General features: G+C 46.6%; 1 protein-coding gene across 3 annotated transcripts; it reads right to left on the bottom strand.

Moving 5' to 3' along the window:
* Positions 1–63,034: 63,034 nt before the first annotated feature.
* Positions 63,035–119,255, bottom strand: LOC119386516 (juvenile hormone acid O-methyltransferase). Of its 3 annotated transcripts, XM_037653782.2 has the most exons (6): positions 119,074–119,255; positions 96,405–96,450; positions 86,109–86,358; positions 84,378–84,708; positions 83,528–83,684; positions 63,035–63,921 (listed from the first exon to the last, which is right to left on the bottom strand). In XM_037653782.2, exons 3-6 carry the CDS (start codon positions 86,351–86,353, stop codon positions 63,758–63,760), a joined length of 897 nt encoding a protein of 298 aa, XP_037509710.1. In that variant the 5' UTR covers positions 86,354–86,358; positions 96,405–96,450; positions 119,074–119,255; the 3' UTR covers positions 63,035–63,757. The 3 variants fall into 3 exon arrangements, with proteins under 3 accessions (XP_037509710.1, XP_049269113.1, XP_049269114.1); XM_049413156.1 differs by lacking the exon at positions 96,405–96,450 and having other exon boundaries at positions 119,074–119,226; XM_049413157.1 differs by lacking the exons at positions 96,405–96,450; positions 119,074–119,255 and adding an exon at positions 98,075–98,155 and having other exon boundaries at positions 86,109–86,354.
* Between the last annotated feature and the right edge of the window lie 24,924 nt (positions 119,256–144,179).

Raw genomic sequence — 144,179 nt, 5'->3', positions numbered from 1 at the left:
GTATGTGCCACAGGTGATACAGAGTCTCAACCAACACAGTAACCGCGAACACACACATTGACATGCAAGGAAAGTGCTAATAATAATAATTGTCAGGGTTTTATGTCCGAAAACCACAATATGATATGAGACGCCGTAGCGAATCGCTCCGGAAATTTTGACCATTAGGTATTCTTTAACGTGTACCGAGATCGCACAGAACACGGGCATCTAGCATTTTGCCTCTATCCAAATGTGACCGCCGCGGCCGGGATCGAACCTGCGACCTTCGGGTGAGCAGCCGAGCACCTTAAATACTACACCACCGCGGCGAATGCAAGGAAAGTGAGCAAACTAAAGACAGAACACCCCTGAACGACGCTCAAGTACCATCCATTCGTACACATGGTCCGCAACGTGGACCACGGGGATTACGCATAAACCGGCTTCAATGCTTCCTACAGTAAATCTGCTGTAAGAGCCAGGCCTCCCATCATTACCGGTGTCTTGAACATTGATTTAACAAGACCCAAAAATGCTTCGTCCTTATATTGCGTGAAAGATGGATTGTATGTGGACATGAGATCAAAAGACCTCGCTGCCACGTCCAGGACAGGCGGCATCGTAGATCATTTCATCGTCAGAGGCATCCAGGATTTGCAGCAGCAGTACTATACCTCGCGGTTAACTACACTTTGACCCCTCGTAACCGCGATCACGAACGGATCCGATTAACAAGTCCGGTCCAGCTGCTGGTGCTCATTGATCACGGTGATGATGACCTTGTTCGAGAACTGTCAAGAACCCCTTCTACACATACACACGGGTTCGTGAAACGTGCGTGCGTTCTCCGTCATAACGGACAAGTATAAGCATTACAACTGTAACTGTGACTGTAACGTACGTGCAGTGCGCCTGCGCATGCCATTCGGCTGTGTATATATCTAAGGAAACTTTCCTGAATGAAGCTTAGTTGCGAGTAATGCCTGTCCTGTGCATCTGTGTTCCTTCTTTGTCCTGTTCGGATTTGCACTATCCAGTATTGACGAATATAAGCACTACATATCAGTTTACCACGTCTGGTGTTGGTAACACCTATGTTCTGTTGCCATCGCTACACAACTGTAAACAACTGGTTATGTAATACACATGCGACTCTTCAACATATGACTGTGCGTATACCACTTCGATATTTCTCTAGCGTCATTCCGTAACGTTTCGCTGAATGTGAAAAATTCCGCCGCAGTCACCATCCCGTGCATGCTTCGCATAACATCGATACCCACGGTACGCGGGATCTGCCAAATTTTTTACTCGTCTTCTATTTTTCATCCTCGCAGCAGGAAGAAGGAGGCGCATGGGCGAAGCGCGCAATTTAATAAAGGCGGCCGGTGAAGATAGCGATGGCCGCAACAGTATGCTTTGATCTATCGCTGTCTCTCTATAGAACTTTCTTTCTACGTCTACTTGTCGTAATTGTTCTTCAAATCTAGTTCCCGCTATTTATCTTGCTTTATCTACATGTATCCATGTGTTTCTTTATCTATGAATATCTACCTCTATCTATGTTTTCCTATATTTATCAAGTACTTCTCCATATGTGGAATTTATTATATCAGTGTATTTGCAATTGGTTCCCTTGACCTACGTTGGATTCATCGCCAGTTTCAAATTTCCAAATTCAAAAGTACCGTATAGCTTGCCTTCGATGCCAGGCACCTATACACAGCGATATACCGCGTTTCATGATACCCTTGTGGCCTTTTGCCTTAGTATAAAACGAAAAGCCAGGTGTCGCCGCCCATCTGGCAGAGAGGCTGAAGCCTGTCATATAATAAGGAAGCAAGGAATGCGAGTTTACACGGCCTCTCGCCCGTATTTGTTCGCGCCATTAGAGGTGGGACCATTACACGTACGAATTCGGTCAATTCAATACAATATGTCATCGAAAGTGTAGAGAAGGAGAACATCCATAGTACAATTCGGAAATTCGGCACGTCATTTATTTTGTTGTGCTTTCGGTGCTTCCTTGATAGGACTCACTTGTACAGAGAAAAATCCAGCGTGTTCAAAATATTCTTGAATGTAATCTAAGATCTATCCATCCTCATTTTAGCTACATAGCAATGTCTGAATATTTCAGGCATGGAGCGATTTAGGGGCCAACAGGCTTAGAATCTCGCATTGCTCTGCAAAGAGGATCTTGGAAAGGTGGCTGCCAGGTCCACTTTCGCTGTCGTGTGCTGTCGTCGCTTGGCGTAACTCAAGAAAAACCACGTAGAAAAATATTAAAATAGAGGAAGCGCGCGAGCAGTACAAAGACAGAGACATAAAAAGATGGCAGGAAAAATAGACAGAATTAAAATAAAAAAAAGAGATAGAGAAACTGGAAAACAGAAAGAGAAAGAAAGTTAGGAGGAAAGAAAGAGAAAACCAAGGAGAAACAAACAAGGCTTGCCAGCTCCACACTTCCTTCACGCTTGCCACCACTAGTGCGAGGCGGCGTAATTTTATTTTTTTTCCTTCTCTCCTTGAAAGTATTTATCAATTTTATGAATACATTTATAAAAATCGGACAGAAGGCGAGGAAAGAAAATGACGAAGTTTGCTCTAAGTCGCGCAGAGCTTGAAACTGGACAATTCTAAAATCTAATCTGGCTGCTTCCGGCTTGTTGCAAGCTTGAAGGAAGATCGCAGCTGGGTCTCCTTCCTTGTTTCTCATCATTTATATCTTTGTTCCTTCTCTTTCTCTTTGTTTCTTGTATCTCTATGTTGTACATTTTTCTATTTCTGCCTTTCTTAGCTTTCTTTCTCGCTCTTTTTTCTTTATTTCTCTATATTCCCTTTCTTGCTCTCTGCGTTTTCTCTTTTCTTGTTCTTTCTATTTCTTCTGTCTCTATCGCTTTCTGCGTTTCTCTTCCTATACCTTGACATCATTTTATGTCTTTATTCCCATTAGATTTCTCCATTTTCTCTCTCATTCTTTCTATAGCTTTCTCTCTCTCTTAGTGAAACAGTGGTCATTAGTGCGATTCGCCTCATTTCTGTGGGACATGCCCGTTCATGACGATGGCTTTCTCATAGGCCGCACACACAAGTGACGGCTAGCTTAAACAGCATAGCTGTTAAATTGACATCGTGGTTTAGCAGAGCTGAGCCCTCTTGGCTGTACTGCACGTGGAAAGAAGAAGGGGATGGAAAGTTTGAAAGCAGAACAGAAATTCAAGTAGCTCCGCTTCGCGGACACCGGTACAACAGCGACGCTGGTGGCATTCCCTTTGGCATTTCTATGTTTTGCAAGTATTTCAGATATGTTGTATCACTGCTCTTTATTAAACACTCTTTATTAAGCTTTGAGGGGGTGCTATATCCACCACCTTTTATAACCACTAAATGTCCCGCGACAGTGGTGTGACTGTGGCGAGAGGGATAGAAAGATGAAGAGAAAGGCCGGGAGGTTAACCAGATATTAGCAAGCAAACGGGTGTCGAGAGAAAGAGAAACACACATACAGATACACAAGACAAAAAAATTGCGCAGAGTTTGCACTAAGTTGCGCAAGGCATGAAACAGCGAATCGCGGACCTGTCGCCGCTCGTCCTCCCCGTCAACTGACAGATCTACCTTCTAGATGCGCGGCTTCCTCCACGGGAGTACGCAGCAAGGCAATGCACTATAGAGCGGAGGTTGCGCTCGATGTCTCCGTCGTTGGGCATGGCTTAGCTGTTGGGCATGCGCGGATTGGCCAGGTGGTGCGGTATCTGGTCGCTAGACGACACGATGCTTGTTTATTCTTTCTTTCCATCTTTTTTTCGCTCGTTATTTGCTCTCTCTTTCGTTCATGTTCTCTGTCTATATTTTTCTTTCTGCATTTCTGTCTCTCTATTTCTCTCTTTCTGAATTTTTCTGTGCTACGCTGTACTATTTCCCTTCCTGCTTTACCTTGCGCTCACCGTCACATCTCTCCTCCTCACGCTCACTTCCCTTTCCGACACCTTGCTACTCTATACTATAGAAGGCTTTGCTATGCTGTGCTAGCCTGCCTGCATAGCCGAGTGGTTAGGACGCTCGCCTTTGTATCGAGGGGTACGTGAGTTCGAATCCCACCTCTTGAAGAATTTTTCATCGCCAACAATTTTTGGCTTTTTCTTTCTTTATATATTTCTGTGCGTCTCTCTGTTTGTTCCTTTCTTTCTTTCTTTCTCTACTCGTTCTCAGGTAACCGCATAATGGCACACCCGTTAAGATGATGATGTTTTGTGCGATCGACTCACAATGAACGACTTGCTCAACAGCTACACTGTTAAGAGGACAAAACGCCAGGCCTGCGCTGAAACCGCAGCACAGTCACAGCGAAAGCTGGAAGAGCGGCGTTTCTAGAGCCCGTTAAGCTCTCTTGGGGCTAAAATACAAGTACACTAGAAAGGTACAGACTACGCCATAAATCACAATTTTTGTGAAGTTGGGAAGCACCCGGCATTCGTCATTCTGCGGAGAAGCGAGGCACCAGCTACACGACTGTAAGGCATTATGTGCACTTTGTTGACGCGACGACTGATGACGATGAAGAATTATGGCTCCGCCATTTGTAATAGGTTGGAATCTTTGAACGGCCCACCACTTGTGTAATTTGCATTTGGTGACGCCCGGTCGCTATTTCCCTCTCCTGTCATGCTGTATAACATACGTTGACGTGGGAGAGACACGGGGGGGGGGACGAAGAACTTTACTGAGACCCCGAGGAAATGAATCATGCGCTTATGGACTTCCTTGGCACTTGCGAGGAACCCACTATGCTATAAATCATTGTAATTTTACTGAGACCCCGAGGAAGGTGATCATGCGCTTATGGGCTTCCTTGGCAACCAATACAAGTGCACTTGCGAGGAACCCACTACGCTATAAATCATTGTAATTTTTGAGAAGTAGGGCAGCAGGCACTGTGCCATTTTTCGTCATTCTACGGAGAGCGTTGGTACCTGCTAAACGCATGTAAGGCATTATGCGCTCTTTGTTGATGCTGTGCCTGATGACGACGAAGAATTATGGCAGAGCCCTTTGTAATGGGTTGAAAGCATTCAACAACCTACTCGTTGCGCAATTCACATTGTGTGACGCCTGGTTACAGAATTCGGGTTGTGCGACGCTTGGTGCTTATTTTACTCTTCTACCAGGCTATATTGCATATGCTAATGTGGTTCCTTCCCGACATGAAGCCTGTATAGGACCTTTTTGCAAAGCTGTTTGAAGCACCGGCATGGCTCAGAGGTTGAATACGGGGCTCCCACGCAGAGGGCCCAGGTTCGAACCTCGTTCCATCCTGAAATTTTTTTCTTATTTCGTTTTTTTTTCTTATTTCGAGCGATACTGCTTACGGACACCGGCGGCGGCGGCGGCGGCGGACAACTACGGCGCCAAAAACGGCCGGTGAAATGATCTCATAACAGCTTTCGCTGTAAAACAGACACACGAAGGGCGTTCTTGTTACAGTCGTTAACAAAAGCTGGTCTATCGCGAGAAGCGCAGTAATGCATGCTGGACCTTCTTCTGCGACGTTGCGTCCTGTCGGTGGTGTAAAATTTTTTCCACCGAGAAACGTTGGTCATCCAACTTGTTGAGCGCGTTGCAAAGGGATAGTCTTTGTGCACTATACTGTGGGCAGTCGCAAAAGATATGTCGAATTGTTACTTCATTGCCACCGTGGTCAAAAGCTGCAGTGTCGGCCATCCCAATGCTGAAAGCATATGCGTTGGTGAACGCAACGCCCAACCACAGGCTACACAGAAGGGTAGCGTCTACTCGGTGAAGCCTGGATGGGACTTGAAGATTTAAGGTAGGGTCAAGTGACTGCAATCGGGCATTCTTGAAGCGCGGCTCATTCCATTATGATGTGACGCGTGGACGTGCAAGCAACTGGAGCTTCCGTGCAGCGTCAGTCCTAGCGAGTGGTAGGAGTAGTTCATGATCTTCTGCATGGGTGAGCGGCCACCTTGATCGTCCCGTTTACTGCCGACGATTCCGCAGTGACTGGGTAACCAGTGAAAAGTGTTTTGATGTTACGACCTCTGCTATCTCTAGTACCAGCTGTTTGTGCGGTCCGTATAGTAGAGACAGCAGTGCCGACTTCGAGTCGCAGCAAATAGTCCACTTGTGTCTCGGTTAGTCAATGACGAATTCTAATGTGGTACGAAAGGCTGCCAGTTCTGATGCCGTCGATGTTGTTGCGTTAGATATCTTGAATTTATTAGTCGTAACCAACCTTGGTATCACGATTGCTCCGACAGCTGTTCAGCAGGACGGATCCGTCAGTGTAAATCAGTATGAAGTGTTGGTACTTATCGTGCAAGAGAAGTAAGGTGAGCTGCCTAAGTGTCCGTGACGACAATCTGTTTTAGATGCGAAGCAGCTTATGGCAGGCGCTTTGTCCCTCACTCTCGCGTCCCGCGGCACCCAACCCCACTGCGCATGCGTGTCCCCTCCCCCTCTCTCTCCTCTTATATGCTCCCCCTCTCTCTCTAGTAGAAATCCTCTACTCTACGGAGCGGCGCGCACGACAGGTGGTGTGATAGAGTCACTGTATATGCTACCTTTAGGTAGCAGAGTTGCGCATAGGTCCGGCTAGCAACCACAGCTATGCGTTGAAGTAGCACTCCGTTTGTGCAGGCGACATGCCTACCATGACGCCGATTAACCTGTCTGGCGTGTCGAAGACCGACGATAAACATTGGCAGTCGATGGTTAGTGTTAATTCAGTTCGCTGCAGCGGCGGCGTCGAGAAATAAAAAAAATTGGCCCAAGCGGCAACTTCTCCGCAATGCATGGTTGCTAGCGGCGTTGGAAGACAGATGCGCAACTCTGCTACCTAAAGGTAGCATATACAGTAACTCTAGTGGTGTGACAGCTGCATACTCCGGCGGTGGTGCCACGGTAGTTCCACGGTATGAAAGCGACGGAGCGCGCGCGCCTCGTTCTCTCTTTTGTGCAGCACCGCGCTCGGGCCGCTCGGGCCGCTGGCGCTAAACGGGAGCGGCGACGTGGCGATCCCGAACTTCGCGCTCGCGAAGCCGAAATGAAACGTAAACAGCGGCAAGCGGATCCTCAACTCCAGGCTCTGGAAGCCGAATCAAAGCGACAACGTCAAGCGGCGGATCTCGAGGCGTCGCGGCAACGCGAAGTCGTATCGAAACATCAATGTCGAGCGGCGTTGTCCCTCTTCTTTTAAACATTCTCATTCGTCCATACGTCGATGGTCTCCTTCTGTACACTTTTGCCAGCGGCTGCCGCGTGACACGTACGAGCGCACACGCGATCGTCGTTGTTTTCTATGCGCTCACAGCCGCCGAGCGCCCCCATAATATAATTGCATATAATATCGCTAGATGGTGCTAGTTTTAGTATAGTTCCAAAGGAACCAAGGGAATTGGCTGGAGAAGGCGGAAAAGAAGAGGCTAGAAGAACAGGTAGAAGAAGCCAGGAGGAATGTAAATGAAATGGCTCGAAGCAAATTGCTTTCGTTGGAACTTTGCATGCCCACGTAGACGATGTGGAACGGAACCCCATGCTTACTGCGGTGGACCTTCTCTGTCTTACCGAGACATGGAACGCCAAAAGACCGTATATCAAGGGATACGTTCCAGTCGTGTGCATCGATGATGCAGAGCGTCCTGCAGGTGGTGTGGCCGTATACGTTAAACAAACAGAAAAGGCACAAGCTCTGAAACTACTACCAACGACACAGAGCCACAACGGTGAATATGCTGCCATCGATTTTGATGGATGCATCATCATGACCATGTACCTTGCACCCAATTTGTCGAGTGGGAATATCAAGACATTCATTAACAAGCATTGTGCAATTATGACAAGTAGAAGAATAGACCATTTGTGTTAGTTGGTGACCTGAATGTCGATATTACCGAAAATAACAATGAGTGGTTAATACAACATATGACAGCCAAATATGCTCTCACGTGCACGTCCTTTGATCATATGAAACCAACGACCATCCGAGGGACGTGTATAGACCTGGTATTTTCAAATTTCCAATTGCAACCCGTATACAGGAACCGCTATTTCTTCATTTCACGGACCATAAAGCCGTGATAATGAAGGGACAACGCAAGCCAAGCATCATCTAATTAAGAAAAATAAAAGTTTGATGTTTGAATATACACACAGTGTTTCTCACTCTTTATATGATGATTGATGGGGCGTTACACGGAAGATTGACGGTTTACCGATGATTTCCTCCGGAGCTTCGCCCCACTCATCATCATTCACCACGTGGATATGGTGTGATTTTTTTTCTGGACGCCAGGTACTGTAATGTTGATATTTGGTTGAGTGAGGCACCATGCAGGACTCGGAGGTCTTACGGCGGGAGTGAAGGAAGTTGGTATTGATGCACCATGCGCAGTCACTGTGGTAACACGCGAGCCATTTGTTGGGATGTTGCCTCCTTCCTATTAGGGCAAGTTGTGTGTAGTGGGATTGACTACAGTTCTGTGGACATATGCCTTTATGATGATGATAGTTTTTTGATAGGTCTCACAGATTTCTGTGGCATGCACCCGTTTGCTGGGCTAAATGTTGCCTTCATTTTTAGTGGAGCACTGGTGAGTAGTGCGATTTACCGAATGTCTGGCGCATACCCATTTATGATGCCCACAAGCCTTACCACGCATCGCGGACATGAAAGGCTCGATCATGAACACCTTGGCCGCAATAAGAAAGACCACAGTGCTGCTCCTGACGTTGCTTGTTGTCGCAGACGTTCGTCAGCCTTCGGTATCGTAGCAGTGCTTTTGTTGGTTTTCGGAAGTGTGATCCGCAGCCTCGCAGTTCCAAGATCTTGTGTTGCACGCTCTTCCATTTACCTGGTTAGAGCTGTACGGTGGCTTACTTTTTCAATTAGAGACAACAGGTCTTCCTTGTTCGCGCTGAGTTATATATTATTTTGTGGAGAGCATGAATATTGAGGTTATAGGAGAAAGCTGTTCATTTTGATGTATATCATGCTTGTGTAACCTATCGATATGTCTATTTTCTCCCTATGATTGTGCGTTCCCCTAAGTGGGTTGATCCCAAATGTTTCAGGAGAATCATCATCATCAACACTAGTGTCTCTTGTGGCACCACATATTCCAACTGTGAGGAGACTCCAGCGAATTTCGAGCAGCGTTTCTTTGCGTTCTCTCCGACGCGCCGTGCAAGAACAGCCATCTCGCGGAATGCGAAGCGTGCGGCCTAGCATCTCTGCGCCAGTTCATGGTCCCTGCCCGCCGCCAGCCCTGCCACCGCGTGCTTGTTTAGGACGCAATGTGGCTCCGCTTTCACCGTCCTCCACTGCCTCCCGACTTTCACGCCATGATTTCCCACCGCACTCCCAGAGAGTCACCAATGTAGACCGTGAGGACAGCGTCGACAACAGCCTGCCACGCCGACCACGGTTCAATGCAATGCGTGCGTGCAACGTGATTATCACCATACTCGGTATTCTCGCAATTGGAGGTATTGTGGCAGTAGATTTAAGCGACGCAACGCGGACGCAGTTATATCACAAGTTTAGAAATCGAAGCCTGGCAAAAGTTAGATTATATTCTACCGTGCATTCTGGAAACACTGAAGAAGGTAGCGTCGATACAGACCGCACGAACGATTTTTCCGAAAATATCGACCTTGGAAGCACTGTAGATTATATAACCGAAGAAAGCACTGCTTCGGCTACACAGATGGCGACAGGGAGACGCAGAGTGAAGAAACTTTTTCGGAATAGTGAAGCATTCCCAGCCCGCATGCTAATTCCTATCCGCAACAGTAGTGTGGAGTAATATATTGAAATATTGAAGAAAATTACTGCTTTTGATTAGCATGTGAAGGAATAAATCATTGTAATTACCCTATAAATGTCACAAAATGCCCTACATGCATCAGTATTTCTAGTTTAAATTAAACTGTCTAGTTATACTAAGTGAAATAGAGCAGTATTTCCAACCTACAGAAATACTGTCATTTTAGCAAACGCTATGCTCTTGTTGCATTTTAAATGCGTGGCTTTTTATAAGTTCGTCGCCGCATTTCTTGCTCACGGCAATAAAAGTTATTTTCATACGGAAACCCTGTTCCGTATGAAAACCATATTTTTCCACATTCCATATTCTGCCAATTTATTCTAAAAGTAGCTAGATTTTTTGTAGTACTTGCTAGCTGCGCTTCACCCCTTTGAATAAGGGCCAGGCTTGCGCTGAACATGCTGCCAGTCACAGCGTACGCTAGAGGAGTGGGCTGTTAAAGGGGTCATGTACCACTGCTCGGGCTTGGCGTAAAAACACCCTGGAATGTGTCGGAGCCTTCCCACAAATATAATGCCGAAAGAATTTTTCGAAAAGCTAAAGAAGGATCGGAGATATAGCGATCGCAATATTTACCCTCTCAACTCCCTCTCAACTCGCTTCATTCCGCAGGAGAGGACAGCGCCGTTCGAGGAGCCCCGCCCAGTGCCTTACGTCACCTCGCTTCAATGTTGTGTGGTTTCTATTCCGCGTAACTGGCGGTGTTGACGGCGGCTGCTGGAAACTAATAGTTCTGGTCGGCTGCTTCTCGCGGCGCGTCTGGGTTGTAAGCACTGATGCGATCTATTTGCATTGATACTGTCGTTAGTTCGCTTATGTCGCATTGATATTGATACTTCACATTGGTACTGTCGTTACTTCGCTTCGTGACTCCGCTTATGTCGTTTTTAGATGCGAAGTATCTTAAGGTCGAGCTCAATCCGGCGGTGGTGGTGGTGATGGTGTGCGGCGTGACCACCCTTACTGCGCATGCGCATACCCTCTCCACACACCTCCTCTCCACTCACCCTCTCCCCTCCCTTCCACCTTCCCTCTCCCCTTCCCCTCCCTTCCACTTTCCCTCTCCCCTTCCCCTCCCCACTTTCCCTCGCCCCTTTCCCTCCCACTCTCCTCTCCACTTTCCCTCTGCACTTTCCCTCTCCACTTTCCCTCTCCCCTCCCCGTCTCCCATACCCCTCTCCCCTCCCCCTTTCTACTCTTCCTCTGAAACGCGGGCTAGACATGCCGAAATTCTCTCCTGCGCAACGCCGCGATGAGCTCGAGCGCATGCGCCTCCCCTCCCCTTCTCTCTCCTCTCCTACGCTGCCCCCCTCTCGCCCGCCTGTCGACCGCGTTCCCCGCTCGCCCTGTGAGAATTAACGGCCAGGCTAGATGGAAGATACGACGCGCGTAGCGTCCCTCTTCGCGTTCCACGACGCGAGGTCGGTAGCATGCCAAACGAACGCCAACGGAAAGCGATCGTGCAAGTGCTCCGGCTTCGCATCGCCTCATGGTCCCCTTTTTCCATAAAACTAAAATTAAACTGAAAGGAAAAGCCGGCAAGCCCCCTCGATGTAGCCGATTGGCACGGCATGTATGTACACTCAGTATACGCTTTTAGATAACGGACTTGCCAAGGCGGCTTGCCTCAACGCACTGAATAAAATCCCGTACGGAGAAAACGCGACGCAAAAGCAAAAAAAAAAAAAAGAAAACGCGATTCTTTTTAAGCGGCCGCTGTGAACGGGAGGAAACGAGATAAAATGCCCTTCGACCTTCGGACGGCTGCAGCCCGCCTGCCCGTGGGCGAGAACGAGGAAATCAGACAATCAGACGCGTCGGAATACAAGCGAGGTTTGAAAAAGCGTCGCGACGTATGCGCGTGTGAAGGGGAAAAAGCAAAAAGGAAGAAACGCGAGAAGAGAGTCGTTTTAGGCTGGCCCCAGCAGCGTGCGGGATGCCCAAGCAATGCCGTCATGGGATTACCTTCGCCTTGTGAACTGCGCAGCTGTGACGGCCGTGTGTGCGCGTGTTGTGCCTGCTCTTTGCCGCTGGACGTGAAATGCGTGGTTTGACGACAGTGCAATATGCCTTACTGCGGGTCTTCCTGCGGGTGGGATATGGTGTGACACTGTCCCGCGTGTGTATACACAGTGCCGCTGTGTATATTACCAAGCAGATGATGTGCACGCTGCGTTCGCGGTACGATCGGGAACACAATGCTAAGTAATACTAATGTTTCCTCTGTTCTCGCGTCCTTATCGTCGCTCGGGCAGCTGAAGGTATACTCCTGTACATTGTGTCGAGTGAAAAGTGCAGTGAAAAATCGAAAAAAAAAGAACAGTCATTAGGCTCACATCGGGACGATGTGTAATGCGTGTTTAGAAACTCCCGTGAATATAGGACATGCTTCGCACGGCCAGCTAATCAATGCGCGAGTGCGCCTTGAAAAAAGATGTTTGTACAGCATAATCTCCTTCCTTGCGATAAAGCATAAATGAAGCAGAGTGCTTGCAAGGAGTATACACGAAAGGAAAAAAAAGCCGCTATTATCACGCTGTTATGTAATGAAATGTGCATTGAGGCCAAATTTGTTTTCTGTTTATGCTGTTTTCATGCGTGATTTGCTTGTCTTGATCTTCCATCTCGATGTCAATGTGTGCGCGTTGACATGTGGCATAATCGTCACATAATTATGACCATAAGCTGAAACATAATAATGGCCATATGATGTAACAGACATCCGCTAAGTGACAGTGTTTGTTGTGAAGAGCATGCATCTTATGGTATTGTCACTTCAGTAGTCGCTTGCCAGGGTTACATATGCATATTTATAGCCTTTAGGAGATGTATTAGTTATGCAAGGCTATTTTAATCACATTGATATAAGCCAGTTGAACCTGTTGAACCACCTTGTTTCTTCCCTCTCGTTATTAAATGCGAAGCATTTCTTAGCGAACCTCAGGCACATTGGGCGTTTCTATCTACGTATCTGTCTATCTATCTATCTAGCCGCCTACGTCCGGGCGCTCCCCCGGTCGTCTCCATAGGTTGTAACATACCAAAATTTGCATAGCATAGGATGAGTGCATGACGAACACGATTCACTGGTGATGACACGAACAACGCAAAATACCTGTCGCGTACGTCATGAAACCCTTTCCCTCAGTCCCGTGCGGCACATATCCGCATACCAGTGTTCATGTTATGCGGGTATGTGCCACAGGTGACACTCTCAATCAACGCTGTAACCGCGAACATAGACATTGATACGCAAGGAAAGTGATAATGTGAATATTGGGGTTTCATGCCCCGAAAACACGATATGATTATGAGGGACGCCGTAGTGACGAACTCCGGAAATTTTGACCATCTGGTATTCTGTAACGTGCACTGACATCTCGCAATACACGGGCCTCTGGCATTTCGTCTCCATCCAAATCGGACCACTCCGGCTGGGATCGAACCCGCGACCTTCGGGTCAGCAGCCGAGCATCGTAACCACTACACCACAGTGGCCGACGCAAGGAAAGTTTGGGAGCTGAAGACAGAGCACCCCTGGAAGACGCTGGGCTACCATTCACTCGTCCACGTGGACCACAACGTGGACTACGTGCATTTATCAAAGCCCACCAACGCCTAGTTCTTAGACGGCATGGATGCGGACAGGAAATCACAAGACCTTGGTGCTTCGTCCCGGACAGGAGGCATCATAGATAATTTCTTCTTAAAAGCCATCCGCGGTTTCCACCAGGTCGCACTTCAATACACTTAGGCCGTTGGTAGCCGCCATCACGAACGGATCCGATAACAAGTCCTGTCCATATGCTGGTGCTCACTAATCACGGTGATGACGACATTATTAAAGAACCGCCAAGAACCCCCTCCACACACGCGCACGGGTTCGTGAAACGTGCGTGCGTTCTCCGTCATAACGGATAAGTATAACAACTGTAACGCAACTCTAACAACTGTAACTCTGACTGTAACTTACGTACAGTGCGTCTGCGCGTACCGCTCGACTGTGCATATATATCTATGGAAACTTTTCTGAATAAAACTTAGCTGTGAGCAGCGCCTGTCCTGTGTATCTGTTTTCCTTCACTGTCCTATTCGAATTCGCGCTTTCCAGTATTGAAAATTATAAGCACTACACATCAGCTTACTGCGTCTGGTGTTGGTGACACCTATGTTGCTGTTTGTATTGTTAAGCAACTGTAAACAACTGGTTATATAACACATCTGCGACTCTTCAAAATATGTGTGTGCGTATACCATTTGCACATTTCTCTAGCGTCATTCCGTAACGTTTCGCTCGATGTGAACAATTGCTACACAGTCACCTTACTGCGCATGCTTCTCATAACATCGATTCCCACGGTACGTGGGATCTGCCGAATTTTTTCTGTTTTCAATTATGTTGGCATAGTGTTTATTATCTGTTCACAGTATTCTCACTGTTGACACAATTTCTGACAAGGTGAAAATGTTGGCATTGTCTCCAGGTCTTCTTTTGTCCTCATTACAAGTATGCTGTTAATTTTTGCCTTAAATCAATACCAAGTTGCCCAATATTCAGTCCTAAACAGATCAGCTGTGGCTGATAAAGAATCTAGTGTCCAACGTGTTTAAACACGAAGTGAACCTCACTAACATTCACACCCCTTTACACTATAATGCTAACTTGACTGACATCGAAATCTACCCGAATGGTGGTACACAGGACAAGAGTATCACTTCCGGTGTTGCTTCGCATTTCTTTACCTTCGTGTATTTTTCGCCCTGTGTACCTGAAAAGTTGACAAGGAACTACGTAGCAGCCTCACAATTTTGCATTTGTTTAATGTTTTGTTAAAAGGTCTGCAATAAGTATAGTGAAGTGTGAGTCCTTGGCAGAAATTCATTTTTATGGACACAGAAAGCTTAATAAACATCTTTTTTGTATCATTTTCTGGAAGACATTTCCGACAAAGCAGCAACAGTTGCTCGCCCACTGCTTGTGTACGAAAGTGCGTATTGTTGGAACACTCCACTGTGCCTCACTGTACACTATCTCGAACATTTCTTACATCTTACAGCATTTGGGCAAACACAGGGATTGATGCAGAGTGTTATGCATGATACTGCGTGCAACCTTTCCAGTAGCATGTGCAATTAAAAATTTCGCATTGTTCAAAATGACACTTAGTGGAACCGGCTTTCTTCAGCAAGCTTTATCCTAAAATGGACAGTTGGGCGAGTTGATGTGTGTTCATAGTTAAAGAAAGTGCGAAAAAAATCCCCACAGCACAGAGAAATGAGAATGAAAGGCACAGGATGATGCGCTACTAGCAACTGAAGTTTAATGCAAACCGCAGAAAGATATAAACACACTGTATGAAACAACTACAGAATTAAAGAATCACGCAGTCGCAGAAAGAGTAAAAACATGTCTAAAAAAGCCAAGCACGTGTTAAACTTCAGTTGCTAGTACTGTGTCGTCCTGTCCCATTCATTTCTACGTGTGTTGTGGTTTTGTTTTCCCGCTTTCTTTTACTATTAACTTAAGTCTTGACTGCTTTACAGTCTCTATAAGTGTGTGGTCAAATTTTATTCAACCTCACGGCATATTAAGTCCTTGGATCCAATGTGCCAAGCCCGCAACCACTATTTATAGGAATTTTTTAATTTTGGGCACATTATTGCCTAATTTCAAGTTCTTCTTGAAGTCATAATGCTGGGCTTAATTTTCAATGTGGTAATTATGCATAAGCCATCAAGTGAGGAATTAAATATGAAGAACTTTAAGTTGCACATGGCACTAGCTGGCATGGATGTACTAAAAACATAGATGTACTAATTATGCATAATAGAAGTATTGGTACCTTGTAGTCATGTAATAACGCCGAGAAGTTCCCAAGCATAATTCCAGAAATTTACGTTAGTTTTCAGATATCTCTGAGCAAATATATGCATCAATATATGAAGGCCGCGTTGTCATTTTGTGGGCATTGCTGAATGCTTTTATAAATTGTGGTAAGTGGATCTACAATCACTTCCAGACTTTTCTGCAGGAAACTCAACTGTATGATCATGTGCGACATATATTGATACCATAGTGAAACTAATGCGATAACAATACTAGAACATGCCTATCTGCATGGTTGCATATTTCTCAAAAGTAAGCTAATTGTACTAATTTAGTTGCCTTCATGCGTAGGCCGACACCAATTCTATTGTGCATCCCATTTTTTGGATTGTGCTTAGATACTGGCACTGTGAAGTGCGCATATCAATATGCATTATGAGGAGGTTTTACACACTACTTTCATGTTGCTTTACTGCTGTGAATTGCATATAGTGCTTGGGCTGTACTGTATATGTTGTTCCATGTGTTCAGTATTGGTGCAGGTTCTGTACACAAAAATGGAAATATACATATGCTTACACTGAAATGAGGACTGCATCTGTTTTGATTCCAATGAAATTGTGCAAACATTGTTTCTTGTATCAGTTGAGGTATGACTATTTGTTGTGCATGCAAATGGAAGAAATGAACTTCTGCATGCAATACAAATTGGCGAAACACTGCTCGCTCAATGTAACGGCCTTTGTTTTATTACCAAACAAGTAGAACAGATGATTTACACATTAGAACACATTGTGGAAGAGAAATAGGTGACAGGCAGTTAGGCAACAAGTCATCACTGTGTTCTAATATAGGTTGGGTGATATTTCATTAATCGTAGCATAATTGAAGGTGCCTGTTGTATAAGTGAACTTCAACGTAATGTGCAGGTGGACGAGGAAGTGCACATATGACCGAGTTTTTCTTGTTTTGTACCTATTTGCTATAGTCCTCGTGTTTCTGTGTTATGTATGTAACATTCTGAATTGTGAACAAGCCAACCTGTCTATTGCTGTGAATATAGTATACTAGCAATTCAAGCGAACCATTATTTTCTGGACAACACCTGTTTCATTGAGGAGGACTGTAATACATATTTTTTTAATTCGTTCTGCGTCACCTGCGCACGGGAAAGGCCAAGTGCACATGGACGTTCACAATGGTGAAGTGCAATTGCATTAACTTTTTTATTTGTTGGGAGACATGTCACTGGTAAATTTGTGGATGTTGTGCTTGACCAACGTTACTAGATTCGCTTGATATCGGAGCACGCTTTTGGCATTCGCTTTCAAGAGGTGGTGTGATGCTTAACAATGACGGTTAATTAGTAAGATAGGAGGTAGTCTACGAGTATGAAAGCAACTAAATACAAAATATCAGTTACAGAGAACCACTGTATGCCACGCTAAAGCGCGAATTGCAAATGAGTGCTCATTGCGGAAGTAGATTATCATGCAGCTGCTCAGGAGGCGTAGTTGCCCCTGCGTGCAGCTCGCGACAGTAGGCGCGCTTTAAATGCACCTAATGTAGGCGCGTTACAATATTCTTGTAACTATGGCGTCTGCATGTGTAACGTTTATATGCTATGGGAGCGGCAGCCACGAGCGCGCCGACGGTAGAAGAGAACGATGGATACGGACACGCTCACGGCTCGCGCTCAGTGGCCGTTGACAGTGAGTCGCGGCCGAGTCTTGGAATGATAAAGACGTGTTGCACAACGTACGTCGACGCGGCCAAATACAAAAGAAATGACAACATGACTGTAGCAGTAGTGGACTACAAAGGACATCATAAGGTGAGCGGTTCGGTAAGAACGAGCTTCGCAGAAGAGGCGGAGGAAGCAGCCATTGCACTGGCCATACAGCCACCTCAACTACAGTAGTCATCAGCGATTCGCAGACGGCAGTGAGAAACTTTGCACGAGGGCGGATATCAAAAATCGCACTAAGAATATTGGCTGAACACAAAGACCAGCGAACAATCGATATTATCTGGGCGCCAGCTCACTCCTCCTTGCCCGGCAATGAGGCTGTACACCAGGCAGCTCGAGGACTCACAGACCGAGCCTCTGGATTGCCGTGTTGAACTGGGAGGAAGATGAGCGATTTGAAAGGATGACCAGTTACAGAGAAATCACGCAGCATTATCGGCTCAGCAGGAAAATTTATCCTCCAGCACACGCGTCATTGAACAAAGGACAGGCGGTGGCGTGGCGCCTACTTCAGACACATACGTTCCCTAGTCCGGTAACGATGAACCGCTGCGCGCCGGAACTTTATTCGGACAAGTGTAAATTTTGCAATAATAGGGCGGACTTGAGCCACATGCTCTGGGCGTGCCGGAGGCTCCCATAAGGGCCGAATTCCCAGACGAGCGTGGGTGGAAGGCCGCGCTCCTCAGCTCCGACTCACAATTACAAGCACGCTTAGTGCGGCAGGCCGAAGACGCTGCCAGGGCCCACGGGATCATGGCCGACGTCTAGGTTGGGTCCCCCCTTCTGAAAGGGGGAGGGGCATCTTTCTGCTAATTAAATAAAGTTCGTTCATCATCAGGGCACGGGGAGATGAGCGGCCGTGCTCAGCGTCTCGTCCTCGTCTCTGAGGGGTTCTGCGCGGCGTCTCGCCCAGACCCCTACAATGCAAACACAGGCGGTCTTACAATAGAGCAGCGTGTTCTGAGATGGCTCAGAACACGCTGCTGCCACTGGACGCGTGCAGCTCGCGGCAGAAATTACTAAACTTGTTCCACAGCATACGCCCATGAAAAGCAGATACGTTCGGCCAACTGAAGATACCTTTTTCACGCTAGTATCCACAAATTTTGGGCGAGCGAAGCATTGTCGATATATGGGGAAGCACTCAAGTGGGCACACGTTTATCTTTTAAATGCGAAGCATTTCTTAGCGAACCTCTGGCACTTTGAGCGTTTCTATCTACGTATCTATCTATCTATCTATCTATCTATCTATCTAGCCGCCTAAGTCTGGGTGCTCTCATGATCGCCTCCTTAACTTGGTGTAGACCAAAATTTGCATGGGAGGCTAAGAGGATTTGAGGAATATGATTGCCGGGTCATGACAAAAAGAGTGTTAAAATCCTGTCGCGTACGTCGTCAAACCCTTTCCACTGGACACGTGTGGCACATACCCGTTTACCACGGGCCGCGGTGTACGGGTATGCGCCACAGGTGATTGACAGTTTGTCTACCCAGGAACGGCGAGAACAGACATTGGTAACTTAAATGCTAGAGAGTTAAGTAAAACCAACATCGGCAGCGTTGACTCAACGAATGGAAATAATGAAAATTAGGATCTCAGCAGGAATCGAACCCAAGCATTCTGCGTGGCAATCAGGTATTCTACCACTGAGCCACGCCAGGTCTACAAATGGGTTTGGAAAAACAGCCTACGCAGGCGTAATATCGGTGCAACGTCCATTGTGGTTGTGGTGCTGGCTATCTAATTTTACAAGAAAGCAATAAACACTACATGATACTCCTACGATGTGTACTCCTACGATACGGGCGTCATATCAGATTGACGTCTGTAGTTCCAGTGTTGGCTCCGATTTTATAGCAGTCTAATAAACACTACGTTTGTATTCCTATGATTCAGCAAGCTATATTGAAGCATTGCTCGACCCCGGAGGAATATATTAACGAAAGTTACATATGATATCCACATCACCGCATCGTAAAGTGCACTTCGTCCACCAGAACGATGAAGTGTCCTCTTCATTTCTTAAGATGCTGGGCAATGGCCTCATGCTGACCGAGGATAATGTCAGATTGATTGACAGCCATTTGTAGACTAGGCTACGTAGGCCACATACGCCCAGGTAGTCTACGAATAGGAAAAACACCATCCACTGATGTTGGTCTACGAAGCACTATCCAGGCCTACCAGCCTCGACAGCCTATGCCTCACCAACGCGAAAGGTGGCTTTAGGTTTTGACATGTCGCCAGCTCTGTCGTCAGACAATTTGTCGACGAAATGACCAAGGCATCCACGAATTCCAACAGCTCTACTATACCACATACTTCAATACACATGGACCCCTCTTCACCACGATCACGACCGGATCCTGTAACAAGTCATGACAAGCTGCTAGTGCTCACTGATCAGGGTGATGATGCCCTTGTTCAAGAACTGTCAAGAACTTCTTGCACACATGCACACGGGTTCGTGAAACGCGCGTGTGTTCTCGGGACACGTATAAGCACTACATATTAGCTTACCGCTTCTGGTGTTGGTAATACCCACGTTGTCATTGGCAGCGTTACCCAACCGTAAACAACTGCTTATATAACACATATGCAGTTCCGCAACATATATATGTGTGCGTATAAATTATATACAAGTCTTTAGCGTCATTTTGTCACGGGTCGCTCAGTAAAAAAAGTTACGCGACAGTTACCTATCCGCCGCATGCTTCGCATAACATCGACTCCCACGGTACGTGGGATCTGCCGATTTTTTTATAACGGCACGACACGACGAACCGAAGAATTCGGAGCCGAAGGTGTTCACTTCGGCCTGCATGACGCTCCAGAAATTATGTAGCTTAAACACAGGCCGATGGTTGTTTTTTGAAGACGACTGGAAGCAAAAGTACTCTCAGTGAGTTGACAGTGGAATTCACGTTGTATTACTTCGACCTTACCGCGGAATTCATCTTCGGAATATGTTCGACGTGAAGTGTATTATCCAAAGGTAAAAGGATCGTGTACATTCCCTGTCAACAAAATAATAGTGTTAAAATCCTCAGCTATAATCCAACCCTCATGGTTCACGAGGGGCCGCTCTCCGGTCTGTTAATTAAGAACCTGCTTGCAACTCAATCTGTGCACGCACTGATCAATTCAGCACGAAATCTTTGTCGTTAGAACTCAACGCCACACACCAGTTTTGTAAGGTTTGAGGCCAGTTATGACGTACCAGACTAATCGAAACAAGCGAGGCACAAGAAACTGCGATACCGAAAATGTCATGCGGCCACATTTAAGTTACGCTCAAAACATGCGCGGGCGCACCGAGTTCAGCAGACGATAGGTGGCTTCTACCGGAAGTGAGTCATCTTATGGAAAACTCGCAACGAAGGTTTTCCATATTTCAGCCTATTTATAACAACTATTATACACAGTGTCAACGGGAATAAGCGCATTTCATCCAAACACCGCTCTTGATTTATGTCGGCTATTGGCCAATAAGCATGCTATGTCTCTTGCGACGTAAACTGGCAGATCCGCGACGTGAACTGGCAGACGCCCCGCCCACTGACAAGAGTGAGAGCCGGCCTCTGTTTGAAAAGAGGGCGCCTGAGGAAACGGCAAATTCGCGCTCCGCTTGTGGCCTTTACGCGGCGCGCTCGACTGTAATATTTGGCAGAGCAGTTCGTAGCCGTGTCAGCTTTCCGCAGGATGTGTTTTTTCAACAAGCCCAAGGGGTGCTTCATCTCCCTTTAAAGGGACACTAAAGGCAAATAACAATTTACGTCAGAGTGAAAGCTCAATGTACGACAACGTCTAAAACGGCAAAATTATCAACAGCGCTCCCCTACGTACTGAGAAATTAAGCTAAATGTATCACTCGATGAGCGCCACGAGCGGGACAATTTGGAAATGATCCCGATGACGTGAGAGAGTCCGACTACCCCTTTGCGACACGGCGTCCTCATTTGGGGACGCGAACTTTGGAGGTGCCTCCCACGCCCCGTGTTTCTTCAAATGGCTTGAAACTCAGTGTGAACATTCCTTCACGCTTCCTGATTGGACAACTAGCGGTCATTTAATTTCAATATCCTGCGTATTGCTGCAGAAGATCACTTTGCTGGAGACACTACCGTGTTAGACGATAGTTCGACGTGCCGCCTTCCAGGACCAACGTCAAGAGCATTTTTTTTCTCCGCTCGAAACGAATACAACCAAAAAAGAAGGTGTGCATGCTTTTCGGGCCTAATAGTTGATTCTTTTTATGCAAGTATTGAAGCTGACTGATGGTAGAATAATGAAATAATTAATTACATGTGAATTAACATTAATTACTTAAACTCACACAAAACAACACATTCCTTCATTTTCTTTCTTGCAATGTAATAATGAGTGCCTTCGAACCATGCCATGCAAATTTGACCCACTTGCAGACAGTGCATTATAATGCATGTCTGAAGGGGCTACAATTAATCACTCCTAATCAAACTAGCTGGAATAAAAAGGAACCTTCCATGCATCAAGTGACGTAATAAAATGCTGCTTGTTCGTTTCTGTTTGATTCATAGAAAAAAGAACGTCTTTGGTGTTGCCACGTGGAACGGTGCGTGCGGTAAAAAGGTTCAGTTTTCGCCGATGTGCGCTTCGCTCGGTGCCCTGCTTCGCTCACCCGGTCGCGTCTGAGTGGTAGTTTCGGTATCGCGTACTGCCGCGTGAATTTTGCGCGCTTGTGAAAGTCCCTCTGACAGAAAGTTCGTCAAAATGCCGCATACACGTGATGTTGCCGGATGCTCGAATAGTGCACACAGCCAATGCACGCCGACGCGCAGTAAAGGTGGGCAACGTTGGACACGGCAAGAGTTACCTAAGAAAGACCGCTTTCAGGCGGGTGATTTGAAGTGTGCTAACGCGGTGCGGACCACTAAAGCGTGACTTTGTTAGATGTGAAGCATCTTATAGCGGAGTTCAATCCGGTGGTGGTGGTGTGCGGCGCGATCGCCCTTACTGCGCATGCGCAAATCTCTCCACGCATAGGCATTTTCAGCGGAGCCGCATTTTCAGCGCAGATTAAGAACCTAGGGCCTTTAGAATTACGTATCTATGTATTTTCTACTAAAGGAACACACCAGATAATACTTACCGAGTGATGTTGCGCCTCACACATGCGTAATATTTACTTTTTGATCGACAACGTTCACAAGTATTACCAGCCGTACCAGCTAAAGATGGGTGGGCGGTAAGCAAGTGGTTCAACTTTGGCCAGGTCGCTGAATCGGGTGACAGACAGGCAAACAGAAAGACAGACAGACAGACAGACAGACAGACAGACCAAAACTTCTGCGTTTAAGTTCCCCAAGAAAGACTATCGTCTTTAAAAAACACGAAAGCTTGCACTCGGCCGCGCAAGGCTTGAGACACAGCGAAGCTGGCCGAACACGGCGCCGCTCGTACTCGGCTTTGCGGCAGGCTGGAGCCTGACATAGAGTTCGCATACGCGCAGCATTCCACTCGCGGTGATCGGCAGTATCTTCTGGTCGTCTCTTCTCCTCCCTTTCCCTGACCGCGTATTCTGGATCCGCTCGGCATTGCCACTCTCGTACAGCGACAAGACTCGCCTCACGATGCGCTGCTGCTTCTTCAGGAGTACGTACGTTGCGGGTCAAATGGCTGTATCTGATCGAGCGGCAGAAGCGCGGCGGAACTCGGTTGTGCCAGGTGCCACCGCCGCTGGGCGGGGCTTAGCGATAGCAACTGCGTGGTTGGCGCTACTGCGCACTTGGCATGACGTCATAAGGTTATGCCAGGCGTTCTAGCAGCTGCGGCGTTGCTGGTTGCCATGGCTACGGCGTGGCGCGTTTATCGTGAAACGTGCACGTTTCAACAGTCTCTTAAAGTGGTTCGCTATTATAAACTCACAGGCACCCTTATGCATTCACTGCAGACGATTCGAAGCCGAAAGCCATCTTCTTTTTTTTCTCAGTCCATGTATTGATCGCGCACCGCTTGGAGGAAGGAATGCTAAGCAGAGCCCGTTACGTCACATTTTGTGCCGCCGCAAGTGGGGTAAGGTAGAGGGCTCCTCCTCGAATGGTTGGTCACGCTTCAGCTCGCTTGCGCATGCGCAACTAGCATCACGGAGAGTGAGGCGAGCAGGCGACCTCGGACGCGCCGGAACGTCGCCAGCTGACACACGAGCCTGAAAAGCGAAACCTTTCTGCCGATCAAGAACAAACGTGCTGCGATGCTGGCTTCTAGCGTGCCTGGGTGCCACTCACAGACTCATTACGCTCCATATTGTGCTTCTCCTATAAATTCGCATCTTTGCACTTCGTGTTTAATCAGCTGAATGCAAGAAAGCAACGGTGAAACTCGGCAGGATAATCGCCACGGACAGCTGGCTTTTTAATTGCGAAGCATTTTTAGAGAAGCTTTAGCATTTTGAGCGTTTCTATCTATCTATCTATCTATCTATCTATCTATCTATCTATCTATCTATCTATCTATCTATCTATCTATCTATCTATCTATCTATCTATCTATCTATCTATCTATCTATCTATCTATCTATCTATCTATCTATCTATCTATCTAGCCACCTACGTCTGGGTGCATTCATGATCTCCTCCTAAACTTGGTGTAGACCAAACTTGGCATGGGACAGTCGGAGGATTTCAAGGGTATGACTGTCGGGTCACGACATGAGTAACGTACAAATATGGCAGATCATACGCACCATGGGAATCGAGGTTATGCGAAGCGTGCGTGATAAGTAGACTGTGGCGTAATTTTTCACACCTATCGAAACGTTACTGAATGACGATACAGAAGTGTGCATATGGTATACGCACACACATATGTTGAAGAGTCGCATATGTGTTATATAACCTGTTGTTTACAGTTGCGTAATGATGCCAACAGCAACATGGGTGTCACCAACACCACACGCTGTAAGCTGACCATGTAGTGTTTATATACTTCAAAACTGGATAGCGCGAATCCGAGCAGGAGAAGAAAGGAACACAGGTCAGTTGTTAGTACAGTTGTTATGCTTATACTTGTCCGTTATAACGGAGAACGCACGCACGTTTCAGGAACCCGTGTGCATGTGTGCAAGGGGTTCTTGACAGTTCTTGAACAAGCTCATCATCACCATGATCAGTGAATACCGGACTTGTTATCAGAACCATTCGTGATCGCGGCTACAGGGGTCTTAGTGTAGTGAAGTGCGTGCTGGTGGGCATCGTGGATGCCTCTTACGAAGAAATAGTCTATGATGCCTCCTGTCCTGGACGTGGCAACGAGGTCTTGTGATGCCCTGTCCACATCCAAGCCGTCTTTCACGCAGTGGAAGAACCACGCGTTGTTAGGCTTTGATACATCAATGTTGAAATAACCGGTAATGATGAGGGGCCTGGCCCTCTCGGCAGAGTTATTGTAGGAAGCATAGACCTCGGTTTTCGCGTAATCCACGCGGTCCACGTTGCGGACCAGGTGAAGCAGTGGATGGGATTCGAGCGTCTTCCCGGGGTGTTTCGTGTTCAGCTCCCTCACATTCCATGCGTCTGCCGCGGTGGTGTAGCGGTTATTGTGCCCCGCTGCTAACCCGAAGGTCACGGTACGATCCCGACCGTGGTGGTCACATTTCAATGGAGGCGAAACGAGAGAGCCCCGTGTACGGTGCAATGTCAGTGCACGTTAATGAATACCAGATGGTCAAAATTTCCGGAGGCCTCCACTACGGCGTCTCTCATAATGATATCGTGGCTTTCGGACGTAAAATCCTAACAATTGTTATTATTATTATCACTTTCCTGGCGTGTCAGTGTGTATGTTCGCCGTTACTGTGTTGATTGAGACTCGATCAGCTGTGGCACATACCAGCATAACGTGAACTCTGGTATGCGGGTATGTTCGGCACGAGACCGAGAGAAAGGCTTTTATGACGTACTCGACAGGTATTTTGCGTTATTCATGACATAACCAGTGAATCGTGTACGCCATGCACTGATCCTCTGCTATGACAATTTTGGTATATTAGAACCTAAGGAGACGACGAGGAGAGCATGCAGACGTAGGCGCATAGATAGATAGATAGATAGATAGATAGATAGATAGATAGATAGATAGATAGATAGATAGATAGATAGATAGATAGATAGATAGATAGATAGATAGATAGATAGATAGATAGATAGATAGATAGATAGATAGATAGATAGATAGATAGATAGATAGATAGATAGATAGATAGATAGATAGATAGATAGATAGATAGATATGAAGGGCCACAGTGCCTGACGTTCTCTAAGAAATGCTTCGCATTTAATATCCTGTCGCGTACGTTGTCAAATCCTTTCTTCCACACACGTGTGGCAAAAAATTGGCCGCGTGTCTGCGTGCGTCGCTGCAAATGTCGTCTAAAGACGATAGAAGAGGCGCTGCGTGAGATATGGACGCCATCTGGCAATACGTCGGGAAACATGACTGCTGTGTTGCGGGCTGGTAGTCCCGGCGCAGCAGCAGGCGTAGACCGGCGGTGACCAACGCGACCGGCGGGGACGCCAGCCAGCCCGAACACGCGGTTTGGCGGGAAGCGCCGAAGCAGAAGGAACGTCCGCACTCAACGAGTGCTCTCCACACACTCTTTTATTTACACGTCGCCGGAGTAAAACAGGCATTCATACAGTGCAATACGGAACCGAAACCCAAACACAACAATGAACTCGTGCAGAGGGCACGGAGGAAGACAAGTTTCAGCGCAGTCGCATTTTCAGCGCAGCTTAAGAAACTAGGGTGTCTAGAATTACGTATCTATGTACTTTCTATTAAAGGAACACAGCACCTAATACTTACCTAGTGATGTTGCGCCTCAGATATGCGTAATGTTTGCTTTTTGATCAGCAATGTACACAGGTATGAACCTAGTCATCCGTTCAAGGTGGCTGGCCCTTGGGCAAGTGGTTCAACTTTGGCCGGGTGGCTGAATCGAGGGACGTGCCGACAAACAGAAAGACAGACATACAGACAGACAGAAAGAGAGACCAAAATTTAGGCGTTTAAGTTCCCCAAGAAAGACTATTTAATAACGGTTTACCATGGCCCGCGGTGTACGGGTATGCGCCACAGGTGTGTGACAGTTTACATCTACCCTGGTGTTATTTATATAAGGCGTCGCTACCGACGACGGCGCTGTGAGATGGCACGCGCTCGGCGGCTGCCTCAGGGAGAAGGAATAAGATAGAAAACAGTGATGTCTTCGCTAATGCTGTCATACTTATTATGCACGATATACCATATTTTGGCGACGAAGATTCACCAACCCATGTGCTACCGGCTTGACCCTCATCTGAGACTTCGTTTGTGTCCTGTCGTCCTCCACGATGAGTATTTCGGGGCTACAACCGCCACCTCCGTTCCTGTCGTCACCTGGACACCCGGACATCCCATGGGAGCAATGGATTCAGGCATTCAAAAACTACATGATTGCTTCGGCCGCCTCCGATCTACCTGCTATTCGTCGGAAGGCGATCCTGCTCAACTGCTTGGGCTTGGAAGGACAGCGCATTTTCCAGACACTGACGACAACGGACGACCTGTGCCTTATGGCTGCGAGTGCTGCGGGAGGAACATTAGCGTCGTCTCCAAGCCCGGATGACTTCGACCACGCCATCGCGACGCTGGAAGGTCACTTCAAGAGCACGGTGAACGTCACTGCAGCGCGTCACCGTTTCCGTCGACATACGCAAGCCCCAGGTGAGACTGCGGCTGATTACGTCACCGCGCTGAGAAGTCTCGTAGGAGCATGCAATTTCGGTGACCTGGCGGACGACATGATACGCGACCAGCTCATTGAGAAAACTACAAGTGGGTATTTACGTGAACGCCTTCTGCTGGAAGAGTCTCTCACGCTTTCTAGGGCAGACGAAGCCCTGGCTACAAAACCTTGCGGACCAAAGAAGACCTGACTACGCAGCATGGAAAGCACCGAAACAAATCGACGCAGCCGTGATCCGACGCCGCGACCTAACCGCCACGCAAGCCGACGGAATACGCACTTCGACGTTCTCATCGGCGACCACAACATCACCGCTCTCGTCGACACTGGGGCCGACTATTCCGTCGTCAGTGGGCCATTCGCCACCAAGCTGAAAGAAGTAAAGACCGCTTGGAGTGGACCCGAAATCCGGACAGCTGGAGGCCACCTGATAACGCCGATTGGTATCTGCACGGCGAGAGCCACCACCAATAACCGGACTTATCCCACGAGCTTTGTAATCCTACAAAACTGCTCCAGGGATGTGATACTTGGAATGGAATTCCTAAGTGACCACGGCGCCGTCATCGACCTGAGGTCTGAGTCGATAGCACTAACGTCAGAAAAAGCGCTCCCACCCCACGCGACGCCAGTGAACCATGCATTGAGTGAGATAGAAGAGCAGGTGACCGTTCCACCGCGCTCCAGCGTCATTATTTCCGTCGGCACCGAAAAACCTTCGAACCTTGAAGGCGTCATCGAGGGCGATCAGAACCGTCAAATTTGCGTCGCAAGACAGACAGACACTGCTGATGTATCAGATCATTGAAGGCGTCATCGAGGGCGATCAGAACCGTCAAATTTGCGTCGCAAGAGGTATAGCCGAGCTGCGTGACAGCAAGGCAATGGTAGTGCTGACAAACTTCAACCACGAATATAGGCACCTCAACATTGGTACGACGGTCACCTACATCGACGAATGTGTGGCCGCCAGCAATGCTTTCGTCCTCTTCGGTGCTGCCCAACCTGCTTCGACGAATCAAGGTCCCGAACCAGATTTCGACGTCAACCCGAGCCCTCCGAATGTCAAGCAAGACCAGCTCAAGACCCTGCTCCTCCAATGCAAGGACTGCTTCTCGTCTTTGTCAAGATTTCGAGAGACCCCAGTCGCGATACATCGCATCATAACAGAAGAAAGTGCCGACCAATCCGCCAGAGCCCGTACCGAGTTTCGACGCGAGAACGCAAGACCGTCAAGAAACAGTTCGACGAAATGCTACGCGACGACATCATCCAGCCGTGCAAGAGTCCGTGGGCGTCACCTGTGGTGTTAGTGAGGAAGTAGGATGGGCCCCTACGTTTCTGCGTCGATTATCGCCTTCTGAACAAAATCGCGAAAAAGGACGTGTACCCTCTCCCACGTATAGAAGACGCCCTAGATCGACTACACAACGCAAAGTACATTTTTCGATAGACCTCAAGACCGGCTACTTGCTAATCAAAGTCGACGAGAGAGACCGAGAAAAGACTGCTTTCATAACACCGGACGGCCTGTTCGAGTTCAAGGTCATGCCCTTCGGTCTTTGCTCGGCACCTGCGACTTTCCAACGAGTCATGGATACAGTATTAGCTGGTTTGAAGTGGCAAACTTGCTTTGTTTACTTGGGCGACATCGTTGTGTTTTCCTCGAACTTCGACGAACACCTCCAGCGCCTTGAATCCGTACTTCAAGCAATCAAGAACTCCGTGCTCAATCTGAAGCCAGAAAAGTGCCGCTTCGCGTACGAGGAGCTCTTGTTTTTGGGTCACGTGATCAGCAAGACTGGGTTGCGCCCAGACCCGCAGAAAACAGATGCCATCGCCGCTTTCCCGCCACCCACCGACGAGAAGGCCGTGTGCCAATTTCTCGGCTTGTGCGCCTATAACAGACCAGTGTTGCGGAGTTGCCAGTCCGGAATTGGAATGACTCCGTATTTATTCCACATTTTCCCGACCCCGGAATGGAACGGGAATGGAATGGGGACAAAGCTTGGAGTAATGGAATGGGAGTGGAATTAAGCGCCTTTTGCACACAATGCAATGGGAATCGAATTAAATCTTTTTCCGAAAATATAGCACGTTTTCGCCTAGGCGCTGTTTTTCAAACTTCAAACATTAGTAAGTGAGAGCCTCGATTTTAAAATTAAAGCAGTATTTTTTAAATGGCGTGGCAGATTACAAGCATGGTGCATTTATAAGCAAGGCGCCTACTACAAACCGAGGCATAAGTTAGTGTACATAGAGCGTTATCATAAAGCGGTGATAACGAAAGAAAAACGGAGTCTAGAACTCAACACGACATATGAATTGTGACGAATAACATATTTTCACGGGGTCGTGACGTCGACGAAGGCAGCATGCAGCACGTTCGAAATGATACTTTATTTGGCCGAACTTGTGGTCGGGAAATTGAAAGTCAAACTACAGCAATACATTAATAGCGGCAAACAGAGCGTCGACCGTCGATCAACTAACAAGCGGTGAAGCGCGTCGGCATTTCAATCCGACGTAGCGCGTGCGCGGCGTCATGGCGACGTTACGTTGGCGAAAACGCGACCCTCTATAGTCCGGCGGCACCTGGTGCCGACGCGAACGGCAGCATCTAGCGCGCTCGGACGTCGTCCGGCGCCGAATGCAACCGATTGCATTTCGTGCCGACCGCGCCAAGAAAGTTAGCGTCTAGCGCCCTCTCTCGTCGATGTAGAGACTCGCTACTCAGCGAGCTGTCAGAAGAAGATGGCATCTTCGCAAGAAAGCGAACCGGAACTGTGCGGCTCCGAAATCGAGAGGTTTTTGAACGCCGTCCAGCAACATACTTGTGTCTACGACACCAAAAGAATGGACTACCGGGATGCGGAGCGAAAAAACAACGCGTGGGAGCAGATACGTGTGTACTCCGGCCTCTCAAAAGGTGCGTCGATGATACACACGTGTGTGCATTGTTAGTGCCTCCTCTGCTATTGTATACATCTCCGGACATGCTGTGCACTCAGCGCCTGTTTGTTTGTCTTGTTTTTCCTGTTTCAGTCGATGAGTGCCTGAAACTGTGGAAGCGGCTGAGGGATCGGTATACTCGTGAACTGAAAGCTATTGAAGAGACGAAAAGGAGTGGCAGTGTCTCGACCGGCCCGGGAATTCATGGAGTCCATGGCCTTTTACAAACACTGCGGCCGTCCGAGGAAGTAAGGTATGCATTTTTGAAGTTGTGTGATCACATTCATACCTCCTTATATTGCGTATACATAGATGACTATGTTTTGATGACTGGGTTTCTTGCTTTCTTGTATAAAGACACACCACAATTGTGTCATGTAGTGATGCAGAGAGACTTTGCTGTGACCTTTACACGATCGTGATTCGTTTTGCGTTTTCGGAATGCACATCAGTAACATTTTTTATGTGTGTCCACATAAGGTATACGAGTTTGTTGTACTTGCCTCAGCCCGCGCCCACTTATTTCTTCTTCCATAGAATGTTCAGGGTACTATACAACTGTCCCTTTATTCCTTGCACTTTAATCCTATACAACTGTCCCTTCAACCCTTTAATGAACACTGAATACTTGGAAAAAATTTCTGGTCTCATTGGAGTTCTTTATTGCACACATATGTTATACAACATAGCCACAAACTGTATGTCCCATAGCCAAAGGCTAGTGCCGGTCCCATTGGAAATATACATGGCTGAGTTATCCGCGCGTGTACGGCTCCGCGATTGGCACGCGACTTCTGAAACCCGTTTTTTATTAAGTGAGCAGAGCGGTATTGTAGTTTACACATGATACTATTGGGCCGAATAATCCTTCCGCATTCTGAGCGAGCGATGCATCCAAATTTAAAGGGGACAGAAGTATACTTTTAGTTGACAGTCGTGCACCTGTTTCCCTTGCAACAATGTATGCCTTTTCTCTGCAGAACGACATGCAGTCTGGAGCTAGCCACTTATGGTGATGAGGACGAGACCGCCGAGAGCATCTTTGCAACTATGGAAAATACGCCGCCATCACCCTCAGGTGTTGAAAGTCCCATGAATTCCCCACAGGAGCTATCAATGCCAGCAACGCCGCCACCATTGGCAGAACCACCACCGGAAACCGGTAAACAAGAGGCTGCGCCAAAGCATAAAAAAGGGAAAAAGAACGACAACTTTGTAGAGCAGCTGTTGTGCAGACTCGAAGGCAAAATGTCAGAAAATGAGGCATTTGGTATATTCATAGGCCTTAGCTTAGACAACATGCCACGTAAGGTGGCAATCAAATGCAAAGCACGAATAATGATATTGGTTGCAGAAATGGAGGAAGAAAACAATGTGCGCACCATCATATGATAATTCTTGAATATGTTTTTTTTTTTCTCTAAGTAATGCTGCACTTTAAAAATTAGAAGTTTTCAAGAGTTAACAGGATAGCGTAAATGTGTTATGTTCGCATCGGAAATCATGTAAGGGCTACTTGCTTGCTTGTTTGTTATGCTTCTCTTTTTTTCTCGTGGGCAATGCCGACACCGGATATTCTGCGAAACAATTTGCTAAATGCTATCGCATTAAAAGGTAGCTAATCGATACAAATGCAATTTATGGTTTCCTACATGCCAAAACCGTGATGTCATTATGAGGCACACTGTGATGTGAAGTTAATTTTGACTGCGTGTGATACACTATGAAGCTGCTAAATTTAAGTACACAGGCGTTCTGCCATTTCGCCCTTATCCATATGCGGCCACAAGGTTCAGGAACAAACCATCTTTATTCGCAGAGCGACACCTCGCCTGCTAAGCTTCCATGCCGGGTTATCAATACAGATAATGCAAATGTTATCTAATGCAAGTGTGATACGCTCTTTAGCAATGCTGCGATAAAATATATTAAGTGCCAGTACACAGGCAATTGTTCATATGTATAAAACATTACGTATGTTGAACACCACATAGTATGTTACTGTGAACATTTCTTTCTCTGTGATGTGTGTTTCATTACTATGCAAGATCTTTCTTGCATTTAATTAAGAGTGGTATTCTGTTTTTTGTGTGCATTTTCAGCATGACATGCTTTAAAAAGTGCACTTGTTTTGCATTTCTAGTCTGTCTTTCCAATGTGGCAATGTCTTACAATATGTGACAGATATTTTTGCCTATTTATCATGTTATTGTGCACCTTATGAAAAGTTTCACTCCATACTCCATTCCATACTCCATACTCCATTCTCCATACTCTGGACGCTTGTCAAATATATCCCTTATGTAGAGAGACCTGTTCCTCTTGCGACGCAGACGACGCACCAACAGCGCGAGAATAATGCTTCGTCTTGCGGAATATGTCTGTGTCCGTGCCATCGCCGAGAAAACAGTCCGGGCCGCGGTGGTGATCCCTACCGACAGAGATAGCGCGCGAAAAGATTTGTTTCGATGTTCCACCACAAGCCGCACGGAGCGGCGCGGTTTTCTGCGCATGCGCTACTCCAGCGGCGGCAGCTGCGCGACGTTGAACTGTAGGGGGACGGACATCTCCTTATCATCTCCTTCATATGTAATATATATTATAAACTACTAACAAAAGGAACTGAAAACCGTGTGCTACGAATACACTACCTCTTTTTTATGCAGTAAAATCAGTCGGTTTGTATTGCCCCCATAGCAAAATAATGCAACGGTGGGACTAAACTTCAAAAATATTTTTCTTGACTAAAACAAAAACTACTGCGATTAAACTTTCTGTGGACGAAGTTGTTATGATACTCAATCGTATGCGGTTTTCTGCTCATTTTTTCTTGGACTCCTTAGGGTGCTACAGACGTCGGAACATAGACCAATGTAGCGTTGTTTCGAAGTTCAGCATTTTATTTTAGGGCCTGTGCGCCGCACACAGGCAAAACAAAAACTTTAGGAGATAGTACGTTTAATTGAGAGTTCTATAAAAATCATTGATGTGTTTGGTCTACATTTGCCTTTTGTAAAAAAAAAAAATTCCCGGAAACGCTGCTCAATTTTACCTACGCGCTAAGGACTGAAAAATACAAATGTACTCTAAGCAACTGTCCTATAATAAAAGCGCGCTGCTCTAAAAACACAACAAAGCAAGTTTCGAATGAACGCGTGAAACGGCCCTTTTATAGCAAATTTCTCTTTCGTACATTGTTTTGCACAATATCGAGTAGTTCAGATGCCGCTCACGCGCCCGAAAAGTTTTTGCCGCTCAATATATTTTGGGAAAGTATTGTAGAACTAACGTCTATATGTGCGCAATTTTCTCATATTTTTTAGAGAAATTGATTTTTGTCGTGCGCCCAGACTGGGACAGTTGGCGTGGAATGACCCAACTTTAATTTTTTCGATTATTAGCATTATGCCATGTTCGGTGAATTCGATGGGCGACATGACTGAGTGTAAATGTGCAGGCGGTAACGGACCAGGAGTGGCAGGTTCAGGAGTAAAGACAGGTGAAAACGCGACGTTAAACGCATCGGCACACTCTTCGACAGTGATCAAGTCATTATGATCTGTGAGGATGACAGTTTCCGGTTCCTTGGTTGCAAGATTTGCCAGAATTTTTGCGGGTTGTCATTTATTTCACTGGCTAGGGTATCATGGAAGAAGGAGCATTTTCCGCGACTAACAGCTAAGGGTAGTCTTTGTCTGCCTCATAATATTCGCTCCACTTCACTGGGGTATTGTGTTTTTTTGCGGAGCAAAATAGCCTTTTGTCCTTGGTTTTTTAGGGTTCTTAATTTTTTGTGAACCATAGTTTATGATGGTTCACAGTTATAACGGGAATATGTTTAGAAGCAAGCTCAGTAGTTTGCTATCAAATATCGACCAATTTTCCTGAACTTTGCGGTTGTGGAATTCACAACAGAAGATAAGGTAGAAGGAGACAAGCTCGGTGTTGATCGCGTCGTAGTTACATTTGTCATACAAGCGTATTGTTTTATGCGACGATTCTCGTTTCGGAAAGGCAAAAGCAAAAACGGCACGAATCACTTTATGGTCACTAGTTTCTTTAATCATTGTTGATAAACTGGAATGATTGCTAGTTGAAATGAGATCTAGAATGGTGGCTGAGCGCTGCGTGACGCGTGTATTTTCCGACACAAGCTGAGTTAAGGTAAAGTTGAAGCAAACATCAAGAAAATTGATTTCGGCTTGGCGTTGTGACGACGATAGATTGTGATTCCATTTGTTATAAGGCAAATTAAAATCTCCGAACAGCAAAACGTGCGCGCTTGCGTATCTTTTTGTTAATGTGGCTAGCACACAGTTCAGTTTATCAGTAAATTCACTATCTGCTCGGGGAGGACGGTAGCACACCAAGTAAGATATCTTGCGGAGTTGAACGAAAGAGCAGCCATAACGTTTCAAGGTCACTTGGGTTAGCAACAACCGAACTGGCCAACGTATCCTTAACAGCGATGAGTACGCCGCCACCCCGGCAATGCTGGCGGTCGTTGCGGAAGACATTGAATTCGGGTAGATCATCAAGGGCCTCCGCATCGGAAATACCACCTGTTAGTCATGTTTCGGTGAGTATTAGGCTACATCCGGATGTAAGGACAACGCTATATATTTCACGTTTGGGTAAGAAACTGCGGGTGTTGGTGTAGATTGCTGAAAAAATAGTAGTAGGGCGAGGCGACGTTGTCGAACGTCGGGTTGTTTGACCCCGACGTAGGGATTGCTATTAGGATTATTTTATGCGTGTTGTTTTTTCGTCGCAGATGTACTTTCTTGAACCTATGAACAGTGTTTTGTAGCGCAGCGAAAAAGAGACCGATTTGCTCCTTGCAAATGCAATGAGGTATTTACGCGTGCTTTGCACAGGGTGAGAAAAATCTTCGCCAATTCTATAGTTCGTTTCTTTCAGTTTGCGGCCATTGGACGGGACATTTTCTTTTATCCTAAATAACGAAAATTTCATAACTATAGGGCGGTTGTTACCATTGCAGTGGCCGCTGGGACGACGTGCACGCTCAATATGCTCCGGGTTCAGGAGTATGTCCAAGTGATCTGCGCAGAACCCAATGACTTTTTCTTCTACTAGAGCAGCAGATTCAGATGGACCTGGGTCGGAAATCGCGAAGAAGATTAACGGCAAATTCCTCTGGTCGAGCTGGAGCAAGTTTTCTTGCTCCGCTGTCGAGAATCTGCGTTCCACTGGTCGATTCGGAGCAAGTTCGCGTTTTCCATTGGCAGATTCGGAGCAACCCACTCCACGATGGAGCGTCCCGCGTGTCTCCGTCTTGCAGAGGTTGGTTTCGCCAGAACTCCGGCAACGCGATGCCGTCATTTCCGGTGCTGTCGGGCAACACGGCTGTCTTCAGCGGTTTTTGAGGCGGTGTTTGATCGCCCTGTGCAGTTGTTTACATTCCAAAAATGGCGTTGTTCAACTCGGGTAGACGAGCTGCTTCTCCGCTTCCTGCTTTAAGCGATGCGAAAATACATACAATAATTATCTAAAAGCGTCTGATTCTCCATTGTCGAGACTTGTAGACGCAACGCTCCTAATGTTCTTTCAATTTGAAAACAGCCGTCGAGACGCACACGACAAAGTGGCCCTAAAAATAGCTGTCAGACGCTCGCCTGGCTGTCGACCGCGTTCCCCGCCCACCCTGTGAGAATTAACGGCTAGGCTAGATGGAAGACACGACGTTCGTAGCGTTCGTCTTCGCGTTCCATGACGCTTTGAATAGATGGATGAAGGTTACGGCGCGGAACTTCGCCCCAGCTGAAGAACTTGGCGAGCCAGCTCCTAAAAATTCTGCTGAAAACATGCCGCATTTTTGCGGGCGCCGATTGCGGCTGCTGCCACGTGCACATGTATACCGGCCAGATATGTGGCCTGCCGTCATAAACAATTATCATTTCATGCAGAATTGATTATCAGTAGGGGTGTGCGAATACCGAATAGTAAGTCTCGAATAAAAACCGAATCGAATTATGGAAAAAAAAGCCGAATATCGAATCGAATATCGAATAACAAGTTTATTTGAAAGAAGCACGAATGTTTACAGATTCTCATCCAAAATATCCCGCCATATCCACGGAATGAATGATGATAAGTGGGGGAAGCTCGAGAAAGGGAGATCATTGGTAAACCGCAGGGGCGTAGCCAAGGGGGGGGGGGGTTGGGGGGGTTCAAACCCCCCCCCGAAATTTTTCAATTTTGCTTGCGTATATAGGCACGCACACATACAAACGCACGCACGAACATACATAAAGTATGGTTGAACCCCCCGCGAAAAAAAATTCTGTCTACGCCCCTGGTAAACCGTAACTCTCCCGTGAAAGTTAGCCCATTACATCATTAGAAAGACGCAAGACTGTGCGTATATTATACAAAATCAACTTTTATTTTGTTCTTGTTCGCTTGTTTTGTCTCTTCGTTTGTTCTTTTCATTTTGTCGTTGTCATGGCGGCTGGATTGCGAGGTCTCTTCATTATGACGGCTTTATGGTCCGTGAAATGAAGAGAGAGAGGTTCTTGTACTGGCTGCAGTGGGAAGTTTGCAAACACTAATTCTATGCACGTCCCTCGGATCGTGGTAGGTTGCATCACGGCCGGTCTGGAGGCGCGCGCTCGCTCCTTCCTTTACGGCCTGCGCACGGGGGGCTGTTGCTACCTATGGCCGCAATTTCTTGGGGGCGCTCCGAGCCAACTGCTCCCCAACTCCCTCCCGGCCGTTGCGGAGGCTAGCGCGCGCAGGGAGTGCTCGGCTTCCGACTTACCGTGGCGCTTTCTGAAGCAACTCTATATGGTATTCATGGTACCAATGCGATAGAAACATGGTAGCAAGTATATATGATGAATCTGGTAAATTCCGCTTTACAGAAGTGGTGGCGCAGGCCGCTCATAAGCCCGCTTCTGTTGCTCGGCAAAGCATCGCCGCGGTTATAACACAGCCTTGTTTTTTTTTAGGTTTCTGTAACTTCGAGAATAAGTAAGAGGATGAACATTGCATTTGGTTGAGGAAACGGTTTAATCATGGTTTAGGAAATGTTTATTTCAAATGTATGTGCCGGCCGTCGCTGTACTTGAAAATAAGAAAATTGCACATTTTTTGTTGGAGGCATCTTAATTCGTGCTTTAATATTGAAACAAATACTTCAAAAAAGTGAAAGTCACTACATAATGGGGACGGCCACGCTGCAGACGAAGAGGAAACATAAAAAAAATGTCAGAGAATCCTTTCAATGGGAAACAATGTTTTCCTTGGTAATACAACAATATGCGCACGGATAACTGAAAAAAAATCACTGCTGGTAAAACACTGTAGTGACGATCAGTGTTTAAAGGATCTAGTCTGTCACAGCCTGATATGCTTCCGCGAGGGCTTGTGAATAAAACAGGAAGGCCTGTCATTCTGATCTGTTAACTTTTTTTGTGTAGTTAATAAGAAGAATCCAGAGAAACTTCTCAGAAATAATATGAGCCAGCACTCTCGCGTGACTCTTGTCCACAACTTCCGGACAGTCCAGAAGTGGCGAATCTTCAAGGTATGGCTCAACAGTGAATTCCAGAGTCTCGAGGATTTTCGTTCGAGGAAGATATTTGACTGCTTTCTCGAAGAACGTCACAATTGTGTCCAGGCTTGATAGTAACTCCAGCTTTGGGTAGTGTAGATCATAGGCTTCTTGCTGACGGAGAAGATGATACAAAGGACAGCTCGTTTTGTTTGTCGTCACTAGCATGGCGCATGTTTCGCAACCGACATCAGTGATGAGTTTGGCAATGTAACCACCTACATACACCAAGCCTGAATAGGCAACAGAGTTCGGTGGTTTGCGAGGAGGTTCTCGCAGAGCTTCAAGTTCCTCGATAACATCTTCCGGAATAGGCACCGCCGCTTCTTCAATGTTTTCGTCGCGAAAATGCCCATGTCTTTTGAAGGTAGCGCCTTTTCCTTGACAATGTGGGTCAAAGCAGCTGTGACGGCTCTTGCGTCTAGCGCGTCATTTCCCCCGCACATTGCCCTCAATTTTCCAAACAATGCCTCTATAGGGTCACTGTTAAATTTCTTCGTGAGCACATAGTTTACTCCTTTTCTCAGAAGAAATCGGACTCTCTCCACTGTGAACTGTAGTGAAAAGCAGGGCAGTGCACGTCTGATTGTAAAGTTTCCAAGGCCAGCGGTGACAGAAGAATCCTGCATGCGCTTAATGTAGCCTGAAAATTCCTTTTCCAGCCACAGCAATCGTCGGTCGTCCTGCTTTGATATGGGAAGTTTGCAGTCATTTCCACTGTACGTAGTGTTGTGAATGTCGAACCATCTCTTTATGGCTTTCATGAAGTTGATAGTGGATGCTGCATCCTTGAATAGAACAATAGAGGAGTTGCCCCTCAAGTTTCGCAGAGGTTCCAGTGCGCCAATGACTTGGAGCGAGAATACTTGCACTGCACGCATTACATTCATCTTTTCCAGGTTAGATGGGTAATCCCATCTGTGACGTAAATATGCGTGACCCACCAAAAATGCGCTGTTGTGGCAGCTGGGGTTCTCTAACGTGCACCTAAATCTAGGCACACGGGCCTCAGCAACGGCTGTGGATTTATCATTCATAGCCGGTGAACGCTTCGCTTTTAGGGGCGGAGCTCCTTAAGGCGGCGCCCGTTCGTCCCTCGTAGTCGTCGTCGTCGTCGTAGTAGTAGTAGTAGTAGTCGTAGTCCGTAACAAGTCTTACGCTTTGACCTCCAAGGTGGTGCCGGTGGGAGATTTTTCCTGTGCGTTGTTGAACAATAAAAAATTCGCAGCGTGCGCGTTAACTAAAAGCCGAATTCTTCTGTCTCTCATTCCCCATTAGCAGCCATTGGCGTGTTCCAGTAGGAAACGTTAGTAGAAGTAGAAGTGTAAGTGTTAGCTAAAAGCCGACTTCTGTCTCTCATTCCCATTAGCAGCCATTGTTTACCTCCAAGGTAGTGCCTGGTGAGATTTCTCCTGTGCGTGATTAAAAAATAAAAATTTTGTTCAAAACGCCGTTGATTGATGAAATAAACGAACGAAAGACGCCAGATGTTTTGTAAAAGCAGAACGAAAGAACGCCAGATGTTTCTAAAGCAAAACGAAAAGACGCCAGCTGCTTAACGAAAGACGCCAGATTTTTCTAAAGCAATGGTTTTCTAAACAATGAAAATTGACAGCGTACATGTAAGATTAAAGTGAGCTGCAAGTCGTCATACCTCATCGAACCTTTAGTATAAACGCGCCCGATCTCACGTCGGTGATGATGTACTGGGCAGAATTCACGAAAGACTCACGGTTTACCGATGAACCTCCGCAGCTTCGCCCACTCATCATCATCACTCCGTGGATATGCTGTGATTTTTTTCGAGGTGGCTCGCCTGCCCGTCTTGCGGTCATGGACGCAGAACATGCCAGAGGCCCGCATGGCCAGAAGTAATCGCGGCGGTCAACCGCAAGGAAGCGAGTTGGCTCTCCCAGTGACACTGAGGACACCAAGTTTTGCTCTATGTCGGAAGACGACACATCAGACGACAGCTTCATACCCGTGCGGAGTAAGAGGGCTAAGATCGTGTTGCAGTCAACTCCTGCGAGTACAGCGACTATTCAGTCAAGGCTTGCGCGCTGGTCGCACGTCATCATCTTCATGCCGGAGGATCCCTCAATCAACTTATGATTGCTGAACAGGCAAGGAAAAGCTGAGGAGCGAGCGCGCCTAGCGCCTACGAACCAACCTCTTCCGAAGCCGCTCCCTCCTTGGGCTCGATGCTCATAGTAGAAGTCGCAGTATGCTCTCGTTTCATATTTTTTGGCTTCGCTTCAAGAGTGTGAAGTGACGCGCCCTCCTAGTTTTTTCCCTCTATGTTTGTAATACACCACTGCGTCCTCGGTGGCGCTATAAGTTTTTGGTCTACGCACGCAGCGATGTCTTGGAAATTAGCGTAAAACAGTTCCGCTGTAAATGTCACCGTTTGAATGGTGATATTGTCTTCCATGCCAGAGCTTGCATGTTGTTCTAGAGGAACAGACGATAAGGTGTTCTGTCACGCAAAGGATAACCCTTGTGGTTTCGTAGTTGCGAAAGTTCGTGTCAGCTATCATACCAGTATCACACTAGCATCGCGCATATATATTGCATAACGAGTGTGCGCTCACTGGAACCCCTCCCCATTCCCGCTGCAAATCAGAGCTGCCCACAGATGAGGAGTCATGCGAGAAGCTAGATGGATACAATATTTGTAGTTGAATAGTTTTACACTGGCATTAAACATCGAGAGCCAACGTCTTGGCGCACTAAATCTGCGTACACATTAGAAAGGGCTGTGTCACAGTTATTCAACAATATGTGGTGTTTAACGTCCCAAAACCCCGATACGATTATGAGGAACGCCGTAGTGGATTGCTCGGGAAATTTCGACCATCTGCTGTTCTTTAACGTGCACTGATATCACACAGTATTCGAGCCTCTAGTATTTCGCCTCCATAGGAATGCGACCGTCGCGGCTGTGATCGAGCCGCAAGCTTCGGCTCAGCAGCCGAGCATTATAAATGTTACAGTTATTCATCGCCAGCTAGCAGTCCATAGCTTGTAGAGCAGAAACATTTCCGCCCTACTTATCTAGATATCGTGGATGTCTGCAAGAACACGTGGTTTAAGGGGACTTATTGGGGTGATGGATAGGTATGGCAACGCAAGCAATGCACGCCTTGCAATAATCCTGCAGGATATGAACATAAATGCATAGTATATGCACGTCTAGGACATGTCATTAATAACTCGAAATTGCCTTTGCGATTCCCTTTACCGCATGTGACCGCTGATCAAAAGAAGTTGCGCTCGGGTGAGAACTGGCTTGATTCATGCCTAAAATTCTATTTGGGCGTCTCCAGAATGTTCTGACTCATTGCCAAAATCGACTTCACCCTTCCGCGAGCGTCGGGTAGCCCGCACCTAAGTATAGCAACATGTTGGCCTGGCTTAGCAATAGCCAAGCAAAATATTCTCAAGTGCTCTATATGAGAGAAAAGCACCAGTTAGGCAACGGATCGCCTAACGGGGCTTTAGAACACTACGCTTTCGCAATACATGATGACGCTAGAGGGAGTTAGACAATAGTGTTTATGTGGTCGTACTAATGTGGGCGCTTCGACAGCACCAATAGTAGTGCACATGCCCTCACCATCATAGCCTCTTCTAGGGCTATGCCACAACTCCCCCTGGCCATGATCATGCAATCACATAGATTACACTTTACGTCTATAGGCAATACAGTATCAGTAGAGTCACAGGAATGGCCCGCGCAAAGTAGTACTTGAAACACAAAGCACAGACAACTGTATTTGGATCGCAGTAGGCTACGAATTTGGGCTGGTTGGGGCATGACTTCAAGTAGGAAACAGCGCTACGAGACGGGACGAAGAAAGGGCACAAGCACAGCGCCGTGTTTGTGCCCTTTCTTTGTCCCGTCTCGTAGCGCTGTTTCCTACTTGATGTATTTGGATTTCTTCGCAATAAATTTTAATGAAAGCCAACAGACCATCATCCGAAGGAAAGTATAGGGGATGTATTTCTTGTAATTATTACGTAAATGTGAAGAAATTAAAGTGGACTAAAAGACAACTTGCCGCCGGCAGGGTTGAACCTACAACCTTCAAATAACTCGCCTAATAAAGTCGCTTTCCATGATTGCAACTTTGCGTAATCGTCCTTAAACTGATTCTAAGGGGCTTCTAAGAGGCAGCTCGTCCAGCTTACGTTGTGACTGTGCTGCCTGTTTCGTGCGGGCGTAAGCATTTCTTACCTCTCATCAAAATATTTCGCCTTACGGTATACGAAAATAGAACCATGTAAAGCATAACTAATACTGTAAAACATCATTGTAAGGTGACTGCAATTACATTTAGAGCGAAACTAAGAGAACTTGCATCCTGTGAATGTTACGTGGGACATGCCTGACACCCTCGACACCTTCAGGTAACTCAGACCACTGTGGCGTACCAACGCGTCGCGCATGCTCTCTCTCTCTCTCTCTCTCTCTCTCTCTCTCTCTCTCTCTATATATATATATATATATATATATATATATATATATATATATATATATATATATATATATATATATATATATATATATATGTATGTATATCTGTATGTATAAATATATATATATAGAGACATGACTTTTTATATGCCGAGAAATATTTCGCTTTTCAAGACTGTTGTCTGAAATCAAGGAAGAAGCTGCTCAAACAGATTGTGTAAGCTGGGCCACCTTATATACCGCGACAACACAGCAGTGAGTGATAACATTATGGAAAAATTAGCGCCAATATTAATTTTAGAAAAGTGAACCAAAAGCCACAGTGAACCTGTTCTTCACCTTTGCATTCCATCTGCAAACTTTACAGACTCGGTTTGGCGTTGTAAACGCGATGTGTATGAAGTACCTGCTATCACTCTAGTTAAGGTGCCGGTCCCACTCCGGCGAACCCCCCTCCGCATTTTACGCATTGTTTGCGGACGCACTGTGCTCGCTGCGCTTGACAAATAAATATTAATTCTAATAATTCAGAAAGCGTATGATCTCCGCTTTCTAATGACACCTGGTGTTAATGCCTGTTCGGAAGCGTTACCTAATAGCAATGAAAACAGTGTGAGCAACAAAAGGCATTTTCGTTGTACAAGCCTCCGTTGTACTGCCAGTACGGCGAAACTGTTCAACATAACAAGACCAAATTTACCGTGCCTTTAGAAGGAGTGCTATTTAAGGTTTCTGTGAAGAGATATTAGCCATAAAATAATTACTAATTTATTTACGCTGCAATGAAAATTTGCAAAATATTAAAAGTCTTTGTGAGAATATCTTTCTTACTTTTCAAAGCAGAACAATAATATTTAGTGGCTACGTAGACTACATTACACCTATTTTCCATGCGAAGTTGCTTTGTGTTCTGATGAACACTTGATGAATTATTATTGTGTCAATGCGGCAGTTTATGGCTGTACTTGGTCACGCATTACCGATGAAGCGACAAAACTACACAAGCTGATACTGTGAACTTCTACATAATGAAGAAGCAAGGCCCCTTCTATGATTCTATGAAGAGAAAATTCCTTTATCTTTACTAGGGAACCTGCAAGACAGCAGTGAATTTACGTAATTTTCCTGCTGGCATGTCCCGTAGAAACTCGCTTTTTTTCTTTTAGACGCTAATTGCCAACGAGTATTGCACATTAGTAGATGCATATTGTGTCTTTTATCTACTTGTGCTCACAAACTTGACCACTCAGTGCTTCAAACAAAATATTTTCAATGAATCATAAGTCTCACAGGCGTTTTTTGGTGGTAGCTCCATCTGTGAAATGAAACATCAAGTTGCTTTATGCGAGTTCAAGCGTTCGCCAAAAGTGGCGCAATTAAACATATTAAAACGGGTAGAACAGGCATGAATTATATCTCCAGGCCTCATAGTTTGCTTCACTAGCTAAGTCTAGTCGCCGCGCGTAACAAACACCAACCGTAAAAGGAGGAGGGCTTAGTGATAAACCCTTTCCACTCGCCCCACGTCAGCAGGTGGGGCGGTCTCATCAAGCGGCAAATGGTTTCGGTATGCAGGAAGATTGCGCGTTCGTCACGCGTTCTTAGAACCAGTGTTCCCCGGCACGTCTTTAGTAATGTGCATCTCTTTGTCGTTCAGCTGCTCGTGTGTTGCGCGTTCCTTTGACTGTTTTCGTGCCTGTGAGGTTCGAAATTGTGAAAGGAAGGACGCTGACATGCCGTGTGAATGATACGTATGTAGCGCCGCTTTAAAGGGGACACGATGGTGAACGTATGAAAGCTTGTCATTGCCGGAATTTTCAAAGTATGCCTGTCGAGCACTGTGCCGACAACTTCCACTGACCTGTAGTGGTAAGTTGTACCCAATCAGGTAATTACATCCTAGTTGCAACGATGCGACAGAAGCGAGACTTTGTTGAAGATGCAGAACGTTCTAGTCAACGTGGCAGAATATTCAATGTACGGGACCCTGGAAAAGTTATATTGTGCTTTGTGAAAAGACGCACTCACTTCGGATAAGACGTCACTGTCTTTGTCACTAATGAGCGCTACGGTGTCAGGAAACAGTTCGACTGAGGAGGACTACTCTACTTAGTGGGGGGGATAACGCTGTTGCGCACTGCTACTTTGTCGCAAAGCGGCTTGCTGCGTAGCCAGAACTACTACTAATGATCGGATAACAACTAGTTCGTAGCAAAGTACAAGGCGGACAGTGCAATGTCTGGTCAACGAAGAATAACCTGACTTAGACGCACGTGAGAGTGGCCGCATGAACAAAATATTGCCGATACATATGCTACTGACGAACATTTTGTTGAAAAACTTTTGCGGCAACCTAAATGGAAAACTTGTCGATGGTGCCTGTAAGTAAAAATAAAAGAAAACCACAGCTTTCCACAACAAATAAGTGTATTCATGCTTTTATAGAACAAGCATAAATAAAACTGGATTCTGTAAAAGCCTACATGACCGGTCATGTAAGCCCCCAAGGCGACCCTGTCCAGCTCTGACCCAGTGCAGCAACAAGCCCTGGTCGGCCGTCGTGCCCGGGCGGCGGCAAGAGCCAATGGTCTTCCGGACTAGGAGGCCCACCACCGATAGCGACTTATTTCTAACAATAAATGTTGTATTCTCTCCCTCCCAAGGGAGGGGGGGGGGCGCCCAGCCCCCTCGTAGTGCACGCCTACGCTGGCCGATGTACCTATACTCAGTTTCATACAATATATGCAACGCTGTGGAAGCTATACAAGAAGTTCAGTCAGCAGCAGTATGTCTGACTACGCGCGTCTTGCGCCTGGCTTTCATCGTTGTAAACGCTAGGTTACAAATGAGAACAAAGAGACGAAAATAACGGGGTGTCTTGCCCTCCAACGCACAAACCATCTTGGTTTATTATTGTTCCCAAGAGAAAAAAAAATCATGCCTCACATGGAAAAATCATTGTCTTCTTCCTCACGCAAACGCATTCATTGTCAGACGTCTCGCTGTCCTCCACCGCGTTGCACCTTATGTATGATACGGAGTATAGGAAAAGACATTCGTAGAACACATGGACATGGGCTCAGAAGTTTCGCTCTTATGTATGTTTTTTATGAAGGCTCACTGGGGCCGTCCTAACTACCTATGATTTGCGCCTCCTCCCCGCCCTGCCACTAAGTACGATGCTGGGCCGAATCGGGCCGCTAATTGCCAAACTGCGTGTTCGGGCGCTTCGATTGCATCTCAAAAACGACTGTCGCAAAAATTTAAAAGAAAACAAAGAAAATGCAGAGAGGTGCGTCAGTTTTGGCGACGGCCATCCCATAACTCTCGTTCTATGGGCGGTAGGACCGGCGAGCGGTTGTGAATTTCCTCAAGCAAACACTTCGTGGGAGCTTAGTTTAGCATAATTTAGGCAGTAGCACAAAGATGGTGAAAGCAAGACGGGAAACAGCGTGAAACAACTTATGAATTATCCCACGTAAAATGTTTTAGCAGAAGCATGTGTTCTAGGAGGTTCTAACTCCGGTAATTAGTGGTAGTCATGTGTTCAACTGATCATCAAGATGTACTTTATTTTGGTAACCGTTTATTGCAGTTTGAGAGGATGAAATTTCGCAGATAACTCTCGAATTATAATTTGCTGAAATCTGTCTGTCCATTTTTTCCTCCTCCAATCGTAATAAGCAAAAGCACCCCCCCCCCCACACACACACACACGCAAAAGACATGCGCTCGCGCGGTGCTATAGAAGTCACTGGAACGGTCGCTAAAATGAACCAAAATGATTGTTTTAGTAGCGGCCGTGCAATTCCATTGAAACGCTGCGAAGCGTTTGATTGATGTTTTGTTCAATACTATTTCACTGAGGCACATTATATTATGTGAGTGAGTGCGTTAGTGAGAGCGTAGCGCGTGCGTGTGGGTGAGAGCGCGTGTGTGTGCGTGTGTGAGGGCACGCTGTTGTACGCACCAGTGTGCGTGTGTGTGCGCGTTTTTTTTCTTTTGTTTTCAAGCGATTGTATTTAGACGCTGCGCTGTCCTTTCTCAAGGGCTGCAATAGGAAGCGAGCGTTTGTCCTTACAACCAATTCCGCAACTTCAATGTCACCTTACAGCCAGTATTGTTGAGTGGTAGCTCATTACAACGTTGCCTCTCATCTTGGTCCTTTGTCGTGCGTGATATTGCTTTCATCAGTGAGTTGTCTGCCCTCAAGACCTGCTGCAACTAAATTATTTGCGCTTACATACCATGGGGAAGCTGAGGAAGGCTCTGTCGCGAAAGCCAACAGGATTATCGGCGAAACGTCGAAAACACCTGAATGCCTTGACAATGAAAAGGTAAGCTTCGCATTCCTCAGTCTATTTCTGGCAGTAGTAGGTCATGCACTGCTTCTATGCTTGCCGTCAGGATAGTACTTTTTCTTTTATCTTTCTGTCGCAAACTCGTTCACGACATTTGGATTGCTATGATGATGGCATAAACGTCGGCTCCGCCCTTCAGAAACATTCAAAATGCTTATATTATTTTTCATCCATACTTACCAAAAGTCTTCAACACCTGTTATTTCCTTTTTACAGAGAAAAAGCACAAGCAACTTTGGCAAGCCTGAAGAGTTACAAAGCTTCTGACGAGTGTGCCATTCTGCGCCTGGAACTGACTGATGGCGTCTGTGATGAACTTTCTGTGCAGTACTGGGAAGGCCTGGGGGTGGACGAGCAGTTACCAAACCTCAGCATTACGAGTACTTCCAATGATATTTCATCGAGTGCATGAACATATCAGGAAGAAGAATTGTCTCAGTGACTCATTTCATAAAGGCGATACAAGAACTCGGCCACCATCGTTGTACCAGTCCGCATGGAGGATGCTTTGAACTTCAGACAGAGCGCCGAGTAGGCTTTTGGTCCGAGTATACGTTCAAGTGCAATGAATGCGCCGAGAACAGAAAGGTCACCACTGACCCTGTAGCAGAGCCAACACCTCTAACGGATAAGACGGCGCTAGCAGTCAATGATGCGGCTGTGTGGGGATTTATGAGCATAGGCTCTGGCCACTCTCACCTAGAAGAGGCGATGTCCGTCATGGAAATCCCTACAATGAGCAAAGGAGCATTTCTGCGCCGAGAGGAAGGCATTGGTAAGGTAAGAGACTCATTATTTTATATTTTATATAGCTGAATGCACCGATCAAACACGCAGATACGGTGCTAGGGTTTTGGCTTATTCTCTGAGCGTTTCGACTTACCAGGTGGTATCCCGCAAGCCCAACCTTTCCTATATACTTTTTAGGACGATCTAGTCGCAGTGGCAGTGATCCGCTTGCCCATTTCGGTAAAATATCAACAATTCAAATCCAGAGAATAACTGCGCATACATGTTCAAATCTCGGCACAAAAGACGGCGAACAATGCCCGGAGGTTGGGGGGATGGCCCCGCATATTTACGAAACATCAACGTAAAAATGTTTCAGTCGTCACTTTTCAAACTTTCACTTAGGTTTCATTACGACCAGACGGCATTTTATGTGACCCTTGACTTGAGTGCTTGCGAACCTTGTCCAGAAAAATCCAGTCGTGCAGTTTCATGATGCAGGTATGAAATGCTGTCGCGGATAGTCTGCCCCACAGCTCGTGAGAACTGAACGCTGTCTGCGGGTGGAGCCGGCGTCGATTCTGTCATGTTCTTTTCAGCGTTCGTTATCATGTAGAACAGAGCAGTGAAGGAACTGTCACGCAAATACGGAAGCGAGGTTTACCATTTCAATTTTCTCGAAGTTTCAATGTTTCTGAAATGTGTCATTTCTGATATTGACATCACGCAGTGTACAGCATTATCGCCTTTAGTCCGCCTACACATAATATTGCAAACAACGCCCACAACTAGTATACTGCTTCCCAACTGTTTTTCGCTTCCTCGGTAGAACACGTTTACTTCACTTCGAGCAAGCACGTTGTCTTGCCTAGGGTTCAGGGCACTCGCTTTCGACCCGCGGGGAACCGTGGTCCCACCCGACTCCGTAAAGGAAATTTATTGCGTTCAATTTATTATTTCATTGGTGCGAGCCGCACGTAGCCGAGGAAGGTTTTTCGTAACGCAAGCTACATAGGTCAGTCATTACAAGTTTCGCTTGAACAAAAAGTGGTGTGTGACCATGTGCCAAACTGCGTACTTGCGCCTGTGCCCATATTTCCGCCATGGGCATCGAGCGAACTGTGGAAAATTAGCCTAGGAGCACAACTGCTTTATCTAGACAACAATCTTGCGATGCCGCTAGCTTTAGTACTTACGCAAATGGGCAAGCTCTGACGTGTCGCGATTGAGTATATGTTAACATTGCGGCTTCATTATGCGCGCAAAGCGCTGCATTTGCGCTTCGTAGTCGCGAATAGGTTTTCATTTCATCACTGTGTCGGTGTTATTTTCTGCCTCTAAATTACGCACGGGTACAAAGGCACCCCTTACTGATGAATATTTTTTTATTGGAAATGACATCCTAATGCAAATGTTATAGTGCCCGAAAAAATGGGCCACTCAGAGGTGAATGTCGCCATAAAAAGTAACTTGAAATGTTGCTGAAAGCTCCCACGTCTTCATATGTTTCTTTTCAGATGTGGAAGGGGACCCTCATAAAAGAGATGACTGAGGCCGACGAAGAAGAAAAAATGCTGGCAGAGGCTGCAGGAGATTTCTGCGAGGATGGCACCACCCCATGGATCACCGTAGTTGTGGACGGCGGCTGGTCCCATAGCAGTCATGGCCACAGGTACTCTGCCAACTCGGGTGTGGCTGTCATCGTAGTGAAACGCACACAAAAGCTGCTCTACTTGGGTGTGAGGAACGAGCTGTGTAGCACTTGCGAGTACTATGCCAAGAAAGGCGAGAGAAAAGAGCACTCATGCTACAGAAACTGGGATCAAAGCTCTGGCGCCATGGAGGCCGACATTCTTGTTGAAGGATTCCAAAGGAGCACTGAAATGCATGGCGTGCAGTATCGCACTTTCATAGGTGATGGAGACTCCTCGGTGTATTACCAACTTCAGACAAGGGTAGACTACGGTCGATTCATAAAGAAAAACGAGTGCGCCAATCATGCAGTCAAGTGCTACACATCTCGGCTATACAGCATCGCTAAAGAAAGCAAAGGCACTCGCTCGCTACTGTCGGGTCCCAGAATCAAGCGAATCAAGAATGGTGCACGAAAGGCTGTGAGCCACTACGCCAAAATTCTGCGCGATTTTGAAGGCAGCGAGCAAGACCTCAACAAAGAAAAGGCAAGGCTTATTCAAGAGCTAGCTTCAGACATCAGGAATGGACCGCTTCATGTGTTTGGAAGCCACGATGGTTGTAAAATTAATTTTGTAATGGAAGCAAAGGAGACAACCTGTACGACGGACTTCCTAAAATACAACAAGTGAAGCTTATGTCTGCAGCCAACATCATCGCAGACAAAGCCGACCGTCTAATAACAGATGACACCAGCAATCTCGCTGAAGCCATAATGTCTCTCGTGGCCAAGTTTGCAGGAGGAAAGCAGATCAATCGTTGCCAGAGGGGTTCTTATGAGCATCGCTGTCAAGGTGCAGGTCTTCATTTTCAACTGGGACCCGAGTGGCACGCTAAAGCTAGCGAGGGTGTCACTTGCGCAAGTGGAGCCCCGATCCTGAAGAAATACACGCAGAAGAGACTAAATATGAAAAGGCAGGCGATATCGCGCAAAAGGCGGCTGCTTCAGGAGTCGGGCTGTCGTGAGCGCACTTACAGTAATCAAGCACTAAGCGATTCGGCACCGCACTATGGGCCAAACTGTCAAAAGCCAGATATGTCAGCTGCCTTACTTTCTGCAAACTCAGAAAAGCAGCTGCTCGATCTACAAGTGGATGAAAACCGGCAAGCAAGGATCGAAGAAGAAACGCGTGGCCAGGCTAGCAATCATGAATGGCACGAAAAAAGAAGGCTTCGCCTCACCGCGTCTGATTTTCAAGCTGTTTGCACAAGGAAGGACAGCACACCTTGTGATGCGCTAGTGAGGAGGCACCTTCATCCTAAAGGCTTCGCAACAGCCGCCACAGAGCATGGGAAGCAACACGAAAGTGTTGCACTTCAACTGTATGCTTCAGAGAAAGGGACGGTTGTGCAGCCTTGCGGTCTTTTCGTTGACTTGGAACACGGCTTTCTGGCAGCTTCCCTGGACGGACTGGTTGGCACAGACCGCATTGTGGAAGTAAAGTGTCCCTTCAGGTACAAGGAAGATGAACCAATGAAAGCAGCACGAAAGTTTTTGACGAAGAAGCAAAAAGACGGCGCTCCTGTCCTTTCAAGATCGCACAGGTATTTTTATCAAGTGCAGGGCCAGCTGCATATCACCAGACGGATCATGTGCGACTTTGTAGTGTACACCACGAAAGGAATTGTCACATATAGGAGGTGACAGAGAAAATATGAGAAAAGACGACGAAGACGTTGAGCATGGTATCAAGGCTAGAAGAAGACAAAAACGACGTCGAAAATATAAAAGAGGAAGCTGACATGGGCAGAGGGGCCCTGGGTGTTCAATCGGGAGCGCGTGAGGCGGGCACGAGCGTCGCCGGCCTGTGTTCCGGGCGCTCCGGCTCCCTTTGTTCTACGGCATCGCACCGTAGTCTCGTGCTCCATCGCTCTACGGCACCGCACCGTAGTCACCAGCCGTTCACGGACCCATCCTAGGAACTGGATGGCCGTCACGAACACCTGCAGCGGCCAGGGAGCGTCATCGGCTTGTGTCCCGAGCGCTTCGTCCTACGGCACCGCTCCGTAGGCCTCGCCTGAGCCAGTCCTGTTCCCGGGAAACGCTGGCCGGCTCAAAAACCAACCTGCGACGCACAGGTCATTGAACTGCGAGCCTCCCAGCCTCAACGACAACGCCAGCTCGCGTTCCGTACCAGAGAAAGACAGCGTCACCGACTTGTACGCCGGCGTTGACTTCAGTGCTCAACGCAACGCCTCGCCTCATCGTGAATCGGCACAGAACGCCGTGAGTTGTTTGAGCGAAGAACGCTTCGTACTGTATAGATGTTTGTTTCACGACTTTTCAGAACTTTTCACGACTCCAACAAAATGTCGCAGAAACCACACTTTCGTCAAAATCTGCGTACAGGGTACGGAGATCCCTCAGGTCCCTACCATTCGTGTCTTGGGGCTTTGCCTGCAAGAAGATGAGAAACATACCGAAACCACCATCGCTTAAAGAGCACGCTGGCAGCTACCACGCAGCTAATACGCAGAGTGACAGCTAAAGATCACGGCCTGCGAGAAGGGGATTCTCTGCGAGTGGTTGTGTTCTACACCATACATCGACCTTAATATGACCGAAGTCAAAAAAATAAGCTCTATAATCGGACAATCCACCAAGGCAGCGCTCCGCCTCCCAAAAAACACCAGCAACGAACGCCTGGCAAAGTTTGGTGTGCATAACACCATACAGAACTAACCGAGGCACATCAGCAGGCACAACAAATCCGAATAGCCAGCAGCCCTACCGGAAGACATATACTTTCAAAATTCCAAACTTGCGTCCCCGCCAATCATTATTCCCTGAAGTTCCTACGCAGGTAAATTCTCGAAACATTCTCTATTCAACAGCTACCCCGTAATATGCACCCCGACCGAAACCATCAGCGACGTAAAGCCAGAGCAGCTACTTCCCATGAAATGTACGGGGGGGGATGCTATCTGGATAGATGTTGCATGCAATCAGCACGGAGCCACAGTGGTGGTGTACACACCGAACACCCCTCCATTAATAAATGAATTACCTCGTGGGACAAAACCAGAAGAAGCGGAAGAGATCGCTATTGCGCTAGCGCTCGCTAGTTCCAATGCTACCTACATCCTCAGTGTTTCAAAAACTACATTCATAATTTATGCTAGGGACGCAGAAGATCGCCGCCCGCAGAATGCAGAAGATCCCCGCCCGCCGGGCTGCCAACGTCATAGTCTCATTAGACATGAACGTTTGAGTGTGTTGGCGTCGGGCGGGGCCCCAAGGGGCCTGGCAGGTCCTGAATTCCCTTGCAATAAATGTTTTTCTACTCGACTTCCTATCCTCTGTGTTCGTGGTACTTGTGATATACTCTTTTTAGTAAATATGGAAAGTGAACTAGCACAAGAATTCATTTTGGTAATAAAACTGGGAATCGTAGTTTTCACCCGCATTTGAGTGGTGCATGACAGTTGGTGTTGTTGCTTCTATTTCCGGTGAAAGTGCAACATTACCTACCAAGATCAAATACTGATCATAAAGCCTATCAGGGCTGTACCTTTGATGTCATATTACGAGGTACCACCAGTAACTCACACCACGCGAATGCCGCCATCGTGAGTGTAGCTTGTCAGCTGTGCGAAAGGATGCGGCATAGGCGCGCGATGCGCCGCACAGATCCTCGTACTTGCTTGAACTCATCTTGGGGCCCTAAACGCTGAGATGTGTCCTTCCCTTGCTGAAGTTAACTGTTCACGAAACGACGGTTCGGGCAAGAACGCTTCGTACTGTATAGATGTTTGTTTCCTTCACTTGTTTTTTTTTGTGATAGCTTTATTTAGTGTCGGTATGTTTTATATTCATTCTAAAAAGAGACGGGGCGTGCAAACACGGACACAAGAAAGAGATCAGGACACCACAAACGCCAACTAACAACTGAAGAGACGCACAACGGCTGAAAAGAAAAAAGGCAGGAAAACTTATCTGCGCATGCCCATGCAACCGGCGAACCTATCAATCCGGCACGCGTGGCGGTCTACGTGGAAGATAACTGTTAAGGCATTTGATTTCATCTTTATCAAAGTTAATCGACGGTTGGCTCACGCATGCGCTACCACTATTCTCGATATGCCATGCTTCAATCATCAGGCGCGTTTCTTCATTTCTATGCCGGTACAACACTGCGCATTCATCGAAATTTGGCGTGCACTTACAATCTCGACAATGTAATGATAGATTAGAAGGTGAGCCTCCTGTTAGCGATCTCTTATGTTCCAACAATCTCTGGCTAATGCATCGGCCCGTCTGTCCTACGTAGAAGCGGCCGCAGCTGAAAGGGACCTTATACACCACACTCGTACGGCAATCAGTGAATTTGTTGGTGTGTTTTACGAAACAATTATCGGTCCGCTTCTTGTCTTTTACTCGCTCATTCTTCCTCTGCACCGCGGCACAAATCTTACCTAGCTTATTGGCAGCCGTGAAAACAACATTAACGCCGTATCTACTTCCTACTTTCTTTAGCCTGTGAGATATGCAATGAATGTACGGAATACCTACGACACGTTTCTTCCTATCGCTTTCTGCAACCATGCTCGGACTTAACACAATAGACTTCTTTAAACGCTCAGCGACCGTGGCCACTGCATCACGAGGATACCCTACATCTAAAAGACGCGTAACCTGTGCGCTAAAGCTATAACTCATTTTGTGCTCACACGACTTGGTGAGGGCTGACTTAAGGCAAGACATGGCGATGCCGTTTTTTACAACCTTCGAGTGCTTCGACGAAAAATTTAACAGCGGTTTGGAAGATCTAGGAGAATACTGCCAGCACACGTGGTTCTTCTGGAACGTTAAGGAAATGTCTAGAAATTGTATTCCATTATTCTGAGGCACCTCTTTAGTAAAGCTCAGCCCTCCTCCATTTAATTCAAATTTTTCGCTCACGGAAGTTACCACCTTTTCAAAGTCCTCATCACTACAAAAAATCAAGTAGTCGTCCACATAACGAAAAACCTTAATAACCGAATTACCTAAGGCGCCTTCCAAAAGATTGTCAATCTTGCTAAGGTATAAATCAGTAAGAACCGGAGCAACCTTAGAACCAATACATATCCCTGATTTCTGCACATAAACGCCTTCCTTCCAACCTACATTTCCTTAACGTTCCAGAAGAACCACGTGTGCTGGCAGTATTCTCCTAGATCTTCCAAACCGCTGTTAAATTTTTCGTCGAAGCACTCGAAGGTTGTAAAAAACGGCATCGCCATGTCTTGCCTTAAGTCAGCCCTCACCAAGTCGTGTGAGCACAAAATGAGTTATAGCTTTAGCGCACAGGTTACGCGTCTTTTAGATGTAGGGTATCCTCGTGATGCAGTGGCCACGGTCGCTGAGCGTTTAAAGAAGTCTATTGTGTTAAGTCCGAGCATGGTTGCAGAAAGCGATAGGAAGAAACGTGTCGTAGGTATTCCGTACATTCATTGCATATCTCACAGGCTAAAGAAAGTAGGAAGTAGATACGGCGTTAATGTTGTTTTCACGGCTGCCAATAAGCTAGGTAAGATTTGTGCCGCGGTGCAGAGGAAGAATGAGCGAGTAAAAGACAAGAAGCGGACCGATAATTGTTTCGTAAAACACACCAACAAATTCACTGATTGCCGTACGAGTGTGGTGTATAAGGTCCCTCTCAGCTGCGGCCGCTTCTACGTAGGACAGACGGGCCGATGCATTAACCAGAGATTGTTGGAACATAAGAGATCGCTAACAGGAGGCTCACCTTCTAATCTATCATTACATTGTCGAGATTGTAAGTGCACGCCAAATTTCGATGAATGCGCAGTGTTGTACCGGCATAGAAATGAAGAAACGCGCCTGATGATTGAAGCATGGCATATCGAGAATAGTGGTAGCGCATGCGTGAGCCAACCGTCGATTAACTTTGATAAAGATGAAATCAAATGCCTTAACAGTTATCTTCCACGTAGACCGCCACGCGTGCCGGATTGATAGGTTCGCCGGTTGCATGGGCATGCGCAGATAAGTTTTCGTGCCTTTTTTCTTTTCAGCCGTTGTGCGTCTCTTCAGTTGTTAGTCGGCGTTTGTGGTGTCCTGATCTCTTTCTTGTGTCCGTGTTTGCACGCCCTGTCTCTTTTTACAATGAATACGTACCAACTAGCTCAGCTCTCTGTTATTCTAATGTTTTATATGTTTGCAGTGGTTTGAGTTAACAATGTGTGGTTTTTTTTGTGTGTAATTAAAATAGGTGTGTCTAACGCTCTCGCATCGTCCATTCCTTCTGGCCGACTGTTGTCCGGAGATCCGTGACAAAAATAAGTGGCGAGCCTGCCAGGATCCTTTTTCTTATTTTTTGTTGTGGGTCTCACGGATTTCCATTCGGCAGGGTGGATGGACTTGACGCAGATTTTAGAGTTAGCAGTAAAGCTTGGTTTGTCGGGTGAAGAAGCCATAAGCCTCTATGATCGCGAGGAATAGAGGCTGAGAGATGAACGAGCGCAGGCACGCGAGAAGAGGCGCGAGAAAAGGCGCGAGGAGGAGGAACGCGAAATCAGGAGGATTGAGCGTGAGAAGGAGTTCATTCTGCGTAAACAGTGGACTTTAGAGCGAGGTAGTGAGAGGAGCACAGATGATAGGGGCTCCATAGCCGAGACAGAACCTCCAAGATCGACGCGAGTCTGTCCCAGAAAAGTGATGGCTCCTTTAGACGACAGACGAGATGACCTGGGGGCATACTTGCATCGGTGTGAGCGGACATCCTTAGGTGAAGGTTGGGAGCACAAAGTGAGGTTGGCAAAACCCACAGACGATAGACCAGACATAGGAATTCCAAGGGTGGATTTCTTGCGGGAATTTGGAGAGCCTGATGTTCATAGCTGTGATTCGGTAAAAGAAATGACTAGCGACCATGGGAGCTGTATGAAACAAGAGGGAGTAGTAATTAGCAACACCAAAGATGTGGACTCAGATGTGGCTTGTAGTTCCTGTAATGAGGTTGGTAGCGAACGGCGCGCCGAAGATAATGATCAGGGACCTCAAGAAACGGTCGCTGCTTTGACTGGCGTCGCAGCAATGGAGAGGTTCACGCCGCTGAAAGGAACGCGTCTTGAAGAGAAAAGCCCAGGTCAGACGCAAGACATAGTATCACTAGAGAGCAAAAAATTCACTGGCTTGGCGGATACTAACGGTGTTGCTCAGTCAAAGCATTGCAGAAAGAAAACCACCCCGAAATCTAATCACAGATATCGGAATGTCAAAAGAGATACCCAAATGCTCAGCCAGGGACGTGAAGTTGGGACACACCCTAGAAGAGTCGTGTGGATGAGGTGTTTCATGATCGTTAGGAGCAGAAATAAAGGCAGCGTTTGTACTGGGCGTTCGCAACGGCGCGCAGTAAAGAGACGCCGAAGAAAGTCGCGTAAGGTCCGAAAGAGGAGACTTCAGCTTGAACGCTTATATTGGTTGGCATGCACTAAAGGAATTGTGATGATGTAATTAGCCTGTGCATAGAGCAAACCTAGTCTGGTGTTGAATTAACCATCGTGTGCTTACAAAGTTATTTTGAACAATGCAAACTGTGAGTGATTCTATTGTTTTGGTGAAGTGTCCATGAAACTGCTCAGTGATAAGTTTATCAGGAGTGTGGTGGTATTTTTGTGTTAGCTCAAGAGAGATCGTGGAAAAGATCGGACTGTTACCCGTGTAAAGATATCGGAGGTTTGCAGCAGTTTTCTTCTGGAGAAAACTCTTGAAGAAGGGGGCCATTGTCACATATAGGAGGTGACAGAGAAAATATGAGAAAAGACGACGAAGACGTTGAGCATGGTATCAAGGCTAGAAGAAGACAAAAACGACGTCGAAAATATAAAAGAGGAAGCTGACGTGGGCAGAGGGGCCCTGGGTGTTCAATCGGGAGCGCCTGAGGCGGGCACGAGCGTCGCCGGCGTGTGTTCCGGGCGCTCCGGCTCCCTTTGTTCTACGGCATCGCACCGTAGTCTCGTGCTCCATCGCTCTACGGCACCGCACCGTAGTCACCGGCCGTTCAAGGACCCGTCCTAGGAACTGGATGGCCGTCACGAACACCTGCAGCGGCCAGGGAGCGTCATCGGCTTGTGTCCCGAGCGCTTCGTCCTACGGCACCGCTCCGTAGGCCTCGCCTGCTGCAGTCCTGTTCCCGGGAAACGCTGGCCAGCTCAAAAACCAACCTGCGACGCACAGGTCATTGAACTGCGAGCCTCCCAGCCTCAACGACAACGCCAGCTCGCGTTCCGTACCAGAGAAAGACAGCGTCACCGACGTGTACGCCGGCGTTGACTCCAGTGCTCAACGCAACGCCTCGCCTCATCGTGAATCGGCACAGAACGCCGTGAGTTGTTTGAGCGAAGAACGCTTCGTACTGTATAGATGTTTGTTTCCTTCACTTGTTTTTTTTTGTGATAGCTTTATTTAGTGTCGGTATATTTTATATGTTTGCAGTGGTTTGAGTTAACAATGTGTGGTTTTTTTTTGTGTGTAATTAAAATAGGTGTGTCTAACGCTCTCGCCTCGTCCATTCCTTCTGGCCGACTGTTGTCCGGAGATCCGTGACAGGAATACACGTGCAAGAAATACACAGGGATGATGCTTTTTCGAAAACAAAAATGGAACCAATATCTTCTTCGCTTCTACAAAGACTGTGTCCTTCCAGAAATAGTCGACACGAGGCTTGCACGATCCATGGACGTCCGCCGTCCAGAATGGAACAGACTTGCCATTGAGGCTAAAGAAAAAACGAAGAATGACGCGGCATCAAGGGCGAAAAAATCCAGGAAAGAGAAGGAATAAACAGGCACGTAACCATGCATGCTTGCGGTGGTATAAAGCGGAACGCAAGCCACAATATTCCCTTCACGCCTTTATTTAGTGCCCAATATCCTCCACACTGATGAGAAAGAAATGACAAGTTTGCTACAAGAAACAGTCGTTTCCATGTGCCGTACTGTGGGGCCCCTCCAACAACTGAGCTAGTGTTTGGATGCCGACATTACTTCCATACAGACACGTTTTGAAGAGTAAGTGCACTTACACATTTTATTATTCCATGTTATCCAATGGAACAAGTTCGCATATGTCTTACGAATGCTACTGTTCGTTGCGGTGCCAGGAGGACTGTTGATGTGTGCCTTACGAATCGTGCTTGTCAGTGCAGTGCAAGTAGGACGCTTCGCGTGTCTTCCGAATAATGCTCTTGAATGCCATGCAAGGGAGAGTCTTCACGTATTCCTTAGAAACTACGCTGCTCAATTGAAAGCAACAAGTACAACTTCTGGAACTGAATGAACACTGCATTTCATATTTACGTTGAAACGTCGCATTGCATTCATGTGGGTGTTTGTAGTGTTCGCGAGCGCGTGTCAGCGAGCGCGTTTATGTTGCAGTGTTTGTCATTATCTTGCCCTCAGGCTACACTATATATCTGTAATATATATATATATATATATATATATATATATATATATATATATATATATATATGTGTGTGTGTGTGTGTGTGTGTGTGTGTGTGTGTGTGTGTGTGTGTGTGTGTGTGTGTGTGTGTGTGTGTGTGTGTGTGTGTGTGTGTGTATACACCGTTTATTTGCTCGATGTGTCCGTCAAAGCGACAGCTTTTCCATTTTTCAACAAAGCCTTTGATAAGATAACGCCCGCACGAAAACATCGGCGAAATCAATAAAGTAACCTTGAAGTGCTTCTCATACTGCTATATGGCTTGCGTTTTTCATTGTCTCATTCACTGCTTTCCATCAAACTGTAACAATGGCAAGCCAAAAAAAAAGGATGCCGCCAAACATGAATTCAGTATCAGCCCATCGTCCGTGTACACGTGGCTGTGACGTCCAAATATCAGTACGAAAAAGAATGATTGAAAGGGAGGGGGCATGCATGGAGCGAGTGACATTTAGAACAGGATCATGCAGCCTTTTTGCTTTCCCACGCCCTAGCTTTCGCGCTTACGTCTACATCACATTCGGCTGTTTAGGGAAGTGTTGTTTCGTTTTTTTCGCGAATTACTGGTGCCCGTAACAAGTTTTCGAATGCCTGGCAAGGCTATCCTTCAAAACAAAAAAAAGTCCGCCAACTGTCAATTGTCTATGGTCGTGTCCTTCAAACGACGCCAACCCTCGGCCGATTGTGGGTGAAAGACGCCGTCCGCGTTTATGCTCCTTGCTTTTCATCGGTCGATTCCCGCTGCCTCGCGCGGTACGCAGGAGACGCGCGAGGCGTCACTAACCGTACTTCAGTGTTGGCAGTAACGCCGTTACCGGTAACGTGTTACCTTTTCGGTAACCTAGATAACGTACTGTTAACAATTTCGTATCTGTAACGCCACTATAGGGAACTAGAAAACTATAGTCGCCACATCAAAAAGAAGGTTAGCGGCCATGCCAGTGCCACGACCTTGTTTTTATCCAGCGGCCGTGCCAGTGCATTTATACGCTTCGAAGCGTTTGGTTCATGTTATGTTCAATCGTTATTCCATGGACGTAAGTGAGAGAGACAAGATCGTTTGTGTATTTGCGAAAACACTTGAGCGAAACGACGCCGGTTTTAGTCTGCCAGCTGTCACTGGGGCACTTATCGTCATGTCGTTGAAACGACGCCAACAGTTGGCCCCGATTGTAGGTGAAAGACGCCGTCCGCGTTTGTGCTCCTTGCTTTTTGTCGGCCGATTTCCGTCACCTAGCGCGACATATAACATATAAAACACGCGCGAGGCGACGCTGACCATACTTGCGCGCGCAATTTTCTCGCTTTCTGCAAACGTGGATGAGTGGCGTCGTCTGTTGTCGTTTTTCGAACTATTGGCAAGATGGTGGTAGTGAAAATGTCCTCCACCGTGGTGTAGCGGTTGTGGTGCTCAGCTGCTTACCCGAAGGTCGCGGTTTCGATACCGGTCTCGGCGTTGTCGCATTTCGATGGAGGCGAAATGGCAGAGGCTCGCGTTCTGTGCGATGTCGGTGCACGTTAAGACACCAGACGGTCAAAATTTCCGGAGCCCTCCACTACGGAGTGCCTCGTAATCATATTGTGGTTTCGCACGTAAAGCCCCATGTATTATTACTATTATTAATAAATCAAACATGCGGCTGTAAAAGCAAGGTACTTCGCAGAAGTCTTCACAGTAAGCAGAGTGCGGAATTTTTTACCGTATATTAGAGCCCTCTAATATCAAGCCTTTCTGAAGAAGTTCAGTTGATTAATTTTTAGGGAAACCACTCTGAGATGCCTGTGTATTTAAGGTTATGAATGGCTACGAAGTTATATAGTACGGGTCGTTACTTGCCCTCTTTTTCCCAGCTTGGGCGGGATGTGGAGGGAAATGAAGTAGCCCTTGACTCGTTCCTCCGGCTCCTCCAACAAGTACGCTAACGTAAACTGTGTAAGCTAAACTTTTCTTTGACAAAATGTAGGTTGTTATTACGTTAAACCACCGCGCATTGTATTCTTCCGTTCGTATTCATCGTTAACTGTTAATGATTGGTCGAAACTTTGTGGGCCATGCTCACAGCACCTGCTAGTAACACGACGCTACAAATGATGCGTAAGGATTCCACCACGTAATGACGACTTACGCACGACTACGTCAAAGAAAAACCAAAGAAAAGAATAAACTATTTTCAATACAACGTACTGTTGGTAATTTGTTCTTCGCTATTCGTCAAAAATTGCCGGTGTGCCATAAAACCGCCTCCTTCAGAAATCAAGAAAATTTTTTTCCAACATAATAGCTGGGGGTCACCCCAGGCGAAAAGCGTACATAATGAACAAAGGATATTTAAAGTAGTAAAAAACAAAGAACATTGCTAAACATATGACATATGCGCACTGTATACACGCGTATACACACTGTATACACATATGACAAACATACACACACTGTATACGCGCGCAACATAAACGGGAAGAGAAGTACACTTAAATGTAATGACGTCAGATCACGATACGTACATTTAAACATGCTGGCTTTAAGCAGGTTTATATCGATATAATGTTACTGCACAAATATTAAAAAATATTACATTTTACAATGAGTGAAGTGTGTAGCGGTAAAAACAGATAGCACTGTTCAGTATAGTTCAGATATCAAATATTCACGCAACTATTTTATTGCGATAGCATATATGCACAGTCTCGGCTGGAAAATGTCCATCCCTGTCGCGGCTGCCGCCGTCATTCACCGCATATGTATAAGTATGTATATATGTAGAAAAGCCACAAAGAAAAATAATTCAGGAATACTTTCCGACGCGCGGAATCGAACGGGCGACCTCTCGCTTTGCAGCCCGCCGCGTTAGACGTTAGATCACTACAGCACCGTCTTTCATTCTGAACGGCGAGCTATTTATATAAACCATGTACTTCAGCATGCTTTCTTAGTTGCCACATAGATGGCGCGATGTGCGCGCGTGTGGCGCACTTTAAAAATCGTCGCCCCGCTCCTGCGAATGCCGTTGCTCTTCGCCCTACAGGGCGTGGTCGCTTTCGTGTGCTTACCTCGAGGAAAGAAGGGGCGGCCGGTGGGGTGCTTCGCTTCGCTCGCTGCAGCGGCCGCGTTTGCGAATGCAACGCGCTGTTCAAACAGAAATAAGTAACAACTGTGACAATTAGTTCGCGCTCATCTTGTGTGTACCTGTTCGTTCGTTTCGTGCGTCCTGCTTTACGTTTGAGCAGTGCGCTTCAAGTGCCGAGCTGGGACGCATTAGTTCGCACTCGTCCAGTGTGCGTTCTTTTCGTGCGTCCTTTGGGCTCGAGCGAGGCCCTGGCAATTTCGAGCTGCTTTCCGTTCTTCGCGTTACATTCCAATTTATTGCTATCGCATTCATTGCTTTTTTATAAACATTGTTAAAACCAATACCATGCTTCTGATATTTGTTTAAACGATACAGTACATTGAAAGCCAGTGATTGTTTGCTATAAGTTGTGCGTCATCGCAGTACAAACCATTTCTCGTGGCCTGCAATTCTAGGATCGCCTATATGTTTTTTTTAACCTGCAGTTACCACTTAAAATGTTCTTAGTACTTTTATGTGACGTCACACGCCTGCGAAAACATGCAGCATTGAAATGCAGTGTGCACAATAAACAACGAATTACTATGGCGAATAATAACTTTTTTTTAATAGCCAGACAGTGTCTCATCATGAACGTAATTTAAGAAGGCTGCCCGCCAATCACATTGGAAGCGGCTACTTATAATAGCTGGTGAGACGGAATTATATGGGTGTTATAGATACTTTCAGACATAGTGTAATGATGTTGAGCTGTTTTTGCGCCTATACAACTCTCTGTGAACTTATCTTTGCTGAGAGAGAGGTGGAGAGAGAAATAAACATAATTAGGAACAGACACAACCCTTGCAGGTGGGCAGTATTCTTAGTTCAGAAAAGTGTGGACGCTAATCATCTCTCCAGTCAGGTAGATCAAGTTATGGGGCAAATGTGAAAGCTGGGCTTCTCAGTGTGCTCGAGTCCACTGCCTTATTTATCGGCTTGTTACAAGCCGCGGCGATCGTTGCAGGCTACCTTATGATAAACAAGGTGCAGCAGGTTAATCAGAGACTAAAGCGGAAACCTTTTTTAGCTCTCCTGGCTCGGCACAACTAAAATACCTGACACTTCTGCACACTCATCAACTCACAGCAGCTTAGATGTGAAGCAGCGGCGATGCTATTCGTTTTCAAAGAAAGAAAAAATATCATGGAACAGGAAGAGCACTTGATCGGGCGAGAAAACGGTTACTGGTTCTCGCCCGTATTTTCGTCGCCGATTACGTAAATTTCAGGCCAGGCAGAACAAAATAAAATCATTAGAGATTGCCCTAATGACTAATGTTATGGAGCCCCTGCTGAGCGATAGCCTCCTCTGCCATGCTCGAGCGCAAGGCCTGAAGGCGTCGCATAGGCAGCCCGCCGCATAGCGAGCCTACAGTGCCTGGTCATGAAAGACGGAGGACAGTCGTCACAGCAGATTCGTAGGACAGAATTTATTACATAATTACGTGCTTGCTGCGTTCAAGTAAAACTTTGCCTGACTTGTTAGTTTCCCAGCTTGCCGCCGGCAATGACCAGGGGGGCTAGCGTATGTACCGGAGGCGCAAGGGGGTCAGCGTCCCCCTTGCCCCTCCAGTAGATACGCCTATGACTCCGACATTTGTACTATTGTGAAGAAAGTTGTGTAGTGTTATTCACAGCATAGACGGTGTTGGTGTAGCTACTTTTAAAGTGAACAATAGTGTTGGGTGACGGGACTGTATTTTGTGTGTTTTGTTTTTCGTGTTATTCTGTGAACGGACCTCAGTGAACTCTGCCTCGCTGCTCTTTTACCTATTTTTTTAACACGTATACAACATTTTTACCGAAACGCGTGAAATCATTGACTGCTGCTTGTGAGAAAAATAACCTAATTTTTTTTTGTTTAATGGCTGTGTGTTAAGCGTTGAACTATTGTTAATACAGTGCACATTTCTTTTAGCAAGGACTTACGCGGATACCTCAAGGTCATTGGTAAACGCTCCCAGGATACCGATAAAGAGGTCTTAGAAGATGTCCTTGGTCTGTGCTCCAGAAATGAATTATAGCGCTCCGCACGCTAAAAGAATGTACGACTCACAGCATTTTTTTCTTCAAGTGTTGTTAAATGTCATAATGAATGCATCCGTTAGGTGCATTCTTCAGAAGAACCGTAATAATTTGCGTTTAAATGGAAGTTATCTGAAATTCGTACGCCACCGCAGAGATTTTAGCTGTTTAAAGAAAAGATTTCTGTATTATTAGAGCGAACATTAAGGCTTTGATGCATGCACTACGAAGCTGGCGAATGCAAGTGGATTATTCTCCTGGTATTCATCACGCCATGCAGGCACATGTTTCCTCGCGTCTTCTATGAATCGCGCCTTCTCCTCTTCCGGTAGCATGGGGGACACGGGATTGGCCATCAGGAACATTTCTGCAAGAAAAACAGAGTAGGCCGTCTACAACAGAGGTTTGAGCACTTGACTTCACCTCTACATGAGGCACGCACTGATGTAAGCAACCCCAAAGTGAAGCAGACCATTTTTTTTGCGTCTACTAGTTTTATGCAGTCAGTAGATGGCAGGCAATGAGATTTCACTGGAGCCATCTTAAGAAGATCGCACCTCTCAATAACATTTGCGGACTCGTCCTACATCTTCACCAAAGGTGCCCAGAGGCCAATATTTAAAACAAAAATTGCGTCACCGACTTACGTTCCTCAACGCACGGCAGCATGTATAAAATTATGCCTGCGTATATGCATAGTGGCCATCATATCTACACACGCATCTAATCTGTTTGTTCTAGTTATTTTCTAGGCGAACACGGAACAAAATAACTGTCTGAAGATTTACAGTGCAACACGTGAGCGCCACATTCTGTATTATTCCTCTATCAAGCCTATTATTTTGGCATTAGTTCCCTCTGCAGTTACTCAGTTGCTCATAACTGAAAGCTAATCAGAGAAAGCGTTCCTTAAAAAGACCGTTTTTATGGCGCTAGCATCTAGCGACATTATGTTTTACAAGAAGCACACCCGAAGTCACCCCAAGCCTACCCGAAGTTGAGCGTTGAATCAAATGTTATCAGAGCGAATAAAGACACAAACTCATACAAAGGCGGTAATGGTTTAAGTTAGGACTTGTATAGAGTACATATGATGTTGGAGCACGATATCACGTAAGATAAGGGCCAATTAGGTGTCAGGGTAAATAATCAAAATTGCTTGAACGTGTTCATTGAAACAGCAGACAGTTTTCTTGTAAGCAGCTGGGACCGTTGCGACACCTGGTAAAGCAGATCTCAACAACGAGCTGTCAACGTGGCCACTGCGAGTCCCATCGGCAGCGCAATGGTTCGCAGCCTGAGTTTACTCCGCAGCCCACACATTGGGAAGCGCAGCTGAGCTCGTCGAGTGCGCTTACTGAATTTAGGGAGTTCATTGAAAGTGCGAATGGTTCTGTAGAGGGCATGTGGTATTAAGATTATATATACCCACTACAGAGCACCCTTCTTTCACTCTAAAGACTACCCATGTGAACCAAAAGTTCACCAAACACCAGGAGTTAGCATTAAATACACTTAAATGTTACATCAAAGTCGCCTAAAGTTTCTCAACAGCAGAGCTGTTAAAGAGCTCCTGCAACGCTTTCTTAGCTTGGTCAGAAAATGCCGCCGATAGGCAGTCGAGGTTTTTGAGAACACGGGAGCCAAACTTTACAGCGCAGCACGTGGTCTTGACCTTACAATTAATTCTCAAAGTCAGCTAAATATCGTTCCCTCTTCTTCCTACAAACGATGTTATGTACCAAAATGACCGCGCTATACACCCAAATTTTGGGCCGTTGGCTGATTTGAACATCGTGAGCTGTATAGTTACTGCGCCCGTCGCGGGATGCCGCCAGGGCCCACGCGCGTGCGCGTGATCACACTGAAAGTAAGCCGTGCGTTCGGAGAAAAAAAGAAAAAGTGCTCAAGGTCATGACGCGCGCGTGACGCAACTTCTTTTCCCCTTGCTTAGGTTACAGTGTCCTCGTCGGAACGAGAGAACAAAGCACTGAAAGCATGCGACCGATCTCTGTCACTCGTACGTGAGCGATTCTAAAAAATTTTGCGGTGCCCGATTCGTCAGGCACAAAAAATCATTTGATAAATCCATTCGACTGTTACTTGGAAAAGTGTTACAGGGTCCGTTTAAAGGAGTAGCGACGTAAATTTTAAGTTCGAGATGTGCCCTTCACTTGATAGCACGGTATGCATAAGTTCTTTTGCCGAAGTATGAACTGCGTCCGTTACGTGGAAGTTATATTATTTCGAGGATGAACAGCCTACGAAGGTTCAACGGGGCATTCAGCACCCTGCGACATCGACAGTGCTGTGACGCGTTCAGCGCGCCCCCAAGCGCTCTGTGACGATACGTTAATAACGAGAACGTCGACGACCTCAGTTGTAGTGAACTATGATAGTATCCTATTGGCGCGAACGGAGGAGCGTGACAGTGGAGCGACTGAGGAAGAATGCCTCTTATCGCCGGAAGGGGCGCGGCTGCGCCATTTGCTATGTTGCGGTGTTGGAGTGCTAGGGGAAGGACGTCTTTTTCAAGGGCTCCGGAAAGACAACGACAGATAAGTGTTTCTGCATGATTTGAGCTTGCCTCTATCTCTAGCTTTATGAGTACATAAGCCATTAGCGTAAAGCTTAATTGGGCTCATTACATTGTACTGTTTTTTCCTGTGGCAGTCGTTTGGTTTTTATTCCACTAGTCACCTAGTCAGCAGCCAGGTGCAGGACTCTTCAGTAGAATTGTCTGAGCAGGTCAATATCACCGGTGACTCGTATTTAATTCAATGCGCAGTGGAAATCAAGGAGAGGGTGAAAGGTGATAACCGAGTTTCAATAGGGATGTTCCCAGGACATACGCTAGGATCAGTCATGAGGCAAGCGGGTCAAAAAAAAAAAAAAAAAAAGACGCCAGACGTGCGCGGAGAGCGCAGCACATTCACAGCGAAAGCTCGAAGAGTGGCATTTCTAGGGACTGTTATAAACTCTCCTGTAGGAACTAATAGAAGTCCGCTAGCCACGTAACCACTACGCCACAAATCATAATTTTTGTGAAGTTGGGAAACACCCACCACGACATTACTCGTCATTCGGAGAAGTGAGGTACCATCTGTAAGGCATTAAGTGCACTTTCTTGATGTGACGGCTGATGACGATGAAGAATTATGACTGAGCCTTTTGTAATGGGTTGGAAGCTTTAAACGACCCACTAGTTACGTAATTCGTATTGTGTGAAGCCCGGTCCTTATTTCACTATCCCACCGCACTTTATAACATACGCGATATGGTGTATGAGGCGAGAGAAAGCTTTCGAGGTGGTTGAAACAAACAGGGAAGTGCACAGGTGAGGTGGTTTCCGAAGAGACAGAATTCACTTCGATAAGAGGCTTGGACATCAGGTGGGCTGGCGACTAGCAGGACGCGTAGTAGCTTTTCTGAGAGGCACGCGGGCCCTTCAGAGTCTGCGGTAGCTACTAACAAAGAAGACATCCAGGAGGACTCTTTGACAGGTAGTAATGCGGAAAACCAGAAAAAGTGAAAGAAAAAAGTAACAGTTTCGCCGTAACGGCTAAGCAATGAATGCGACAGCAACAAATTAGAATGTCACACAAAGAATGGCATGCAGCTCGATTGTTTAAACGCGCCACTGGAGTGCAATGGACTGAAGAAACAAACACACACAGGACGGCCGCGAAAACAACGGTCACAGGCCTACACTTGCAGCGTGCTGCTCAAACATAGGGCAGGACACTCGAAAAGAACGCACACGTACACACAGGACGAGCGCGAACGAACTGTTACGGTTGTTACTTCTTCGTGTTTGAGGAGCGCGCTGCAACCGAACGATCTTAGACTTCTTTTTCTTTATAACGGCGGCACGTGGAGCGACTCCTCCGCGCCTCCTGCCGCGCGATGGCGTTCGGCGCATCGCTTACTCGGCGTTCCACATCGTCAGTGGGTACAGAAATGCGCCACATTTTAGTGCGCGTCTCAAGGGCAGCTTTCAAACTGGAAGAAAATGCAGGAGCGTTGCTTTAAAGCGCGCCCTTCGGGCAATGTCGCGCGTGATACTACACACACTGAAATACCTCCTAGTTCTGCGTACCGTTTGAGTTAAATGATGCATATAAATAGCTCGGCGTTGTTATGCTAAACAGTTGGTGGCACCTGGCCGAGTTGTTTAAAGCAGCGCGCTGCGGAGCGAGGGGTTGAAGGTTCCAATGCCGACAGCGCACTTCGGAAATATTTTTCCGATTTATTTTTCTTCGTGGAGTTTATTGATATATACATACATATCCGAGACATGACGGTGACGGCAAGAACCTCCTCATGAAAACGCAGTCTAATATCGAGGAACTAGGCAGCTCGAAGGTGAACTTTAGCCCATTTCCAGCCTTCTTAAAAACGTTTAAGATATCGCTTGTCTTGCTAGGCTGGTTGTCGGTTTTAAAGGTGATCGATAAACCATCGACATAACGGAAAACACGGCAGGTCAGGTCGCGTAGCTTCTCGGCGATAGACCTGTCAACTTGACCCAGGAAAACATGTCTTAAAACCAGTGCCACCTTAGAACCAATACAAAGCCTCCGTTTTTGGACAAATATGCTCCCTTTCCATTCCGCAAACACAGACCGCAGGTAAAACGCCGATTCTCGAAAGCTTTCCAAGGAAATGCCACAACTGTTAACAAACTTGGCTTCATTATTTCCCTCATCAAAGCAAGATTTCCATTCCGCAGATGTTCAGTGTTAGGTAAGGAGTAAAACATGTCCTCAATGTCGATGCTGAAAGCCGCACATGAACCCGGGTGGCTTGTTCTGAGGAAATCAACTACACCTTCCGAGTTCTTAACTGAACAAGGATCGACTACATTGAGGGCTTCTAGGTGCGTCTACAGGTAAGTAAATATTCCAGATAGCCAAGTTCCTTTTTCAGAAATGATGACTCTGAACGAAGAATTCAGTTTGTGGGGTTTTACTGGGAGGAAAACCTGCAAGTTTAATTGTTTTGAATTTTTTATTTTATTGACGAGACTGCACAGATTCGTATGTTGCAGCATAGCAATGGCATGCTGTTTCACCTTGCCTGTTTTTGCGTCAACTCTGCTGAAATTCTTTCAAACAGCTGTTTCAGATTTTTTTCATACAAACACCCTCCGTCATCAGCACGAACCTTCCTTCCTTATCTGAAAGGCATACCCTAAGACTGTTTCCCTCCAAAAATTCCATGAAAAACTTGTCAGGCGAAGGCCTTCACCTAACTAACGACGTCTGAGCGCACACGTCAACACAATCAGACACGCATCTTACTTCCTCGTCTTCACGCACACACTGGGAAATGGTCCTTCACAATACAACCTTTTCCGCCGCTGGAACATTAGGTCCAAAGCGAACTCGTGTTCCAGGCTCAAAACCTTGTAAACGTCGTCGGGGGTAGAGCAATCACCAAAGGATCTCGGTGATTCTCTTGGACGTCACCCGCAATAATCCAGGCGGTGCTGTTGTCTGTATGTTGGCTCAGTGGAGCAGGCAACCACCAAACTGTCTTGGAAAAAAATCTACCTGCCTCCACAACTGAAATCGGTGGGCTACACTGATACGGAAATCTTCAGGATCCGTCAAAATTTAATCAAGTGCGTCAAAGGAGTGAACCAGAGGCGTAGGATAAAAGAAAGTGTGGGCAATGAAAAGAGACCACTTGTGGTCTCCTACGTGCATAAATTTTCCCATTGCTTGAAGAATACGGCAAGTGGGTTGGCTGCAGACAGAAGGTGGTACAACAACGCAACATTGTACTTGTCGTGGCGTACCTCAAGGGGGAGTCCTGAGCCCCATACTCTTTGACCTTGCGCTCATCGGTCTTGTTGACGTTCTTCCGCGGTCTTTACATCTGTCAATATACGCAGACGACATCTGCATCTGGGCGTCAGGGGTCACGCGTCTACACGTACGAGCCAGGCTTCAGCGAGCGGCTACACTGACGGCAAACTACCTCCAAGGACGGGGACTGGAACTGTCGTCTGAGGAATGCACACTGGTTGCGTTAACGCGGAAGGTAATGACCACATACGTCATCAAAATCAATGGGCGCGCTATTATCTATATGAAGACCCACCGTTTCCTGGGAGTAATCATAGATGGCGATTTGTCCTGGAGGCCCCAGATCGCCTACATGAAAAAGAAACTCGCCATGATCACACACGTCCTAAGGTTTGTTGCGGGAAAATCGTGGGGTGCATCTGTATGAGAGATGCTTCAACTGTATACTGCACTTTTCCTCGGCTTCATGCGCCACAGTTTACCAGTACTGGGCAGGACCCGAAGAACAAACGTACGCGTACTCCAGTCGATAAAAGCACAAGCACTGAGGATATGCCTTGGGCTTTCGAGATGCGCGCCCTCAGCAGCGACTGTCGTGATCGCTCGTGATCACCCAAACACAACATACATTCGCGTCGATGCTTTGAGAATGTAAGTACATAAGACATGTTGCGCGGATTCCATCACACCACCTCGCCTCACTTCTAGCTGCTAGGCCACACTCTGCGTTCAGCGGTATTATTGCTTCGCATCGCGCAGTGATTCCCACGAACTTCACGCACGCAGCAAGACCGCCGTTGCCGTTGTGGTCTCTACATACACTGGAAGCCCTGACAATCATTCCCGGTATACGAAAGAAAAAAACAGCCGTCATATCTGGCCCTACAACAAGCCACTGTATTGTTCCTGCATGAAAAACACAGTGGACTCCTTCACATTTACACTGGCGGTTCAGTTTCTTCTACAAGCTCAGCAGGGGCAGTGGTCATACCCGAGAAATCCGTCACCATAAAGTTCAAGACGTGGCATTTGACATCATCGACGGCTGCATAACTCACCGCCTTACGTTCTGCTCTAGAGTTAGTAGTTGAAGAACCGCCACAGGCGTGGTTAGTCTTCTCCGACACAAAAGCAGCCCTCCAATGCATTATGTCACCATATCGTCATGGACCATATGAACAGTTAGTCGCTGACATAAGACTGCTTCATCACCGCGCCATTGAGAAGTAGCACAGTACAACATATCAGTGGATACCCGGCCATTACAGTATCTACGGAAATGGCCGTGCTGATGAAGCCGCCCGATCTGCCGATGATGCTCTCCATTGTGCAGCTATACCGCTGTCAAGAACAGACGCCGCAACAAGGCTTCGTTCACTTGCACGTCAACTGACACTGGCACAGTGGAACTCGGCGGAATTTACCAACGCCTGTCTTCACAACTTGGACCCGAATCTACAGCTCCGTCTTCCGTCGGGAATAACTAGAGCTGAGCAGACGCTCCTGTGCCGCCTGTGGCTTGGGGCGGCCTTCACGAAATCCTACTCATTTCGAATTGGAATGGCAGCAGCCCGACATGTGATAACTGTAGCTGTGAGGAGACAATCGCCCATCTTCTCTGTGAATGTCCGCGCTTCAGTGCACCTAGAGAAGAACTGTCCAAAGTGTTTGATAGACTTGACAATCGTCCACTGTCGGAGGAAAAGATCTTAGGATACTGGCCGAAACCGTCCTCGGCACGGAAAGCTTTGAAAGCGTTGTTGCGTTTTTGCGCACAACTAGTCTCAAGACAGACTTTAAGCAGTGTCGTTTATCGTATTATTGTTCTTTTTTCTTCTTTTTCTTCATTTTGTAACATCTCTTTTCTATCATCTTTCACTCCCCGTCCCCTTTCCCCAGCACAGGGTAGCCAGCGGTCTGAGAACTGGCTAACCTCCCTGTCTTTCCGTTTTTCTTCTCCTCCTCCTCCTTGCATGGAAGAACTTCGGGTTTGCGCAAGACATGTGCGTTGTGTCCGGACAAGAAAAACAACAGATATTATTATAAATCATGTGTTGTTTACAGGGTGCCATTTTCATGCGAGGAGGGTGGGTGGATATAGGACAAACCGGGCGTTGCGTTAATATCAGACTGAGAGAACATCCTCGTCAACGACTTCTGGAGGTATGCACTTACCAGCTCACTCAAGAGAGTGTGGCTGCCAACCGATGGCAGAGGAAACCACCTGTTTGTTTAACCATCGGGACATGTCCACTAGGGAGGTGATGCAAGCTTTTTACATTGAAAGAGAAGGGGAAGGAAGGGTGCGTGAGCAAACCGTCGGTATCCCTCAGAGGTCAGAGGTACAATCATGAATGCATGTGAATCAAATGACTCTAGGATGCCTCGCGTTGGTCGCTGAAGGGAAGATGACAAATGAGGGCGTAAAGGGTGATATGGGATGGGCAAGTTTTGAGTTGAGGGAAGCTCCGAGCAAAATGAGGTTCGAAGAGAGGCTAAGGAATATGAACGAGAGCAGATGGGCAGAGAAGGTGTTTCTCTATTTGTATAGGAAGACCGTGGACGCACATTGGAAAAAAAGAACTAGGAGACTGACTCCTAGTTCTTTTTAAATACGACTGGCAATATACGACTGGCAGTCGTAAAGTAAATATAGTAAATATACGACTGGTAGTGTAAACGATGTGGTAACAAAGAGCGTTAAAAGTCAGAGGCGGAGATGATTTACTGGATGGCAGCGATGGCAAAAAAAAAAACCGGCTCTGAATCTTAATGCTGTGGTGCGCAAAAGCACGAAAACACGAAGGAAGGCAAGCGAAACATGGCGCATCCAAGTTGCCTTCGTGTTTTCGTTCTTTTGCGCACCACAGCATTAAGATGAGTTGCCAACTCGCCCAGCAGTCCGTACGGCTCTGAATAACTGCCGAAGGGGCGAAAAGGAAATAAGCATGGAGACAGTTTATGATAAATCGAGGGGAAGCGCTTTACTATTTGAAGCAAGATCGGGTTGCCTTTGAACGCATAGTTATAAAGAGAGATTTAGTAACTCCTGCACACACACCACTACATTACTGCGATACGACGATATATATACTTCTGCACACACATCGCTAGGTTGTACACCCACGCGGGTCCCCGATTCAAAAGGCACGCTCTCAACGTCACCAAAACTTGGGCGCACGTCATCTTGCGATGCTTCACCATGGTGCAGCGCTAGCTTCTAATGATCTTGGGAGGTTGTTTTCAGGCCTTTGAAATAACGCCCAATTTGGTGATAATGAATGACGCTAGCAATAATTACACGATACGTTAGGCCCTTCAATGTTCAATTTCGGGATCGTCCGACAAAAAGCTACTATTTAGAGCATCAAAAATTTTGCAAGCATGAAAAAGCAGCAGTAGTTTTGCTGTCGATGCTCATTTAAAGCCGGCGTAAGGTGCGATCTGTGGAATGGGAAAATCCCACCGCGAAATGACGTCACTGCGCGTCGCCATTGTGAGTTATAGCCACTCGCGTCACCGCGCCAAAAGCGCGGGAAATGCATCACTATGCACGCTTCAACTTGGATGCACGTTTATTACCAATCAATATATAATCGATGGCCAATCAATACTGACCGGTAAGCAAACAATGCAGAATAATTAATGGAATTTCCGCGAAATGCATGCCTATGCTCGTTTGAGCTTAGGTAGTCGCAATCGATAACAAAGTACTACTGATGGATAACTAATCGATGCCGATTACTACATTGACGATAGGAGATGAGAATTACTTGGTCAAATTGGACTTCATCGGGCCAGTTCATACCAATCGATATGAAAAACTAATGGAACGCGATACCTACACAGCGTAGCCATACATTGCATAGTATAGCAAGGGGTGGTAAAGAGAAGTGAGGTTGATAATAATAATAATTCTTGGGGTTCAACGTCCCAAAACCAGGGTGTCGGAACGAAATGTTTTTTTTTCGGTTTTAGTTTCGTTCCACCGCAAAAAGTTCCGTTCCGTTTCTGTTCCGGAACGAAAAGAAATGTTCCGTAACGGTTCGTAACGGTTTTTTTGTATGCAAAAATTTGAAGTGCTGGGAATCATAAAAAACATTAGATTTGTGATGCAGTTACTTGCCCTCCTTTGTAGAAAGCGGGACAAGGGCGAAACACGTTGTTCAGAGGAGCGGAAGTAACTGTATACCACGAATTCCTACCAACCAGCACAAACCAGTATTAATTTCAAAGTCGTAGTATTTATTTTCTCAAAAGACAAACACGAATTTGTTTAGTGGGCTCAATGCTTTGTGTCAAGGGAGTGAGCACGATCTCAGAAGCATCACGTCATTGAGAGTATTCTCTGATGTGCGAGACCACTGTTCTGATAAAAAGATCGCCAGGCCTGCGCGGAGCACGCATCAAGTCACAGCGAAAGCTGGAAGAGCGAACTTTGTAGAGCCCGTTGTAGAGCCTCTTGGGGAACTAATACAAGTACACATGCAATGTACACACTACGCCATTAATCATCGCAATTTTTCTGAATTAACGAAGTTCCCACTAGGCCATTTTTCGTCATACTTCGGAGAATCGTGGTACCCGCTACACATCTGTAAGGCATTATGTGCACTTTGTGCTGTGGCTGATGATGATGAAGAATTATGGCTGAGCACTTTGCAGTGGGTGGGAAGCAGTGTTGTGGAATGGGCGCCTCCATTCCATTCCAATTCCATTCCGGGGAATTAGTACTTGCCGCAATTCCATTCCTTTCAATTCCTCGGAATAAAAAAAACATAGCATATTTGGACTCTGGGAATGGCCGGGTAGTTCAATTCCATTCCTGCAATTCTTCAACGTAGGAAAGGCATGTTGATAGTTTTATCGAGTTAACAATGAACGCCCCATAGAGCTGATGTCATCAGATGCATTAAGAACTGCAAAAGTACGCAAAACACGTTACCAAGGTCGAGGGATAGTAGCTTGGCGGCATATCTCGTGCAGTACAACCATCCTACTAATTCCCACAGGGGCAGTTCCCGCGCTACCTATATTATTTGCATGGTGAGCATGTTCGAACGAATGGTGGTGTTTTAATATTGTTTAAGCTTAAATGTGTTAATGCTGAAATGACGGCATAGTGTATTTTTATGCTGAAAAAGGTAGTATTCAACAAGACTACGCAGTTTTGTCACGCGTCTAGAGCGGTCGTGAATATGGGGAAACTAAGATTTGGTTAATGGGGAACAAAACCCTCTAGATCTGCTGGTAGTAGTTGGAACAGTGCACCACTCTGGCATCTTGTGCCTTTGCATCGAATGCGGAGCACTGGGCCGCACTGCTCGTCAGCACTCACGCTTGTCAAGCGCGCCTCGCAAGCATGGATGGGGTGAGGAGAAATTTCTGTGCTCGCCTGTGCGCAGGTATGCAATTCCTTCCTTGTAGCCGAGGTTATTTACGTGTGTGAGGTACTAAACTGCTCGTGAGATAAAGATCAGGCTGTGCATAGAGTATTCGCCACTTTCATGTGCGGGTATCAATGGGAACCAACGCGCAGGGGTAATTTCTTTCTCCCTTCGGTATCTGCTGGGATAATGCATTTGTTTGCGCACTAACTTATGCATCCATTTGTAGCAGGCACGTTGCTTTATATGTGTACCATGTTTGTAATCAGCCAGGTCGTTTTAGCAATGCTGCTTTATTGTTAATTTCGAGCATTGTGTGATGATTGGTTGTTATTTTACTCTTCTACCACGTTATATTACATACGTTAACACGATTCACTGCCCGACATGACGCCTGTATATAGTATTTTTGCGGAGGAGTTACAAGCACCAGCGTCGCACTGTGGTGGAAGACCCGACTGCCACGCAGAGGGCGCAGGTTTAACTCCCATCCGATCCTAGAAATTTGTTTCTCATTTAATTTTTTCTTATATCACGCGATAGTGGTCATGGACACTGGAGGTGGCGGACAACTATGGCGCCAAAATCAGCTGTTGTGGTCTCATAACAGCTTTAACTCTAACAACCTTTAACTGTAACAAGCACCGACAACGCCCTCTTCACCTTGGCCTGCGTGAATGACGCGCAAAAGCCCACTTGCGTTAATATAAATATCTCTGGTTGCCACTGTTTTCGTTTTTCGCACGATTTGAACGTATATTTGCTTTGGAATTCCTGCCTGAGGTACGCACTAATAATGTATTCTGAGATATGCTCACATTGCATGTGGTTAGTTTTTCCGAATTGCGAAGTTTTCTCGTGAACCGAAAAACAATTGAAAAAATTTTGTTTTTGCTCCGGAACGAAATAATCGATAAAGTTTCGGTTACGTTTTCGTTCCGGTCAAAAATATCGTTTTTTTAGTTTTTCGTTTTCGGTTTTCGTTCCGTTCCGACACTCTGCCCAAAACCACGACATGATTATGAGAGACGCCGTAGCGGAGGGCTCCGGAAATGTCGAACACATGGGGGTCTTTAACGTGCACTTAAATCTAGGTGCACGGGCGTCACAGATTTTCGCCTCCATCGAAAATACAGCCGCCGCGGCCGGGATTCGATCCCGCGACCTTCGGGTGAGCAGAAGTGAGGTTGAGAATGAGGGAAATGAGGAGGTGAACGCCGCCAGCTCCGCTCTTTCCTCCGTTTTCGTACCACCAGTGCGCAGCTGCCCCAATTTTTCAAGCGGTCGCACATTTTCGTTACAGTGAATTAAATATGGCAGTGATAACGGGAAAATCGTCTTTACTCTCATCATATTAGAAGTTTTCCATCGCTCAGTGGTAAACTTCACACAATCTGCTGGTTTTCTTCACTGTGTTACCTACGCATCCTTTCGCCAGCAGGTAACTTTCACTTTGATTTAGACGAGTGCAGACACCAGTATCGGACAGTAACCTGACATGAAACTGCCTGCAGTACGAGCTTTGCGTGCTTCAAGGAACACTGTGACGAAATTTGACAAACTACAGGTGCCCTAAAGCTAATTTATTTGAATTTTGAAGTCTAAAAACGAAGTGCGGCTCCTTTCCTACGCTTGTCGCGATGGCTGTCAGTAACATGTCAGTAGAAAGCTACGATAGGCCTGACATTAGAAATTTGTGCGGTAAATATGAGGACGTTTTTTAGGGACCGCAACCACCGAACCACGGCGACCACGCGCAGTATCGAAACATTGCAGCGTCCGACGCCACGGAATGAAGAAAGAAATGATTTTCAACCTCCACATGTCGTCATTCTCTCGACGACGACAGCGACTACAACATGGTTTCGTTGCCGGGAGACTCAGCTGCGCTCATCGGTCGAATGGCGGTCTCAAAGCGGAGGCGCACGTGTTTAATGAAGCAGACGGCACGTATGTTTGCTAATGCTTTGGTACTCCACGTGGTGTTGCCGTTACGTGTTATTTACTAATGTCGTCACACGCAGGTGTAATGATTCCACAATTTTTACTTACCACTGCTGTTTTCTGTTGTTCCACGCTTCAAAACCCTCGTGTATTGTAACAGAGGGAATTGATCCAGAGCCCGTTTCATTTGTTCGACACAGCCTAATGAAGCTTCAATGTCTGCTTGTTTCATTAGGTTTTCTCTAATAGTTAATATACAAGTGATGCAGAACTATCGATGGTACTATCGATACTATTGATGGCTGAGCCACTATTGAACTATCGATGGTGAAAAATACTGTCGCTAGCGCTATCGATAGTAAAAAAATCGATGGCACTATCGATAGTATAACATCAACAGCGCGGACTCACTGCTGAATAAACTTGGTTCCCCGCGCGCGTGGTACAGAGGGGAGCCGGAGTACCAGGCTGAAGGGCAAGAAAGTTGACATGATTGTGTGCTTAGCCCCGCCATGGTGGTCTAGTGGTTATGGCGCTCGACTGCTGACCCGAAGGTCGCGGGATCGAATCCCGGCTGCGGCGGCTGCATTTTCGATGAAGGCGAAAATGTCTGAGGACCGTGTACTTGGATTTAGGTGCACGTTAAAGAACCCCAGGTGGTCGAAATTTCCGGGGCCCTCCACTACGGCGTCTCTCATAATCATATCGTGGTTTTGGGACGTTAAACCCCAGATATTATTATGATTGTGTTCTTCACCAGAGTGCTTTGCTGACACTAGATCATAAAGTCAAACTGTTCAGCTGTAGCGGAAAGGAAGCCTTTACATGTGGTGGGACTGCGCGGCTTCAAATTGATATTGCATTTTATGATTTCAAAATAAAAAAAAATATCAAGAAGTTAATTGTAAGGTGTAACTGGTTGCTTATGGATACGAATTTTTATAGATATATTCCGCCTTGTTCACTGCGAAAATAATTATTTCTCTGCCAAAAATTGCTCGTAAATTAAGCGAAGCTGGTAGTAGGCTATTGCAAATATTTTCGCAATATGGCCGGCCAGCAACCGCAACATTATTCACACCACTATCGATAGTATTGTCACGTGGTTGTGACGGTGAAGAACGCTGCAGCACGACTAGGAAATACGGAGCTTTTTATTAGGGCAAACTTGTGCCCAGAAAATCAAAACTCTAAGTACAAGCGATACATGCTGCGCACTGATAGCGGCGGGAGCAGTCGTCAGCCGTTGCGTAATCTGATCATCGGTGGAACGCGTCGTCCTTTACACATCAGTTATCAAACCTTCCACCGTTATCGCTGGTGCTCCTGTAATCTCTCGAATAAACTTGACTACTCGCGTCCGGCGCGTAATCTTAACAGAATGATCTCAAACAATTGTGAACTTTCTCAAACAATATGGCGCTGTCTGCGTCAAAGGTTGCTAACAGTCTTTGTGGGTGAAACCCGAACACGTTAAAATAAAGCAATAAACACGCGTGGCAGTAATATCGCTAGTAATACTAACGATGGTACTACTGATTGCACTATCGATAGTTTGTTTACACTATCGATAGTTTCAAAAAAACTATCTATACTATCGATAGTCAATTTAGCGATAGTTCTGCATCACTATAATATACTCTAACTATACGGAGCGCACCGCCGGCACGTGGCGGAACCTCGTGGCAGGAAGGGCATCGTCTGATCCGAACGCCGCTTTTGATTCATATCGGCTATTTGCTAATAACATGCTACCCGCTGCCCGACGCCAAACACTGGGCGCTAGCAGCTCCAAAGCGAGTGAGGACGGCTCTCTGTATAAAAAGAGGGGGCCTGGGCAAACGACCACTTCGCGCTCCGCTGGTTAACTCTCGTTGCCATCGGTTGCGGCAACTAGGGGTGGTTCATGACAACCTTTATGGGGGGCACAATGAGCCGTGGATATTAAAAAAGTAAATCCTTAGTTTAACGTTACCCACAGATAGCATTCTCCTTTAACAAGTAGCGTTCCACCTCCTTGTTTGATGCATCCAGCCGAAAGCGCCTGCGAACTCAACGTGCAATGAGCCAGATTGCACGTTCAGAAGCTCTGTATGATAGTAAAAAAAATCTAGCTTCTATATTGTTCAAGTTCTCTTGTAAGTTGGACAGTCAGTCTAGGTGTAAATTCTGTTTGGGCTGGGCACTCAGTCCCGCTTGAGATTCCACGTCAGCAAACATTCAGTCTCGCCGGAATGTCGCAACAACGTAATGGCAGCCGTTGACACCAGAGGGGTATGGACCTTGCACAACTATTGAATGAGAATGAACAATCTAATTTGCAGACGGAGACTTCGAGAGAGCACCTGCTATTAAGTGAAGTCACAGTGCAACACCATTAGTGCATTTCGGGGGCAGTGGTAGATCGCAGCTAGTAACAGGAAAGGTAGCCACAATCAACGAGCCACCCTAGGTTCCAGCTCTGGTGCCCCATTTTTTGTATGGTGCACTAGAAACCCCGTTCGACGTGCTACATTGTGACACGTTCCTTACAGTTATTATAGCACTCGCCGTATTCTTATTTTAATTCTGAGTTGGATTGCATTTCATAGGTCATCCAGCCTCTTGAGTGGTTTTTTCCCATCGGTCATGCGGTCCTTTGTAGAATACGTAGTGTTGGCAAAGTGCTCGCCTTTGGAAGTCAGGCTCAGTTTCGGCCGAAACCGGCAGGGCCGTTATTTCTCGCAGTGACGGCTGTCACGGCTAAGCGAAAGAGCGGCGCTCATGCGCGCAGAACTGCAAAAGAATATTCAGTAGGTGCAGTGGCTGAGTAAGCAGCGATGACTGGATACTTCCAGTGCGCTCTGTCAGCAATTCAGCAGAGCGAGGAGGAACGCCTTGCGTTCGCTCACTTTTGTTTTAGAGGTTGATACCACCAGCAATGACAGCGCATGCTGTCATCGAGATAAATGGTACCGTGCCTCCCAGATTAAGGCGAAGGCCTTAGACGACTCATCAAACGCGAAAATTGACCGGCGTCCCACGTCGGCGGCGTCAACACGAGTTATGCTAAAATCGTCATCATGTGATGCCATTTACATATGATATCACCGTTACGTCACAGAAGGCCAAAATATGTGACGTCATAATGACGTCACAGTGACATTCTAAAAAAAAGTATCAGAGTCACAGTGATGTAACGTGACGTAACGCCCCATGATGGCGTCACCACGTGACATCGTAGATTCGTCAAAGCTGGGTCGATCAAGGAGGCGAAGGTGGGCGATTACGATGACCTGGCTCCGATCCTCGAGGCAACGGAAAACCGCGTTAAGTCAGCTATCGGATGGTGGCGGGTCTGGATCAATTCATCGAGTGAGAAGAAAAGGAAGATTGCTTTCGCCTTCCAGTTGTCTTAGGTGTGTGCATAAGGGACCCTGTGAGTTTTGATGAGATGTTTTCGCAACCATTCTCTCTCACTCACTCTCTCTTCTCGTCAGAATACCGGATTGATAAAAGCAGCAATGATTAAAAAACATAGTCGATCCCTCCTCCATAAGAATCGGTATAATACGAAAGCAAAACATGTCTTTACAGAAGTAGTTGAATGTATAATGTTGATTGATATAAGACATCATGCACAAATAATATTGGTGTTCGGCAGCTATAGCATCGTTTAACGTGGATGCACCCACGTGGACGCTTGGTGGTACATCTTTATTCCGACGACTAACGTTCGTGACCAATGACTAAACAACTTTCTGGTGCACTTGTACGTAGTAGTTAACGGTGAGAGCGTAATCATAGAAAGCGGTGTGGCAGCCAGAAGAGCGTCGCTGATTTGACGCAGAACTTAAGGTAAGGTTGACATCCCGCCGCATATCAAAGAGTAAACAGAACTCCACGGCGGGACAAGAGGAAAATACATAGGTGAATTCTATAAGCGAGGCCGAGGCTGGGACTTAGGTCGCCACCTCGCTGTGCGTTAAGGCGTTGACAAAATTGCTTTTCTATTGGAAACGCGCCGAATAGGACGGACGTGCAGCAACGACTCAGTGCAGGACCTAACCGCGGAAGCCACAGTCATAATGCATTGCTTCACTTTACCGTTCCCGGCCGGCGACACCACCCCGCCGACTGAGCACTGTGCGAGGAAAGTGGGAGATATAAAAGGCGCGTTTGCAAGCCTTCAGAGCATGTGACCATGGCCCAGTGGATAGCGTGCTCGGCATCTGTTGTCGTTGACCGAGAGGTCTTGCGTTTGACTGCCATTGATGCAGCTTTTTTTTCTTGAAATTTTTCTTTGCCATCTGATCGTGTGCATTTTTTCGACGTCATTTCTGTTTCTTCGACGTCACAAAGTTTTGGTGGACCCCGGCATAAAACACTTCCGTGTTAAAATATTAGAGCACAAACACGACGAACATGGACAAGAGACATACAGCAGACTGGCGCCAGTGTGTTGTCTCCCTATTCTCACCGAACGGCCACCATGTGTGTAGACGATCTTCGTGCACGCCGCTACACACTAGCTGACATAGGCAGCCCGCAAGGATCTGTGCTATCCCCTTTTTAACGCAGTACTTATTCAGCTTGCGCGGAAGCTGCAGAAAAACCCCCATCTCGACCATACCCTGTACGCAGATGATATTACTTTGTGGACTACATATAGATCGGACGCCCAAATCGAAGAAACACTACAAACAGCTGCAATGGTAAGAAAGGACGCGTCACCAATGCAGACCCCAGCTGTTCACCAGAAAAATTAGAACTTTTCATGACTCCAACAAAATGTCGCAGAAACCACACTTTCGTCAAAATCTGCGTACAGGGTACGGAGATCCCTCAGGTCCCTACCATTCGTGTCTTGGGGCTTTGCCTGCAAGAAGATGAGAAACATACCGAAACCACCATCGCTTAAAGAGCACGCTGGCAGCTACCACGCAGCTAATACGCAGAGTGACAGCTAAAGATCACGGCCTGCGAGAAGGGGATTCTCTGCGAGTGGTACACGCGTATGCCATGAGCATACTATTGTGTTCTACACCATACGTCGACCTTAATATGACCGAAGTCAAAACAATAAGCTCTATAATCGGACAATCCACCAAGGCAGCGCTCCGCCTCCCAAAAAACACCAGTACGAACGCCTGGCAAAGTTTGGTGTGCATAACACCATACAGAACTAACCGAGGCACAACAAATCCGAATAGCCAACAGCCCTACCGGAAGACATATACTTTCAAAATTCCAAACTCGCGTCCCCGCCAATCATTATTCCCTGAAGTTCCTACGCAGGTAAATTCTCGAAACATTCTCTATTCAACAGCTACCCCGTAATATGCACCCCGACCGAAACCATGAGCGACGTAAAACCAGAGCAGCTACTTCCCATGAAATGTACGGGGGGGGGGGGGGGGGGTATGCTATCTGGATAGATGTTGCATGCAATCAGCACGGAGCCACAGTGGTGGTGTACACACCGAACACCCTTCCATTAATAAATGAATTACCTCGTGGGACAAAACCAGAAGAAGCGGAAGAGATCGCTATTGCGCTAGCGCTCACTAGTTCCAATGCTACCTACATCCTCAGTGTTTCAAAAACTACATTCATAATTTATGCTAGGGACGCAGAAGATCGCCGCCCGCAGAATGCAGAAGATCCCCGCCCGCCGGGCTGCCAACGTCATAGTCTCATTAGACATGAACGTTTGAGTGTGTTGGCGTCGGGCGGGGCCCCAAGGGGCCTGGCAGGTCCTGAATTCCCTTGCAATAAATGTTTTTCTACTCGACTTCCTATCCTCTGTGTTCGTGGTACTTGTGATATACTCTTTTTAGTAAATATGGAAAGTGAACTAGCACAAGAATTCATTTTGGTAATAAAACTGGGAATCGTAGTTTTCACCCGCAGTTGAGTGGTGCATGACAGTTGGTGTTGTTGCTTCTATTTCCGGTGAAAGTACAACATTACCTACCAAGATCAAATACTGATCATAAAGCCTATCAGGGCTGTACCTTTGATGTCATATTACGAGGTACTACCAGTAACGCACACCACGCGAATGCCGCCATCGTGAGTGTAGCTTGTCAGCTGTGCGAAAGGATGCGGCATTGGCGCGCGATGCGCCGCACAGATCCTCGTACTTGCTTGAACTCATCTTGGGGCCCTAAACGCTGAGATGTGTCCTTCCCTTGCTGAAGTTAACTGTTCACGAAACGACGGTTCGGGCATGCCAAGGCACATACTGGGCTTGCCCAATATTTGTCTTTAATAATGCAAAATACATTATCGGTTACCGCAGTTCATTCTCTGATCCACAATGCTGCCTTTCTATCCATTTCCGTTACGCCCATAATTTGTTTTTTGATCGCTCTTGGTGTTGTCCAGAAGTTCTGGAATTTTTTTTTTAATTCGCAAATGAATGGTCATGTAATTTACGAATTCATTAAAGCACCCGAAAACATGAAAGCTGACAGCAGAAAAAGTGTAACTCTGAATAGTTTATGCATGATTGTCGCCTTCACGTCCTATCTTCATGGCCTCCTTAAGCTTCAAACGATACAATCACTTCTTTAGCAATATATAGCAAATAGGCCATTAATTACAGACCACTGCAGTTTCTGGCCTACTACGATGTCTCTCAACGACAGCATCATGTCAATAGTGTACGTCAGTAGGTAGAAGCTGGAAGCACGACTTTTTTCATGCCAACGCAAGAGAATGTGTACAAAAAATTATCTGGGCAACTCACGATACACGGGCGGAACTTTATGCAAACATCGAGGTTGCAATACTGAGTGATGCAGTAAACCTTCAGTGAGGCGAATTCACTAAAGTGGTAACCTACCAACGGCACTTTCCGTGTCCAGAAACGAAGACTTTCTTTGCCAGATATCCAATTTGATCAGAGTCATACCGGCTGAGATAACAAGGTTCTCCACATACGACCGTAGCGCATCCGGGTCGGCCATATCATGTGTCTTTGGCACTGCATTTTCAAAAACCTGCAAAAGGCGTCAGGATCTGTAATTAGGTACATTTAAATACAACCAGGCGAATAAGCAGAAATTTTGAGGACGCCTCTATCAATGCAATATGCTCGCTGTCTCGAACCATCGCCAGCTTTGCATTCAGGATGGGTTGGTAGAAAGTATGTACACGATGTCTCACTAGGTTGATAAGCGTATAGATGCAGCAGAAACAGTGACGTTATGATATTATACATGGAAATCTCTAAAAGCACCTGGCAGTAAGGAAATTCTTGTGTGTAAGTCCATTATATATTGAGTCAGTCTACATGGCCTACAATCTATGTTACTTTCACAGCTAGCTTGTTGCGCAAATTGCAAAGCATAAACTTGCGCCTAGCCGGCGTGCCGATTGCAGTCACATAAGTGATTTCAAGGAACTCGTTGTAAAACTGCCATTCCTTTTAGATGACTTGCCCTTTCAAGTGCTGCAGTGTACACGTATCTGACTTCTAAAAAAACTGAATTTGTATTCCCTGCTCGGTGTATGTACGTTCAGTTACGCCGTAATCATAATGCTGTAACAAATTAATGTTACACATTTATTAATCCGTGATCTACTTTTCTACTGAAAGGGGAGACATACATAAGACAAGTTAGTCGCATATGAATAGCGGTTTATAACGTCAACTTCTATTCATTTGCAAGTTGTCCGAAGTCGCCACTCACATCGCGATATTTTGTCCAGGGCTCCAGCTGTGCCATTTGACGAATGAAGTGGAATGTATCGCAGCGACCCAAGAAGAGCAGGAGGCATTCTCCGCCGGGTGCCATCAGTCGGGAAATGTTGACAAACGCTCGGGCCTGGTCCTTGGCCCAGTGCAGCGCCCTCAGACTGTACACACGCTGAAACGTTCCATTTTCAGCCAGGAAGCTCTCCACGTCAAGACTAATGTCGAGCAGTTGGTATTCAATAAGCGGGTGCGCATAGTGTTCCTTCGCGTATTCAAGCATTTTGGGTGAGAAATCCACGGCCACAATCCGCCGACATGGAGGGCACCTATGAGAATAGAGTGTAAGATGATTCACACATTTTTGGGGTCACTTTCTGGAGTTAGTAGGCCAATGCGCTACTTGGCCATTTTTTGTTGTTGCTAACCATAGTGCCTTGCCGGCCGCTTGCAGTTCGAAACCTGTTTTGCACTCACGACACTTAGACCAGAATTATAAGTGTAAAAATTTCAACGATGCTGTATTGGCTCTATCGGGAGTATTAGTCCGATGGCAACTCACTCGGCAGGGAAATACACGTGAAAATAAAGCCAAGAGCGCACCGACGAGTGTTAGAACTATGTAATGGTAAATGCTGCCAAACATTGCCAAAGAGTTCGGATTCTCGTTGGTACACCAGGCTGTGATGTAACAGATATCAATGTGTGCATGGACAAAATTCTGTGATGACTCAGGAACGTCACCGTCAGAAGCATTAAGAGCAATTTTAGATAATGCACTTCTTCCCTGACTAATATAATTGTTGAATGCCAGCTTACATGCAATGGCACAGTTTCATATTTTTTAACGAAGCGTTTGTAAACTCGAATGTAAGGGACGTGTATACAAACAAGTGCTGGTAACAGAGTATGACCAATACGCGAAAGCTATGCAGAAGTAGCCATTCAACCTTCAAAAATGATTTAACTAAGATAAACAGACGTCCCTTCGAAATGTGTACATTTAAGAAGTGGAAACCCAGTGGCTGGTATAGAACACCAGAAGCGATATCCGTCCTGCATGGCCAGTGTTGTTTTCTAGATCACACTTTCTTCAAACAGACCAGCCAAGTAGGGCAAATGGAGCAATGTCTGGAAGGCAGACTTCGACAGCACATCAACAACAAAGGGTGTGATTGCTATAGTTTGTTCTTCGCTTCTGCAAGTAGGACTCCTCGCCTATTAGTGAGTGCGTTGTATAGAATGTTAAAAAATAAAATGATGATGCTTATATTGGGTCCTCGCGGTGTAAGTTCTGTCATCTCGTTAGAGCGGTCAACGTCAGTGAAACCTTCGCAGCGGTAACTTCCCTATCGTGGCTACGTCGAGCTAACTACCTACTCGTTATACCATCAGGATTGCGTCCAGACATTTTGGAAGCTTTTCATGACGACCCGACGGATGGACGCCTTGAATTTTCGCACACGCTCGCGAGGATACAAGAAAAGCACTACGGGCCTGGTAGTGAATGGACAGATGCAATGCAGTGAATGGACAGATGCAATGTCATATTTGCACAGATCTAATAAAGCTAAAACGTAAGTGTTCTGATAGCTTGACTTTCCGTTTCACCTATGATAAAAATGAAATAGTTGTTCGTAACGTAATCGCTGAGTCGATTTATTATTCGCCATTACATTGCCGGTTATTATGCAGTAGTCAAGACTATTGGAGCACAGATATATTTTACCTGGGTAGGATATGCTCTCGGGTCACATCCCCTGTTCCGCACCCAATGTCCAAGAGCTGTTGATTGGGGTCGCTAGCAGGTTCCTTCCACTCGAAGGTGCTTAAGAACTCAAGGAAGGGCTTCTTGTTGAGTGAGATCTTGCTTGCATACGCATCTGGGGCGTCGTTCGTCTTGAAAGGGCCCACGGCGGAGGTAGCTGCTACCAGGGATGAAGTAACTTCGATTTGACTAGCTTGCGCTGGCATTCTCGCTGCGTAAATGAAAATAAGACGCCATTAATACATTGCTTAACAGCTTCACACATCGAGGAATTTACGTAACATCACAAAATGACAATATTTCTCTTAAGAAGCTATGAAGTACGACCATAGTGTTTGATGCAAAAAAGCAAGAGCTATGAAAAGCGTGAGGAACTGTTTGCAACAACGAAAATATCTGGGACTCGCTACAAGCGCATGCGTGTTGGTTCTCCTGTTTGGCCGTAAAACACTGTGACTTAGCCCACTTGGCTACAGCGGTGAAAGAGCAGCCAAGAACCCCTCACAAGACGCAATGAAGTTTTGACGCGATGGTGGCTGGAGAAAATTTCAACGCTATAGAAAATAACTCGAATGTTTTTCAGTAGATAACTGAATAAATAACGCTGCAGAAACGAATGACTTTATTCGCTTTCTGAACATTTTTGGTCATATGCATTTTTCTGCTACGCTTTTTATCCTGTTCAACGACGAGAGAAGGAGTTCGTTTATGTGCCCAGGTTCTACTGTCTGCCTGCTGTGTCAGTGCTTATTAAAAGCGAAGCTGTTTAGCAAATCGCTCCTTGGCCGACGAACCAAAAAACTATCATAATCATAAACGGGAATGTGCCACAGAAATTGAGTATCTCCCACTACTGACCACTGGTCTACTAAAATGAAGTAGGCAACAGTTAGCCCAGCAAGAAATGGCTGCGAAGCGAGGGCGGCGAGCTGAAGACCCTGAGTACGTACGAGAGAATACTAGGTGACGGGAAAGGCAACGGCGCCTGCGAGAAGACAACGAAGCGATGGAAGGCCAACGCCAGAGACGACGTGCCCGTAGATTTATGAGGGGTGCGAACGCTTGGTTTCAGCGGGAGTTTGTCTCTGGAGTTTGGACATCCATGTCGTGTCTGTGACTGTCTGTGATTTAACTCGAATCTCTTCGCGCTGAGAATCAACGTAGAAACAACCCAAAATCACCTAGCTAAAGCCCAGCAACGATCTAGAAGCAACCAAGAAACAACCTGCATCACCAACTAAGGCTTACAAACAACCTAGAAGCAACCATATTAGTCTTCCGAATTGTACAGTTATGCTGTTTCAAGCCTTGCGCGGCTTTGTGGAAGCTTCGCCATTTTTTTGGAGGGGAAGGGGTACTTCCGGCACAAGCAAGGCCAGTTTTTGCACATCGTTTGATTGCACGTTTTCGAGTTGCTTTTTGAACATTTCTAAGCCGGTTATAGATGACGTGAACATCGTGAAGTCCTTCGGTCCCGTTGTGCTGTTCCACGCTATAGTCTGATCTCAATTACGGCATCGTGGCTTCGCGTGTTAGGGTTGCTTTTGAGCGCGTTTGACATTGAGCCAGAACTTAAGTTAAAATTATCCACAAGTAGACAAAAATAAGAAATAGGGAGGTAGTCATTACCAACAGAGCTTTTAGGAATGAACGCGCAATACAATTTCAATAAAGCAAAAATATAGCATGAAAAACACGTTTCTTCTGCTCTTATTTTGTCTTCACGCGTGCAGTGTGTTTGAAGTAAATGAAGAAACTGTATATTCAGTACGCTTGTACATTATATAGAATAGATACAGTTTGTAGCAGTGTAATTTTAGAGCAACGTAGCGAACAACATAGGAGGAGCGTCAAAGGTTGAAGCAGTTTTTATAGAGTGCAGCTCTTAGGCGCCCGTACATGCGTTAAGCAGCGTCGCCGTCGCCCTCAGCGGAGAAACCGCGCGAACAAGTACCTGCCACAGGAATTGGGTATACCCCACTACCGTGTCCAACGAAAACGAAGTATGCGTCACTGGAATTGGGCAAGCAAAGGAGAAGACGTGCGTTATTCCAAGCCACTTTTTCGCCGTCTCTGTGCAGAAGAAACACACTGAGAGCCTCCGAAAGAAGTACCAAGCTGTGCAGCAGGCCCTGGAAACGACCAACTATGATTCGATTGCACGGTTCTGGATGCATCACGGCGTCATCCACAAGGCAGAGTACATTTCGGTTCTCCGAGCGGACCCCCTCGTTCCACCCTCGTCCTACCCCGCAGCGTGCAGCAAAGGTGGGTGAATTACTTTATCCCATGGGTGGCGTCCATCATAGAATAAAACTTCGATCTTCAGATAGTGCTTGAAACGTACGCTTGTGCCGCTTCAATCCTAGATTCAAACATGGGTCTTCAGCTAGTGTTTCGCTCGCACGCATGTGCCGCTTACGTGGTGAAATATGTAAATAAAGCCAACCAAGGTATATCTAAATTGAACCGGGCAGTGCAAGAAATTGTCAAAGAGAAGGGCGACATGAATTGCACGCAGGCACTGCGACATCTGGGTGCTAAGACGCTCAATGCGAATAAATAGTGGTATGCAACTACATACGTACATGTCTCTATGAAATTGTTTGTCTCAACTTATCGCAAAATCAGCAAAAGCTAAATAGCTGCGCTCAGAATTCGCGTTGGGCAGTATCGTAACTGTCGGTGAATTTTTTTTCTTGAAGCCTTAGATTTAAGCCGTAGATCGTTCCAGCTTCAAGCAGTAAAATCCGGAAGCAGACGAATCGCCTAGCTTCATTTGGTTGCGCATCTCTGTGTTTTCAAATGTGCAGGAGAAGATGCGCTGTGCATCATAGTTAGGAACTGGCGGGCAGCACCAACAGCACGTTGTATTCGATCCAATATTTGAACCGAATTACGGAGTATTTCTGGAATAACCAGCACTGATGGCAAAATCCATAAAGAGCAGCAAGCAGGAAGAGCGAAGGATTATTAAGCTTTTTTTTTGCGATAGCAGTTATATGGACACTCTCGGCGGATTTTTACCGTCGCCCTCATGTCCATGATATGTATGTATGTATGTATGTATGTATGTATGTATGTATGTATGTATGTATGTATGTATGTATGTATGTATGTATGTATGTATGTATGTATGTATGTATGTATGTATGTATGTATGTATGTATGTATGTATGTATGTATGTATGTATGTATGTAAAAGACACAAACAAAAATAAAAATAAAAATTCTGGCGCACCCGACCGGGGGTACTTGAACCAGCGACCCCTCGCTTGCAAGCGCACTACGTTAGACAACTGAACCACGCGCCATGCACGCGTCGATGAAATAACAGCGAGCTATTTATACCCACGATTCACCGCTGGTGGTACGCAGATCCCGGAGGAGCTTGAGCGTGTTTGCTATCACGCAAAGCTCCTACATTTTTTTTAAATTTGACAACTTTTCTTTCAATTTTAAAATTCGAGACGCGCACGACAAAGTGGTCTCTTTCTATACCCAGTCGTGATGCGGAACGAAAAACTAAAGAAACACCGTGCGCACCTTGCGTCAGACGCCCCCGTGACGCAGGAGACGCAGAGGGATCCCTGCACGCGCTGCAATTTAAAAGAAAAAAGAAATATCTAAGAGCGTCTGATTCTCCATTACCGACACATGCAGCGCGTTCCTCAGGCACAAAGACCTAACTACTGTGACAGTTGTTAGTTCACGATTGTCCTTTGTATACGTGTGCGTTCTTTTCGCACGTCCTTCTTTGTGCTTTAGCGGTGCGCTGCAAGTATCAAGCTGCTTGTCGTTCTTCGTGTGACATTCAAATTTCTTGCCATCGTGGTCATTGTTTCGCCCTTGCGGCGAAACTGTGAGTTTTTGTAATTAGTAAATTGCCAAGATGCATAAAGTTCAAGCTTTCACGGGAATATCGAAGCTTTACTATTAAACGGTTGAACGAATTGATGCTTTAAACTCCAGTGTCACCAAAGCAAATGTGTCATCGATCCACTATTAATATTATTACATTAATAATGTTCATTCGTGAAGCATAACTTAAATTTCATGCCTGAGCATTATTGAAAAGGTGGTGACACAGTACCACCTCGAGTACTGAAGTAACTGCCGTTTTCACACTAGAGTTAAAAAAACACGCCTCGAAGGCTGTAGTCGCCACTGTATATAATATCCCCACAGTTTACATAATTATGGCATATTTTTGTTTAGTTAAATATAACGGTGATGGTACTTTGTTAAAATTTGTGGATAATAATTTGAAATAAAAAGTTGTAGAATTATAAAGCTGTCTTGAAAATGGTTAACTTGCTATTCGAAAACTATTCGAATAGTATTCGATTTGTATTCGTATTCGATTCGATTCGGTAAGGTCCCTATTCAATTCGCATTCGATTTGGTTCTAAAGTTCACTGTTCGCACACCCCAACTCGAAAGCCAGACTGTTGTCTACATGGGCGCGAATTTCTTCCTTTAAGTCGCGTTGCGCGTAGGGCTGTGTAGATGCGTACCAGCGTGCTTGCAGTAGCACAAGAAGAAGACAGAAAAGCTTGGAAGCAAAAGATATAACATATTCTTCCTTGCTAATGTTTCTGCAAATGATATAAAAAATGACTAGCTAATATGTCATGATAAAGGCGTCCAGAAAGAACATAGCCATGAGGCCAGGGTGAAGTTTTCATGCAAGACGGGGTCATAATGTAGCCAATTTGGCGCAATGTGGACACTGACGTAAACCCTATCCCAGCTTCTTGCTCTTGCCTTTATCTACACTGGTCCTCGGCCTCTTCTAACCGACTGAAGGCACGGGCCAGTGCTTATCTCGAACGAATTTTGTTCTCGGTTAGGTCGTTCAGGTTTTACTAACAGTCCATTCTCTGTCCAATGTTCATTCCAACTCGTCTTATGTGCTGCGTATTCCAACTACGTATGATTGATTACTATTGAAGTATCCCAACCATATCAGTTCACTTTTGTCAATTCTTACACATTTCAAGCCTTACGCTACTTACACGTGCCGAATATTTCGACGTGGTATTTTTCATGCAATGTGTGTCTGAGTTGCATCGATTCTCCTAGTTTATTGATTTATGCTTTCTGTAGGTAATTGCACAGTAGTGTGTTTGTTAAATATTACCGCAACAATCAATGGTGGAATCCTCCTTTCCTGCGACAGTTCACTGAATTTGTTTCGCGTTTTCTAATTCTGTTTTATGCTTTAGCCAGTGTATGCAGTGTATCCAGGGTGAAAAGTAATTGACTGCGTTAACTGTATGACTATGGTGTCCGGTTTCTCTAAATAAGTGCGTGCGTAGTGCCACCTATTTTTTTTTGTTTTTATTGCGATAGCAATTATATGGAAAGTCTCGACGGGTTTTTGCCGTCGCCGTTGCCGTCACCGTCATAACCGGCATGTAGTTCAAATTGATAAGATCCCCGCGCATTGTATGTTCCACCGCGGATAAAAGCGTGCGAGTGGAGGCGACGAACGCGGTCGAAGCAGAGATCAAACGAGCCGGCGCCTTTACGTTGTTCGGAGGGCGCATGCAATGACATGAACCTGCTCGGGAGGCCTGGCGTCAGACAGGAAACGCCTCGCGCGTCTTGAACGAGCCTGAAAAGGCGCGAGGTGGGGAGGGGGGGGGGGGGGGTGTCACTCGAGCAGCACCTTTGAAGTTTGACTCTAATGGCTCATTCACACTGGGGAATCCGCCGGCCACAGCGACCGGAATTCGCGCGCCACCGAAATTCCACATTGTTCACACCGCTTAGCAACCGCACCGCCGAAACTAGGGCGCCTAGTTGTCATCGTCCCTTCGCGCGAAGGAACGCTGGCATCGACGCGCTCTGCGTTGTGTACGCGTTTCGTTATGGCGGAGCGCATAAACCGGAGCAGGGTCGTGGAACTGCTGGGCCTGCTGGAAAGCAACTGTCTGGCAATGTCTGACGAGGAGAAACATGCGTTCGCCGAACAAGAAACGACGCAAGCAGTTGTGGTTGGTTCGCCCTGATTTGCAAGACGCGAGAAGCTTGGTCTAGCCGAGATAATGCTACCCGTTTTGCGAGATCGCGATGATGTATTGCAAAGATGCTAATCGCGACAACACTTGGCAGTTGTCTCTACAGGGTGATTACGAAAGACTTCGCTGTTGCTGCGGGCTTCGACGACTGCGATATCACAAGCGCGCCGCCATTTTCGAATGTTCGACTCGCGTTTCAATTGGTTCGCGGTGAGGGAATCCGGCGGCAGCTGCCACAAAAATCGGTCCAGGGGTGCTATGCAGGATGGCCCGAGTTTGGCGAAACTCGGTATCTTTCCGAGCTTTGGCGACACCCCCTTTCGAACGAGCTAATAGTACGATAAGGTGAAATCCATCCCTCAGCGCGCGCTCCGTCCCATTGGTTACGATGGAACGCGGCATCACGTCAAGGGCGGTCGAGAAGGTTGGATGGTGTCGAAAACTAGAGGCACCTTCTTTCATTTGTTTGTCGTTCCACTGAGTGCAGACGTGCACCCATGCAGGAAAAGTGGGAGAAAGCTCTACTAACTATATTTTTTATGTGTGCGCGGGCCGTTTGAATTCATTTTCAAGCCTTTAATGTCTGCAGCAAGTATCCTTTCGAATAAGCAGCACCGTGGCCTCCGAGATTAGTTCAGACCGAGCACCTTACAACACCGCGGCTAGAGCTAATCACCGAGGCCACGTGTATAATCACCATGGTCGGCCTGTACATTCTAGCGCGTTGCTCGGCCGGCGCGCGCCCTCGTCGTTCTCTTCTTCATCGTCTGCTCGGTCCCAATGCACGTGCGCCCCGCGGATTAGCTGATGGGCTGGGCGGTATACCTAACTAAGTCAGGACGTGCTATGACGAAGCTGATTAGGTCATATCTTGCTAAGGTCGAGCTAACTACGCGACGTCTTACTAAGACCATGCTAATGAAGCCGTGTAAAGCTAAGAACAAGGTAATTGAGATCATGATGAATGACATGACGCTAATTAGGATCGTGCAATTAAAGCCAAGATAATCAAGACGTTACTCGTCCGAGATCGTGTTAATTAGGATCGTTCTAATTACGAATATGCTAATTACCTCTGTACCATTCAGGACCTTGTAAATTAAACCAATGTAATTAATGTCGTGGTAATTAAGAAAATATTAGTTATTGTTAATTACACGACGCTAATTATGAACGTGTTAATTAGGCTCGTGCTCATTAGAATTGCGCTCCTTACCTCTGTACTATTCAGGACCTTGCGAATTAAACCTGAGTAATTAATGGCGCGGTATTTAAAACGTTATCAATTAATGCTAATTAATACAACGAAAATTAGTGTAATTAAACAAAGATAATCAGGACCTTACTCACCGAGGATGTGTTAATTGGGACCGTGTTAATTATTACAATGCTAATTACCTGTGTACTTAATTAATGTCGCGGTAATTAAAACATTAACAAATAAGAAAGGACTATTCACTCTCATGTTAGTTAAGACCTTCCTAAGCAATAACACCAATATTGAGACCGAACTGAAACGGCGACTACACCGAAGCAGACCGAGCAGACTGAGTAGACGAGCCACGTAAAAAGGTGGAAGAAGCTAGGTGACCACAAACTCCACCGATGGCCCAAGCCCTGCACAAGCACTGCAAGCTGAACAAATTATTTTATATGCAAAGAAGCTGCTGAGTAGCGTCCACCGCATGAAACACTTGACAGGCACACTGGCACTATGCCAGTCACGAGTTGAACTGGGGCCTTTTCAGAATCAACGAGTTTGTGCCCGAGTTCGCGCGTCAGTTTGATTGACAGACGCCCGCGGCGAAGAGCGGGTCCGCCCGCCGCGTTCCCTCTTGCCGAGGAGCAGCGCTCACGCAACAACGCCAGCGAGCGGCACGATTCATCTATGAGCTTAATCGCACAGACTATGCACACACGCACGAAGAACTAAAGGTTATATCATGACGTGGCTATGACGTGGCTACGGCGTCTCGCATTCAATTTCACCGCTCTCACGACGTACCACTCACAGCTATGAAGCAAGTGCCCCTGGTGGGATTTGCGGCGAGAAATGTTACTATTACTTGTTTGCGGAGACACTGTTTCTACCGATTCGCTAATACAAAAAAATGTTCATACGTGCAATGTAAGTATAGCAGTAGCCTGTCCATTTATTTATCTGTAATATTCCAGAGAAGCGAAACGAGCTGCACCAGAGTGCTGCGTCGTCGCCCTTGTTCCCTTCGACAGTGGAAATTTCCATGCGCTAGTTGGAACGAAAGAACTTTCCGAAAGAGGACAAACGCCCACGAACACGCCCGTGGGAGGCGCGATCATCAGTTGGCAAAAAGATAGCGCGACAATCACGCTGACGTCGCTGCACTGTCAAAATGTTGACTGAGTGGCGGCGCTCACGCGTTCGCACGCGGTATTCCTTTGAAAACCGCCGCAAATGCCGCGCATGTGTTTGTGACGCCATTCTCGTTCTTTTAGCCGTTTTTATCAACGCTTCTATCGCGCTCTCCGCACTGTCTTCCTATCATGACCGTCGTAGGGCGGGCTCGGAGAAAACTCGTGTGCCCGAGAAGCTCGGGCCATCCTGCATAGCACCCCAGGACCGATCGGCGCGAAATGGGCCTTTCCGGCGGATCTCGCTGCCGCCGAAGCGGATTCCGCGCGCTCTCTCCGGCGAATGTCTCAGTGTGAACGCACCATAAGGGCGTGGTTGCGATCCTGGCGCGCGCTATCTCAGGAGGCATCAGCTGGCAGCTCGTATACCCTGCAGCTCTCAACGCTAAGTGACTATGTGGAAAGAGCATCTCACCCTGGAGCGGCCGTATACTCTTACACCAGCGTTTTGTAGTTACGCGAGATCGGATACAAAAGAGTTAGCTGCCAGCCTTACTTCGTATAACACTACAATTTTTTGCTATCGCATTCATTGCTGCGCCCTTGCGGTGAAACGGTGACTTTTTTTTGTTATACACCTACAGTTGCAATGCCATGTTGCTATTTCACTCGTATGCCGATCCGTGACCTCCAAGTGCGCGCTGCTACTACGGCTTACCATAGTCACTAGGAGCGTGCACGAAAAGAAGTTCTTTATTTCTTCCCGTTTAGTAGTAGTGTATGGTGTACAGTACTCACGGATTGAAATAAGACAATTTAGGGCTAAGTAATGTACATGTTTTCTTTTCTTCAGTCTTTAGTATAAGTCATATCGGCGTTAATTCGACTTGAACGCGCACATCAGAGGCAGCATTATCTTTACAAGCCAGATTTGTCGCGACATTTTATTATTTATTTCAAAATACTGCAGCCCCGCAGGGCTATCGCAGGAGTGGGCAAATACAATACATAAAACATAGTGCGCTGAACAACCATGATTAGCAATATACAATAAGAAGTCATCGAGTGATAAAGATCTAACATAACTAGGTAGAACATTCCACAATTATATAGAATGAACCACAACGCTATATTTTAACGCGACTGTAGGATGGATAAAAGTAGACGTGTTCTACTCATGGTAATTTCGGGTGGTCGTTGGTCTAGCGGGTGCGATGTAATTGCCGAGTAGGGGGAATCGTAGGGCGTTAATTAAGGTATAAAGAAACTTCAAACATTCGACGTGACGACGGGAAGAGAGACTGGTAAGCTGAAGAAGAGGAAGATGGGAACTAGGTGAAAAATACCTGTCAATGCGACGCTAAATGAAGCGTACAGCTTTCTTCTGAACAAGTTTTAATTTTGTTGAATATAGGCAATTTTGTGTGGGTTCCACGCAACTGGTCCATATTCCAATATCGGACGAAGCAGGTGTTCGACGTAATGTGCGTTGCAGGTAGCCTAACTTTCTGAGCGCACGGTTGCACGTGAGTTCGATGTGACGAGACCAAGATAAATCCTAAGGAAAAAGGAGACCTAGATATTTGTATTGTGAAACATTTCCGAGAGGGCAGCCATTAAACGAATAGGCAAACGGAGAGGGGGGAAAAACGCCGGTGAATGACATGGATACCGTTTTCCGGAAGTTGATTTGCATTTGCCAAGTGTCACACCATGATTGAAACGATGCAAATGAATCGTTATGCATGATCTGATCATGAGGAGTTTTAATCTTGTGATACAAAACACAATCGCCAGCATACATGCGGATTTTAACAGGAATATTACTTGGCAGATCAATAATGAAAATCAGAAAAAGGAGCGGGCCTAATATTGAACCTTGAGTGACGCGAGACTTTACAGTGCAAGTGGAAAAATCTGATGACCGGAAGAGTAGGTACTGAGACCTATTGGATAGGAAAAAAGAAGTCCAGTTTGCTACTGCTTCGTTTTTGAGATTAACAGTGTGCTTCTTTAGCACTTTCTAAGGTGACACAGCGTCGAAAGCTTTGGAAAAATCTCTGAATATTGCGTCAGTTTGGTCACCTGCATCAAGGGCCTGGATGATGTCATGAGTGAATTCACTGAGCTGGGTTATAGTACTGAACCCGCGTCGCAAGCCATACTTGACATAAAATAATATGGTAGTCTAAAATTATTTGATATGCTTTAAAATTACGTGTTCGAGTATTTCACAAGAATGAAATTTTACATCACGTGGTTATCTCGAGCAATTGCGCATACAAGTCGTTATACTGAAAAAAAAAATAGATGACGCGTTTGAAATTGTCAGTATTGTACATGGCTTTTAAGGTTTTTCGCGTTTTCGCATCTAGCATTTAATACTTTTTTTAGCTTCCGAGTTAGAAGCGATCTCTTCTTGCGGTGTTTTTGTCATCACCTTTTGCCTGTGCACGTGTGTGCCTCGCCGTAAAAGCATTTGCTTTATCTCATTGTACGCTATTGTTATCGACCACGAGTTCGCGGTGTTTGTCTGTTACGGTTGCTTTGTCATCACCGTTCGCAAGCGCACTTGTGTGCCTCGTTGTGTCGGCGCTTGTTGCGTTGCACGTTTAGTACGGTGATTCTGTTATGATTGTTCTGCAATCAGCGTTTGCTGGTACGCTTGTGTGCATCACCGCATCAGCGCTTACTATGCTGTTGGTTATCGACACTGAGAAATTGCTATCTAGGTTTGCTTTGCTGCTGCTGTTTCGTCGTACTGCTGGCAGCTTGTGGAGACCCTGGAGAGAAGGATGGAACATTCATACTTCTTTGGCGATTCGGTAGTTATTTCGATATGGTCTTCTCAGATGCCTGCACACACGTCACTCATGACCACACCTGTGCAGGCGTAAAAGCCGCCACCGGCGCAGGGCTTGTGGCATGTGCCACAGCCGCATCTTCGATTACACCAGAAGCTGCAGCCATTGTGGTAGATGTTAAAACTCTGCGTGTCTTCTGACATTCTTCCCAGGTTGCATGTGCACTGTTCATCGTCGGGAGGATACCTCACAGCATCATTCACCTATTAGGAGCCGGATCAACCTCGGATGACACAATCATCTTGTACTGCGTCACGCATTACTCGAAATATTAATAATAATTCATGAAGTTTTACGTCCCGAAACAACGATATGATTATGGGGGGGCGCTGTAGTGGAGGTCTCCAGTAACGTTGACCATCTGGTATTCTTTAACGTGCACCTAAATCTAAGTACAAGGGCCTCGAGTTTCTCGCCTCCATCGAAATGCAGCCGCCGGTACATGGATTCGATCCCTCTACATTCAAGTCAGGAGTTTAGCACCGTAACTAGAAGACCACCGTGACGGGCCCAGGCCTCGAAAGCGACGAGAGTGGAGAGCACTTCGCGAGCTTGTACAAAAAGAGCGATCCGATCCCTTCAATGAGAGCCCCTTTGCTACTGCGAGATAGCTTTCAGCGCCAACGGCGTGAACGACGAGAGCACATCTCACTACACCACGGGTTATCCGGGATAGACTTTTGACTGACGTCGAACAAAAAAACACATATCTGCAGAATAGTTGAAATAGGTTGTGGATACACATAACTTTAATGCTTTCACACGAAAATACGTAACAGCAACAACTGGACTACTGAACCGATTGCGGGAGCACACAAAGTTTTTGTCTTCTGAGGGCGAGAGTGTTCTTATCTCACGGGCGCTCGAATAAGTAGCGCCGACGCAGCGCACCCCCCCCCCCTCCACGCAGAGAGATGCCCTCAGGTTTGAAGACCATTGGTGACGCACACCTGGCGTCGAAAAAGCGTGATGTAGGGCGCAGGCCGAGGCGTTCGAGGGTGTTGTGGGTGATTTACGGGAGGCGCGCGGGAGTTGGTAGTTTCCTCGGAGAGGATGTATGATGGATTCAGTCGGTCGATGGAGACGCGAACATCCCTCCCGCTGATTTGAAGGGTGAATGTTTTGTCGTTACGGCGGATTACTTTATAGGGTCCGGTGTAAGGTGGTTGAAAGGGCGCACGTACAGTGTTGTCGCGGAGAGAGGCATGCGAGCACGTTGCCAAGTCCTTAAACATGAACGGGGTCGGCTTGGTGTGACGTGCTGCCGGTGACGGGCGCAGTGATGCCATTGTGCAACGTAGCCGGGCGACAAAGTCTGTCGGGTCCGAGCTGGTGATGTCGGAAGTTGGAACGGAGAGAAGTTCCCCAGGTAGGCGAAGCGGCTCCACGTAAAGCAGTTCTACGGGCGTTGCCTAGATATCTGGTTTGGAAGTGGCGCGCAGACCAAGAGCGACGGCCGGGAGAGGCTCGAGCCAAGTTGAGTAAGGGTAGAACGTGATGGCTGCTTTGAGCTGACCGTGAAACCGCTCAATCATCCCGTTGGCACAGAAGTGGTACCTGGTAGTCCGTGAGCGCTCGAACCCGGTGAAAAGCCCAAAGAGCCTGAAGAGTTGGAACTCAAATTGCCGTCCTTGGTCGGTTGTGACGCGACGAAAAGTGCCGAAGCGGGAAATCCAACCGGTGAAGAAGGCCGAGGCGACGTCTTCTGCGGTGATCCTTTCGAGCGACAATACTTCGGGCCATCGAGTGTACCGATCGATGGCGGTGAGGCAGCAGCGGTAAGGCCCGACAGGTGGAATGGGGCCAATGATGTCGATGTGGACGTCTGAAACCGTTGCGACGGCAGGGGGAATGCCCCTAGTGGTGATGTGGCGTGCCGGGTGATTCTGACGTGCCAAGGTGCGGCAGTCCCGTTGCATTGAGGGCAAAACATAGCGGTCAGTCGCAAGGCGTGTAGAAGCGCCGATGCCGGGGTGACTGAGGTTGTGTAACTGGCTGAACACGCTGCGGTGATGCGGCGAAAGGACATATGGTCTCACACGTCCGGTGCATATGTCGCAGTAGAGCGTGTCCGTCAACCCAGGGACGGCGACTTGTTGAAGTTGAAGAGAGAAGCCATTTTCGAGGAGCCGCTGGACTTCGGCGTCCGTTTTCTGAGCGTTCGCGTGGGTGTCAGTCGTAACGGGTGGCAGCTCGACAGCAGAGACGCGCGAGAGTGCGTCGGCGACCGCGTAATCCTTTCTGCTGATGTTTTGGATGTTGATGGTAAACTAGGCGATAAAGGACAGTTGGTTATGCTTGATCGGTGGAAGCTTTTCGCGTCGTTGGGAGAAGACGTAAGGGATAGGTATGTGGTCACTGTAGACGGTGCAGTTATGTGCCTCGAGAATATGGTGAAAGTGTTGGACCGCTTCGTAGATGGCGAGAAGCTATCCGTAGTAGGCGGGCCATGTTGTCTCCACAGGGGCCGAAGTTTTAATGATGATGCCTGTAGACGACGGTGTTTTCGGGCTAGAGAGTGTCTTCAAAAAAAAAATGCCAACGTGCACCAGTTTCGGCCCACGCGCTGCATCAGGGAGGCTCCGACGGCGCTGCTAGAGGCATCCGTGAAAATACCCAAGGGAGCATCCGCCTTGGGATGCGAAAGTAGAGTGGCGTTGCAGAGGGCAGTTTTGCAGTCTTCGAACGCTTGAATTAAATGTAGTGTTCAAGGGAGAGGATCGTTGCCTCGTAGGCCAGCCAACGTGTCAAGAAGAGGGGCCTGATATGCGGCCGCTTTAGGCACGAAGCGCCTGTAAAAGTTGAGCATGCCCAGGAAACGGCGGAGGTCTTTCGCTGTGACAGGCCGCGCGTAGTTCTTAAGGGCCAAGATGCGTCAGGAAAGGGTCTAGTCCCTTCTGAAGAAATTTGATGGGCAAGAAACGTAACGACGGGGGCGCCAAGCGTGCTCTTCTGGACGTTTATGAGTACGCCATGGTCGTCGAGACGTTGAAACAGTTGGCGAAGGTGTTGGCGGTGAGCCTTTTCGTTGGGGGAGAGACCAGGATGTCGTCTAGGTAGGGGAAACAGAAGTCTAGGCCGCGAACGACGTCGTCGATGAAGCGTTGGAAGGTTTGTCCCGCATTACGGAGGCCAAAGCTCATGAACGGAAATTTAATAAGCCGAAGGGCGTGACGATCGCGGTCTTTGGGACGTCATCTGGGTTCACAGGAATTTGTGTGTAGGCCTTTACCAAGTCAATAGTTGAGAAAACGGTGCTGCCGTGTAAGCGGGGGGTAAATTCCTGTATATGACGACCGGGGTACCTGTCTGGCATGGTACGGGCGTTGAAGGCGCGATAATTTCCACAGGGGTGCCAGCCATCGGTCTTCTTCCACACCAAATGAAGCGGTGAGGCGTAAGGCCCCTCCGAGCGGCGGGCAGTACCCTCGCGTAGCATCGCTTGAAACACTTCTTGGGCGATTCGAAGGCGGTCCGGAGCTAGGCGGCGGGCGCGGCAGGAGACCGGGGGGCCTGGAGTAGTGCGGATGCAGTGCACAGTTGAATGAATGAATGAATGAATAGATTTCATTTCTGGAAGACATACAGAAAAACGAAGCGAAGCTAAAGGCCATTCAGCCTGACGTGGCTTCGCTACGTGAAGTGTACAACATTTAAACGTCCAGCAAACAGCGCGACATGATATACCAATTGTCAACATGTATGGAGCAGCAAAGAATAACTAGAACACAATTGCATGAAAATTTGCAACATAAGCTACATAGGCATACGAAATTCAGATATTCTGGCTGTCTTGATTATATAAAAAAAAGAAATACAAAAGGCACACACAGGCAATGCTATACACATACACGCATTTATGCATACACACACCTCTACATACATACACACACTATATATACATACATATATATACATCTACATACACATGCGTATGGTAAATAAAAGCGAGAAACAGGTTGGAGGAACCTGGCCTGTCATTCATAGGAGACATAATATTTACAGAAATCCATTCACAAGTACGTCCTTGATGTGGCGTTTGAACTGAGTTAATGACATGTTAAAGTTTGATTGCTCACCAAAGCGATTTAGCAACAGTGGTGCTCGATATGTAATTAGGGCTCGATATGTAATTAGGGCTCTACCATATACCCAGTCCTGGTAGCAGGAACGTGAATTCGTTGCCTACGCAGTGAGTATTTGTTTGTGCTTTCGTGTACTGTCATAGTGCGAAGCTTGTTTTTATATATGTAAAGTAATAATTTGTATTCGTAGATCTGCCTTGCTTTGAGTAGGCCGTGTTTTATAAATAGTGGACTCCTAGACGTATCCCTTGGGTTGCCATGATAATCTTCAAATAGACGGAGCACTTTTTTCTGTAAGGCTTCTAATTTGTTTAAGTTATTCTCTATTGTAGTGCCCCATACCAGGATGCTATAATTCAAACGGGAGTAAAAAGAGTGTAGTATATCGTTTTTCTAGGCCAAAGCGGTATAAGTGGGTTTAGTTTGAATATGCACCCAACAGTCTTGCTTAGTTTGGCTGCGAGACTATCGACATGGGTATTCCAGGACAAATTTTCTTGGAACCACACTCCGACAAACTTTTGTGATTTAACCTGCTCCAGCCTCTGGTTTTTGAACAAGATGTTGATGTCGTCCTTGTAAGGCTTATTGATGGGCTGGAATATGATGTACTTACTCTTAGATATATTAAGCATGAGCTTATTTTGATGAAGCGAAGTTTCCAATTGGACTAAATAGTTATTTGCCTCAGCTTCAAGGTGCATGAGTGATCTACTTGTAAAAAATATGTTAGTATCATCTGCGTAGGTAATTCATTTTGGGAAACGTGGAATGTCACACAGATCATTGATATAAGTTATAAATAGTCATGGTCCTAGGATTGAACCCTGCGGAACACCATTTTTTACAGTTTTCACTGGGGAAACAATGTTACCTATCTTTACGTACTGTTTTCTTTCGGAGAGATAACTTTTAATTAGTTTAGCTGCCCCGCCCCTTACACCATAATCATGCAACTTGGATATTAGAATGTCATGTTTTAATGTATTAAAAGCCTTCTTCAAATCAATGAAAAGACCTATGGTGTATGATCTGTCTTCCATGTTTTTTAGTATCTCATCCTTGGTATGTAATAACGCCACTTCCATATACCTATATTTTTGGAACCCATACTGTGCTCGATTGATTATCTGGTGCTTTGAGAAAAAACACTCAAGTCTGGTGTGTATGATTCCTTCAAAAATTTTTGACAGTACCGGTAAAACAGATATCGGACGGTAGTTCGATAGTACGTTCTTAGCCCCTCCTTTGTGGATAGGGCAAACGCGGGCTACCTTTAGATCTGAAGGAAAAAATGCCGGTTTCTAACATTGTGTTCATGATATATGAAAGAGGGTGTGAAGGTAGTGATGCTACACATTTTATAGGGCTGGCTCTTATTTCTTCAACACCTGCAGCAACATTGTCATCTATTTTACTAATTAATCTTTCAACTTCGCAAGGAGTAACAGAGGTAAGAAAGAGTGAGTGCGGTAGACGCTTTCTATCTGCTACAGGCGGATCCGTTACACCACAAAATGTATCTATGTATTCGCCAGCGTTAACAAAACATGCATTCATGGCTGATAGTGTTTCGACATCTGTCTTATTGTCTGCAAAAGCAGGGATATCAACAACTTTTTTTATGACGCTCGGGTAAGTTATTTACTTCATTGCAGATTTTTCTGGGATTATCATAAATTATTTCAAATGTGTATTGGTAATAAGATATCCTGGCTCGCTTGATGTCAGCATTTAGCTTAATTACGTCTTAATGCTTGAATGGTTCGCAGCACTTAGGTCGAACGACGTGCAAGGCCGCTTGTCGTGCAGGAAGGCTCGGGCAAAGCAGCAGATGTCAGAACCGCAGTCGATGAGGTGCCTGTGCTTACTGACTTGGTCGGTGACAAAAATGCGACGGCCTCTAAGTTGGCAGCTCGCGGCCGTCTCTACGAGCTGCTGTTGAAGTTTCCCTGACGTCCAACTGAGCAGGGTGGTTGGCATTTCCGGGCTCTGTCACCGAAGCGGCGATGGTAGTAGCAGCGGCCGTCGTCACTTTCTTGCGATGAATCGGTGTTTCGGCCTCGGCTATGGGGGCGTTTTCCGGGACGCAACGTCGGGCGTTGATCCAGACGCCTTTGAATAGAATCCACCTGACGGGCGATTTCGTCGATACGGCTAGTGAGCTTGGGTTGGGCTGTGGGCCGCCGGCAGCGTGGACGAAAAGAGGTGGCGGCGGTGGAGATGCTTCGACTACTTGGTCGGCAATTTCGGCGAGCTGGTCCAGCGGCAGATTCTGCTGAACCTGGAGGATGGTCTGAGCATGAGAGGGTAAATGGTCAAGCCACAATATTCGGAGGAGGGAGTCGTCAACAGGCGTGCTGCCCGCGAGGGCACGCATAAAGCGCAGTAGCTGCGATGGCTTGTGGTCACCGAACGCTTCGTGCTGAAAGCGTTGACGCACTTTCTCGTCTTCTGAAGGTGAAAGCCGCCGAATAAGTTCCCTCTTCAGGTGCAGGTAGCAGTCGTCAGCTGGAGGACTTGCGAGTACGTCGCAGATCTCTGCTGCGTAGCGAGAGACTAGGTGGGCGACGACGTAGTCGTAGCGCGTCCGGTCCTGGGTGATATGTGCCAGGGGAAATTGCGCCTCGACTTGAGCGAACCACACCTCAGGCGACTCTGCCCAAAAGAGTGGGAGCTTGACGGCGACGCGACAAACGTCCCTGTCGGCGGTGGCCGCTGGAGTGGTGGCGCCCGCTCTAGCAGAGCTTTGGGGGGCGTGGGCCGATCGCGGGTGTGCAGAATTGTCAGGTGAGTGTGGTTCATTTTGGATGAGTTGCTGCTGTTCGTGGAGTTGCTGCTCTTGGTTCTTGATTACCAGTTGTTGCGCCTGCAGTTGCTCTTGAAGATTTTGTACTCGTTGGCGAAGTGCGGCGAGGGCTTCCTGGTCGGCCATGGCGGTGCGGTAACTTCGTTTTCCGGGTCCCGAGATGTGGGCACACCTAACTTTATAGCCGTCCACACGAAAAGACGTAGCAGCAAGTGCACAACTGAAACGATTGCGGGAGCACACACAGTTTTTGTCATCTGAAGACGAGGGTGTTCTTATGACACTGGCGCTCCGTTTAGCAGCGTCGACGCTGCGCAGAGGCGCAGAAGCGGCGCCGCACCGTGCCGCCACAATGTCTTTCACCCCGCAAAGCACAGAGATACCTGTTCGTGGTATGGAGGCGAAATAACTTTCACCCACATTACTTTGGAGAGCTAAAACAGGCCAACGACAAGTTAACACACCACAGCTGTAAGCGTGGATGAATTGCCAGAGGCAAGCATTCGAAGCCTTGTCTCACCAGCCGGAACCGCGAGACGCACTAGAGCTACTCCACTAGGCACTGTGAGCTTCTCATACCACCGTTCCCTACACGTTTTTATGGCGCAAGCACCTAGTGACATCATGTTTTTCAAAGAGGCTACCGGAACTCGTTCTCAGCCAACCTAGCGATGAACTGTGGCTCGAATGGGATGAAATTCGTAAAAAATAAAAACTCATAAAAATAAGGCATTTGTTCACGCTAAAAGTTGCATAGGATACCAATGACATCGGATCATAAGTTCGTTAAGGATAATGACCATTTAGCGGTCAGGAGTATTAATGAACGCAATTTCTATAGGTTCATGTAACCAGTTGACGGTGTCATGGTGAACAGCTGGCACCGTAGCGGTACCTGGCAGAGCAGATCTCTTCCAGGTACCGCCAGTGAGAGAAGGGCTCTTCTCATAAAGAGAAGGGCACTTCTCTTTATGCTACATCTGCGGTCTCCATCGGCAGCAAGACGGCGAGCTGTCGAAGTTGTTACAGTTGTGTCACTTTCAGCTAAAGGGCACCATGACTCACGCTTAGTTGCATATTATAATCGCTAATAATAGAGTAAGCGGGCGTTCGCTCTGCTACTGTGATTCTGTTTATTTGGCTGGCAGTCGCTCCGCATGTCAGCCGGAGATAAAACAGATGGCGACGAGGATCATACTCAAAAAGGATGGAAGGTGAGTCTGCTCTTGCGAGAATTTCTGCCAGCACCATGAAAGCCACCCATTCTGTTGAAGTGGTGCAGGCTGTGAGAAAGTTATCTGCTCCAATCGGGAAACATAGTCCACCCATCTTCTCGAAATAACACGCTCTTGTACTGTTTGTACGCCGAAGAACAGCGCATTCTCTACGCATTGCAGCAAGAACAGTCGTCATCTGGGACTAGTAAAGAGGAGCACTGGGGCGCGGCCGACAACATGAGCGAAACAGGGGAATTTGACGTCACCTTCGAAATACTGTGAAGCGTACTTCGTCGCAACAGCTAATGTCGTTGTTGAGCGGCAACTGTTCCGCCGTGAGCTCGACTGCCGGGGCAGTCAGTGGATTCATTCGTGACAGGCCTTCACGAGCATTCTGTTAATACAGCCTTCGGTACGCATAGAGACGAATTCATTCGATATCAACTAGAGGAAAATATTGCCAATGGCCAGCTACGCCAACGACTGGAAGGTTCTGCTCTGGCTTTGCAGCGTGCACTTGACATTGCGAGAACCATGGAAGCAACGGCAGAACATTCCCTGCAAACTGTACTAGGTGCAGATGTTCACGTCGTAGGCCGCGATGCATCATCAACCTCTAGAAAGAGACAGTGTGCAGTCTCTAGTGTGGTGCTGCGCCGTCCATAAGCCACCTCCAGAGTTCGTTGCCGCTGCAGATCTCAGGGGTAGATAGAACATTCTTCAACGTGCACAGCCACAACAAGGACGTGCAACAGGTGTGGTAATCTTAAGCGCATTGAACGTGTGTGCAGAAGTCCGGAATAGATCTGACAATCTCTGGCTACTCGAGAGGGCACGGACGAAGAGGGACTTCAACTCATGACAGTTTGGTTTGGCTTGCAGCACACAACTGGAGGACTCGACGACGTGCAAGTGCGCGATGTAACTACTTATCAACTCGGGGACACCTAATCTGCAGTCTCCATTTTTTCTAAACTACATACGAGAAGCTCATGCTCTCCACTTCGCCGCAGTCGTCTTCAGCTTCCTTCTTTGATTTTTCATGCAATCGCATCGCTGTACACGGATGCTTTGTCGCTCCCATTATGCTTCGCTGCAGCATGACGCGCATGCGCTTGCACGTCATACCAGAAGGCGCTCGCATTCAGTGGCTGGAGGCCATCGTCACTCGGCGTTCATAAATCGACGGCTCTTTATTAATTGCATGACCTCCATTTTTATGCCGCAGGGTGTAACAAATGAGTTATGCACCAAATTTGCACGCTTGTTTAAAAGAAACGTAGGTTTAGCAAGTAACTTCCGTCTTTATGTAAGACTGTGTGAAGCCCGGTTGTTGCGAAATCACGACGATTGTCAATGTCTGCAAGGTGCCAGGTGTTTCTGGAAGTGAGTCGTCGTCAGCACGAAGGTAGCATAAAAAATCAGTTACTCTGATTGAGCCCGCAGCTCCCGTTGTGCGAAAAAAGCCGGCTAAACGTATGTGTGTATTGATTTACTTGAGCCTAGCAAGGCAACTGACGATGAATCCCTGCCGCTGGACACTGAACAGCTCCTCAGAATAAGTATAACACTGGTGCGCTCGAAAGAGTTAATGCAAGCAGGTTACTGTGTTTGGAGAACGAAAAATTAGAGAGGCTTACCACGTGTCTCCTGTGGTTGTCGAAATGGAGAAGGAACGCACTTTCTGTCTGTCCAATATATTCGTTTCTTCACGCTTTACAGCCAAGTTTATATAGCACGTTGTTCTAATCACAATTAAGGTCGTCTTTAATTACAAACACGAAGAGCGAATCGGAACCTTTGGCTGTATTTGTGGTCACCGTGTGCGGGCACACCATGCAGTGAGGTTTGCCACATGGTCTACAGTATTGATGGCGGTCGGATTTGTGTGTTTTCGCCCTGACGGCTGGGCACTTGGATTTTTCCTCACGGTCGCGAAGATACACAAAAACTACTACTGCCCTCGCCTCACTACTGACTGTGTCCATTACGTAAGCGCTTGTTGCGACTGCCAGTGACGGAGGATATCGCAGACTAGACTAGGCGGGCTTATGCAGCCCATCGAACCATCTCCACCAAATCGGGAGGACATTACTGGGGCCGTTCCCGACGTCGTCTTCCGGAAACAAATAGATCGTCGTAGCTACTGACTACCTCATCCGCACTGCCGAGACAAGGTCCCTTCCTAAAGCCAGTGCCGCCGAGATAGCAAAGTTCTTCGCTGAGAACATCGTCCTGCGTCGTTGCGCCCCAGAGGTTCTCATCACCTATCCACCTACGCGACGTCGAACACCAGACGTGGGATGCCATCCTTCCGTACGTGACCTTCGCATACAACAGGGCCGTACAACAAACGACACAGCTGACGCAATACAAGGCGGACTACGGAAGGTACCTGTTGACGATGCTCGATGCTATGCTGCCGAACATTACCGACGAAGAGAATCTCCACGTTGCTACCTACCTACTTACAGCGCACCGATGAAGCTCGACAGTTCGCCTCTTGTGTAATAAGAACCAGCAGAGGGTCGACAGCCTCCACCACAATCTTCGACGACGTAACAAGGAATACCATTCCGGAGAAACTGTTTGGTTCTGGACACAGATACACCGACGTGGACTAAGCGAAAAGCTTCGCCGAAACTTCGGGCCATACAAGGTGCTTCGACCTCTCGGCACTCTGGACTGCGAGGTCATCCCGGACGGCGTTACGCTCTCAGAGGTAGGTGCCGCACACGACCTGAAGCCGCCCATGTCGTGCACCTTCAACCATTTTATACGCGTTAGCCAACCTGATGGCTTCTTTTCGGCTTTCTTTCATATTGTTCTTTCTTTGTGTAGTGTTACCAAGGAATGGGCTTATTTACAGATGAGATGAAATCGCATGGAAGGATGAACAGTGCAATTGTGGTCAGGACTAGTCCGCTCCGCCCAACCACAGTGCCACAGAGGCCTAGCGCCGGCCCCAATACCCTCCCTCTTCTTCCGCATTTCGCAAACTCGCACATTTCAGTTACATTTTCTGCGGGGGAAAACGAAACTCACCGATTGACCTAAAGATGCCTATGATGGTGCTGCTTGAGGCGAGCCATATGATCAAATTGTGTAACGAGCGAACGCCGGTTATTAGCCGTCACTTGCACCACAGTGTATTTCACATCACATAGACGAGTGACTATCACGAATGGTCCAGAATAGTTGGTGAGAATCTTCCCGTACAGTCCCTTTTTTACGAACAAGCGTCCACAGCAAAACGTAGTCGCCAGGAGAAAAAATTGGCCGCGCATCTGTGTGCTTCGCTGTAAATGTCGTCCAAAGACGATAGTATTCTGCAGGCCGTACTAGATGAGTCATCCTCCTCTATATTGAATCGCCGCACCTGGCTCATAGCGTCACATTTTCAGCGGAGCCTAAGAAACACTAGGCTATTTAGAATTACGTATCTCTGTATTTTCTACTAAAGGAACACACCACGTAATACTTACCTATTGGTGTTGCGCCTGAGATATGCGTAATATTTGTTTTTTGATCGACAATGTTCACAAGTATGAACGCCGCTATCAGTTCAAGATGGCTGGGCGTTCAGCAAGTGCTTCGAATTGCCGGGTGACTGAATCATGTGACAGACAGACAGACAGACAGACAGACAGACAGACAGACAGACAGACAGACAGACAGACAGACAGACAGACAGACAGACAGACAGACAGACAGACAGACAGACAGATAAAAATTTCTGCGTTGAAGCATCCCAAGAAAGACTATCGCCTTTAAAAACTTACAGGAATGTGCCTGGCATTGTAGCGACTGTTGCTTCGTTCATAGGAGGACAGTATTCTAATGTGTGCGACTCGACGTGGTTTTTTGGCATGACAAAATGTCTGGGCGATGGAAAGATTTTCTTGATGCGAGAAAGGTAGTAGGGTGCATAGGTCGGCAAACTCACTCATGAGTCCACTCACTCAGACTCACTCAGACTCAGATGGAGCTGCGAGTCTTAGTCTGAGTGAGTCAGGGTGGGTAATATTTTGGTGAGTTTGAGTCCGAGTGAGTCCGGTTGTGAAAAATTTCAGTGAGTCTGAGTGAGTCCGTTTGAGGAACAATTCAGTGAGTCTGAGTATGAGTGAGCCCTAAGCGCAAAATATATTTCTTGATTGAGTCTGAGGGAGCCCCACACTTTTTTGCTGACTTATGGTTCTATCTAAACAACTTCAGAGTTATTAACAGCCTTATATCGGCTCACGTTTATACTCCTGTCGGCTCACACATACTTCAAAGCACTAGTGTTTACACGCCAGCTCAATATTTATTGATCAGAGGAGTGAGTCACGAAAAGGCGGAGGGGGGGGGGAGCAGGTGACACAGGTTGTTCTTGATAAAATTATCTCGTGAGAGTAATCTCTTTCAATAAAAATGCCCTTACTGGATTGCAACCACTGATAACCTATATATAAAGGTACGAGATTAAAAGGCGCCAAGTAGAGCACCATTTATGGTAGATATTGCTGTTGACATCATGGTTGAAAAAGCTAATTATGTGCTAACGGACTCATGACTCGACTCACTCAGACTCACTCACACTCAGATAGATCCGTGAGTCTGAGTGAGTCCGAGTGAGTAATATTTTGGTGAGTTTGAGCCCGAGTGAGTCTGGCTGAGAAAAATTTTAGTGAGTCTGAGTCCGAGTGAGCCCAGCTGAGGAAAATTTTGCTGAGTCTGAGTCCGACTGAGCTCCAAGGGCAAAATATATTTCATGAGTGAGTCTGAGTGAGCTTCACACTTTTTGCCGACCTATGGTAGGGTGATTAGAAAACTCTGCGGGTTTCGGGCTTAAAGGAGGGAAAAGGCGCATATCCAGCGACTTCATGCTTGGCAGTGTTGCATGCGTAAGTTACGAAAGGTAAGACGGCGTCCCAGTTCCTGTCGTCAGCATCAACATATATCGATAACATATTCTTAAGAGTGCGATTCGTCCTCTCGGTCAGAGCGTTAGTTTGCGGATGGTAAGGAGTGAAGTGGTGAACCACCAAGGCGAACCACAAAGGCAAAATTCTCTAACAACGTCGGTGATAAACGGCCGTCCTCGGTCACTAATGACAGCCCGTGAAGCGCTGAGACGCATCATGACCCGTTGCAGCAGAAAGGGAGAGACAACGCCCACTGACACAGGTGTAAGTGCCTCTGTTTCCGTACATCAAGTTAAATAATCGAGGAACAGTATAATATATTGGAGGCCGTATGGGGTCTTTAGAAGCAGTCCGAGCAAATTGATACCTTTTTTTTAAAGAGGAGATGTCGGGAGAGAAACGGGCTGCAAATAACCTGCCGGAGTGATCGTGGTTTGCTTGTGGCGCTGACAAACAGCATAGCTGGTGACATACTGTTTCATGGTCTCCCAGATTTTCGATAGCAACGGGCGACCGTCGTCTGTGTAGCTCCTGTTGTACATCATTTCATTAGAAATAGCAAAATGCTTTCCGCTGGAAGCACGCGCAGGTTACGTGAGGGCTTTGAAGTTAAGTTCGCGCTGTTGCTCGGTCTTGAAGCTTCTGAGATCTGGAATGCCAGGCGAGACAGAAATTAAAGTGTCGTCAAAGTAATCGTCGTCAGTATTTGTGTTACGCTGAAGGGAAGCGGGATAAGCAGTCAGCATCCGTGTGACATCATCCGCTCTTATAGGTCACAGAAAAGCAGCACTCTTCGTGGCCCTATGCCCAACGACCGAACCGGCGTTATGGGGCGCGGAGTCTAACAAACCAGCATACTGAATGACTCTGTCACCATTCTCGCGGCCGTGTAGATATGGACGGAAGTCCTGTATGTCGAAGGCGACTGCTAAGCACCCAAACTCGGTAACGAGGTAGTTCTCTGCTGTCGTAAGTGTACGAGCGGCGTAAGCTACGACATTCTGGCCGTCGCTGCAGATTTGCACGAGCACAGCGCCAGCACCAAGTCCACTAACTTCTATATGCAACTCATTGGAAGCTTCAAGATCAAAATGGTTCAGAATAGGTCATGAAGTCAGCAAAAAAGTTACACCACCTCCCGCTAAAGGGGACCATGAGGCGATGCGAAGCCGGAGCACTTGCACGATCGCGTTCCATTGGCGTTTGTTGGGCATGCTACTGACCTCGGGCATGCTACCGGCCTCACGTCGTGGAACTCGAAGGGGAACACTACGCGCGTCGTGTCTTCCCTCTAGCCGGGCCGGTAATTCTCGCAGGGCGAGCGGGGAACGCACTCTACACGCGCGAGAGGGGGGCAGCGTAGGAGAGGACAGAGAAGGGGAGGGGACGCGCATGCGCTGGCGCTCATCGCGGCGCTGCGCAGGAGAGAATTTTGGCATGTCGAGCCCGCATTTCAGAGGATTCAACTGAAGCAAGCGCTGGACTAAACGCGCGCAGCGCTCGACCTCTTGAAGGAGAGGAGACTAAAGGAGGAGAGTAGCGCATGCGCCGCGAGAGCAAAAGCGAGAACGCAGGAGAAGCGCAAGCAGGTGCTGGTAGAGAAGTGGAGAGAGTAACGCTCAGCTGTTGGAGAGAGGGAAGGAGGAGAGTTGCGCATGCGTAGTGTGAGTGGGGACTAGCACGCCGCGGGACATACCCCCGAGCAAGAGATTCTTTCGCATCTAAAACTTCATCTGTTGAAATGCAGCCTCACATTTATCAATTCACAAGTACGGCGCGTCTTTGTGAACAAGAGACTTCAGTGGAGAATGAACTTGTGCAAAATTCCTAATAAAACGGCGGAAACATGAGCAAAGACACAGAAAACATCACAGGTCCTTCACTGTTCGTCTCTGCTCAAGTTACGAGCCGCTGCGGTCTTCTGTGTGTCCGGTCGTATGTCTTGTTTGTCTACGAGAGAGCCAATTACGAGGGCTTCACGTTCACCACTTTTTAGAGTTTAAAACAACGCCAGCATTCCGTATGTAATCAAGCTCAAGGAACACGCCGTCGCTGTGCTATTGAAAAGCGCTTTGATAAATAATAACGTAACCTAAATAACACATGTAAATGTCCCCCTTTAGTCCACTAGACACTGCCCATAAATCTCTCGAATGTCGTTTGAGCATGGCACAAACGGAAGGGCAGAGCATTAAACTAAAAAAGACCGCCAGGTGTTGCAGCTGGGTCGCCCAGAGCGTTGTCACACTATGCATATTTGTTCCACTTTCATGTTTTCTTTTAATCATCGGGACGATGCTTTTTCAATGCTCCGTTTTGGATTTTTATATAACCAGTTCGTCACACGCGGAACCGCATCCCGCGCCCGACTGTCTGGGAACGTGCCAGATTATTTTAGAATATTCTTGTAAGCTTCAGTGCGCAACGCGAACAGAGTTTGTTCTGGAACTAACCTGGACACCAGCGATAGTGCTGGAATCTTCGATGCCACAGGTATAAAATGCGGACGCACTTTACTGCTGATGAGATTAACGACGGCCAACGACAGTGCTTGCGGCTATCAGTGTACAGAGTGTATTGCTGGTACTTTAACTTTTCATTTCCTGGGCCTAAGTTCTCCCGAATAGAGTTTCGTATTGAACACGCTGACTGCCACCTTCTTCAACGTCCCGACCACCTAACAATGTCATGTGACAGTACGCCCTCGAAGCAATGGTATCACATTTCCTATGTAAACCGGCGCGCACCTGACATGGCTTTCCCATGTAAGACGAGAGCATTGGCTGAGAGCTGCAGCTGCATTACGACAGGCGATATGAATGTAACTGCGCACACTTGTAAAGCCCGTAGCTCCGCTAAAAAAATGGTTCTGCGTCGCCTGAGCTCCCATTTCAAAAAAGCACGGAGTGAATTTAACAAAAATATGGAGCAGCTGTTTCAACACCCAAACAACTGAAACAACAGATTCAGCTGACCTGTGACGAACTTTCGTTCTACTTGGAACGAAAACGGATGCTTAGATCATTAGTAAAGGAGCGGCAAAACATTTCTATGTAAAGTGAATGATTTCAGGGTGTTGGTGAAATTAATATGTTGAAATGATAGACTAAGTATGCGACGATCTAGCATACACAGTAACAAAAAATGAAAGTAACGTTTTTTTGTGCAGCAAAGTGGGAACGGTAATAATATTCATCTTGGTTTTGTGGAGCGGATATTGAAGGAACACAGACAAGAGGATTAGAAAAGCAGATTGTACCACCTTTTCCAGTCGAGCTAAACACTATACTGCTGTGGTGGAACTTTACCACCACCTGTACGTAGAAAAAAAAAGTCAGTTTCGCCGCAAAGGCGAAGCAATGAATGCGTTAGCAAGAAAAGCGGTCCATGATGGACGCGCTGCAACTACCACGCGTCCATCGTTATCCGGCAGCTACTACCGCGCGAGCAGACAATGGAAAGGCAAGGTTCTCCCTGCGCAATTATTAGAAGAAGCGAGCGAGCTGGGCGACGCCTTTAAGTGCGCCCTTTGCGCTCCTCGCGCCATCTCGCTGGTAATGAAGAAAAGCTTATAAGCCAAAGAGTGCTTAACAGCGCAAACGACCGGATGGGATACAAGAGACGAGACAGAGCGCTGAACTGCCAACAATTGTTGGCAGTTCAGCGCTCTGTCTCGTCTCTTCTATCCCCTCCGGTCGTTTGCGCTGTTAAGCACTCTTTGTCATGTTATACCAACACGCCCAATCCTACTGTCGCTTATAAGCCCTTGCCGTCTCTCAGTACTGCGGTAAAGTGTGTGTATATAACGCTCGCCGTTAGCTACTTGAGGCATCTGCGTTTCGTGCCGTAGTGGTTAGCGCCACGCACTGTGGAACGAGAGGTCGCTGGTTCGATTCCGCGCTTCGAAAGCACTTTTCTGAATTAATTTTCTTTTGCCCCGCCACGGTGGTCTAGTGGTTACGGCGCTCGACTGCTGACCCGAAGGTCGCGGGATCGAATCCCGGCCGCGGCGGCTGCATTTTCGATGGAGGCGAAAATGTTTGAGGCCCGTGTACTTAGATTTAGGTGCACGTTAAAGAACCCCAGGTGGTCAAAATTTCCGGAGCCCTCCACTACGGCGTCTCTCATAATCATATCGTGGTTTTGGGACGTTAAACCCCAGATATTATTAATTAATTTGCTTTGTGACTTCTGTATATATCCACATACTTATACATATACGGCGCATGACGGCGGCGGCAAAAACCAGCCGAGACTGTCCATATAATTGCAATCGAAATAAAACACGCATTTTGCTCGCTCTAGCTGGTTTTGCATAATTACTATGCTATACTTGCGTATCCCACGTACTACATTTTGCAAATGTACTTGGCTGCGCGTTCTTCAACCGCTTTGGTGAGCTCAGGTGACGGCTCGATTCTTCTATGGGTCATGTTTCTCTTAAAAAAAACAGACTCAAGAAATCATGAACTGGTTTGCGCAACGCATATATAAATTGTCAATAAACATTGGATAATATTGTTCCAATCAAAGCATTCTTTACCTAAGGCAACACTTCTTGGATGTTCTAATTAGCATGTGCAAAAAAAGATGTCATTACTTGCATTCGAAGCACAAGTGTAATGAAAAATAAAGCGTTGACACCGGGACATACAAAATTAGAGCAATGATAGCTTAAGAGCAGCAGTGTGCTGGCGGAATTCTTCATAAGGAACACGAAACCTGTACTGCGCTTCAGCCATGTGTTTGCCTATGAGCAAAAATAGAGCCACTGCTGTTCTTTCTGTTGGCATTGCAGCACAATTTCTTGTTTAGGGAGTCTGTCTGGAGCAAAAGAATAGCAATGCGACGAAATGCACGCAAATATTAGCACACAAAGAAATACCGCCCGTCCCTTTTGGCTGGGCGTACTTTATGCAGGAGGCATTTACTGCAAACACTGCGCAGCCCCACCTGGTGCATTACAGTTAAAATGCGGTACATTGAATTTGGTAAAATGTTAAGTGTTCCAAGTCAAATATATTAAACATATAGGAAATTAATTCGTTTTGCCCAGTTTCAATTGTAATGCTGAGGAATAGTAACTTGGCTTTATATGCATTGCACCAATGTATCCCTCATTACGGTCATTACCTCCAATCCGTGCTTTTTCCTTTTAGATGCGAAGCATATTATGGCGGAGTTCAAACCGGTGGTGTGCGGCGCGCATGCGCAAACCCTCTCCACACACATCTCCACTTCCCCTCTCCACTCCCTTACCCCCTCTCCACTCTCTTTCTCCGTTTCCCCTCTCCCGTCACCCCTTTCCCCTCTCCCAGCCCCTGTCCACTCCACCTCTGAAACGCGGACTCAACATGCCGAAACGCTGCTTCGCATCCCCTCATGGTCCCCTTAAGCGGGAGATGGCGTGATTTTTTTTCTTCCGCTTGGTGTTATTTCACAACGAAGCCGATACAAAACACTACGTACATTCTCGATTTACGCATGCCCATCTCTCCAAGAGAAATACTTGGAGACGTGGAGAGCCGAGCTGACGCATAATAAGCGACAATGGAGCGATTGTGTGGCTACATCGGTGCGCCCTGACGTCTGCTTAGCACTGTCCACACTTCTCTGTTCGTTCAGTGGATTTCTCTGCGCGTGCTCGCCGTCTCGCGTGGCGTTCGTGCAGAGAGTGTGCAAAATTAGAATGTGTCACGTGAGCGTCACTTCGGCGAAACTTGGTATTAGCTTGCCGTGCACTTGGGACAGTTCTCGCGCTGGAGAAGTTCCACAGTGATGGACGCAACAAACATTTCGCTCGTCATATCTAGGGTTAAAAGCGTTAAGCTTGGCAAGCATTTATAATCTTCTTTCGCACGTACAGCATGTACGGCAAGGTTAGCTAGGCAGAAAATATCTGAAACCGCTGCAGAATATCGCGGGACTACAACATTAATATGGGGACGGAGTACCAGCGTTGCTGTATTCGCATTTCTGCCCGTCCACTTGTTTGTCTGGCGTGAGCGTCTGCAGACGGTGACACGATCTTCTTCGCGCTCGTGGTCATTAGATGTCTTCTACGCTTTTGCCCGGACCCACTTTCGCTGTCTGCATTCCCGTTGCTGCTATTAAAGCCTCTCTGCTTTTTTATGCTTTGCCGGCGAGAACGCTCTGCGCCGTTCAGGCGTTTCGCCTTCTCTGGCTTCTTGTACTGCTCGACGTCATACTACAGCTGTGCCACCGCACAACGCTGAGGAAAGCGGCGCAGCGTGAGCACGCTCCGCCAACTGCGCCGACACTGGCGCATCCAGGTGCGTGTTGGGGGCTGCAACACCACGCCCCTCCTCAAAGTTTCCCTGTTTAGCTTGTGTATCTACATATATACACGCAAACATAAAAATACACGCATGAACGTGCGCAAAAAGGGTGCTTGAACCCCGCCGCCGCAAAACATTTCTGGATACACCCTGTGCGCCGCGTTCATTTCCTGTCTATATGATAATTAGGGGTGTGCCAATATCAAATTTTTCGAATACGAATCGAATACGAATATCCACCTTCGAATATCGAATCGAATATCGAATATCAAAAGAAAGATGCCTCCACAGTAAAACTATTTTATTTAACATGTAGCTATTTGAAAAAAGAATTAACAGCCTGACTGGCAACAAAACCTACACTGCTATCTCCAGAACACAATGTCCTGGCTAGCACAATGCACATGACAACACAATCAAATATCACGGCACAATGAAAGTAATGAATACATGTTATCATGAAGAAATATGAGTTGCTCCACATGATCAGGCAGCAGGCGCTCCCTTGTAACAGAGACAACCCCCCCCCCCCCCCTGCCACTGAAGAGGCACGCTCGCTTGGAACAGGAATGGCTGGTATAGGGAGTTACATGGGGCAAAGCTTTGCCAGACTGGGGTATCTGAACAGTCCGCCACCAGTCACGTGGGTCACTGTCTTTCTTCAGAAGTGGTCCCGCATAGTGAACGAGTGGTAGTGCGGCACGTTACGCCGCATAATATTGAAAATGTACGGTTACGTGATCGCCAACAGCGCTGCACGTCGGAGATGCACCAGCAATAGATCATACGTATTGGGGCGCTCGTCGAAGGCAGATATCGTGCCTCCGTGTACTTACGATGTGTATCGCTCCTATCGGCAACGTTTTTAGCTATACGAACGCAGCAGAAATGTGGAAGACGGGTTATTTTATGCATGATAATCGAATCGCATATTCGAATTTCTCGAATATTCGAAGTTATCGATTATTCGAAACTTTGCGAATACACGATTTTCGAATCGAATACGAATATTTCGAATGTAATATTCGATGAATATTCGAAACTTTCGAATATTCGCACACCCATAATGATAATTTATTTCTTGCCTACATACGGTGTCTACATATGGACGCGAAAAGCCAAGAACACCCATCCTTCACGCCTTCGAAACCCATGGGCTAGAAGTAAAGAGTTGCGCTGTAAGAAGTTGAAAAATGGAGACATGTCCACGTCACTGTTTTGTTTTTTTAATTTTTGTTGTATGCTGCGTTTTCATTTTATATCACATGTTAGTCAGAGCTGGTGGTGCCGTTTCTGACGCTTTTTTTTTTGTTCTCGTGCTGTGTACGCAGCATTACATAGAGGAGATATTACAGTATGCATGTTGGAGAGTCGCTTGAATGCGCGAATTCAGACCAATTGTTTAACTCGCAATCTTGCAGAGGTCATATGTGCCAAAGGGAATTTTATCTCGACATAATTTTTATCAGATAGAGTGTCCCACTTCAATGTTCGCACTGTGCCAGATGGACGAGTAAATTCTTCACATTCCAAATTTAGCGCATTTCAAATGTGAGGCATGTCTACGAATTGACTAACATACTACATCAGAAAGCGGCGCACAAAGTACCGTCAAGCTTTTATTAGTGTGCGACTGCCCATCAGACTTTGCATAACATATCTGAGCTACAGTCACCGTTACATTAGATAGCTTGTCATTTTGCATGAAACAGGACGTGTTCCCTGTTTGCAGCGTCGTAATAGTATTGGTTGAACATCTCTTCACCACAAGTGCCTTTCAGTTATATTTGTTCTTACAAACATGGGTTATTCGCCCTACGCTGAAATTGAGCGCCCTAAACAACCCCACGTGGAAAAAGTTAAGCCGGAGTTCTCCACTACGATACGCCGCGTAGTGTAGCGATATAGCTGTTTAGTCACGCAACATTTGAGCAATTTTTGTGTTGAAATTCAATATCTACGCGAGGTACCAGCAAGAAAAGCTCATATGCTAGACATTATATGTTTCACAAGTTATGATCCATGGCTCCAAGATCTACAATAACCTCGGGAGGTTCGTCGTTAATTTGACGAAGTCCTTCCAGAAGTTCAACATAAACAATGTTGCCGTAGTATGTTCTAAAGTGCATATGGGAACACACATATTTCCATGTCCTCATCCTCGGTTTGTAAGCGACCCCACTAAATGAAGTGATGACCTATTCTTGCGATATACATTCAAGCCACAAAAACTTCGGTCGCATAAGCTCAATAATTACTTTAGCTCGCGGGCACAGAAAATTACAGAAAACCACAGATATGAAAGTTGAGTAAAAACTCTTTGCGATATCACTCTTGGTATGGATAAAACATTTCTAACCACGTAAAGGGGCATAAAAAAGCATTTACCTGTTCAGCTATGATCACTCCAAGGTTCCTATTGAGAACAAGCGTTAGCCTTTACGCCTTCAGGCCGTTTGAAAATCACTCACTGCCTTCTCCCTGAAATGCGTGAAGCGTTTGTGTTGCTGTCATGACAAGCTCAACTGTTATCATTGCAGTGGTTCTTGCAACCGAGATCTTACGTCTAGAGGTCGTGTGTAATCTCGCTCTCGAGAGCAGCAGCCTTATCGTGTCATTGACGTTACCTTGTGCGTAATGCGAAAAGACGACACCCTCCTTGTCTGTGTTACGTACATGATAAGCCGAATGCAATCCGGTGCACACATGCACTGAAAAAGCCATGTATAATAAAAAAAAAAGAAAACATACAGCCACGTTCCTAAGGGTGTCGTGATAACACCGCTATTATTCTATTCTCGCTCCTCTGCACAGACCCAGAGACACCTAGCTTACCCACAAATAATGGCGATTATACTGTCTCTATAAAGCAGAGTACGAAATGAACTTTGCCGAGAGCTGCTATACTGTCGTAATGTGTATCATACAGTGAGTAACTTCCTACCTACTTAAAGGCTATGAGAGCCGCATATTGCACAAGTTGGTAATTCACAACTTCAGTACGACTGCGCAAAAAAAAAAAAAAAAAGAAACGGACCACACAGATGGGTGTTTCTAGTTCTCTGTTGTCCATATCTTTTTTGTTGCGCAGTTGTACTGAAGTTAAGATTATGAAGTACGAGATGTGGACAAGAAAATCAAAAGAGCAATCTCACCTTTCCTTTTTAAGTTGTAATGCAGAGATAAATAAAGCTCAATTTAAACAACTCAGCAGCTAGAAACATCAAACAGAGCCAATATTCACTTGCTTGGCAAACTGCGAATGCTGCGCAGAACACGGACGATGCTTGAACTATAACGGGAAGACACTGGTACCTTGCTGTCCGGAAAAATCAGTGGCCTGGCGTAGCCCTGCACGGCTCAGCGATATTTCCGAAATTATTGCACCAGCTGCTGAAAATTGTTTTTCCTTGGATAACACGACACCAATCCAGGCTGACAGATGCTCCCAGCCTGTTCATATCCTGTCGAAGTACACGCCACATCAAAGTTCTTCTGCCTCGCGGCATTCGCGACCGTTCGCTCGCTGCGCTTCCTCTCTCTCTAGAACAAAATAAAACATTTGCAACACACACGTGTTTAAAAACAGATGTGCTGTTTCCGGAGCCGTGTCCTGTATTGGGTACGCGAGCATGCTTTCCTTCTAAATAAGCGTTCTTTTTCACTTTTTTTGTTTTTTCCCCTCATCTGAAATGCTCTATAGACGGTTACAACCTAAGAATCAGTACAAGCTCCGCCCCCAATACTGTGGCGCGCCTGTCGTTCATCTGTACGAGAGTCGTGTTTGGTGGTTTCCGTTCAAACCATAATTACGTTTTCGCTGCTAATGTAAATACTACGCATGTTACTATATAATGTTCATGGTCCCTCGTTAAAATCTTACGTTTGGCTGAGCAGTGAAGTCGCAGTCTTTACTGAAATTCACTAGGAAGTACAAGTTTTCTAGCAGCAAGAACATGTGCTTCAATGGGAAAGTCACTTGAAATACGCCAGACGTGCTCGACGCCACGTAAATGGGCGACTGCAATTGGATGGGGAATTTATGGAAATGCTAAGGACAGCGAAGGCTCTGGGTGGAGTTTACATCTGTTCTTAGGCTGTAACCGACTGTAGTTTCGCTTAGAATAACTTTTTCGGGGCATATCCTTACTTGCACGCCAGTATCTGTGAGAAAAAGGTCCATGTGCAACTGATGAAATTGGCCAAGTTGGAACAGTGCCTGTTTCTTTTATTTAAACAAAACGTATTTACAGTATCATCGTACTTTGAAAATGTGAAGTCGTATGCATTTTTTTTTTAGTTCAAAAGGCATTTTACGACTGGCGTTTACAAGGACTTGCTGATTAAAATATTTCTCCTGCCAAATTGTGCTACATGCTATATTGTTTGGTTTTACCAAGTTTCCTATAGGAAGCAACGATGACGGATTGAGCTTCGACACATTTGCAACTCATCAAATGGCTACTTGGTGGGTTGGCGTGGCTCAGAAGCTTCCATGTAACGTCGTGCCACGTAACATAATGATTGCTCGCTGACAGGACGTCTCGCTTTCTCACCGTCTCGCTTACTCTCTCGGTACAGATGAAGGTACACAATGCGAAATCACGCCATATTTGACGAAATGCAGCCATTTAGACCACGGGATAAACGGTAAGTTCACCGTTTGCTAAATGTTTTCAGTTGTGTGTGCTGTGCAGCTGTTTTTTTCTGAAAGGGACCAACGGGTGCAATAACTACGCGCCCGTCCAATCATCTGCTGCTGCAGCGCTCTTCGACCTTGCCTCCCAGGCACAGCAAATAGCTTGTGGATTGCACGCCATAGCAAATGCTAAACACTTCTGCGTTGACCAGTGATGTGCTGCGTTTTAGAGGACCAAAATATCTAGCTAGAGCAAATCCCTGTACAAAACAGCGTCAGCTATTTGACACAAGTCCAACTACAACCATTGTCCGGCTGTTTGAACACAGTTACACGGCTCTCTCGATTTTTTTTTTTAAAGCAACACGATTGCGTTCCCAATGAAGCCACATATCAGGTGTCAATCCGGCGTTCACTTTCGATGTTACCAAAACGTTCGCTGACAAGTGATCACATCACGTTGCAGTGTCGCACAAAGCCGGCCTGGGCAACAGCGGAAAAAAAAATTACTTGAAATTATTTGAACCCACGATCAAAAATAACTGGGTCCATTCACCCAATTGATTTAGCTCGCCATGAAAACGTACTTTGCGCAATCGAGCAGGTGGCTTTTCATTATATTAACCGTTATATTTCAGCATATTTAGAATGAATGATAGTGCAGGCGCAAGAATTGGCCACATGTATCTGTTCATATTCGACTCAGGATGGAAAGATAGTGCGCCAAAGAGGAGACACGCGCTTGACACACCCGATCAAGGCGAGGGAAGCCACTTACGGCAAGGGCGCTCATTGATAACGGGCAACTCGCGGTATTGCGATATTTCGTATATAGGAAAAATGTCATCGTTGTATTGCGCAGTCTTTTGCGCTGGAAGCGAAGCATTTGTGGGCATTGGGCGCGCTATATTTGAAGTATGCGGCTCTGCCTGTATACTCGTTGCACGCTGATTTCCACGATGTTTTCTTTCACTGAGTGTCATTCAGCCAGCACCAGCAAAACTAGGGCAAACGAGAGGCTCGGCGCATCCTGCATAGTACCATTTTATAGCTTTTCGGGAGGGTAGACATGACGCATCTGCGGCCAGTATTGCTGGTCGCCTTAATAATCTTACCTCACCCCCCCCCCTTGTTTTATTAATTGTTGGGTTTTACGTCAAAAACCCACCATATGATTACCAGAGACGCCGTAAAGGAGCGCTCCGGAAATGTCGACCACCTAAAATTTTTTACACCCTTTCCCTACGGAGTTTCTTTTTTTTGCAGAAAACGATAAAAAATACCAATTTTCTTTACTTGCCGATATGATTCTACGTGTCTAGGAACAACAAGAAATATATTCAAAAACGCTTACATCACAAAGTACACGCAAAACACTTTCTTTGAAAATGTGCAGATGATTGGCTTCACTGCACTGCTCCATGGAAAGTGCCCTAACCTCTCCAGTCTTTCGTGCAGCAAATGTCTCTTTAAAATTTTTGCGATAAAGCGCGTGGAAGCGAGTCCATGCAAACAAACCTTGGACGCGCCGGTGATGGTTTGCTTACATCTCAGGGCATCCACTGCCGATACGTCGCGAAGCGCTCGTCAGCCGAATCCGATAGTTTAGGAAAGCTATTCTACTATGTGTAGACGCTGCCAGACTCGCACGAGAACTGAAAATGTCTTGACAAAACTGCGGCAAGCAACGAGGTTCTTTTTTTCTGAACGGACCTGTTCCGGCACGCCCACACCGCTCGCGCCATTTTCTAAAATCCGGTTATATGAATTATGTCTTTCTTTACGGGAATGGATGGTTTGAACGCATTTTTTCATTGCTTACTGCGCTTTTGTTGATGCCAAATAGAACACAGTAAAATGAATCGGGGTATAACAACCTCCTTGGTTATAACCCTATTGGAAAAAGACAAATGGGGGGTTCAATGGAAGCCACCATCTTCCCATTACAGCGGAATAATGTAGTGGGTGGATGGTGGGTAGATAGCGGATAGTGGGCAAGGTGTTTAGTGGTTGAGATGTTGGATGGCTGGTGAGGTGGTGGAAGGTGGGTGATGTGGCGAATGGCGGGTGAGGTGGACGTAGCGTGTATTAGCGCGGTACACAAAAGAAAGAGACAAGATACAGACGTAGAGATAGGTAGGCGCTAAACTTCCAACTAAGAGTTGGAAGTTTAGCGCCCACCTATCTCTACGTCTGTGTCGTGTGCCTTTCGTTTATGTACCGCGCTAATACACGCTACGTTCATGGATGACCAACTCGCCCGATCAGCAACCCTTCGGGTCAGGTGGGTAAAAGGCGGGTGAGCAATTCGCGGCGAATACACATGGGAACGGGCTTGTCGGGTGGAAATGATTATGAATTCATGATAGCAACCTAATTTACAGGCTAAAGGAAATAACAAAATTTTACCACGAAAAGAAAGTGTAACTCAAACACTTTGTCCCAAATGTGTTAGGATAAACAAGGAACATGCATAACTCCATGGTTGCAATAAGAAGTTAACAGGCTGGCTCATTTAATGTACATCTATTCAGTTGTCATTTATGGTGGTGCCTCGCACTCGCTTCCCTCACCTGCCGGCTTCTGTAAAAAATCCGCGCAAGTAACGCCTCATTGCAACGAGGCGGACGCCTTGTGGTTGTCCATGCTGCAGCGTTGCCCCTATGTACCCTGAAAAATACCAGAAAAGTGACATGTAGAGAAAAAAAAATTATGGCTGATCCTTCCGTCATGAAATCGGTATAACACGAAAGTGAAACGTGTTGTCACAGAAGTAGTTGATTGCTCCTAGTGCATCGGTATATGAGAGCTTGTACAATATCTACTGTTCGGCAGGTATAGCACCGCTTGATGTGGACGCACTCACGCTGTGGCACATCTCCGTACCGACAACTAACGCCCATGATCATGATTTAACACTTGCGGTAGCTGAGGTTCTTAACATATACGTGGACACCGCATATGGTAATTCCCGTGCAAAGATGGCATCAATAAGCGTATAATAAACACTGATACTCGATATGAACTCCTTGAAAGCGTCGTGAAATGCGAAGAGAAACGCTACGCGCGTCGCGTCTTCCCTCTAGCGTGGCCGTTACTTCTCACAGGGCGAGTGAGAAACGCGGTGCGACAGCCAGGCGAGCGTCGGAGAGCTATTTTTCAATATGGATAGATGCTATAAGCGAGGCTTTAGCGAGGCTTGGGTAAAGCTGCCACCTTAGGGTGTGTTAAAGCGTTTGCGAAATTAAACTTGTATCGGAAACGCGTCGAATAGGACGGCCGTAGCAACGGCGCGTTTTTTTTTTTTTCGAGCCTGGTGGCACAGATGTCACCGCGCCGTTATAAAGGGGACACTCATAGCATCCATCCATCCATCAATATATCCATCCATCCAAGGGCGTTGTGAGAAGAAAGTGTGAAAGATAAAAGGCGCGTTCATGTAGCCTCCGTAATGTGATTGGCGGTACCTCAGTAGACTCAATGCCCGCCAGCCATCGTCGCGGACCGATAGGTCATGGGTTTGTCTCCCGTCAGCGAACTTTTTTTAAGTTTTTAATTTACCGTCTGATGGCGTTTATTTTGCTGATGCACTTCCGTGACGGAAATACGTCATGAAAGTCTTGGTGGACCCCGGCATAAAACACTTTCGTGTTAAAAAAGAATTTCAAAGGAATGATCAATATTATTTCATGTAGAGAGCTAGCTGTGATGTCTCTTATGCTACTTTTTTCGCACAAATAATATATACATTGAATCCTGCTTATAAATGCATAAATCATTTGATTCAAAACAGAATGAACTCTAGCCAGAGTAAAGTCGAAGTGGTGCAACAAAAAATGTGCTGCATAATTTGACAGTATGCAAGTTTTTTTGACAATTCGTGCGGCGAAATGTTATGGCAGTTCTTACTTATCTTTTGGTTCAAGGAAGCGAGTTTATGTTTGTGTAGCGAAATGTAGTTTGTCTCAGAGTACGAGATGGTAAAGAGACACTAAAGAAAAAAAAAACGATATTTCTCGTATTACTAAATAACAGTTTCACGATACCGAAAACATCACTCTTACCGTGAGACGACGATTAGTAAGCGAGAAAACGCACGAAAAGAAAATGCGGGTGGCGATGCCACTTTCGAATTCCCGCACCAAACGCTGTGACATGATAGATTTTGACGGCGTCTACTCGGTCAAACGTAGTTTCTAATTGGTAAAAATAGAGGTCATTGCCCTCTGTGGGCGCCAGAGGTCTAATATACCAAGTTTCTGGAAATTCCACTGAGCCACTATTGCCAAAGCACGAAAAATGCACTTTCAAATTCGTGACGTCACCTGCAGAAATTACAGCGCGAAATCTAAAAATGAAATTTTAGCTTTAATTTTCTCCTCTACTAACGAACATATCATGACAAAATTAGGGACATTAAATTTCTCAGAGTACAATTTCTAAATCTAAACCGATTCATTGTTTCACTTTAGGCTCCGTTTAAGGCAGTTCAAACTAGAAAACAGCTTTTCCGTGCTAGCCAACCTAGAGAGGAAATGGACAGTGTTTCGCCTTTTTCTCACACCGCAGCCTTCTTCACCACAATGTACTAACAAAAGACCACAATGTGCTAGCACATGCCTGGTTTTACTCTGGCCCGGCTGGTTTTTTAGAAAGTGGGCCGGTTGCCGGTCCGCACCTAAGACCGGCCATCATTGGCAGGTATTTTGGCCATCGCGTTACGAATATTTATGTATTTTTACTTTTGCATTTTACAAGTGCAAATTCAGCAACTTCGAAGATACTAAATATTTTTCGTCAGTCACCAAACTAACACACAGTTTTCAACCAATTTGTATCTTGTGTCCATAAAAATGCGAATTGAACCCTCCGGTTATACCGATAATTTAACAGAAGCGAAAAATGAATATAGTGGTTACGTGCGTGTGTCACGAGCGTAAATTGTCCGCCTTTGAAGCAGCAAAAGTTACGTCATTGTCTGTTCCGAAAGACTGGAAATCTCAATCCGAGAACGATAGCTGGCTCCTGGCCGTGGAGCTCGTGTATTTGTAACAATTGCTGGTGCCAAATAGAAGGCATATATGTAGGCGGCATTTATTCTTATGACAGAACAGTTGGTTAGCTTTGCTTTCTTTTTTTGTGCAAGTACATTATGTTGACCTCTGACAATGCAGGGAAACAATGATACAGCTCTTGACATTGCTTGTGAGAAACTGAACATGGAGTCTTTTTTTTCAGCAAAAGTTCAACCACCTGTATGTACACATCTCCTATCCCCACCGGAAAGCCGCTTTTTATGTAGTGGTAAGGGGGCAACCCTAGCTAACAATTCGTGATAAAATCCATCGTTCTGTAGACCATGAGCCATCCATGCAATCGAAATTTTCTGTTTTTCACTCTCCATGATGATGTAAAACAAAGCAGGAAATCTATCATACTGGCCAAACAGTAAAATACGACCTATGTTGCTTCAGTTTGAGATGACCTGTTCCACGTACACTGGTCAGTGAGCAAATTAGCCAGCTTCAGCCCAATCCATCCATCATTTTTTTACGATGCCACTGCCCATGTGCCCGTCTTCTAGTGAAGAAGTCTGAAAACGCCATTCGATCTCGGAGGTTTTTATTCCATCAACACCGGTTGTTCCAGCCTACACCAAAACACCCTTGCAAATTTGCAGAGGGCAGCACAGGAAATTGTAAAAGGCTCATTTCCATTGATTTAAGTTCTCACACAACATTGGTAATGTAAGAGCAAAGTATCACTTTTATGCGAGGATAACCAATGTGGCAATCTTTTCACTAATTTAGCCACCTTGCATTCTTTAGCAATGCATTACAATTTTGACTCACCAGAAATGCGTCCGTAGGTAAGCGTCAAACCTGCAGTACTACTCATGTTAAGCAGTGAAAGGCCACGAGTATTGCAGTGAAATGCTTATGGTATTGTGCAAGTTTGCTTAACTTTCACAATCTCCCCGTTTTCTGGAGTTCCCTGCAGTTTCGTGATGCCCGTGGAGAGGCTACGGCACGCCTGGCCTGTTAGGCTGCGCTTGGCAGCTTCAGCAGCTGGCCAGAACTGACGCGCCAACTCAAGGCAGCACTTTGATGAATGTGTTGTGCCTGATATTTATTTATTTATTTCAGAAGTACTGCCAGCCTCTCACATGAGGCCTTAGGCAGGGGTGGGTGATACAAGAAAGGAAACAGATATGGGAATACAACAGGAGAAGGAAACATATCACGCCGAGCTCTACCATTTAGGATTAGTGCATCAAGCTGAAACACAAACAATTGTAGTGAAGCTTACACAATTGTAGTGATTTACGCGTATACGTACAGAAAAAGTAGAAAAAGAACAAAAAAAAACAAAAAATGACAACAAACATCTGTTCGTACACAACTAAAAACAAACATCATATAACGGTTCAAAATCAGCAACATTTCAATATACAACGCATTGATACAAAGAAGTGCTAGTAAGTGGAACATAAATTGACGCCTGTTCCGGATGCGTGGTGGAATAATAAAGGGCGAAGCGCAAAGAAAGATGAAAGTCAAGTGCTGGTGTTTAAGTTTTGCCATGAACGATTGAACAGTTTCGCAGTTTATCAGATCCGCAGAAAGGGCATTCCAACTAGTGACAGTGCGCGGAAAAAATGAGTTTTTAAAGGCTTTTGTTTTACAGGAATACTCCTTGAGTTTTTTTGGATGCTCGAAACGAGTTGATCGGCGGTGCACCGTTTCTATGTACGCGTCCTTGTTTATGCGCAGCTTGTCGTGGTAAAGTAGAAACATGTACTTCAATCGATCGTGTTGCCGTCTTGCCTGCAATGTATCTATGTCAGCTTTTTTTAACAGTTCACTGGGTGACGTAAGAGTGCTGTAGCGATCATAAACAAACCGGATTGCTTTTCTTTGAATCATTTCAAGTGTTCTAATATTTACTTGGCTGTGAGGGTCCCAAACCACAGATGAGTATTCGATACGCAGTTAATTTCAATTTTGGGGTAGATTTGCGCAAAGAACGTATTAGAAATGCTAATTTCTGTAAAGCTTTCTTTTCAATATAGGCAACATGCTCATTCCACTTTAAATCTGCACTTAATACAACCCCCAAATATGTATAAGTGTTAACAAACGATAGTTTTTGACCATTGATGGCATACGAGTGTTGCAAAGGAAGTCGCTTGCGCGTTACGGTCATAGCTACCCTTTTCGTTTCATTAACTTTCATTTGCCACATTGCACACCATGAAGATATTTTCGTTAACGCTGCGTTTAAAAGAACCTAGTCGTCTGTACTACGTATTTCCTGATAAAGAATGCAATCATCTGCAAATAACCCAGTTGTAACCAGAATATCATGGGCAATGTCGTTTATAAAAACTAAAAAAAGAAGTGGCGCAAGCACTGAGCCCTGAGGGATTCCCGATTTCACCGGTCGTGAATCAGAGTGGACGTTATCGATAGAAACTATTTGGTTTCAACAAGAAAGGTAGGCCTCAAGCCATGAAATTAATGTATCGTTGTTCAATATAGGTTTAAGTTTTGCGAGAACTTTTGGATGCGACACGCGATCAAATACTTTGTCGACGTCTAGGAAAATCATGTCAATCTGGCCTTGCTTATCTAGAATAGCTGCAATGTCATGAACGGTTTCCAACAGTTGAGTGACGGTTGATAATCATTTTCGAAAGTCGTGTCGTCGGTCATTGATTAGATTGTTTTCCTCGAGAAAAACAGAGAGGTGCTTGAATATAATATGTTCTAACACTTTCGCGCATGAGCAAAGCAGAGAAATCGGTCTATAGGCGGAGACAAGAGAAGTGTTGGGCGATGTGGGTATGGGCATAGTTTTTCCAAATTTCCAGTCATCTGGAAGTGCGCGCTGTGACAGTGACTTCTGAAAAATGATGCACAAAAACTTCGAGAACCTTTCAGCATGCCTCACAAGGAACGCGTTAGGTATGCTGTCAATACCAGGCTCCTTTTTGGGATCTATGTTAAGAAGTAGAGACAAGATTCCTTCCTCAGATATTGCAAGGTCACTTATTGGTGGGATATCATGAACCGTTTTTGAACATGGCCTTCTACCATCGTCATCAGTAAACACTGAAAAAAAAAACGTGTTAAATGATTCTGCGATAGTTTCTTTGTTAGTAACTATAGCCGCATTTACACATATACTATGAAAACGCTTCTTTTTCGGGGCAAAATGCTGCCAGAATTTCGCTGGGGACGACAGCAAGAAGTTTTCTAAAGTGACGTCATAGTACTGATCTCTTGCTTTCTTGATACTGCCTTTAATTCTTTGCGCACGTTGCTGAGTTTATGCGTGGTCGTCGGAGTGGGTTCTGATGATGCTGTTTTCTTATCTTTGCTTTACGCCCCAAGCGAACAACTGGCATAGTAATCCATGGGCTAACATTTTTTAAAGACGATAGTCTTTCTTGGGGAACTTAAACGCAGAAATTTTGGTCTGTCTTTCTGTCTTTCTGTTTGTCGGCACGTCCCTCGATTCAGCCACTCGGCCAAAGTTGAACCACTTGCCCAAGGGCCAGCCGTCTTGAACTGGTATGGCTGTTCATACTTGTGAACGTTGTCGATCAAAAAGTAAATATCATGCATATCTGAGATGCAACATCACTAGGTAAGTATTAGGTGGCGTGTTCCTTTAATAGAAAATGCATACATACGTAATTTTAAGGACCCTAGTTTCTTAAGCTGCGCTGAAAATGCATAAGAATGGAAGCTTGAGCGAGTTGGTATGCGTTCATCTTTGTTGAAACAGCGCTCACTAGACGACGACGAAGTAAAAGAAGGCACACGACAGGCAGCGCCTGTCCTGTGCCTTCTTTTACTTCGTCGTCGTCTAGTGAGCGCTGTTTCAACAAAGCTGAAAATGCGACTGCGCTGAAATTTGCCTTCCTCCGTGCCCTTCGCACGAGCTCATTGTTGTGTTTCGGTTTCGGTTCTGTATTGCACTGTACGAATGCCATGGGTTGGTGTTGAAAAACTTTAGTTTTGAGAAGGCCAAGAAGGTGAAAAGAAATATTTAAAAAATGAAAAAGCAGCGTTATGGGCGGCCTTCAGGCTGCCGGTTGTGGGTTGTGGGCGCCGCTGTTGGTTGTGGGCGCCGTACCGGTTGGTTGTGGGCGCCGTACCGGTTGTGGGCGCCGCTGAGGCGTTCCTGTTTTACCCAGGCGACGTGTAAATAAAAGAGTGTTTGGACAGTACTCGTTGAGTGCGGACGTTTCTCTGCTTCAGCGCTTCGCGCCAAACCGCGTTTTCGGGCTGGCTGGCGTCCCTGCCGGTCGCGTTGGTCACCGCCGGTCTTCGCCTGCTGGTGCGCCGGGACTACCAGCACGCAACACAGCACTCATGTTTCCCGACGTGTTGCCAGATGGCGTCCATATCTCACACAGCGCCTCTTCTATCGTCTTTACATGACATTTGCAGCGAAGCACGCAGATACGCGGCCAATTTTTTTTATTATTTTCACTTTCTCTGGCACAAAATCGTGAGCGCACTGCAACACAAGGTTTTTGAAGAAACACGAAAGGTTGTTAACAGTACAAGTACTACATTCAGAAAGTAAAGCGAATCGGTTCTTCCCCCTTGCCTTTTGGAACTTCGTTAAGGTTAACGCTCATGTAAACCAATTTGTGATCGGATATTCCGTCAAGCACATTGGTGTCCGCCACACGACGCAGCATGCTGTTGCTAACGAAAAAAAGATCCATAGTTGTAGCAGTAGTATTCTGTATGCGGCTGGGTTGTTTAACTAGTTGAGTTAAATCATGAAAAAGGACTACATCGACTAAGCTTTTCGCTGCATTTGGAGACGGTACAGGAAAATCAGTATACCATAACACTGAAGGGACGTTGAAACCACCGCCAACTATAATATTACTAGATAAACCGTGGGCCTTGCAAAGATATTCATTAAACTTATCCAAGAATGCTTCGTCTGTGCCTGGGGGGCCGTAAAATGTGCGAAGTATGAGCTTAAGATCGACTGAGCCTACCTTCACGATTACGCATTCAAGATCTAGTATATCGGCTAATCTTTCAACTTGTAAGGTTTCCTTAAACATGATTGCTACTCCGCCGCCTCGACTGCTCCTATCTTTGCGATAGGTGCGGTAACCCCGGGGCGTGATGTCATCGTCACTAACGTCAGTGTGAAGCCAGGTTTCAGTAACTATCAAAAGATGAGGGTGATACGTTAACACAACACTGTCTAAATCATCGCTTTTTGCTAGAATACTACTGGCGTTAATATTTAAGCATCAGAAAAGTCCCCGTTCTTGTCGTTTCGTTTGTTGCGAGTTGCTCTGGTAAGCGGTCTGCTCGCATAGACCATTCCACGCTGAACATCATCTAATGTTAATAGATTATCAATCTTAATTTTGTCATGTACAAGTTTTACCTTTGTGCCCGATTTCATAATATCCGAAGTGCTGCTCCATAGTAGCTTCCTGGCGTGCCGAGTGCTTGCAGAAAAATCGTCCGAGACTAAGATTTCCTTCCCTTTTAATTTGAAGAAACTTTTAAGGACGTTAACTTTTTCCCGGTTATCGAAAAATTTCACGATCACTGGTCGACTTTTACCATGCTGCATTCGCCCTAGCCTATGTATCGGCTGGATTGAATTTACGTTCACGTCTAAAGTATGCCTGAACACTTTTTTAACTACGCTTTCCATGAGGTCGTCAGAGGCGTCATCATTCTTATCCGGTAGGCCGAACACAACAAGGTTGTTACGCCTGCTTCTGTCCTCTAAGTCAACGAGCTTACGTTCTAAGTTTTGTACCGTATTTTCCAGGCTGTTAAGTTTATCGCTGAATCCGTTAATTATCTCAGAAGTTTCCTCCACAGTTTTTAATTTTACCTTGATATCATCAAGCCTTTTTTGGATGTTGTTCTGACTTTCAATCAACTGCGACAACAAATCCGAAGTGGAGGGTCCTGAATTGGACTCAACGTCCCCGCATAAAATCAGTAGGGATAAAAACACTTGTTGAATGTTACAAGGCATACAAAATACGTGGGTACATCAGCTGGACGAAATAAGGATTGCTAGTTTTAACAGACCATACTTTGTTACTAACCTGCACGTAGAAAAGAAGCGGCTTGAACATGGTGCTACAAGATGACCAGCCAACGTACCCACTGAATGAATCCGGGGATGGGGGCCGTCTTTTATCCACTTGAATTGACGTTGATGGCGCTGGAAGCAGCGTCGCCCAACCTTCGTCGATGATGGGTCACGCTTGCGCGAAATTAGCATTGCGCACTTCGATGCCAAAGTTGGTCGCATCTTGATGTGCGCTGACCTTGCTGTTACACCGCACAGGAATATCTGCACGTAGAATAGAAGCGGCTTGTACATGGTGCTACGAGATGACCAGCCAACGTACCCACTCTGCTGCCATTTCTCAAGTGGCATAAATCTGTTTTGGCCGATTTCGACCTGCAGCAAAATAACCATAAACATCAGTTATTTCTAAACGGTATACCTACATAAGCCCTTAAAGATTAGGTAAATGAGAATTACGCAATACAGCAGAAGTCTTCGCTGTTTACAGCTACAAAACCAACAGCTGAATGCAAATAGCAAGTACGTACACACAAAAGTATCCTTCAGAATAAAATTGTCATTGCGCGTTCATTTTGCGTAGTAATTCAGGCTTTATATCAGCAGTTTTGTAATATTAACTTGAAATATTTACGAACAAGTTACCTGTGCACCTGGGGACACAGCAAAGAAATCCCAACAAATTATGAAAGATATCTACAAGTTTCACTGAACAAGAAGAAAGAATGGGTAACAGAGGCAGTTAATTTATAATAACAGCAATATTTGAACTTTTGACCTAGTTATAATCTCAATAATATTCTCACGGAAATCAGAAACATCTACGACCGTTAATTCCAAGTGAAATTTACTTGTTCGTCTCACTGATGACCTAACCGTTACTGCTCTAATGGACACTGGCACCCACATATCCGTTGTGGGTTTTAATCATCGACTCCGCTTAAAAAAGTTCGTACGCCTCCTCTGTCTCCTGCAGTACGAGTGGCCGACGGCAACCGAACATCAGTTCTTGGAATGTGCACTGCCCGCGTCACTGTTTCCGGCCACCACACTTCAGTTCTCTTCGCAGTACTCAACGCTTGTCCACATGGTCATTCTTGGCATGGATTAATTGAATCCTCATTCGGCCCTCATCATTTGTTCCGCCGGAACTTTACGGCTCAAGATGTCTCTGTACTCCAATGCAGCTTCTGCAAATAGCGCACGGATGCACTCCGTGGAGTGTCTACGGCAACCGCCTCAGGTTGCTATGAACGTCCCTATGTCGCCGTTCCCGCCAGTTCGCGATGGAGACTATCTGGTACCTCCCCTCATTGACCTGATCCTTTCCCACAAAATCGCACTTCCTCATACTGTAGTGGGTGTTGCCAACAACAGGATGCTTCTCCCTATCCTCCACTTCTCCACGTCGACGTAGGTCTTTTCTTAAGGCATTGCCCTAGCAGAACTCTCAACGCTGGATCAATGTACAGTTTCATCTTTCACCGCCTACACCAAGACCGGAGCCCAACACTAATAACCGGCGCAAAATAAGGCATTCCTGGACAAAATTACATCCCATTACTTGTTACCTTGCGGCGTCGTGAGGGGCAGATTCGATACGGTCAATGAGTGATCGCAAGGAAGCATCGCGAGGCTGTTTGTCACCAATATGAAGAAACTGACACATGGACATAACGCTGGGGCTAGGCTCGATGACCAATTCGCCTGGCTGGTCAATAGCGTAACGGGACATGCAATCGGCGTCCAGATGCAGGCGTACAGACTTGTAGGCAGCCGAGTAGGAGTATTCCTGAAGACAACGCCCACCGACCAAGCCGACCTGTATCAGTTAACAAAGCCAACAGAGCGCGTGATGATCTACTACGACACATAAAGGACGACCGTAAAAGTAATGACGGAATTTTGAAACCACCATGACAAGCGCAAGACATTCCCCTTTTGTTATAGAGTAGTTGCGTTCAGACTTCGAAAGGAGACGACTTGCGTACGCAAAACCGCGATCAGTCCCCCGCTGAGTTCCGGCCAGAACTGCGCCGATGCCGTGACCACTACCGTCTCTGCGCACTCCTGCAGGAGGATCTAGGTCAAAGTGTGCAAATATAGGTGGTGTCATTAACGCAGTGATTAGCTGAGAGAGGGTGTCAGCTTGGAGAGGACCCGAACAAAACAGGACGTCCTGTTTGAGAAGGTCAGTCAGTGAGCGTGCAAGTGCCGCAAAGGTTTTCCCAAACCGGTGAAAGTAGGAACACAGGCCCATGAGTTTACGAACATCATGGATAGAGCGCGGAACGGGGAAGTTCGTTACAGCGCGTACTTTTCCCGGGCCTAGTCGTGCACTGGAAGCGTCAACGAGGTGGCACAACACAGTAATTTCATGAGAACGGAAGTGGAACTTCGAGGAATTTAGCTGGAGGCCAGCTTGTCCGAATTTATTTATTTATTTTTATTTTTCAGTACTGTCGACCTCAGTCTTGGAGTCATTACAGATGGCATATTGTAGATGGTATCCCTACTGGAAAACCCAGTGTCACTGTCCGAGTGCCATACATGATTATTGGACCAGTGTGGCGCTGGGTACTGGGACGCTGGCACGCTGCACGAGGCATGCTGCACACTGGGACAACCGTTACGGGGTGTAATCGGGCTTTTAACTTGTTTTTAAAAACTGTCGTCATGTTCAGATTGTAATTAGGGCTAAAACAAGAGCAGTGCGACAAAAATACACCTAAAAAAGAAGCGAGGGGGAGTCAAACCCACCACCTTGACGCACCATGCATCCTGAGTCTGACACGTCACCGCTACGCCACACCTGGAAGACGAAAGTCAGTCTCTTTTTTTCTTCACGCTATAACTACTTCCGCTAGCCAGTATTTTCATTTTTGTCGTTAAGAAAGACTGTGATGACAGTGGTGCGCGTTAGGTGTATGTTTTAAAAAGTGCGCGACGTGAAAAGAAGACTGAGGACACGTGCGGGATTCCCTATACAAAAACGACGACGTCGAGGACCGTGGCGCGCGAGAGCGCGGAGCGCAAGAAGAAAAATAAGAAGTAAACAAGGTCCAATGCCGTAAATACACGGAGCTACCCGAAGCCAATAGATGACCACCACGCAGTTCCTCAGCGCCAATCAGAAGGAAACAAGTGTGCCTGAGGTCGAGGAAAGCCTGGAAGACTGAGAGTGGGCAGTTCGAGGCGAACGGGACAGCAAGACGGTAGCCGGGCGCTGAAGACGGGCAGTCGGGTTACGGACCCGAGCCTTCAGGACTTCACCCGGCCGGAACCTTCGAACCGCGGCGTCCAGGGAGGGCGAACCTCAACGGTTCGTCCGTACCAGAGCAAGGCCTGTTGATCCCGGTGCAGGCAAAGCAACGGCAGTTGGGCTACGGGCCCGAGTCTTGCATCGAGCCGCCTCATCGGGCTAATCTTGGCTTCGCCATGCATCGCCGAGCATCGACCGTCCCCTCGTCAACTCCAGGCAGACCCGTCAACTCTACGGTCCTCCAGCCAAGTCTCCGTTAGTGGGTGAGACCAGACTAACATTCTTCCCCGCTCTGCTGTTCAACCGCGCCGGAACTATACCGCTTAACTTAAAACTTTTAACTTGTGTTTTGTTTGTGATTAAGAAAGTTTTGCCGTGTGTAGTGAACCTTTTGTTCAGTGTTTAGTGTTTTGTAGATTTTTCCCCCTCTCTAATGGTTTATTAAAGTTTTTTTTGTGTGTGTTTAAACCAACGGCTTTGTCCCTGACAAAGCTCTCCGACGCTCACGTCGTAAAAAGAGCTGTCGAAAACAGAAAAAGAAAGAACCTGCACCACAAATTGGCGTCCTTAGCAATAGGACGAAGCCGTTTGTTTTTCATTTTGGGTTTCGGACGCGGTTTAAATCATGACGAACATGCGGGAGCTAATGGCGTTGGCGGAACGTATGGGGATTGAAGGGGCGGAGTTCAAAGCTTGGTACGATGAGAAGGAGGCACAAGCGCGAGAGGAACGGGCTGCGGAACGTGAAGCTAAGAAGAAACAACTCGAACTGGAGACGCGTGCCAAGAAGGAGCAGCTGGAAATGAAGAACCAGAACTTGCTATTCCGTCTCAAAGTCGCCGAAGCTGAGGGTAACCGTGTAGAGACAAGAACGGGTGACCAATCGCAGGGATCGAGTGTTCCATGCATTGTGAATCCTCACAATTTTATACCGGGATTTAATGAAAGCCGGGACGACTTGGACGCCTACTTAAAGAGGTTCGGGAGAGTCGCCACCGGTCAAGAATGGCCTAGAGACAAATGGGCCACGGCTCTAAGTTTATGCTTGAGCGGAGAAGCCTTGAAGGTGTTTGGAAGGCTGTCACCAGATGATTCCCTCGACTACGATAAAGCCAAGTTGGCGTTGCTTCAGCGTTTCCGTTTTACGGCAGAAGGCTACCGGGAAAAGTTCCGACAAAGCAAGCCACAGGACGGTGAAACGGGCAAGCAGTACGCAACTAGGCTACTGAGTTTTTTTGATCGTTGGGTCGAAATGTCCAAGACCGAGAAGGAGTATTCGGCTCTTCGTAACTTAATAGTTACGGAACAGTTCAACTGTCATCAACGGTTGGAGCTTTTCATGCGTGAAAAGAGCTACAGCAAGTTGGAGGACCTGGCAGAGGCCTCCGACAATTTTAGGGGCGAAGCTCCTTAAGGCGGCACCCGTTCGTCCCTCGTAGTCGTAGTCGTAGTAGTAGTGCGTAACCAGTCTTACGATTTGACCTCCAAGGTGGTGCCGGTGGGAGATTTTTCCTGTGCGTTGTTGAACAATAAAAAATTCGCAGCGTGCGAGTTAACTAAAAGCCGAATTCTTCTGTCTCTCATTCCCCATTAGCAGCCATTGGCATGTTCCAGTAGGAAACGTAAGTAGAAGTAGAAGTGTAAGTGTTAGCTAAAAGCCGACTTCTTCTGTCTCTCATTCCCATTAACAGCCATTGTTTACCTCCAAGGTATTGCCTGGTGAGATTTCTCCTGTGCGTGATTAAACAATAAAAATTTTGTTCAAAACGCCGTTGATTGATGAAATAAACAAACGAAAGACGCCAGCTGTTTCGTTAAAGCAAAACGAAAGAACGCCAGATGTTTCTAAAGCAAAACGAAAAGACGCCAGCTGCTTAACGAAAGACGCCAGATGTTTTCTAAAGCAATGGTTTTCTAAACAATGAAAATACACAGCGTACATGTAAAATTAAAGTGAGCTGCAAGTCGTCATAACTCATCGAACCTTTAGTATAAACGCGCCCGATCTCACGTCGGTGATGATGTACTGGGCAGAATTCACGGAAGATTCACGGTTTACCGATGAACCTCCGCAGCTTCGCCCACTCATCATCATTCACTCCGTGGATATGCTGTGATTTTTTGGAAGCTCAGAGACAACCCAACTTGCTACTATTCCGTGAAAAAACGGAAAGCAAGAACACAGAAAAAACGGGTGGTTCATCTGAGAGAGGTTCAGTGCACTGTTTTGTAAGTGGCAAGATGGGTCACAGGGCGTCGGAATGCCGATCGAAGCTCAAGCAATTTTTTTGCGGATGTTGCCACAAGGCAGGACATGATAACAAGACCTGTTCAAAGAAGAACGGACCAGCCAACAAGACCTCATGCCTTTTGTCGCCAGAAGAGTCCGCAAGGGAACTTAACCATACGCTGGATAAGCACGAGGACATGGCTGGTGCGGTGAAAATTCACCCGAAGTTCGCAACCCACCAGATGCCCGTGTTACAGGGTAGAATCTTCGGCCAGACTGTCTCAGTATTGCGAGATACGGGTAGCTATACGCTGGTGGTGCGTCGTTCTTTGGTACCCGATGAAGCTCTGACGGGTACTGCCGCTACGCTGTTCTTAGCCGATGGCAGCAGCATCACCGTTCCTGAGGCAGAGGTGGAGATTCATTCGCCTTATTTTTCTGGTACATCTATCGTCAAATGCATGATAAAACCTCTTTATGACATTATCGTCGGAAACGTACCAAGTTCACGAGAAGTCCATGACCCCGATAAGAAGTGGGAACAAAGAAGTGTGGGGAGACCCAACTCCAAATGTATCGCAAATGTAAAAGAAACAGAGGGAGAAGGCGGTTTTCAAGAATCCTTGGTTGTTGGTGCAAAAAGCAGAGAGCAACGACCGGCCTCCTCCAAGAGCGATGTATGCGCCTTGAAAATGACCAGAAAGGATCTTGGCGCCGCCCAAAAGGAGGACAAGACCTTAGATTCTTGCAGGCACAAAGTAGGTCAAGTACTACAAGGAAGATCAGAGTCCTGCTCGTTCCAAATAGAAAAGGGAGTGCTATACCGCTATTACCGACTACCTTCTGGTAAAATGATCCAACAAGTAGTAGTGCCACAAAGACTGCGTGGGCAAGTGCTTGCTTTGGCGCACGAAACCTTGATGTCGGGGCACCAACGAATAAAGAGAACAATTGATCGTGTTCTACAATCCTTTTATTGGCCGCGAGTCCAAGAGGCAGTGAGAAGATACGTGCGTTCTTGCGACACATGCCAGCGAACATATCCCAAGAGCAAAGTGGGCAAGGCACCTCTCGGTCGCATGCCGTTGATAGACACGCCATAGTGGCAGTGGATATCATCGGTCCCTTAAAGCCAATATCACATATGGGTAACCGCTATATACTGACATTAGTGGACCTCGCCACTAGATATCCCGATGCGATAGACCTGCCGTCCATCGATTCGGCCACAGTAGCCGAGGGATTGATAGAGATGTTTTCTAGAATTGGGTTCCCACGTGAAGTACTGTGCGATCAAGCATCATGCTTCACATCAGAGCTAATGAGAGAAGTCAGTGACTTCTTGGCGATCAAGCATCTCAGCTCCACTCCCTATCACCCCCTATGTAATGGGTTAGTGGAACGGCTTAATGGCACACTAAAGTAAATGTTAAGTAAATTGTGCCAAGAGGAACCTAAGTCATGGGACCGGTTATTAGCACCCCTCTTGTTTGCGTATCGGGAAGTCCCACAAGCCAGTCTGGGATTTTCGCCTTTCGAGCTGATCTACGGTAGATATGTTCGGGGTCCTCTTAGTCTGCTGAAGGAGTTATGGACCGGAGACCACCAAAGCGAAGAGGTAAAGACAACATATGGATATGTCTTGGATCTCAGAGATCGACTGGAAAAAACATTACAGTTGGCCCAAGAGAACCTGTCGCGAGCTAAAGTAACTCAAAAAAAAATACTACGACCGGGGAAGTCGAATACGTCGGCTAAAGGTTGGAGACCGCGCCCTTATACTACTTCCCACGACGGAAAACAAACTGCTAATGCATTGGAAGGGGCCCTTCATGGTCACAGGAAAGAAAGGTAACTTCGACTACTGGCTGGACATGGTACATACGACTAAGCTGTTTCATATTATTATGCTAAAACGCTACGAAGAGCGTCCTCAACAAATATCCCCTCAGTCAGCACCTTTCATTGTAGTGGAGGAGGAGGAGACGGACACACCTGTGCCTACTTTCAAGTCTACAGAGGGCTTGGGTACCGAAGCAATCAAGCTTGGTCCTAACCTTCGGGAAAGTCAACGAGAAGAAGTTCTGAGCTCCTAGGCACCCACAAACACGTTTTTAAAGAAGTGCCTGGAAAGACAAACTTGTTAGAGTGCCGTCTCCAACTGACAACGTCTGATCCCATCAACACTCAGCAATATCCGCTACCTTTCGCAATGAAAGAGATAGTCGAGAAAGAAGTCGAAGAAGTGCTGCGGATCGGGGTGATTGAAAACTCTGACTCGCCATACAACTTGCCATTGGTGTTGGTGAAGAAGCCAGATAAGAGTTATCGTGCCTGCATTGACTTTCGTCGCATCAATGATGTGTTAATCTCTGACGCAGAACCCATTCCAAGAACGGATATATTGTTTACTGAGATCGGCACCAGAAATTTTTTTTCCAAGTTTGACCTTACTAAAGGCTATTGGCAGGTGCCCATGGACAGAGTCACGGCTGAAAACTGCATTCTCCACTCAATCCGGACATTACCATTTCCTCTATATGCCCTTCGGTATCAAAACAGCGTCCGCAGTGTTTACTCGGCTAATGAGACGTCTCCCTCAGGGCATGCCAAACGTCGTTCATTACATCGATGATGTTCTCGTCACTACGACAACTTGGGAGGAACATATCGAAACCTTACATAGCCTGTTGAATAGGATCCGACAGGCTGGACTAACAATCAAGCCCCATAAGTTGGAGGTCGAAATGACGTCGATAGTTTTCCTGGGTCATCGACTGGGAGATGGAACAATTCAACCGGTAGAGGATACAATTGCAAAGATTGCAAAAGCCCCACGACCCGCTACGAAAAAACAACTGCGCTCTTTTCTCGGCTTGACAGGATACTATCGCGATCTAATACCTCACTACGCAGAGAAGGCTCAGCCTCTGACAGAAATGACAAAGAAAAGGGAGAACAACAAGATCTGTTGGAACAGCCAACGAGAGGAAGCGTTCGAAACACTTAAACACGCCATGGCCTCTGGACCCATTTTAAAAGCTCCGGATCTCAAACGTGGATTTATACTCCACAGTGACGCTTCCGATTCTTGCATCGGTGCAGTCCTTATGCAAGAACACGATGGTGTTTTGCACCCGGTATCATACGCCAGTCGTCAACTACTTCCCCGAGAACAGAACTACTCGGCCATCGAGCGGGAGTGCCTCGCGTTAGTTTGGGCTGTGGAGAAGTTCCACATATTTTTATATGGAACGTCTTTCACAGTTCAAACGGATCACCAACCACTGCAGTATTTATCTCGGGCGAAGCACCGCAACAGCAGAGTACTGCGATGGAGTTTAGCCCTGCAGGAATACACCTTTCGCATAGAACATATTAAGGGATCGGAGAACGTTGGGGCCGACTATATGAGTAGATTGCAGTGACTATCCCCCTATGTTCCTATTGTAAGATTATGTCTGTGTTAGAGAGTCCTATTGATGTTATATTACTGTTATTGCACCATTTTTCGTTAGGGTTGGTGCCAGTGTTCTGTCGTTGGTCGTTTAGTGCTACGTGTTGTGCTCATCATTGTTTCGACGTGAGATGTGCCAAAGAACAAACAGTGTCTGGTGTTTAGAGTGCTTAGAGGTGATAGCTTATGTGTTTCGCGCACCAAGCAACAGTTTTTCGAACGGAAAAACTTCTAGAAAAGGGGCCAATGTGATGACAGTGGTGCGCGTTAGGCGTATGTTTTAAAAAGTGCGCGACGTGAAAAGAAGACTGAGGACACGTGCGGGATTCCCTATACAAAAACGACGACGTCGAGGACCGTGGCGCGCGAGAGCGCGGAGCGCAAGAACAAAAATAAGAAGTAAACAAGGTCCAATGCCGTAAATACACGGAGCTACCCGAAGCCAATAGATGACCACCACGCAGTTCCTCAGCGCCAATCAGAAGGAAACAAGTGTGCCTGAGGTCGAGGAAAGCCTGGAAGACTGAGAATGGGCAGTTCGAGGCGAACGGGACAGCAAGACAGTAGCCGGGCGCTGAAGACGGGTAGTCGGGTTACAGACCCGAGCCTTCAGGACTTCACCCGGCCGGAACCTTCGAACCGCGGCGTCCAGGGAGGGCAAACCTCAACGGTTCGTCCGTTCGAGAGCAAGGCCTGCTGATCCCGGTGCAGGCAAAGCAACGGCAGTTGGGCTACGGGCCCGAGTCTTGCATTGAGCCGCCTCATCGGGCTAATCTTGGCTTCGCCATGCATCGCCGAGTACGACCGTCCCCTCGTCAAATCCAGGCAGACCCGTCAAATCTACGGTCCTCCAGCCAAGTCTCCGTTAGTGGGTGAGACCAGACTAACATTCTTCTCCGCTCTGCTGTTCAACCGGGCCGGAACTATACCGCTTAACTTAAAACTTTGAACTTGTGTTTTGTTTGTGATTAAGAAAGTTTTGCCGTGTGTAGTGAACCTTTTGTTCAGTGTTTAGTGTTTTGTAGATTTTTCCCCCTCTCTAATGGTTTATTAAAGTTTTTTTGTGTGTGTTTAAACCAACGGCGTCGTCCCTGACAAAGCTCTCCGACGCTCACGTCGTAAAAAGAGCTGTCGAAAACAGAAAAAGAAAGAACCTGCATCACAAACACAGATTTCGGTCTCTTTGTGCTTGCGAGAACCTAACAGAAGATAGTTAATTTGCTTGTTATGTGCTGCCTAGGATCAAGACGTTTACATGGCACGTTTTGCCGCAAAAAATATTAGCGTAACCGCAGATGTGTTGCGGCAATCGCACTGATTCGCTAAACAGTTAATCATACCTATGTAGAAAACAATGTTTACCTGAACTGCACACTGAACCTTTAGTTTTCGTCACTCGTTTGAACATATTTTCCGTCCTCTTTGTTTACGTTCCGCATAATATGCAGCCGCAGTAGTTTACCCTAGCCGAAGCAACCGTTAGGCGTAGAGCTGTACTCCGTGCGCCATGATCATTGTGAACAACGTTGATGTTCAATTCCGAAGAATCTAATAACCGTTGAATTGTAGTTTCGTTCATACCTGACTGAATCGAGGCCATATTTGCACGTTCAATTACACAAATCAGAAGCTAAAAACGCCGAGAGTGAGCACTACATTAGCTCAATGTTGCCGGTGACGTGCGGCCATGGTTCGGCTTTCAGCGGTACGAGCCCATATGGAAGGACTGGCAGGTAGAGTAGGTTGATGTTATTATCAGACTAATACTAATGTCATAGACTGTTGCGATTGATAAGTTCTTGCGATGCAGTTATATGAAGTATATTCACGACACTCGATCCCACACTTCAGAGAAAGCGCGAGCGCTCGACAGATGGTTGCTTTAGCGTATAAGTACGACCGTCGCTTACTAAAGCTAAATCTAGATACCAAATAATATACGAATTCCACCCAGAGCGCCCAGTTTTTTCCAATGTGCTGTCAGTGATCTCAGGGCGCGGGCAGATAGTGTACAGCGTGGCCAGTGTTGCAAATTGTGTAGAAGACGAGGAGTGGCGCCATCATCATTAACATAGCATCAGTATGTTCTGTAATGATGAGACAAATAGACACAACGCCTGTTCGCTTGGCCGGCTGTTCTATTCTGCCTCGTCTTTCTCGTCTTCCTAGCGCGCGCCCTTCCAATAGCGGCGCTATCTGCCTTACACTCGGCCACGCTGCGGCACTGCATGGCGATCTAGCTGCGGAATTGTTTCTGGCGGGCGGAATTCACTGTTCCTTGTTGGTCTTTGCAGGTTTCTGTCCTTGTGCGACTGTGTTCGGTGAAATGCAGGTATTTCAGGTGGGCGGCACTGGCTATTGCGGGAAGGCCGCAGCTGCCGCTTCGCGCGTCGCATTTTCGAGTGCACTGCAAGGTATTCACAAAGAACGGTGGGCGACCGAATCGATGTGCTGTGGCCGAAGACAGACCGTGTGCTCTGTAGTCGTACACGTCTGCGCAGGCTTGAAGAAGTGCGTCCGCTTCGCGTCGATGCACTCCCATCACGCGCGCAAGGCGGAATGTACGGCGCTGCCATATCGGGGGCGTCCATTGTTGTAGGGCTCCGCCATAAGGTCAGGTTTATGGGCCCCACTAGTTGTGGTTTTTTTTCTCAGAGAGGGGAGTAGAATGCATGGGCAATTCTTCAGTGTTTTTAGTCGCGTTGGTCGCATTAGATTCCTGGATCTCAACCAGCACATGGTGACCGTCCGCGCATTCGGGCAGTGACTGCTCTTGAATTTGCGGTAGCTGTCCCGGTGGGCC

This window comes from Rhipicephalus sanguineus, chromosome 3 (genome assembly GCF_013339695.2).
Source record: "Rhipicephalus sanguineus isolate Rsan-2018 chromosome 3, BIME_Rsan_1.4, whole genome shotgun sequence".
Taxonomy (NCBI): domain Eukaryota; kingdom Metazoa; phylum Arthropoda; class Arachnida; order Ixodida; family Ixodidae; genus Rhipicephalus; species Rhipicephalus sanguineus.
This window is presented reverse-complemented; position numbering and strand designations above follow the sequence as displayed.

Bases quoted from the DNA above. Each gene is read 5' to 3' on its own strand.
- LOC119386516 (XM_037653782.2), bottom strand. From the start codon at position 86,353: ATGCCAGCGCAAGCTAGTCAAATCGAAGTTACTTCATCCCTGGTAGCA. The intron at 84,709-86,108 runs GTAAAATATATC...CTATTCTCATAG, and splicing joins CGAGAGCATATCCTACCCAG to GTGCCCTCCATGTCGGCGGA. The intron at 63,922-83,527 runs GTAGGTTACCAC...TTTTTCTTGCAG, and splicing joins GGACACGGAAAGTGCCGTTG to AAATGTTCCTGATGGCCAAT.